We start from the raw sequence: 144,179 nt of genomic DNA, 5'->3' as shown, positions 1-144,179 counted from the left end.
CTGTGAAAAAATGCTTATTGAAATTATTGATTATCATAGATTTATCGGTGGTGACAGTGTTTCCTATCCTCAGTGCAGTGGGCAGCTGGAGGAGGTGCTTTTATTCTCCATGGACTTCACATTGTCCCTCAAAAAATTGGAATTAGTGCTACAGGAAGCAAATTTCTGTATGAAAAAGCTAGCCTTAGCTTTCCTAACTGACTGAGTATAATGGTTCCTGACTTCCCTGAAAAGCTGCATATTGCGGGGGCTATTCGATGCTAATGCAGAACGCCACAGGATGTTTTTGTGCTGGTCAAGGGCAGTCAAGTCTGGGGTGAACCAAGGGCTATATCTGTCTTAGTTCAATTTTTTTTGAATGGGGCATGCTTATTTAAGATGGAGAGGAAAGCACTTTTGAAGAGCAACCAGGCATCCTCTACTGGCGGGATGAGGTCAATATCCTTCCAGGATACCCGGGCCAGGTTGATTAGAAAGGCCTGCTCGCTGAAGAGTTTTAGGGAGCGTTTGACAGTGATGAGGTGTGGTTGTTTGACCGCGGGTCCATTACACACACAGGCAATGAGGCAGTGATCGCTGAGATCCTGGTTGAAGACAGCAGAGGTGTATTTAGAGGGCAAGTTGTTCAGGATGATATCTAGAGGGTGCCCATGGTTACGGATTTAGGGTTGTACCTGGTAGGTTCCTTGATCATTTGTGTGAGATTTAGGGCATCTAGCTTAGATTGTAGGACGGCCTGGGTGTTAAGCATGTCCCAGTTTAGGTCAACTAACAATACGAACTCTGAAGATAAATGGCGGGAGATCAATTCGCATATGGTGTCCAGGGCACAGCTGGGGGCAAATGTGATAATCACCTGTGTGCTTCATTGATGTGAGTTTGTGCGAAGCTTGATTAGTAATGCCTAGGAATACAAACGTATACAATTACAAACACTATGTAATTTGAGAAAAGAGATATCTATGTAAAGAGATTTTATGCAATTCACCATTACAACTGACTGAACAGTCGCTTATGCTACGTGTCAGTGTGAATCATTTCTCATATTTCTTCCCTTTTAGGGGTATAACATTAGAATTGTACAGCTAATAGGCTATATGTTTGTAGATCAACTGAGGTGAACGAACTATTAGCAGCCTGTGTCACGCCCTGATCTTAGAGATCCTTTTATTTCTCTATTTGGTTAAGTCAGGGTGTGACTAGGGTGGGCATTCCAGTTTTTCGTTTCTAGGTTGGCCTAGTATGGTTCCCAATCAGAGACAGCTGTCTATCGTTGTCTCTGATTGGGGATCATATTTAGGCAGCCTTTTTCCACCTGTTGTGCGTGGGATCTTGTTTTTGTATTGTCGCCTTTTTGCACTACAAAGCTGCACTTTCATTTTGTTACGCTTTATTGTTTTGTTGCTGGTTCACATTAATAATCATGATGAACGCCTTCCGCGCTGCACCTTGGTCCAATCCTTCTAACAACGATCGTTACAGCCTGGCTGATAATGACAGGTCATTTTTGCTTGTTTTTGCTCTTCTCCGAATAGCATTTTAAAGTTTTTAATTGTATAGAAATACATTAAATTACTCATGCAACAAAAAGTGTATTGTATGCTTGGCAGAACTGTAATAGAAAATAAACAGGCTCAAATATACATAACTGACTGAATCAGAGATTCCTGACCTTTGCATGGACCATTAGCCGGTGACTTCAGTGGATCACAAGGTGAAGGTTTCAATTCAGCCTGGTCTGCGGAAGAAAACTAATATTTATAAATGTACACTTTCAAGAATTCGAGGACCAACTTCTGTTGTTGAAAACTGCACGTGACATCGACATTAGTCTGAAACATTTATTCAAGTGCCAACATTGACTAAAAGGTGCAAGTAGGTTAATTTTGGTCATAAAGTCAGTATCTTCCAAAACTGAGTTTTGTGAGATTTGAGTACAAGAGTTTGTCAGGACTTCCTTGAGGGTTTTGATTTCGACAATGCCCACTAATACAGGATAAACAGCCCACTTGCCAACTAATACAGGATAAACAGCTGCGGTGATTGCGCTCAATCCAATTGTACCGCAGAACACACAGATGGTGAGACAGAACTGCCCACCAGCAAATCGAAATTTGTTTACATAAGACAAGATGTCTCACTTTTTTTTTAATACTGCACCAAACACCTAAGCTAAAATTGCGCAACTAAAGCCTCCTTGGCAAAAACATCATTTATTATTGATTTCATGAGTTATCTGAGAGTCATTCTGACTATTTTGAGGAAGTGATACTGGCTTTGTTCCTATGGTGTTTTTGGGGAACAAACATCAGTAGCTGCCACATCGAACCACACTCCCAAGATTGAAATCACATTTTTCATAATGAGCAACAGAAAAACATGGGGAATCGGTGTGTTCAGTCGCTCATTAAGAGGGTAGACTCAGAGACAAGGGAGTGAGGATGGAAGAAAATGTTGGAGAGGAGAAGAGCTACAGTAAGTAAACGAGGATGGTCATTGAGAGAGAGTGCCAATACACAATCACACACCTTGGTAGTCTTTGTTTCACAGGGGTCCCCATGTTCTTTGGCCAGGTTGATGCCGCTGGTAAACAATTTGTCCCCTACTACAGTCGAACAACTCTGCTCCTGAGCTATCCTGTTACACCACAGAGAAGTGAAAAGAAGAACAATACAGGTGGTGTGAGGAGAGGAAAGGATGCTGTCTTCAGTCAGTAAAATGCTGTTCCATGTGTGCTCCAGGTGTCTTCCCCATTGCAATTTTCACCTCCATCCACAGAGCTTTTTTTTTTTTGTGTGGCAATCTGACGAACAGAGTTGAGGGTTGTAGGGGGAGTGGGAGGTGATAGAGGAAGCATGATGGTGTTGGCAGGGAGAGTGGTTGGGGTTGAGTTGTTTTAATGACACCATCATCTCTCAACAGACATACAACTACACCCCTGTGCCTCCGGTTATGAATGCTGTAACAATGCCCGATAAACCTTTTTTTTCTTGGCACTAGGCTACTCACCACAGTGATAGTCAACAGCACAAGCATTACAACATCTAATTATCTACCCATTCCTGGACTGTCCTGGATTTCTTCCTGTACTTCCCTACCAACAGGGGCCTCTTATAAACTGGGTCACACAGGTTGCAGACACATACATACTGTCCTCCTGAAAACCAGGTGTTACTGTTACCTACTTGCAGATGTGAGAGGCAGCGATTAGAGGGAGGAGTGTACAGTCTTGTTCACCCAGAGCTCGGCCACTCCCATCCTGACAGCAATCCTTCAACGTGGTCCAATGGTACTCTGGGGGCTCTGGCCAAGTTTATGTGGGGTGAGAACATGGTGAGAAAGGTTTTGACAAACAAGTGAGAGGGGAGGTAAATAAACAGCAATTAATTATATAGCTAAGCCTAGTCAGCAGATGTAGACTATATTCAAGGCATTCCTGAACATACTTTTCTACATATACAAAATAATCTAGGCCCATTTCATAACTCAAAATGTGTAATGTATGAACTTTTTTGGCATGTATAGGCCTATATTTTATTCCAACATTAATTTAATTAATTATATTAGTAACACTGTTAATAGTGATAGTTTACTCAAGGCAACCTCACCAGTTTTAACTCTTCCTTGCCCATGTAAAACTCCATATGAAGAGAAAAATTGTAGGGGAGAGGGAGGTACGTTGTCACACCTTTCACGCTGTCTAACATTTACTGGGCACAATACAGTACATTACAATGGTATAAATTCCATACCAAATGAAAGAAGGAAGTCTTGGGCACATATTTTGTATTTATTACATCTTCATATCTTATTTCAGTACGGAGTTGTAGACCGTTAAATAGAGAGTGTGTACTACAATTTGCCCAATCAGCGGGTAAATTGTCACACTACGGGTAAGTTGTGACAACTGTGGATTATCAACAAATAAGAACACAACTAATTCATTGTGAATATTTATTTAAATTTCAAATTCTAAACCAAATTCAACTTCATTAAAGACCTCAAAATAAAAACAATCATGCCTCGAGAATCTGGCAAATCATGCCTTTCAATCAAAACACGATTGCTGGCAGAGCACACATTAATTAAGTGGCATGACCACTTTACTTTGAACTTTGAAATCCAACATTCTCTGGCGTGCACATAGATCCATGGTAATTGTTGGAATTGGAATAGAATGTAATGCTGTAGATAACTTGCTTTAAAGTCTTAACAAATCAGACGTGGTGTTTAAACACACTAATGCAGTTTTGTAACAGCCTATACAACTGTTCAGGGAAGTCAGGAACCAATACATGCAGTCAGTCAGGAAAGCAAAGGCCAGCTTTTTCAAGCAGAAATTTGCATCCTGTAGCTCTAACTCCAAAAAGTTCTGGGACACTGTAAAGTCCATGGAGAACAAGAGCACCTCCTCCCAGCTGACCACTGCACTGAGGCTAGGTAACACGGTCACCACCGATAAATCCGTGATAATCGAAAACTTCAACAAGCATTTCTCAACGGCTGGCCATGCCTTCCTCCTGGCTACTCCAATTCTCGGGCCGACTCTTTTCTCTGTATACATCAATGATGTTGCTCTTGCTGCGGGCGATTCCCTGATCCACCTCTACGCAGACGACACCAGTCTGTATACTTCTGGCCCTTCCTTGGACACTGTGCAATCTAACCTCCAAACAAGCTTCAATGCCATACAACACTCCTTCCGTGGCCTCCACCTGCTCTTAAACGCTAGTTAAACCAAATGCATGCTTTTCAACCGTTCGCTGCCTGCACCCGCACGCCCAACTACCCTGGATGGTTCCGACCTAGAATATGTGGACATCTATAAGTACCTAGGTGTCTGGCTAGACTGCAAACTCTCCTTCCAGACTCATATCAAACATCTCCAATCCAAAATCAAATCTAGAGTCGTCTTTCTATTTTGCAACAAAGCCTCCTTCACTCACGCCACCATAATTACCCTAGTAAAACTGACTATCCTACCGATCCTCGACTTCGGCGATGTCATCTACAAAATAGCTTCCAATACTCTACTCGGCAAACTGGATGCAGTGCCATCCGCTTTGTTACTAAAGCACCTTATACCACCCACCACTGCGACCTGTATGCTCTAGTCGGCTGGCCCTCGCTACATGTTCGTCGCCAGACCCACTGGCTCCAGGTCATCTACAAGTCTATGCTAGGTAAAGCTCCGCCTTATCTCAGTTCACTGGTCACAATGGCAACACCCACCCGTAGCACGTGCTCCAGCAGGTGTATCTCACTGATCATCCCTAAAGCCAAAACCTCATTTGGCCGCCGTTCCTTCCAGTTCTCTGCTGCCTGCGACTGGAACGAATTGCAAAAATCTCTGAAGTTGGAGACTTTTATCTCCCTCACCAACTTTAAACATCTGCTATCTGAGCAGCTAACCGATCGCTGCAGCTGTACATAGTCCATCGGTATATAGCCCACCCAATTTACCTACCTCAGCCCCATACTGTTTTTATTTTATTTACTTTTCTGCTCTTTTGCACACCAGTATCTCTACCTGCACATGTTCATCTGATCATTTATCACTCCAGTGTTAATCTGCTAATTGTAATTATTCACTCCTATGGCCTATTTATTGCCTACCTCCTCATGCCTTTTGCACACAATGTATGTGGATTGTTTTTTTTCTCTACTATGTTATTGACTTGTTTATTGTTTACTCCATGTGTAATTCTGTGTTGTTGTCTGTTCACGCTGCTATGCTTTATCTTGGCCAGGTCGCAGTTGCAAATGAGAACTTGTTCTCAACTAGCCTACCTGGTTAAATAAAGGTGAAATAAAATGTAAAAAATACGACGTGCATCTGTATCTGATTAATCAGACTCATCTTCAGAGTCACAGTTCTGGCACACATACATTTCCTGGCCTGAGGTGCAAGCATCATGGGCCCATTTGTTGCATCTCACACACTTCACCCAAGTCTCTTTTGGAAGGCTGTTTTAAAATGGCTCCAAACAGACGAGGCAGAAGCACTCCTCTTCATCTGATGATGACTCTTCCACGATTTTAATTTTTTTAGCTGCCTTCTTGTTCTTTGCATATCCAGACTTTGACTCCCCTCCTTGCTTCCTTTTCTTCGGTAACAGCCTTTTGCTAGATTGTGTCTTATCCTTTTCCATTTCTAGTGCCTGCGTCACTGGTGTGTCAGTTAGAATTGCTGTTTTGTGTTGTTTTCTTCCTTTGCAAGCTGGTTTTCAGGGGCCAGCTTTTGAATATGCCCGGATGTCCTCTAGAGTTGGTAGTCCGCTGTCAGCAATGGCATTGCTGGACAAGGGTGTCACGACTTACGCCGAAGTCGGTCCCTCTCCCTGTTCGGGTGGCGTTCTAGCCATCGCTGATCCATTTTTTATTTTACATTGGTTTTGTCTTGTCTTCCTTCACACCTGGTTCCAATCCCATCAATTACATGTTGTGTATTTAACCCTCTGTTTCCCCTCATGTCCTTGTCGGAGACTGTTTTATTGTATGTGATCTGTAATGATTATGTGTTGGTGTACGACGGGTTTTGTACCCACTTTGTTATTTTTATATATTTAGTTTTTTGGAGTTTGGTCAGCACTTATTAAACAACTCAGTTTATACCAACTTCGTTCTCCTGCGCCTGACTTCCCTGCCACCAACACACACCCATTACAGAATCTCCGACCACAACTATGGAGTCAGCAGGAGAAGGTACCCAGGGAGTTCTTCCAGCACCTCCACCAGCACAACCGGGGTCTCTCTTGAGCGCCCCTTTCTCGCCTGAACCCAGTGGGATCCGTCTCTCCTTGCCCCCAGGAGTACGACGGGAGGGCTGCGAACTGCCAGGGGGTTTTGTTACAATTAAACATTTATCTGGCCACCGTCCACCCGGCTCAATTGGACCGTGAGAGGGTGTCCTCCGTCGTCTCGTGCCTCACCGGTAGTGCCCTGGAGTGGGCCAACGCCGTGTGGAGAGAGGGAGATGCGGCGTTGGATCAGTTTAAGGAGTTCACCCGCCGTTTCCGGGCAGTCTTTGACCACCCGCCCAAGGGTAGAGCGGCGGGTGAGCGCCTTCACCATCTGAGGCAGGAGATGAGGAGCACCCAGGAGTTCGCCCTGGAGTTTGGCTGCCGGCGCGGTATGGACCCTGGCTGCCGGCGCGGGATGGAACAACAGGGCCCTGATCGACCATTATCGTTGCAGTCTGCGCAATGACGTTCGTCAGGAGCTGGCCTGCAGAGACACCACCCTCACATTTGACCAGCTGGTGGACCTGTCCATCCGGCTGGACAACCTGCTGGCTACTCCCGGTCGTTCAGATCGGGGTCTGGTTGTTCCATCCTCCCCCACCACCTCTCCAATACCCATGGAGCTGGGAGGGGCGGTGCGCAGGGAGACCGGAGGTTGCTGCACCAGGAGCACTGCCAGTCGGTGCCGGGTTGGTTCCTCTGGGAATCGAGGCAGCAGGCAGGGCGCTCTGGCGTCACCCCAGGTGAGCCGACACCATTCTCACCCAGAGCCCTCTGTTGTACCTATGTTTGTGTCTGTTACGTTCCCTGAATTTTCCCTGCATTCCCAGCATAAGGCGCTCGTTGATTCAGGCGCAGCTGGGAATTTTATTGATAGTGCTTTAGCCTATAGTTTAGGGATCCCTATTGTTCCCGTGGATGTGCCCTTCCCCGTTCACACATTAGATAGTCGACCATTAGGGTCAGGGTTAATTAGGGAGGTCACCGCGCCGTTGGGCATGGTGCCTCCGGGGTGTGATACGGATAGAATTAGTCTCTTCCTTATTGACTCTCCTGCGTTTCCCATGGTGCTGGGCCTACCCTGGTTAACTTGTCATAACCCCACTGTTTATTGGCCACAGAGGGCTCTCACGGGGTGGTCGCGAGAGTGCTCAGGTAGGTGTTTAGGGGTTTCCGTTGGTGCTACTACGGTGGAGAGTCTAGACCAGGTCTCCACCATGCGCATTCCCCCTGAATATGCCGATTTGGCTCTCGCCTTCTCCAAAAAGAAGGCGACTCAATTACCACCTCATCAACAGGGCAATTGTGCGATAGATCTCCTGGCAGACGCTGCACTTCCCAGGAGTCACGTGTATCCCCTCTCACTCCACAGAGACGGCTATGGAAACATACGTCTCCGATTCCCTGCGTCAGGGGTACCTTCGGTCCTCCACTTCACCCGCCTCCTCAAGTTTCTTTTTGTGAAGAAGAAGGAGGGAGGTCTACGCCTGTGTATTGACTATCGGGGTCTGAATCAGATCACTGTGAGGTATAGCTAGCTACCCGCTACCGCTCATAGCCACAGCGATAGAGTCAATGCACGGGTCGTGCTTCTTCACTAAACTAGATCTCAGGAGCTGTTACAATCTGATGCGTATCTGAGAGGGAGACGAGTGGAAGACGGCTTTCAGTACCACCTCTGGGCACTATTAGTACCTCGTCAGGCCGTACGGGTTGATGAATGCGCCATCAGTCTTCCAAGCCTTTGTAGACAAGATTTTCAGGGACCTGCACGGGCAGAGTTAGTGGTGTATATAGTTGACATTTTGATATACTCCGCTACATGCGCTGAGCATGTGTCCCTAGTGCGCAGAGTGCTTGGTCGCCTGTTGGAGCATGACCTGTACGTCAAGGCTGAGAAATGCCTGTTCTTCCAACAGTCCGTCTCCTTTCTAGGGTATTGCATTTCCACCTCAGGGGTGGAGATGGAGAGTGACCGCATTGCAGCCGTGCGTAATTGGCCGACTCCCACCACGGTAAAGGAGGTGCAGCGGTTCGGCTCCCATTACCTCACTGCTGAAGAGGGGCTCGGTACGCTTGTAGTGGTCAGCTGAGGCGGACAGGACTTTTAGTCACCTGAGGGCTCTGTTTACCTCAGCTCCCGTGTTGGCCCATCCGGATCCCTCTTTGGCGTCCATAGTGGAGGTGGACTCGTCCGAGGCTGGGATAAGAGCGGTGCTCTCTCAGTGCTTGGGTACGCCACCAAAGCTCCGCCCCTGTGCCTTCTTCTCAAAGAAGCTCAGCCCGGCAGAGCGAAACTATGATGTGGGGGACCGGGAGCTGATGGCTGTCGTCAAGGCCTTGAAGGCATGGAGACATTGGCTTGAGGGGGCTAAACACCCGTTTTTTGAGCATGTGCTATGTGTCTATGTATACTGGGGAAAGTTGTCACATGTGAAGACTTGCCCCAAGGTCATTGAGACAACTTGCCCCAAACTGACATGTGTGCTAATGTTGGCTAAATCTCAAGGTTAGCTCGACATAGGACTGCAGCTAAAGTATCAAAATACACGTTATTGTCTCCTCTACTCAGTGCAAAATTATAATTTTGAACATTCATACCTAATAAAGTTTAATTGCATAAAATGTAAATTGCTGATTTTTTACTTTTGAAGGGGAAAAATAAGAAAATTGTGCTCACCTCAGATTAGTGTCTTTGACCACATGTGAACAGGAAGTTGACCATAGAACATGTAGTCACCTAAAGTAGCTATTTGATTTTTGAGATAGCGCCTCTAGTGTTGGAGTTATGAACAGTTTGACAATGTACCTCCCTCTCTCCTAATACCCACGTTCCCATTGCAATTGGAATATATTTTCTGATTAAAACAACTTGAAAATATATTTAAGATTACTTGAGTCTTTGAAAACCATTCTCTATTCTGGACCGCTGAGCGCTCCCGTCATGAAGGGGACAAAAGGAGAGAGTGAGTCGGCATATAGGGAGGTCAGACAGTTTCTGAGAATCTCATGTATTGCAGTGGTGTAGCAAAACAGTGCAAATAATCTTGCTTTGGGGTATGGGGGATTGTAGGGCGTCATCTATCTCACTGTTGGTTTATTAGCCGATGTGGTGTCCATTAAAAACTAAAATTAACGCATTCCACGATATCTATGATATACAATTAGTGGCTATAGAGATCAGTACACAGATATCAACTGAAGTAATGTACTCAAGATTTTGATTATATATCGTTTTACTACGTTTTCAGCATGTCTTGGTGCTACCCAATGCAAATTATTTTTTCGAAGGACCTACTATGTGCATGATATGTTTTATAGGCCTAATATATTACTATACTATATATTACTATAGCAGGCTAAAGACATGTCATTTAACGGTTTTCATCTTATTGCCAAACAAACCACTTTCAAACATAGGCCACCTGAGCATGTTCATCCTCACCAAAATAATTCCAGCATCCAAACAGTGCATTGTGCACTTGTGCTATTTGATCAATTGAAAGATACATTTTGTTACAAAACACCCAAAAGTGTAATGACATTCAATGATTGTAATTGGACCTACACTTTTGTAGCCTGAATGAATTCATACGTTTAGCTGACATAAATAACTTTTTTTTTTGTCACCGGAAAAAGGGTAGTGATATGGGACTGTCCCAAGATGAAAAGTGCAGCCACATGGGGATGTTTTTTTAAACCATGACACAGAGGTAGTGTTATTCATTTAATTTGGAATAAGCTTTTATTTGTATATATACCACTGTAGAAGTACAGATTGCATTTTAAACAAATAGGAGAATGGTTAAAATAGCATTATTTAGAGACCCCCCAACGTTTGACTTTGTTACATTCAGGGGGGCTCATGTCTCATAGGGGGCCTGAGACCCACCTGCCCCCTCTAATTCGTGCTCTGATGCTACCATTTCACTGATAGAGATATTTGAGTATACAAGGTTGCATGATGCTCTGGTTTAAACAAGAAGTCTGGCTGCCTTACAACAGTGACTTGATAGGAACTGAATGGTCTCCTATCTCTACTTCAAAGACACTTATCAAGGTTAAAGAAAACTAGCCTGACGACTCACAGTAAATTCTTCCGTTGCTCTGTCGTTTGCTACATACTTTAGTCTGAGGCTGCCATTATAGATGTGGTAAAGAGATCAATAGAACACAATTAAAACAATGGAAATGCCATGGAAACGCATGGGGAAAGATGCAATGACATGAACATTGTTTATATGTGTATTTCACACTATGCTGAGGTAAAAACTGAGTATATATGTGTATTTCACACTATGTTGGGGTAAAAATCTGAGTATAATGCTTGTATGGATGTCAACCCCAGTACATGTTCATGTCATTGTCACCAATCAACTCCATTAGAGTTAAAAACTACTTCGACTAACACCACTGATTTCTCTGCTAGCTACTGTACCACAATAGCCAGTGTTTATTTGCTTAAATCACTGAACACAACAGGAGTCTATTTGAGCCAAGCTTCAATTTGAGCCAGGCATTCATTTCGTTAATGCACACAGCTTTTGCTCATTTGAATATTTGTTTAATTCCAGAATTCACTTCCATCATTTTAATACATTTTCCCATTTCCTACAACTGTGTTATCATTTACTTTTGTCTTAGTATGCCTGTTAAAAAATATATTTTAAAAACATTTTATTTACAAAAGCATCATTCTCCTCTGACTGTGCATTTCCGGCGGTTCTTACTTTCGTCACTAGAAGGCGATCGGCTGATTTCTGGGGGTCTGTACTCCGGAAGTTGACTGTTTTTGGAAATTCCTGGTAACCTCTATTAACAATTCATGTAGACCCTGCATTTATTTGAAAGGGACATTTATTTGCTGAAATGTGGGCCATTACCCGGCTATTAAAACGGACAAGCGGCTATTTGAGACTCAGTGTTTAATTAAAGTTTTATTGTATGCTACCAGCTTATACCAACAGGAGTTAGCATTTAGCAGTCACGTCTAAACCTGAAAAAGGACTACTTCTAAACGTTATGCAGCGAAAACAGCCAAATCAGACTTTAGTAACCAGTGGGCCTGTTACAATACATCAATCATGACAGATTTGACGAATATCCACTTTGTTAGATCAGATTTGTTGAATGGGCACCAACCTGGTATCCTTCTTCTATCCCCCCCAGTCTGCTTTCCAGTGACCTCTTTACAGCATCTATTGAAGTCTTGTGGTGGGGATGAGGGGCGTTGTACAAAACAAAGTCTTCATCGATTGGATGATCTCTAACCAATCAGAGTATCAAAGTCAATTACACATTTTCTAACTGGCTCTGGCCCAACCCATCGGTCTCGGGACCAATCAGACGGCCCCGAATGTGTTCGCATTCGGTGAAGGGTTGGGGAGGTACTTAGATCCAGATTGATAGTGGAGAAGAAATTAACGTCCGTGGGTGTGGCGTAGTGTTCGGCAGACCAAGTCAGGGTAGCCAGGCAACAAGAAAACATGCAACAAGGAAAAGTGAGGGGAACAGTTTGGTTCTCTTTACATGCCAAAAAGCAAGCAGCACCATTCGAGAACACTGCACGTTCATTCTGAAAAAAATATTTACATTTTGCATCCCTGTAATCTAGTGAACAGTCTTAAAGGTAGACTTTGCGAAATGACATTGCCACCAGCAGCACATCAGATATTGAGATGAGTAGATGCTAGGCTTCGCCCTCACACAGTATCTGCTCATGTGCACAGTTGGCTTCACGGTAGCCAGGGCACCAAAACAGCAGAGAAGTTGAGCCTCACGCCCTTTGTTGTCGCTGAAATTGACCCTCGATGCAGTTTACTTTTTGCATCTGTTATATCGCCGAGTCTACCTTTCAGAATACCTCCTTCACAAAAATTCTGTACAAGAGTAGCCTATAATTTAACTAAATTATAACACAAACACAACTACACATAAAAATGTCTGTTAAAAATAATTGACCAGAGTTAAGATATGATGTAGGGCTATGGTTTTCATGTAGTTCGGTCTTTGCAGCTATTTTTCCTTTAGAGTTGGATAAATAAACTTACATTATTATAAATATACAGTATTATATGGCATTCATCTTTACAAAAGCCAACATGGAAAATTGCAGACAACTTATCAATAATGGACATTACTTGTGTTTTATGATTGTTATTGTAGAAAGTTAATCAGTTACACCATGACTAACTTCTCAATCTCAGCAGACAGAACAGTCTGTGCATTATTAGTTCATACATGTAGCTACATTGCTTTGTAACAAGACAAACATTTGTGCATTCATTGTCCATCTCTGTACCCCGTTATACATCCCGGGTTTCTCTGTTTTATTTATTATTATTGCAAATCATATCAGAACGTGTATGATGCAGCAAAGAGGTCTCCCTGTATTTTCAGACAACAGATCCTATAGATAATTCAAAAAGCTTTATCGTCCGTCCAATTTACAGTGGAAGAACAAGAATCATTCCTCTTCTGCTTTGTCTCTCACTTCTTCAGTCATCCCCTCATTTTCTGTGGCTAAGCCTGCAGCAGGGCTGGTGTCCTGGGAGTCAGCAGTGCTGGTGCCCTGGGAGTCAGGAGGGTTGTCTGGGGTATCCGAGAGGGGTTGGGGGGCCTCCTCGCAGGGAGGGTTGTCTGGAGTATCTGAGAGGGGTTGGGGAGCCTCCTTGCTGGAAAGGTTGGGAGATGATGCACCCCTTATTGATGGATCTACTGGTTCAGTAGCATCACAAGGTAGTGAGTCTTCTTTCACTGGAGAAGTCTCTTCCTCTTCCATGCTCTCTTCTAAAGGAGGTATCCCTTCTTCCTCCATCTCTCCTTCCACAAGATCCATCCCCTCTTCAGTTCCTTCTTTCTCCATAGAAGGCATCCCTTCTTCAACAGGTGTTAGGTCGTCCTCAACAGGGGGCATATCCCCTTCGTTAGGAGCCATCCCATCGTCTTCCATCCCTTCTTCCATCTCGTCCTCCACAGGGGGTATCATGCCCTCCTCTCTGCCCCCAGGGAAGCTCCTGTCTTGGTAGAGGAACTTCAGCTGCTCCTCAAAGTACTCCTCCAGGCTCAGTCCTGCACCTCCCACCTCAGTGTCTGCCTGTCAATGAAACAAAAAACTTTTAGGAAGTCTTTTTACATCAGTAGTAGTCACAAAGTGCTTTACAGTTACCCGAGCTCAAAGACCAAGCAAAGCAGAAGCGAAAGCACTGTCGTAGGGAATAAAATAGGAAAACAAGCACATTACTGTATGCTATGTATATCTCTAATTAAACAAAACAGAAGTGTTGTGTCTTTGTCTGAATTCTGTTAACACATTTTGGGCTGGTTTCCCCAGACCTAAATTAACTCTTCAACTAGACATTGAGCATACTTTTAGTCCATTCTAAATAGGCTTAAATTGGGACTGGGAAACCAGGGCATATTCAGTTGTGGTCCAATGCAAAAAATATATTAAAAAATAATTATAGTGTGGTACGCAAACACAATAATCCATTCCAAGTTCGTCATATTGTGTGTCGTGTAGTCTTGCCGTACCTGGTAATACTTTGCACAGTTCCTGAATATGAGCCTGACATCCTTGACAAACTCCTCAGCACTGCAGTAACGCGGGCTCTCCTTAGATTCCAGCCTGCTCTTCACTATGGACAGGTCCATTGGAGTCTCAATCAGCTCCTTATACTCTGGGATTGACTGGACATATCAGATGGAGGAACCATCATTACTTAACTGTGATAAATTAACCAAAATGAATGGCATGGTGTTTGGGGATTGAGAGTTAAGACAATTTCTGATTCAATAGACAAAGTCGTATCGTATCGATTTAATTAAAACTACAGAGCAAAAACTTTCTATGGGGCAATTGGTAATTGCAGTCTTACCGACGGTGAGGCAGGCTCCTGGAAATCTGTACTGAACTCGTTGCAGTAGATGCAGAGCAACAGTCTCTCACATTTCCTTTTATCAACTGGAGGGAATCCCTCTGATCCTGGCTCCTCCTTCATGGCTGGCAATTCTACCTGGCTATCTGGGTTATACTCCATCTCAGGACTGGTCAGGTCACGACAGAACGAACAGAACCACTCACCACTGGAAACATAGGGGGGTTAGTGAATTCACAATATTGCAGTCTCTCAATATTGCAATAACCCCAGTTTATATTACAAAGTACTGCTAACTAAATCAACCTTCAGAGACAGCTGTATTACATTTTTAAATATTTATTTATTTATTTTGCCCTTTTTCTCCCAAATTTCATGGTATCCAATTGGTAGTAAGTCTTGTTCCATCGCTGCAACTCCCGTACGGACTCGGAGAGGCGAAGGTCGAGAGCCGTGCTTCCTCCGAAACACAACCCAGCGGGCATTGCGCCCGGCCCGCCACAGGAGCCGCTAGTGCGCGATGGGACAAGAACATCCCTGCAGTCCAAACCCTCCCCTTAACCGGACGACCCCGGGCCAATTGTGAGCCGCCCCATGGGTCTCCTGGTCGCGGCCGGCTGTGACAGAACCTGGACTCAAACCAGGATCTCTCAGCCAGCACTGCAATGCAGTACCTTAGACCACTGCGCCACTTGGGAGGCCCAGGTGTATTACATTTAACAGGCAGAGCAGGCAGGACGGTGCAGCTGTGAGTGGCACATAGACATTTAAAAGTAGGTGTTAATTACCTGGGAGACTCTCTAAGTGTAGGTATATGACAGTTCAGATGGAAGACTTTGGGACATCGGTCACAGCAGAGCAGTTCTCCCCCATTCTGACACACAGCGCACCAGTCTTCATTGGGGTCGTCTTCAGGGACACATGGGGCCTTTTCTGGGTCTGGTTGGGGGTCTGCCTCTAGCTCTACCTGGGTCTCTGGCTGGGTCTCTGGCTGGGGCTCCGGCTGGGGCTCCGGCTGGGGCTGGGGCTCCGGCTGGGGCTGGGGCTCCGGCTGGGGCTCCGGCTGGGGCTCCACCATGGGTGCTGGGAGAGATTGCTGCTGGGGCTGGGGCTTGGGCTGGATGCCTGTACTGCTGTCTGGCAGGCTGGCTGAGGCTCCAACACTAGACTGCACCTGGAGGATGGAAGAGAGACTAGGGAGATTCTATCATCTTTCATACATGATTGTATACAATATACCTCTTTCAAAGGCAAACGGAGATAGACACACAGAGTGTGTGTAAATGTAGTCATACATACAAAGCTGACTTCGTCATCGTCCTCTGGTTCGTCCTTGATGACGATGATTGGTCCGGGGGATGACCTTCGCCTCCGCTTAGCTGAGGAGGGGGGAGCCACCGCATTAGGCTCTGTGCGCTTCCAGGAAGCAGACCTTCAACACCGAACCACAGATATTACAACCAGGAACACATCAACCTAATGGTACAGATATTACAGCCAGGAACACATCAACCTAATGGTACAGATATTACAGCCAGGAACACATCCACCAAAAGGTACATAATGTGACCTTGGTGTGGGGTGTAAAGAGGACAGCACCCTGTGGTGTGGTTCACCTACCCTATGTTGGTTTCAGAGGAAGATTTGGACATGGGGGAATTCTGTCTTCCTTGTGCTGAGGAGAGAAAGAGAAAGGGGTTTTATTGAGAATAAATTATGATTGGGCATGAATAGCTAATTTAATTATATTTTATGTTTGTTTTACATGTAACAAATGAGGGAAGTGTGAGGGTGAAACACCTACCATGTCTGTCTGGGAAGGCAGTAGCTAGGCTCGGAGCATAACTAGCTCTGGGGTTGGGCATGGATAATGATGATGAAGCTCCACTGGGGTCACTCCTCCTCAGTTGTGCGGCTTCCATCATGTTACGCTGAAAACAACCAGAGTATTATATTTCTCGTTTGTGTGTGTGTGGCAAATACACAACCATAGAGACATAAAATACATGTAAATATATTAAATAATGAGTTTCAGCTTCAGTTTACAGGAAACCGCATGTACCTGGTGTATAGAGGCTTGAGTGCTGATGGGTCCTGTGTTGGGAGGGGGTGCATGAGAGTAGCGAGAGGTACCCTGTAACACATCCATTGGTTTGGGAGGAAAGCTGGAGTTGTGGATGAGATCCCTCAGAGACTAGAATGGCACAAAAGTCAGAGGCAAGAATATTTCACAAGTCTTGCAATTTGTAGGCGAATTATGACAAAAAAAATGCTAACCAAGGATTACTACAGACAATAACACAACTCAGTAAAAATTAATGCCCTGAATATATTCTACCATGCCCAAAAATCTGCTCCTTTTATTCTTTGTCCCCAACTCTCTAGGCGACCAGTTTTGATAGCTTTTAGCCCTCATATTACTCCTCCTCTGTTCCGCGGGTGATGTGGAGGTAAACCCAGGCCCTGCATGTCCCCAGGCACCCTCATTCGTTGACTTCTGTGATCGAAAAAGCCTTGGTTTCATGCATGTCAACATCAGAAGCCTCCTCCCTAAGTTTGTTTTACTCACTGCTTTAGCACACTCTGCTAACCCTGATGTCCTTGCCGTGTCTGAATCCTGGCTTAGGAAGGCCACCAAAAATTCTGAGATTTCCATACCCAACTATAACATTTTCCATCAAGATAGAACTGCCAAAGGGGAGGAGTTGTGGTCTACTGCAGAGATGAACTGCAAAGTAATGTCATAGTTTCCAGGTCCATACCCAAACAGTTCGAACTACTAATTTAAAAAATTACTCTCTCCAGAAATAAGTCTCTCACTGTTGCCGCCTGCTACCGACCCCCCTCAGCTCCCAGCTGTGCCCTGGACCCCATTTGTGAATTGATCGCCCCCCATCTAGCTTCAGAGTTTGTTCTGTTAGGTGACCTAAACTGGGATATGCTTAACACGCCGGCACAAAAACCAGCACAAAAACATCCTGTGGCTGACTGCAATAGCATCGAATAGTCCCCGCGATATGCAACTGTTCAGGGAAGTCAGGAACCAATACACGCAGTCGGTCAGGAAAGCCAAGGCCAGCTTCTTCAGGCAGAAATTTGCATCCTGTAGCTCCAACTCCAAAAAGTTCTGGGACACTAAAGTCCATGGAGAACAAGAGCACCTCCTCCCAGCTGCCCACTGCACTGAGGCTAGGTAACACGGTCACCACCGATAAATAAATGATTATCGAAAACTTCAACAAGCATTTCTCAACAGCTGGCCATGCCTTCCTCCTGGCTACTCCAACCTCGGCCAACAGCCCCCCCCCCCCCCCCCCCCCCCCACAGCTACTCGCCCAAGCCTCTCCAGGTTCTCCTTTACCCAAATCCAGATAGCAGATGTTCTGAAAGAGCTGCAAAACCTGGACCCGTACAAATCAGTTGGGCTGAAACTATCCGCTGCCATTGTCGCAACACCTATTACCAGCCTGTTCAACCTCTCTTTCATATCGTCTGAGATCCCCAAGGATTGGAAAGATGCCGCAGTCATCCCCCTCTTCAAAGGGGGAGACACCCTGGACCCAAACTGTTACAGACCTATATCCATCCTGCCCTGCCTATCTAAGGTCTTCGAAAGCCAAGTCAACAAACAGGTCACTGACCATCTCGAATTCCACCGTACCTTCTCCGCTGTGCAATCTGGTTTCTGAGCCGGTCACAGGTGCACCTCAGCCACGCTCAAGGTACTAAACAATATCATAACCGCCATCGATAAAAGACAGTACGGTGCAGCCGTCTTCATCGACCTGGCCAAGGCTTTCGACTCTGTCAATCACCATATTCTTATCGGCAGACTCAGTAGCCTCGGTTTTTCTAATGACTGCCTTGCCTGGTTCTCCAACTACTTTGCAGACAGAGTTCAGTGTGTCAAATCGGAGGGCATGTTGTCCGGTCCTCTGGCAGTCTCTATGGGGGTGCCACAGGGTTCAATTCTCGGGCCGACTCTTTTCTCTGTATATATCAATGATGTTGATTGCTGCGGGCGATTCCCTGATCCACCTCTACGCAGACGACACCATTCTGTATACTTCCGGCCCTTCCTTGGACACTGTGCTATCTAACCTCCAAATGAGCTTCAACGCCATACAACACTCCTTCCGTGGGCTCCACCTGCTCTTAAACGCTAGTAAAACCAAATGCATGCTTTTCAACCGTTCGCTGCCTGCACCCGCACGCCCGACTAGCATCACCACCCTGGATGGTTCCGACCTAGAATATGTGGACATCTATAAGTACCTAGGTGTCTGGCTAGATTGCAAACTCTCCTTCCAGACTCATATCAAACATCTCCAATCTAAAATCAAATCAAGAGTCAGCTTTTTATTCCGCAACAAAGCCTCCTTCACTCACGCCGCCAAACTTACCCTAGTAAAACTGACTATCCTACCGATCCTCGACGATGTCATCTACAAAATAGCTTCCAATACTCTACTCAGCAAACTGGATGCAGTTTATCACAGTGCCATCCGTTTTGCTACTAAAGCACCTTATACCACCCACCACTGCGACCTGTATGCTCTAGTCGGCTGGCCCTCGCTACATATTTGTCGCCAGACCAACTGGCTCCAGGTCATCTACAAGTCCATGCTAGGTAAAGCTCCGCCTTATCTCAGTTCACTGGTCACGATGGCAACACCCACCCGTAGCACGCGCTCCAGCAGGTGTATCTCACTGATCATCCCTAAAGCCAACACCTCATTTGGCCGCCTTTCGTTCCAGTTCTCTGCTGCCTGTGACTGGAACGAATTGCAAAAATCGCTCAAGTTGGAGACCTTTATCTCCCTCACCAACTTCAAACATCTGCTATCTGAGCAGCTAACCGATCGCTGCAGCTGTACATAGTCCACCCATACTGTTTATATTTATTTACTTTACTGCTCTTTTTTTGCACACCAGTATCTCTACATGACCATCTGATAATTTATCACTCAGCGTTATTCTGCAAAATTGTAATTATTCGCCTACCTCCTCATGCCTTTTGCACACAATGTATATAGACTCTTTTTTTTCTACTGTGTTATTGACTTGTTAATTGTTTACTCCATGTGTAACTGTGTTGTCTGTTCACACTGCTATGCTTTATCTTGGCCAGGTCGCAGTTGTAAATGAGAACTTGTTCTCAACTAGCCTACCTGGTTAAATAAAGGTGAAATAAAAAAAATAATCATAACTGGTGCCTTTGCATCAGCTTGTCTCCATTTTATCACAACTGAAATAGCATGTTCTCAGTGGCTCAGTCTCATTGTACACTGTCTGATAACAGCAAAGAGCAAATCTACAACTTAAAAAGGGATAAGGAATATATACATATTTTTTTAAGAATAACACAAATACCTGAGGAGGGAATCCTGCGTTTTGCAGCATAGAGGTGGGGCTCCTGGGGTTGGGATGGGTTTGGGGCCCGGGGGGTCCGTAACTCCGGCCCGGCTGTTGGATCTGGACCATGTTGGGGGGACCTTGCGACGGAGAACCCCCCTGGTGGGGCCTCTGTGGAGGGGGGCCCCCTGGCCCCGGGAGCTTCAGACCCTGCTGGTACCAGGACCAGTGGTTGGGAGGGGGCTGTCCAGCCCTGTTGGGGTGCTGGGCAAGCTTCTCTACCTGCAGCTGGAGCTGAGCCAGGGTGCTCCCACGCTGGTGTGCGGAGGAGCCTGGAGGGAAAGCCCCGGGAGGGCCCTCTCCTCTGGGGCCAGGGCCAGGCTGGCTGGGGTGGCCAGGAGGGAAGCCCTGCTGCATGGAACTGGGCTGCCGACCAGGGATTCTCTCTACTGCCAAAGACCCTTAGGAAATACACAGAAACATGAAGAAAAAAAATCAACAATTCAACAAAAATTCAACAATGTCTGCATTTAACATCATGGGGATAATTTTGAATTATGCCTACAGTATCCGTCAGAACTGAAGTTTTAGCGTTCTTACCGAGATCGACATTTGAGGCCCAGAAACCGGAGCGACACTGGAAGCGGACTGAGCTCTGAGGGACGATGGATGCGTTACAGTTGGCCCTCATTAGGTAATGGATTTGGCAAAGAATCTGAAAGAAAAGGTTTATGAATCACTCAAATTGAAGTAGTCTAATGCTTTTGAAAATCACAAATTCAGTTTTCAATGTGCATTTCTACACAACTGTCTGAACAATTTAGGTCAACATTGGGATTAAAAGGTAGGCGAAAATAAATCCATCTCCCTAGTGAAAGTCATGGTTCCTACCAGTCTCTTGCAGTACAGGAGAGCTGTGCCACTGTGACTGGCTGTGGCCCACTTGGTGAAGTTGATGACGTGATCTAGATGTCTGGTCAGGTGGCTGACATCTTCTTGTTGTTTCTTTAGTCCGACCTCATGGTCCTTCGTCAGTGTCTGACACAACCACCATGATTAGCACAAAGCTACTTACAAATATGCTCACAAAGTGTGATTAGCGCCATGTCAGCAGAAGTGTACATTATTTTATTATGTGTTGGAATGACGTGATTGCTCATGTCCTGTTTAACAAGCATACCTCAAGTTGATTGACCAAGATTTTTCCCTTTCTGTTGATCTCCATGATCAAGTTGCAAATTGACTTCTTTATCTCATTGGTGACAGACTTGCGGTTTTCATCGACTTGCTGGAGTCTGAAAGAATAAAGATAGTAGAAAAGCAGGAAATTATGAGTTTGCCTGTAGTCAGTCATGCTATTGAACATGTCCATGTACATAACATATGAGTTTAGTTCGCATGTTTAGTGTATGTAATAAATTACCCATTGTTGATGCAATTGGACACTTCTTCTATGGCTTTCCTCTTCTCCTGTAGCTGATGCGTCATGTTTTCCAGGTGTTGCCTGTGGTTTCTGTAGGCGTCTTCAAGGAACTGGTAACTGGAGAGACAAGATATGCGGAGTGTAATGGGAAATTACTTGAGTAATTATTTTTCTGTATTTGATTTACTGGTGATATGGATTGATGTGTAAAAAACATGACAGTATGTGCTGGGAGACACAGACAGATGCGTTCCCTTGGGGAAGGGAAACAGGAGTTAACCACATATGTTTAAGTACCATATCTAATTAAGTCATGTTGCACCTGTTAGTCTATAATTATCTGTTGTAACAAATTTACTGAGTTAAAGCTCATATAAGGAAATCAGCCAATTAAAATAAATTAGGCCCTAATCTATGGATTTCATATGACTGGGCAGGGGGCAGAGCCAAAGGGAAATTGCTAGCTACCATCTGTACAAAGGGCTTTATTACAGGCAGAAATACTCCTCAGTTTCAGGTGAAGAAGCCGGATGCGGAGGTCCTGGGCTGGCGTGGTTACACGTGGTCTGTGGTTGTGAGGCCGGTTTGATTGACATACTGCCAAATTCTCTAAAACAACATTGGAGGCGTCTTATGGTAGAGAAATGAACATTCAATTCTCTGGCAACAACTCTGGTAGACATTCCTGCAGTCAGCATGCCAATTGCATGCGACATCTGTGGCATTGTGTTGTGTGACAAAACTGCACATTTTAGAGTTGTCTTTTATTGTCCCTAGGACAGGATGCACTGGTGTAATGATCACGCTGTTTAATCAGCTTCTTGATATGCCACACCTGTCAGGTGGATGGATTGTCTTGACAAAGGAGAAATGTTCACTAACAGGGATGTAAACAAATTTGTGCACCAAATTTGAGAGAAATAAGCTTTTTGTGCATATGGAAAATGTATGGTATCTTTTATTTCAGATCATGAAACGTGGGACCAACACTTTACATGTTACATTATATTTTTGTTAAGTATAAGTTGATGTTCCGACCTTTGAACTGTTTAACTGCTAGTATCAAATGTCTGCCCGTGTTGAATGTTATGGTTAAAGTTTGACTGAGCCTAGGGCACACTGATCATGTAATGTATCTATCTGAGAGACAGATTCTGTAGCAGTTGATGTGACTTCCTACAAGCCTCTTGGGCTGTGTTTACAGAACCTTCAGTGCTATGTGATTAATGAATAATTAGAGGTGTTCTCCCTGAATTCTTGTAATAAACCAGATGGATTTTTATTGATATTATCAACGACTGCTCTCCTTTTTGTTCACCTGAAAATTCCCACAGAGGATTAATACCAACACATGAAGCACAGGTACAAAAACAATACTTCAAAATATAGAACCAGTTTGAGCATAATATTGACTATTGAAGGTTTCAACCCAGGCCTCCGATAGCTAGGTCTCGTTACATTGAAGTCGTTTAGCAGATGCTCTTATCCAGAGCGACTTCCAGTTAATGCTAGCAGATACAGCATGCTAGCAGAAGCCCATAGACTTCCAGTCATTGCGCTTACACTAGTTAGCATTGGCTTGCGAAACTAACTTCCTTCCTTCATACTGGACACAGAGACATAAGAATTGTATCCACTAGTTCATCTGACTCTGGGTAAGTAGATAAGGGGCCTCATCGTCAAAATCCCAAAGTATCCCTTTAAGGTAGCTAAGCACGACAAAAGAGATTCTCTGACACTAACCTGGAAACATAAAGGGTGAATAAATAATGTGGTCATACTTGTGGTCTTTGTGCTTGAGCAGCTGACAGTCCCTGCATGTGAGACGGTCACAGGTCTCACAGAACAGTTTGAGGGGCTCCTGCTTGTGGATGTCACAGAACACTGGCTTCTGTGAGGACGCACCCACAGCCTCTGGAATAAGACAAGAATTTAGCATATAACAAAATAAATCACTATGCATTTACCTGTCTACACATTTGTGATTTGGTTTCATAGATTTTGTTGTACCTACCACCTTCCTTGGCCCTGGACATTATATTTTCTTACAGTATACAATTCAGAAAGCCACATATTTTCATAGAGTAGGCTACCTGGGGACATCTCTTCCTTCTGCCGTATAGTATGATCCCTGGTGAACTTGACCCTCTGGTGGGCCTCAATACACGTCACACACAGGAACTCCACACACTCCACACAGAACCCTGTGGCCTCGGTGTTGTCATCACAACTCATACACACCTGGAAATAGGGAAGGGAGAACATATGAGCAAGAACTGGCTTTTGCTTGAATCCATGATTTTAGTCCTATGCAAGGCAACGTTTCAGTGGTGACATGGTATACAGTGCCTTCAGAAAGTATTCACACTCAACTTTTTTCACATGTTGTTGTGTTACAGTCAATTTAAAATTGATTAAATAGAGATTTGTTGTCACTGGCTTACACACAATACGCCATAATGTCAAAGTGGTATTATGTGGTATTAAATTAGGTTAAATGTCTTGAGTCAGTAAGTATTAAATCTCTTGTTATGGCAAGCCTAAATAAGTTCAGAAGTAAAAATGTACTTAACATACGTTGCATGGACTGTTTAACATGTTTAACATGATTTTTGAATGAATTCCTCATCTCTGTACCCCACAACTATCTGTAAGGTCCCTCAGTTGAGCAGTAAATTTCAAACACAGATTAAACCACAAAAAAACAGGAAGGATTTCCAATGCCTTGCAAAGGGCACCTCTATTAGTAGATGGGTAAAAATAAAAAAAGCTGACATTGAATATCCCTTTGAGCATGGCAAAGGTATTATTTACACTTTTGCCTGTCAATACACCCCATCATTACAAAGGCACAGGTGTCTTTCCTAACTCAGTTGCCGGAGAGGAAGGAAACCACTCAGGGATTTCACCATGAGGCCGAAGGTGACTTCAAAAAACAGTTTGAGTTTAATTGCTGTGATAGGAGCTCTGACGATGGAGCAACATTGTAGTTCCGCCACAATACTAACCTAATAGACAAGAGTGAAAAGGAAGCCTGTAGAGAACAAAAATATTGCAAAACCTGCCTTCTGTTTGCAACAAGGCACTAAAGTAATACTGCAAAATATGTGGCAAAGCAATTAACATTTTGTCCTGAATACAAAGTGTTTTATTTGGGGCAAATCCAATACAACACATTACTAAGTACTACTCTCCATATGGTCATGCATAGTGGTGGTTTCACCATGTTATGGGTATGCTTGTTTTAGTTAAGGACTGGGAAGTTTTTCCAGGATAAAAAATAAACCGAGCTAAGCACAGGCAAAATCCTAGAGGGAAACCTGGTTCAGTCTGCTTTCCACCAGACACTGGGAGACTAATTCCCATTTCAGCAGGGCAATAACCTAAAACACTAGGACAAATCGACACTGGAGTTTCTTATCAATAAGACATTGAGTGCCGAGTTCAAGTTATTACTTAAATATGCTTGAAAATCTATGGCAAGACGTGAAAATGGTTGTCTAGCAATGATCAACAACCAATTTGACAGAGCTTGAAGAATTTTGAAAAGGATAATTGACAAATGTTGCACAATCCAGGTGTGGAAAGATCTTAGAGAGTTACCCAGAAAGACTCACAGGTGTAATTGCTGTTTCTACAAAGTATTGACTCAGGGCTGTGAATACTTATGTTGTCACCAAAGCCCCATCCATATACTACCCACCACTGCGACCTGTATGCTCTCGTTGTCTGGCCCTCACTACATATTCGGCACCAAACCCACGGCTCCAGGTCATCTATAAGTCTTTGCTAGGTAAAGCCCCACCATATCTCAGCTCACTGGTCACCATAGCAGCACCCACCCATAGCACGCGCTCCAGCAGGTATATTTCACTTGTCATCCCCAAAGCCAACACTTAGTCCAATGACTGGAATTAATTGCAAAAAAAAATCTGAAGCTGGAGTCTTATCTCTCTCTAAATTTAAGCTTCAGCTGTCAGAGCAGCTTACCGATCACTGTACCTGTACACAGCAAATCTGTAAATAGCACACCCAACTACCTCATCCCCATATTGTTACTTACCATCTTGCTATTTTGCACCCCAATATTTCTGTTCTCTACTTGCACATCATCATCATCATCATCATCTGCACATCTGCCATTCCAGTGTTTAATGCTACATTTTAATTATTTCGCCTTCATGGCCTATTTATGGCCTTACCTCCCTAATCTTCTACATTTGCACACACTGTACATAGAATTTTCTATTGTGTGATTGATTGTACGTTTGTTTATGTGAAACTCTGTTGTTTTTGTCGCACTGCTTTGTTTTATCTTGGCCAGGTCTTAGTTGTAAATGAGAACTTGTTCTCAACTGGCCTACCTGATTAAATGAAGGTGAAATAAATGAAAAATGTGAGTTTTGTATTTAATTTTGAATACATTTGTAACAACTTCTAAAAACATGTTTTCACTTTGTCATTATGGGGTATTGTGTGTAGATGGGTGAGAAAAAATATATTTAATCCATTTTGAATTCAGGCTGTAACATGACAAAATGTGGAATAAGTAAAGGGGTATGAATACTTTCTGAAGGCACGGTAAGTGTCCTGGGTCTCAGTCAGGAAGCACTTACTACCTGACCTTAACAGACAAGGATTCACCATCTGAAAAATGTTTTCCCCACTCGAGTGTACCATTTGTCACCCTTTTACTGGTAACCAATATTAACGCACCTGACTGGTTTTCTCCACTGTGCTGCTGGGAACCTCCACAGAGTCCTTCACAAAGAAGTTATCCAGCACCTCCACCTCCCAGCACTCTTGTCGACAAACTGGGCAGCGGATCACATTGACTGGAGCCAGGGGAATAACATACACAGGAATGAGTAAGGCATCTTCTAATATCAAGTTACAAAAGACATCTGCATTTTAATGAAAAGTTGCAATGATCATCCTGCACTTCAGTACAGTTATCAACTTCCCGATAAACAAACTGACGGATCTCACGTGGTTTCGAGTTGTCCGCTTGAAGTTGCGGGTCGCGACGTTGTTCAGTGTTGACTAAGTTCCTTGAAGGGGGTGGAAGACACTTCTTGCAGAAAGAGTGGAGGCATGGCAGAAGTTTCGGCTCTCGATTGTGGAAATTCAACTTACAGACAGGGCAAGTGTCCATGAGACCGATGCTACCTCCTAGCTGTTTCGCCCTCTCCTCTTCAACTGGCAAGCTCTCTGCCTCGTTTTCCACTATAATAACAAGGTCATCGTTGTCCACAGCAGCTTCTGGGCTCTCATCCATTGTCTCTGTTGTTGCTTTGTGCCTATTCAAGATGGACTTGAGTGCTTGGAAACCAGTCACTGTTAGCTAGCTAGCGGATACTAGCTAATGTTAGCTAGTCTCTCTGCAGTCTGTTACAGTCGAAATCAGTTGGGCATATATGCCTTGCTTGAGCAAAGTTCATGGTTCCTACATAATACTACCTCCCGAAATTAAACACAGTAATGGCAGGTTTGGCCAACATTAGTATACAATCACAAATTGAAAGTGCTAAACTCTGCGGTTGGGAAGCTAGATGGCTAACGTTAGCTAGATGACACAGTTGCTACCACGAAGGATGACGTAATTTAGTTATTAAATAGCTGCCTAGTGTCAATGAAACTGAACAATAGTAGAGGACACCGAATAGTAATTTTGTACAATAAACGTGCAATACAAACTTCTATCAATGGAAATTGCTAGCTACCATCTGTACAAGCAACATTCTTTCCCCCAAAAAAAACACACACGGAGTGCCCAGCATGCACTCTGATATTTTATGGTACAGCGACCATTTCAGGCCAAAATAGCTTGTGAACTTCGAAAGGCGTTTTTAATTGTTCAAGGCAATCAACACAAGCAAATAAATGTACCAAGTAAAAAAAAAAACATAGTTCATTTATTTGAATTATTTGAATCGCTCCCAAAGTCCCTGCCAGCAAAACCCAGTAGCCTGGGGAGGAGTTGATCTCCTCTCAAATGTCCTCTCTGGACTTCTGTACCTGGACTTCCATATGTTGTAATATAAAACAGATCTTCTATCTTCTACTGTAGAAAGGTGAATATTTTAAGAAAGTTTGAAAGGCATATACTCAAATGTCTGTTTTGGTCTAATGAAACCATTAAGTATTTGATCAAATGTATTTTAGTAGTGGGCAAGGTCATTGGCTGTCTTCTTTTGTAATCATTGAGCCTATGTCAATAATGTATTTATTCAAATGTTATTCAAAATATGTAGCTGTGGAATACCTTCCATCCTCTGGAGCTGGTCAGACCTGCTTTAGAGAGAACACTGAAGACCTTACAGCTTGACTATGTGGGCCTATACATTGTTGAATTGGACACTGCCTTCAAGGTACAGCAATGACTGAATATTGAATACAATTCTATCACTCTACATTTCTACCTAAAATGTGTAGTTTCGTGAAGCCAGGAGACACATTCTACCCCAAGGCTGGAATGGGAAGTACTTATACCATGATACAGACCTCTGTGCCACATGGAAGGTAAGCCAACTAGACCTGCAAAACAACCCCTGATTCAAATGAGTTCAAGGATGATCCGTGTCAGTTACTGATATACACTGCGCCACACTTGGTAAAAAAATATATAAAAAATGCATTCACCATTGTATTTTAAATTCACAAAGTGTACAAGACATCTTCAGCTTGTAGAAATACAGTTTTGTAAAAGCTTTAGCGTTCACCCAAAGGTCAAGGCCAAGGCCATAAAGGGTAGTAAAATCCATCCTGCTCACTTTGCAGTGAAGGGTAAAGTCTGGTTCCTGAGCCTCCTGAGTGCATTGCAGTGCTTGAGGCATCACTACAGACCCGGGTTCGATCCCAGGCTGTGCGTTGCCTCATGGGGACCCATGAGGCAGCGCACAATTGGCCCAGCGTCGTCTGAGTTAGGGGATGGTTTTGCTGGCCGGGAATTCCTTTGTCCATCCCACTCTAGCGACTCATTGTGGTGGGCAGGGCGCATGCAAGCTGACTTTTTATTTATTTTTTATTTATTTTACCTTTATTTAACTAGGCAAGTCAGTTAAGAACAAATTCTTATTTTCAATGACGGCCTAGGAACAGTGGGTTAACTGCCTGTTCAAGGGCAGAACGACAGATTTGTACCTTGTCAGCTCGGGGGTTTGAACTTGCAACCTTCCGGTTACTAGTCCAACGCTCTAACCACTAGGCTACCCTGCCGCCCCTTTCCTCCACATATTGGTGTGGTTGGCTTCCGGGTTAAGAGAGCAGTGCAGCTTGTCAGGGTTGTGGCTCTCAATCTTTGCCTCTCCCGAGTCCGTTGGGGAGTTGAAGAAATGGGACAAGACTTTAGCTACCAATTGGATATCACGAAAAAGAGGTAAAAAAAGATTGTGTTCCTTTTCTTTTAGAGTGCTTAGCCAGAATGAATGAGATGTCTTTTTAATGTATGTGTTTTGAGTTTCTTGGTTTTGTTTTATTTTCCTTCCATGAAAACAGGATTTAGGGGCTTGCAAACATGCTGGCCTAACCAAGTCTCTGGGAGTTTCCAACTTCAACAAGAGGCAGCCAGAGCTGATCCTGAAGAAACCAGGCCTCGAACACAGACTGGTCTCAAATCAGGTAGACATAGTTTGCGTCCAAAATGGCACCGTATTCCCTGTGTAGTGCAGCAGTATATAGGGAATAGGGAACCATTTGGGACACAATCATGAACTCCAACTGCTAAAGAACTATGTAACAACAATATAACTGTAGTAATTACAATGTTACTAAACATGTATAAGAGCTGATTGATCTTCTTAGAGTGCTTTATTTTCTCTCAACACCGGTTGAATGTCATCCATATTTCACTCAGCCGAAGCTGCTTGAATAGTTGCAGAACGACATAGTCATTGTGGGATACAGCTCCATAGGAACATCAAGAGATGCATCCTGGTAAAACTAATGCACTACATTAGAAAATAATTATCAATGACATAATCAATGGTGATTACATTGGATGAGGACAACCCAATTAATCCAATGGTTAATGATTCATGGTATAGTCAATCAAATAAGTACAGCTATTAGTCTGCAAAAAGATTGAGCACAAAATGCATGTAGCTATGTACAGCTAGATATACATACCTAAAACATATTTTCTTAACTGTGTTGATTACATTTCACGTAATAGGGTGAATCTGACCTGTCCGCCCTTGTTGGAAGATGAGCTCTTGGTGTACATTGCCCACAAGTACAAGAAGACTACAGCTCAGATGTCCCCGTGGTTCAACATCCAGAGAGGGGTGCTAGTCATCCCTAAGAGCTTCAACCCACAGCACATAAAGGATAACTGTTAGGTCTGTGTGAATCTAAGACACATGTGCCATTTGAATAATGTCAGATTGTGGGACACAACATTTTATGTATTGGGAGTGCAAAATGTATTTAGCTACAATTGTTATTGACTAAGTGAAGGATAACTCCTGAAGCATATGATGTCACATTCATGTTTCCCTCATATCTCCCAATGAAGATATTTTACTTTTCCCTAACTGAGGCTAAAATGAAGGCAATAGAGGACCTAAACAAGAACATTCGGTTGGTGGAGCTTCTCATGTAAGTATACAGAAGACTTTCTGATTGCACTGCAACACTTTGTATGTTTTCTCCATTTGCTTCCAGATATTGTTTATCTAAAAATATTACTCTGATTCAACAGGGAGAGTGACCATCCAGAGTACCCCTTCATGACAATTACTAGACCTGGCTTCTACAGACAGAAATGTAAAAATGCAATTCATATTTGCTCAAATTAAGTTCCTTACTGTTATTTGTAGGCTACTTTACGTATTGTTCTCTGGCTTTGTAATGTAATATCGCATTTCAAGGTAAGACACAGATGCAGACAACGTCAAATTAACAGCAGTTTATTAATCCAACAGGGGCAGGCAAAGACAGGTCAGGGGCAGGCAGGGGTCAATAATTCAAATAGGTGGGGCAAAGGTACAGAACGGCAGGCAGGCTCAGGGTCAGGGTAGGCAGAGGTCAGTAATCCAGATAGGTGGGGCAAAGGTACAGGACAGCAGGCAGGCTCAGAGTCGGGGTAGGCAGAAAAGGTAAAAACCTGGAAAACTAGGAAACAGGAGCCATCAAGAGACAGAAACAGGGGGAAAACCGCTGGTAGGCTTGACAAAACAAGACAAACTGGCAACAGACAAACAGAGAACACAGGTATAAATACACAGGGGAAAATGTGCAACACCTGCAGAGGGTGGAGACAATCACAAAGACAGGTGAAACAGATCAGGGTGTGACATATAAATCATGTGTGCATAATATAATGCATCAACCACAGTAGTATTATAATAAAACATTTTAAAAAGTTTTAAAACTATTTTTATTGAATATTCACAAAAAAATAAACAACTTTCGAAACAACTTTTTGTCTGGAGAGGATCATTTCACCGTTGCAATTGAGTGTGTCCAGCATGGAGAAGTAGTCTCTGCAACAAATTCGGTGCATCAAGGCAGACATGAAGAGTCCAAATTTTTCTTTGTATTCTTTTTATTTAACCTTTTATTTAACTAGGCAAGTCAGTTAAGAACAAATTCTTAATTACAATGATGGCCTATCAAAAGGTAAAAGGCCTCCTGCGGGGACAGGGGCTGGGATTCAAAATAAATAAAATAAAAAAATGGGACAAAACACACATCACAAAGAGAGACAACACAAAGAGAGACCTAAGACAATATCATTGCATGGCAGCAACACAACATGAAAACAACATGGTAGCAACACAACATGGCAGCAGCCCAGGATACAAACATTATTAGGCACAGACAACAGCACAAAGGGCAAGAAGGTAGAGACAACAATACATCACACAAAGCAGCCACAACTGTCAGTAAGAGTGTCCATTATTGAGTCTTTGAATTAAGAGATTGAGATAACACTGTCCAGTTAGAGTTTTTGTTGCAGCTCGTTCCAGTCGCTAGCTGCAGCGAACTGAAAAGATGAGCGACCCAGGGATGTGTGCACTTTGGGGACCTATAACAGAATGTGACTGGCAGAATGGGTGTTGTATGTGGAGGATGAGGGCTGCAGTAGATATCTCAGATAGGGGGGAGTGAGGCCTAAGAGGGTTTTATAAATAAGCATCAACCAGTGGATCTTGCGACGGGTATACAGAGATGATGTAACGGATCTCGTCCTCCTCTTCTGAGGAGGAGTAGCGAGAAGGATCGGAGGACCAATGCGCAGCGTGGTAAGTGTCCATAATGTTTAATCAAAACACAACAGAACACTGGAACTAAACAATAAACGTGAATAAACGAAACAGTCCCGTGTGGCAACAAGCACTGACACGGAAGACAAACACCCACAACTCAAAAGTGAAACCAGGCTACCTAAGTATGATTCTCAATCAGGGACAACGATTGACAGCTGCCTCTGATTGAGAACCATACTAGGCCGAACACAGAAATCCCAAATGATAGAAAAACGAACATAGACAACCCACCCAACTCGAACCTTTAAGAGGCTCCTCTGTCCTCCACTCGTTACCTGTATTAATGGCACCTGTTTGAACTTGTTATCAGTATAAAAGACACCTGTCCACAACCTCAAACAGTCACACTCCAAACTCCACTATGGCCAAGACCAAAGAGCTGTCAAAGGACACCAGAAACAAAATTGTAGACCTGCACCAGGCTGGGAAGACTGAATATGCAATAGGTAAGCAGCTTGGTTTGAAGAAATCAACTGTGGGAGCAATTATTAGGAAATGGAAGACATACAAGACCACTGATAATCTCCCTCGATCTGGGGCTCCACTCAAGATCTCACCCCGTGGGGTCAAAATGATCACAAGAAGTGCCAGACGTGTCCCCCTGCTTAAGCCAGTACATGTCCAGGCCCGTCTGAAGTTTGCTAGAAAGCATTTGGATGATCCAGAAGAAGATTGTGAGAATGTCATATGGTCAGATGAAACCAAAATATAACTTTTTGGTAAAAACTCAACTCGTCGTGTTTGGAGGACAAAGAATGCTGAGTTGCATCCAAAGAACACCATACCTACTGTGAAGCATGGGGGTGGAAACATCATGCTTTGGGGCTGTTTTTCTGCAAAGAGACCAGGACGACTGATCCGTGTAAAGGAAAGAATGAATGGGGCCATGTACCGTGCTATTTTGAGTGAAAACCTCCTTCCATCAGCAAGGGCATTGAAGATGAAACGTGGCTGGGTCTTTCAGCATGACAATGATCCCAAACACACCGTCCGGGCAATGAAGAAGTGGCTTCGTAAGAAGCATTTCATGGACCTGGAGTGGCCTAGGCAGTTTTCAGATCTCAACCCCATAGAAAATCTTTGGAGGGAGTTGAAAGTCTGTGTTGCCCAGCAACAGCCCCAAAACATCACTGCTCTAGAGGAGATCTGCATGGAGGAATGGGCCAAAACACCAGCAACAGTGTGTGAAAACCTTGTGAAGACTTACAGAAAACGTTTGACCTCTGTCATTGCCAACCAAGGGTATATAACAAAGTATTGAGATAAACTTTTATTATTGACCAAATACTTATTTTCCACCATAATTTGCAAATAAATTCATAAAAAATCATACAATGTGATTTTATGGATTTCTTTTTTTCATTTTGTCTGTCATAGTTGAAGTGTACCTATGATGAAAATTACAGGCCTCTCTCATCTTTTTAAGTGGGAGAACTTGCACAATTGGTGGCTGACTGAATACTTTTTTTGCCCCACTGTACTTTTGTTAGCTGCATGTGTGACATCCATCCACCAGTTCTATTTATAATATTTTACAAAGATTATAGCTTTTTCATTTTTCTTTCTCGGAAAATTCTGTTCTCTTTTATCAATTAGTATGTTTGAGTTTAACCACATAATATGTTCTGTCTTTTCTGGTGGATTAAACTGAAATTGCGATCAGATTTCTATGGCTTGTTTTAAAAATAGCTATATTTTGGAGACCATTTCATTTTCAAATATCCGAAAGTGAGAGGTTGAAATCTGAATAAAGGGAAAAAGGCCATTCTTGAACATGGGGTGAGACATTTTTACTAATCTGCTGAAGAACCAGCTTGGATTTAAGTATAGCTTCTGTATGACTGATGTCTTTAGTGAGAGGTCTAATGCTTTAATATTGAATAATATCTGTCCTCCGAATTCATATTCATTAAATAAATAGGCCCGTTTAATTTTGTCTGGCTTGCCGTTCCAAATAAAATTGATAATTTTTTGCTCATATAATTTAAAAAACAGGTTGCTAGGTGTACGCAAGACCATAAGCAAATAGGTAAACTGGGTAAATCAGGGTGATTATTCCTCAAATAGAAAGTTATTTTCCTTTCCATCCTTCCAACATTTTTGCTAACTTTCTATTAAAATGTATTGTAGTGAACTCATTTATTTATTTTGGGATATGTATACCAAGTATGTCCTTATCACCGTCAGACCATTTTATTGGTAAACTATACGGTGATGTAAAATAATTGTGGTTATCACCCATTTAGCGAGTTTCCCCCTCACTCCTGGCTCTCTCTTCTCCTGTAGCTCCAAGGCATAGCGATTGGTCTCCTCTACTATGTCTCCCACCAGCTCCTCTGTCAGAAACAGCTTGAAGCACTCTGCCTCAGATGGAAATGGCAAGGGGCGTTGCACTCCAGACTGGGACTCATCAAAGCAAACAGCAGGGACAGGGGGGGTGAAATGGCTGGCGGCCTTCCAGCTACCATAGACCTCCCGTACTTCATCCACTGTCGGTCTGCCTCCATCACCACAAGCATCTTCAAAGGAACGTGGGACTTCGTCAGTGGACAAGGTGTCCTCAGATTCTGGATTTTCCTTGGCTACAAGGTTGAGGGGCAGCTCCTCAATGTCACTGTCAGAATGTGACCATACTCAGACTCATTGTCAGAATTGATAAAAATCTCCAGAATTTCTGCATTTGTGAGTTGTCTCCTTCTGAAAGACATTGCTAATGCTACAGCTTAGCCCACTAGCTACATACATAGACAACAACACTGAATGGCTCAGAGTGGGAGTCAGAGGTTACATGATTGACTGCAGGCACGCGCCACTTATATGCAGGCACGCGCCACAGAAAATGTTTTGTGTGGTAATTATTTATTTATTTACATGTTTACAAGTACTGGTGACAAATCATGCATTCTGATTCTCTTCGTGTGTGTAAAATACATTATTTTGAAGGTTGTACTAATTATGATGAGCTAAGCTAATTCCAGCTATGTGTGGAGCCATGTTTGTTGACATACAACGCATTATGGGTTTTACGCAATTCTGGGTTTCATGTCTGTCATACCAAAGATGTTATCACAAAATGAGGTGTGGGAGGGTTCACTAATTTTTCGATTCGACTTTCGGAAGTGAATGATGGGATGTGAACTATGGTAGACGACACACCCCCTTCAACATGCATACTGCAAAAATACCAAACTCTTCGTCTCCTCTTATTATCTTTGGTTGACCCCAAAAAACAAAAATGGCGGTGTGCATAAACTACCCATCATCAGATTACTTTCGATTTCTAGAAAGTGTTTTACTAAATGATTTAGATCAATGGTGAGCTCACCCGTGATGTTATGAATTATAAATAGTAATTGCTATTAACTAATTAATATTGTAGTTTCTGTCAGCCGAGAGTCTAAATATGACCGCTTGTGTTATCTTTCCTCAGTTAGCGCAAGGACAAATGTAGCCTACATTTTACAGTTTGGATGATTGTGTTATGCTGTAGCTACTTCAGTGAATGTCTGAACATTGCATCCAAAAATGAACTGGTCACATTCACGACATAACTTTGTAAGGACTGTGTTTGTGCAAAATGTTTCTATGAAAAACCTGTGTGGCCAGCTCAAATGCTGACTGTTGCGTCAATCGAAGCTGGACATTCTAAATAAGCATTCTAATCACACCCGTGTGGAAAGGTTGCCCAAAAAAATCCATACAATTATCTTTGGTTAGTGGAGATGGAGACTGAAATGAAAAAATATGCTTAAAGTACTTTGCTTCCTCTTTCAAAATATTGTTGGGTGAATCATGGGTGATTCCATAATTTGTAACAAGTTTCAGTACATTATTTTTGGTAGCATTTCTATGTTGAAGTTTAAAAAATAATTTGGTGAATTTGTTCCCATATTCCATCCAGTTCTCTTTATTTTTTTACAATATATTACACTTGATCTTTATTGAATAAGTTCCTAATTTTCTTTTTGTTTTTCCTTTTTCTGTTCCTCTATGGTTGTAACGGTCCTCTGATGAAGAGGATGAACAAAACAAGTTATCATCCAATAGGTTTTGATTCAATTTCCAATATCCTCGCCTATGTGAAAATTCTATAAGAATAATATATATGCCAATTATTTGATGGTCCAACCTCATTCTGTCCCCTATAAAAATAGCCCACATTAACATATGTAGCCTAAGAAACAAGGTTCATTAAATCGATATCTTGCCAGTAAGAGATGACATCCATATTGTGACTATCTCTGAAACTCACTTAGAAACTACTGATAATACCTACAGTGGTAGCGATACTTGGTTATAACATCTACAGAAAATATAGAAATGCCAATGGGGGTGTGTTGCGGTCAGTGTTGCGGTCTATATTCAGAGCCACATTTCTGTAAAGCTTAGAGAGGAGCTCATGTTAAATACTGTTGAAGTAATAGGGCTACATGTTAATCTGCCTCACTTAAAGACCATTCTTGTAGGAAGCTGCTATAGACCACCAAGTGCTAACAGTCAGTATCTGGATAACACGCAAAACACCAGTCTCAATGTCAACAGTGAAGAGGCATCTCCGGGATGCTGGCCTTCGAGGCAGAGTTCCTCTGTCCAGTGTCTGTTATTTTGCCCATCTTAATCTTTTCTTTTAATTGGCCAGTCTGAGATATGGCTTTTTCTTTGCAACTCTAGAAGTCCAGCATGCCGGAGTCGCCTCTTCACTGTTGATGTTGAGACTGGTGTTTTGTGGGTACTATTTAATGAAGCTGCCAGTTGAGGACTTGTGAGGCATCTGTTTCTCAAACTAGACACTCTAATGTACTTGTCCTCTTGCTCAGTTTTGCTTCACTTTTTTAATCAGAACAGCAGTTTTCAGCTGTCCTAACATAATTGCAAAAGGGTTTTCTAATGATCAATTAGTCTTTTAAAATTATAAACTTGGATTAGCTAATACAACATGCCATTGGAACACAGGTGTGATGGTTGCTGAAAATGGGCTTCTGTACGCCTATGTAGATATTCCATAAACAAAATCGGCCATTTCCAGCTACAATAGTAATTTACAATGAATTTGATGTTATTTTAATGGACAAAATGCTTTTCTTTCAAAACAAGAACATTTCTAAGTGGCCCCAAACTTTTGAATGGTTGTGTCATAGAGAGGTAGGAATAGTTCTACCTCTCCTTGGTCAGCATGCAAAGCTGCACACAGCACCGTTTGATTAAGCTACTGATATTGCCAGGGGTTGTTCTGCATGCAAAATGACTCTCCATGAAAAATGACATCAATACTCAGATCGAGACCAACCACAACACAGCACTGACCCTGGCCTGCCAACGTGGAGCAAATAAAGATGACGAGCTTAGGGCAAGGATTTCTTTCCAGAGAGACATCAGGGATTGTAACATACTATGTTTCACGGAAACATGGCTCTCTCGGGATTTACTGTCTGAGTCCGTCCAGCCAGTCGGGTTCTCAGTATAACGCACAGTAAGGAATAAATATCTCTCCGGGAAGAAGAAGGGTGTTTCATGATTAACGACTCATGGTGTGATTGTGATAACATACAGGAACTAAAGTCCTTTTGTTCACCCGACCTAGAATACTTCAATCAAATGCCAACCATATTATCTCTCAAGAGAATTATCTTAGTTTATAGTCACAGCCGTGTATATCCCCCTCAAGCCAATACCCCGACGGCCCTCAAAGGACTTTATGCAAACTGGAAACCACATATCCTGAGGCCGCATTTATTGTAGCTGGGAATTTTAACAAAGCAAATTTGAGAAAAAGGCTGCAGAAGTTCTATCAACACATTGACTGTAGTACTCGCGCTGCTAAAACACTCGACCACTGCTACTTTTACTTCCGCGATGCATACAAGGCCCTCCCCCGCCCTCCTTTCGGCAAATCTGACCACGACTCATTTTGCTCCTCCCTTCCTATAGGTAGAAACTCAAACGGGAAGTACCCGTGCTAAGGACTATTCAACGCTGGTCTGACCAATCGGATTCCACACTTCAAGATTATTTTGATCACACAGACTGAGATATGTTCTCGATCACAAGATGGCGCCGACAGAGATGGTCACTTGGATTCCCGTCCTTAGGAAACTATGCAGTATTTTGTTTTTTAATGTATTATTTCTTACATTGTTATCCCAGGAAATCTTAAGTCTTATTACATACAGCTGGGAAGAACTATTGGAGTCTTATTGTGGTACAGGATGGCAGGCAGTCTCAGGGTCAGGGCAGGCAGAAAGGTCAATACCTGGTAGGACTAGAAAACAAGAGTAAGAAACAGGCAGGAGCAGGGGAACAAACGCGGGTAGGTTTCACGAACAAAACGAACCGGCAACAGACAAACAGAGAACACAGTTATAAATACACAGGGGATAATGGGGAAGATGGGCGACACCTGCCTGGTGGGGGGTGGAGACAAGCACAAAGACAGGTGAAACCGATCAGGGTGTGACAGTCGGGCTGTATCACCGCCTGGTACGGCAACTGTACTGCCCACAACCGTCTACCCAATGCATCACCGGGGACAAACTACCTGCCCTCCAGGACATCTTCAGCACCTGATGTCACAGGAAGGCCAAAAAGTTAATCAAGGACAACAACCACCCGGGCCACTGCCTGTTCAGCCCGCTATCATCCAGAAGGCGAGGTCATCAAAGCTGGGACCGAGAGACTGAAAAACAGCTTCTATCTCAAGGTCATCAGACTGTTAAATACCCATCACTAGCATATTAGAGGCTGCTGCCTATATACATAGACTTGAAATCACTGGCCACTTTAATAAATGGAACGCTAGTCACTTTAATAATGTTTACATATTTTGCAATACTCATCTCATATGTACACTACCGTACAAAAGTTTTGGGTCACTTAGAAATGTCTTTGTTTTTGAAAGAAAAGCACATTTTTTGTCCATTAACCTCTCTCAACCACCCATCCCGGATCCGGTAAAATTGTCATCAGCAACGCTGAATAGCATAGCGCCACAGTCAAATAATATTACTAGAAAATATTTATATTCATGAAATCACAAGTGAAATATAGTGAAACACAGCTTAGCCTTTTGTTAATCACCCTGTCATCTCAGATTTTGAAATGATGCTTTACAGCCAAAGCAAGACAAGCATTTGTGTACGTTTATCGATAGCCTAGCATAGCATTATGTCCAGCAATCAAAGCAATCAAATTAAATCGTTTACCTTTGATGAGCTTCGGATGTTTTCACTCATGAGACTCCCAGTTAGAGAGCAAATGTTCATTTGGTTCCATAAAGATGATTTTTTTATAGCCAAAATACCTCTGTTTGTTCTTCACGTTTTGTTGAGAAATCCGCCGGAAATTACGGTCATGACAATGCCGAAAAATATTCGAAATTAGATCCATAATATTGACAGAAACATGGCAAACGTTTTTTATAATCAATCCTCAAGGTGTTTTTCAAATACCTATTCGATAATATATCAACCGGGACAATTGGTTTTTCAGTAGGACCGATTGGAATAATGGCTACCTCTGTATTTTGGCTACCTCTGAATCTCTCTGGGAGCATCAGGTGACCACTTGCGCAATGTAGCCGATTACGGGTATTCTTCAACATAAATGCGTAAAACTACGTCACAATGCTGTAGACCCCTTGGGGAATACGGAGAAAAAGTAATCTGGTTGATAGCCCATTCACTGCTCAATTAGGGACGCATTGGGAACGCAGGGCTTTCAAAACATGACGCACTTCCGGATTGGATTTGTCTTAGGATTTCGCCTGCAACATCAGTTCTGTTATACTCACAGACAATATTTTTACAGTTTTGTCCCATTTACTACGGGCAAGTTATTTTTCCAAAAATGAAAATACTGCCCCCTAGTCACAAAAGGTTTAATCTAACTGCCTTTAGCTCAGCCCCAGAGGCAAGGATATGCATATTCTTGGTATAATTTGAATGGAAACCTTCTGAAGTTTGTGGAAATGTTAATTGAATGTAGGAGAATATAACACAGTAGATCTGGTGGAAGAAAAGAGAAAGAAAGAGCATACGTTTTCTGTTTTTTATTGTTGTAGCATCATCTTTCACATGTACTAGAATAGCCACACAGTCAGATAGGATGCTGCAGATAATGTTGATGGATAGCACAAGAGGGCAACTGTAGGTGTGCAAAGTTTCAGACTGATAACTTCAGGAATGGGTGAGCTACATGACATTTAGTCACCCTGAAGTCACCCAGGTGTCTCACACAAGTTGCCCACCTATAACTGTATACAACAGTGCAAATAACTATATACAACATATCAAAAAGCAATTCTAACACACAAAAATGTTATATTTTTAAAATAAAAAACAGGGGTAGTGTAACGATCTGGGTGTCGTGGGTGTGAAGACAGGCGCAGGAAACAGAGAGTTCAAGGTAGTGCTCTTTAATGCACACACGGCGAACATAGGCCACCCCACGAAACACTGGGTGCTAAAAAACAAATGCCCCAAGCATGGGGACTAAAACAGTCCGGCAAAAACCCACGAACAGGAACAAACACGTTCAACTCCAACATACACAAATGTTACACAAACAATCCCGCACAAAGAAACAGGCGGGCCCAGCTGACTAATAAAGCCCAACTAATCACCACAATCCATAACAGGTGTAACCAATAAACAGACAAGGAGGGGTAGGAAAGAATCAGTGGCAGCTAGTAGGCCGGCAACGACAACCGCCGAGCGCCACCCGAACGGGAAGGGAGCCACCTTCGGTAGGAGTCGTGACAGGTAGACCCTTTGGAAGTCCTCTACACAATATTTTGCTGCCTGTGCCATGTCCCATAGCAGTCTCTTTCTGATGTAAAGCAGAGGCAAACTGAACAAGTGGTGTAGGTGATGGGGGACTTCATGCGACACAGAACACAACGACGCCTACATGCTGTGCCCTTTTGGCCCTGAGGCACAGTCATGCCTGCAGCAATGAACTGTGGCATATGAACACCACTGGAGGCAGGAGTAGAGCTGGCAGAGGTAGAGGGGGCAGAATGTGATGCAGTGGACTTTTTGCTATAGCAAGCAAGCTCCCGGATGAGCAGCTCCCTGAAGGCTAGCTGTGAGATGGGGGGCTGTCCACAGCTCTTCGCCATTTCCTTCTGCAGGATGAAGGAATTCACCACAGCAATGTCAATGAAATGGTAAAACAATGTCTTGTACCATTTCTTTGTCTTATGTAGAACATTGTAGTACCCTATCAGTGCGTCTGATAGGTCTACACCTCCCATGCTCTTGTTGTAGTCCTTGATAGCTGCAGGAATGGGGACATTTTTGGTGGTCCACCCGCTTCAGTGGGGGATGGGCACCTTGGCACCAGGGGCTCCCAGTCAGAGTCGCTATCACTGTGAAAGAAAACATAAAAAAATATATTTGTATTGTATGAGCCTTTTATCATCACATAAAATAAACAGATATGTATTGTATAGAGCAGAGGGAACAGTCACTAAGGTGAAGTGCTGTTCCATTCAACTCCGGCCATTGTTGTGGGCCTGCGCTCCCCCCAACAGCATCCAATGGCAATTTCATATGGAAATGTGGAGGAGTAGCAGGCGCTGTGGCCATGTGTGTGTTTGCTGTTCTACTCCATTCCATTTGAATAAAAAATGGAAAATATATATATCTGACATGGAATATATATATATGTATACAGTGGGGAGAACAAGTATATGATATACTGCCGATTTTGCAGGTTTTCCTACTTACAAAGCATGTAGAAGTCTGTAATTTTTATCATAGGTACACTTCAACTGTGAGAGACGGAATCTAAAACAAAAATCTAGAAAATCACATTGTATGATTTTTAAGTAATTAATTTGCATTTTATTGCATGACATAAGTATTTGATCACCGACCAACCAGTAAGAATTCCGGCTCTCACAGACCTGTTTGTTTTTCTTTAAGAATCCCTCCTGTTCTCCACTCATTACCTGTATTAACTGCATCTGTTTGAACTCGTTACCTGTATAAAATACACCTGTCCATCAAACAGACTCCAACCTCTCCACAATGGCCAAGACCAGAGAGCTGTGTAAGGACATCAGGGTTAAGATTGTAGATCTGCACAAGGCTGGGATGGGCTACAGGACAATAGGCAAGCAGCTTGGTAAGAAGGCAACAACTGTTGGCGCAATTATTTGAAAAGGGAAGAAGTTCAAGATGACGGTCAATCACCCTCAGTCTGGGGCTCCATGCAAGATCTCACCTCGTGGGGCATCAATGATCATGAGGAAGGTGAGGGATCAGGCCAGAACTACACGGCAGGACCTGGTAAATGACCTGAAGAGAGCTGGGACCACAGCCTCAAAGAAAACCATTAGTAACACACTACGCCGTCATGGATTAAAATCCTGCAGCGCACGCAAGGTCCCCCTGCTCAAGCCAGCGCATATCCAGGTCCATCTGAAGTTTGCCAATGACCATCTGGATGATCCAGAGGAGGAATGGGAGAAGGTCATGTGGTCCGATGAGACAAAATATAGCTTTTTGGTCTAAACTCCACTCGCCGTGTTTGGAGGAAGAAGAAGGATGAGTACAACCCCAAGAACACCATCCCAACCGTGAAGCATGGAGGTGGAAACATCATTCTTTGGGGATTGTAACACTTCAAAATTCCAATAGGGGGCGTGTGCGTTCCACCGGGCTTTTCATATTGCAAATGGCACCCAAGTCAACATCCAAAAGCCAAAATTTGAAAAAATATTAAAAAAAAAAAAAAACTTAAAACCCCTTAAAAAAGTGCTTTCTGGACCTTTTTTCGAAATTCTTTCGAGTTTTTTGTCAATTACACATGTGTAAGAACTGTATGAGTATACTTTTGTCATCATATATATATATTTTTTAAGTACATGCGCATAAGGCACATGTTTTGTCCATTTGCAATATGATTTCATAGGAAGTTAAAAGTCAAAAGTCAAAAATGTCAAAATTTGGTAAAAAACTTCACACATCCTTAAAAAAGTGCTTTCTGGACCGTTTTTCAAAATTCTTTCGATTTTTGTGTCAATTACACATGTATAAGAACTTTATCAACATACTTTAGTCATACTTTATTATCATATATATATATTTTTTTTTTTACTTGTGCATAAGGCATATGTTTTCTCCATTTGGAATATGATTTCATAGGAAGTCAAAAGTCAAAAGTCAAAAATGTCAAAATTTGGTAAAAAACTTCATACATCCTTAAAAAAGTGCTTTCTGGACCTTTTTTCAAAATTCTTTCGATTTTTGTGTCAATAACACATGTATAAGAACTTTATCAACATACTTTAGTCATACTTTATTATCATATTTTTTTTACTTGTGCATAAGGCATATGTTTTCTCCATTTGCAATATGATGTCATAGGAAGTCAAAAGTCAAAGTCAAAAGTAACGATTTTCCTCCGTGCAACTGATGATCTAAAATGTGCAACAAAATTTTTTTGATTTTTTTTGTTTATGTTTCCCTACTTTTTCAAAGTCACTGTGCATTTGCAATATGTTTTAATGGGCAGGTACCATCAAGAATTTGTCATGCTCAAAATTCAAACTTTACTTTGCTCAAACTATACCTTTGTCAACTTGTATTATCATATTTCTTTTTGTTTTACTTGTGCATAAGGCATATGTTTTCTCCATTTGCAATATGATGTCATAGGAAGTCAAAAGTCAAAGTCAAAAGTAAATATTTTCCTCCGTGCACCTGGTGATCTGAAATGTGCACCTGGTGACCTGAAATGTGCACCTGGTGATCTAAAATATGCAACTGGTAACCCCAAAAAAAAATGTTGGGATGTTTTTTTGTTTATGTTTCCTTACTTTTTCAAAGTCACTGTGCATTTGCAATATGTTTTAATGGGCAGGTACCATCACGAATTTGTCATGCTATAAATTCAAACTTTACTTTGCTCAAACTATACCTTTGTCATCTTGTGATCTAAAATATGCAACTGGTTACCCAAAAAATGTGTTGATGTTTTTTTGTTTATGTTTCCTTACTTTTTCAAAGTCACTGTGCATTTGCAATATGTTTCAATGGGCAGGTACCATCACGAATTTGTCTTGCTCAAAATTTTTTAGATGTATTTTTTTTTGTTTCCTTACTTTTTCAAAGTCACTGTGCATTTGCAATATGTTTTAATGGGCAGGTACCATCACGAATTTGTCATGCTCAAAATTCAAGCTTTACTTTGCTCAAACTATACCTTTGTCATCTTGTGATCTAAAATATGCAACTGGTTACCCAAAAAAATTGTTGATGTTTTTTTGTTTATGTTTCCTTACTTTTTCAAAGTCACTGTGCATTTGCAATATGTTTCAATGGGCAGGTACCATCACGAATTTGTCATGCTCAAAATTTTTTAGATGTATTTTTTTTTGTTTCCTTACTTTTTCAAAGTCACTGTTCATTTGCAATATGTTTTAATGGGCAGGTACCATCACGAATTTGTCATGCTCAAAATTCAAGCTTTACTTTGCTCAAACTATACCTTTGTCATCTTGTGATCTAAAATATGCAACTGGTTAACCAAAAAAATTGTTGATGTTTTTTTGTTTATGTTTCCTTACTTTTTCAAAGTCACTGTGCATTTGCAATATGTTTCAATGGGCAGGTACCATCACGAATTTGTCATGCTCAACATTTTTTAGATGTATTTTTTTTTTGTTTCCTTACTTTTTCAAAGTCACTGTGCATTTGCAATATGTTTTAATGGGCAGGTACCATCACGAATTTGTCATGCTCAAAATTCAAGCTTTACTTTGCTCAAACTATACCTTTGTCATCTTGTGATCTAAAATATGCAACTGGTTACCCAAAAAATTTGTTGATGTTTTTTTGTTTATGTTTCCTTACTTTTTCAAAGTCACTGTGCATTTGCAATATGTTTCAATGGGCAGGTACCATCACGAATTTGTCATGCTCAAAATTTTTTAGATGTATTTTTTTTTGTTTCTTACTTTTTCAAAGTCACTGTGCATTTGCAATATGTTTTAATGGGCAGGTACCATCACGAATTTGTCATGCTCAAAATTCAAGCTTTACTTTGCTCAAACTATACCTTTGTCATCTTGTGATCTAAAATATGCAACTGGTTACCCAAAAAATTTGTTGATGTTTTTTTGTTTATGTTTCCTTACTTTTTCAAAGTCACTGTGCATTTGCAATATGTTTCAATGGGCAGGTACCATCACGAATTTGTCATGCTCAAAATTTTTTAGATGTATTTTTTTTTGTTTCCTTACTTTTTCAAAGTCACTGTGCATTTGCAATATGTTTTAATGGGCAGGTACCATCACGAATTTGTCATGCTCAAAATTCAAGCTTTACTTTGCTCAAACTATACCTTTGTCATCTTGTGATCTAAAATATGCAACTGGTTAACCAAAAAATGTGTTGATGTTTTTTTGTTTATGTTTCCTTACTTTTTCAAAGTCACTGTGCATTTGCAATATGTTTCAATGGGCAGGTACCATCACGAATTTGTCATGCTCAAAAAATTTTAGATGTATTTTTTTTTGTTTCCTTACTTTTTCAAAGTCACTGTGCATTTGCGATATGTTTTAATGGGCAGGTACCATCACGAATTTGTCATGCTCAAAATTCAAGCTTTACTTTGCTCAAACTATACCTTTGTCATCTTGTGATCTAAAATATGCAACTGGTTACCCAAAAAATGTGTTGATGTTTTTTTGTTTATGTTTCCTTACTTTTTCAAAGCCACTGTGCATTTGCAATATGTTTCAATGGGCAGGTACCATCACGAATTTGTCATGCTCAAAATTTTTTAGATGTATTTTTTTTTGTTTCCTTACTTTTTCAAAGTCACTGTGCATTTGCAATATGTTTTAATGGGCAGGTACCATCACGAATTTGTCATGCTATAAATTCAAGCTTTACTTTGCTCAAACTATACCTTTGTCATCTTGTGATCTAAAATATGCAACTGGTTACCCAAAAAATTTGTTGATGTTTTTTTGTTTATGTTTCCTTACTTTTTCAAAGTCACTTTGCATTTGCAATATGTTTCAATGGGCAGGTACCATCACGAATTTGTCATGCTCAACATTTTTTAGATGTATTTTTTTTGTTTCCTTACTTTTTCAAAGTCACTGTGCATTTGCAATATGTTTTAATGGGCAGGTACCATCACGAATTTGTCATGCTATAAAAATCCTGCAGGAATGTGAAATTGACTGGCCCGATGAACTCGGGATGGCTTTGCAGTGATTCTGGGTCATCTCAATCGCTCGTTTGGGTTGATTTCAGAATGTCGCTTTTGGTGATGTTTTTTCACTATAGAATCATATTGCAAATGTACAAGAGTCAAGTGGACAAGAGTCCATCAGTCAATTAGATATCATTCTGACCACCAAACTGACACAAACTGACACCAAACCCACTTTTTCCAACTCGTTTAGTAGCCAACTATTACATACTTCAGAGCTGGCCCAAAATTCACAACGCCTTCGGTTCAAACCATAAAAAAACCATAAAACACGTAGTTACGTTCTAGCTGCGGGTCCATTTCTTATGTTATGTGTTGGCCTAGCTGAGGCGACCCCGAATCCCAAGTTTCGGCTCGATAGGTCATTTGGTGTCCGAGAAAAACCCTAATTGGTGCTGAAAATCCACTATTTTCCATGACTTGCTACGGGGTCCTTGAATGAGCTATCGGACAGAAACGTTGGGGTCTGTCTATATGGGCCGAGACGTTCGCAATGCACCTAGTCTTGCGACTCTGGGACATTTCTAAATGTCGTCATTTTCGTGATGCAAAAATGAATTGAAGTTATTGCAAATGTACGAGGCTGTTTCTCGGTCCGAGAACCTTCTAGAGCCACGTAACTCACCACGCACCATCGACGGGAGGTCTAGAACAGGTTTCTAAAGTTTCGGAACTCTAGGTCCGACGGTTCTTTTTTAGCTCCAACAAAGCTAACTATTGCAGCCACTGTCTGTCTCTACGCACCCCAATACGTCCCTCCTTCCAAGTTGTGTTTTAGTGTGATTTTTTTTTCCTTTGAATTTTTTGGGGAAAAATGACTGATTTACAGTTCATGGGGGTTGCCTAATCACACATATGAAGTTTTGGAAAGATCAGACTTTTTTAACCCTTCGAAACAGCCCCTGAGACACCAATTATGGCACTTCCGGTTGGCACAGGAAGTTATAAATCAACACATATCCTCATTGGGGTATGCTGTTACAGAATCCTGAGTTTTAAGTCCTTACGTTAAGAATTGACTGATCTACACAGGGTTGAATGCACTATGTCTATCAAACTGCATGCAGTGTATGGGTAAACACTTTTAGGGGCATTTTAACCACTTCCGGTTGGTCCAGGAAGCTTAGAATCAACACAGGTAGACCTCATAGTGGCCTGATGGACTGGTACCGAAGACAGGTTCATACGGCATTCATAACCCACATAGGCCTCAGGTTGAAATTAGGGGTGCAGGCAATGTATTCCTATGGGGAGAGATGACACTGTAATCTGTGAGATCAAAAAACACTGTTTTACTGTTAAGGGTTAATGCCACACGGTCAAGGTTAGGCTTGTTCGGATCGGGAGGACCTTAGGAACATTCATGTGGTGGAATTTTTCTTCTCACTCTAACGGTTCTCTCACTGTCACCCAAAAGCAAATGACATTGTGGTGCAGGCTTCATTTTGGGCCTACTATTCTAATGGTCGCTGCGCCTAGACCGAGCGAGCTACGGTCAAGCAGGATATCTCGCTGAACTCGGTACGGCCTAGGGATTATGGTAATGCCATTTCCTGCTCTCTGTGTCTTTAAGCACCACACTTTATCACTCCATCCTTCCTGTGTGTGTGTGAGGGAGCTTTTCTTTGACATCTGTTGGGATTAATGACTGATTTACAGTTCAGAAGGGTTACCTAGTCACACATATGAAGTTTTGGAGAGATGTGACTTTTTTAACCCTTCGAAACAGAGAGTGTGACCCAATTAAAGGCACTTCCGGTTGGCACAGGAAGCTATAAGTAAACACATGTCTTGATTTACATAGCCACTTACAGAATCCCGAGTTTTAAGTCTTTACGTTAAGAATTGACTGATCTACACAGGGTTGAATGCACTATGTCTATCAAAACCCTGTTTTACTGTGAAGGGTTAATGCCACACGGTCAAGGTTAGGCTTGTTCAGATCGGGGGGACCTTAGGAACATTCATGTGGTGGAATTGTGCTTCTCACCCTAACGGTTCTCTCACTGCCACCCAAAATCAAATGACATTGTGGTGCAGGCTTCATTTTGGGCCTTCTTTTTTTCAAGTTTGCTGCACTCAGAACGAGCTACGGTCAAGCGGGGCGTCTCCTTGAACTCGGCACAGTCTGGAGACTATGGTGATGCCATTTTTTGTGTTGATTTCAGAATGCCATTTTGGTGATGGTCCCTCTCCGTTTAAACATATTGCAAATGTACAAAAGTCAACTAGCAAGTCAGTGTCCATCAGTCAATTAGATGTCATTATGACACCAAACGGATATCAATTGACACCAAACCCACTTTTTCCTACTCATTTAGTAGCCAACTATCACATATGTCAGAGCAGGCCCATAATTCACAGCGCCTTCAGTTGAAAACATAATAAAAAGGTAAAACACATAGTTACGTTCTAGCTGCGGGTCCAGTTCGGACATTATGCGAAGGCCTATGTGAGGCGACCCCGAATCCCGAGTTTCGGCTCGATAGGTCATTTGGTGTCCGAGAAAAACCCTAATTGGTGCTGAAAATCCACTTATTTCCATGCCTTGCTACGGGGTCCTTGAACGAGCTATCGGACAGAAACGTCGGGGTCCGTCTCTATGGGCCGAGCCGGTTTCAACGCACCTAGCCTTGCGTCTCTGAGACTTTTCTAAACGTCGTCATTTTCGTGATGCAAAAATGAATTGAAGTTATTGCAAATGTACGAGGCTGTTTCTCGGTCCGAGAACCGTCTAGAGCCACGTAACTCACCACGCACCATCGACCGGAGGTCTAGAACAGGTTTCTAAAGTTTCGGAACTCTAGGTCCGACCGTTCTTTTTTAGCTCCAACAAAGCTAACTATTGCAGCCACTGTCTGTCTCTACGCACCCCAATACGTCCCTCCATCCAAGTTGCGTTTTAGTGCAATTTTTTCTTCGAAACAGCCCCTGAGACACCAATTATGGCACTTCCGGTTGGCACAGGAAGCTATAAGTCACCACATATCCTCATTGGGGTATGCTTTTACAGAATCCTGAGTTTTAAGTCTTTACGTTAAGAATTGACTGATTTACACAGGCCTGAATGCACTATGTCTGTCAAACTGCAGGCAGTGTATGGGTAAACACTTTTAGGGGCATTTTAACCACTTCCGGTTGGTCCAGGAAGCTTAGATTCGACACAGGTAGACCTCATAGTGGCCTGATGGACTGGTACCGAAGACAGGTTCATACGGCATTCATAACCCATATAGGCTTCAGGTTGAATTTTGTGGTGCAGGCTATGTATTCCAATGGGGAGAGATGTCACTGTAATCTGTGAGATCAAAAAACCCTGTTTTACTGTGAAGGGTTAATGCCACACGGTCAAGGTTAGGCTTGTTCAGATCGGGAGGACCTTAGGAACATTCATGTGGTGTAATTTTTCTTCTCACCCTAACGGTTCTCTCACTGTCACTCAAAAGCAAATGACATTGTGGGGCAGGCTTCATTTTGGGCCTACTATTCTAATGGTCGGTTATTGTGTTATTTCAGAAAATCACAGAAATGTCGCAGAGCTCCGCAGCACACTTTAAAAAGATTCGTATGAACACCCTGCAACTGGATCTGTAACCGTTGAAAAAAAAAACGCCTATTTGTGACCATCACCAATTTGTCATTGTTCCGTTTCTCTTAAATGACGATAGATAAATGGCTGGTTCTTTTTTTATTGACACCGGAGGCTCCTTGGCTTTGACCTGAAGTGGAAAAATAATTTCTCTACTTCCATTTTAAGCCTTTAATCCCAGAAAAATGGCCGTAACTCAAAAACAGTCGAGGCCTAGACGCCATCCCGTTCGGGGCCAACTGCCCGTTACGCCAAACCTACGCTCACCAAGTTTCGGCTTCGAAATATTTTCAGTTTTTGAGATAAGGCCCCGTCGTGATTCGTGATGTTTTGCCAAATTGCCATGTGATTCCGTATGCCATCTGGTGGGAATGTCCGGGACGGCGGAAAAAACGGTCCGAAACTTGTTTTTTTTTTTAAACGGAAACCGAACGTCCGACAAAGTTCATTCGATGACTTCCCGGTAGGTCCGGCCCTACCGCACGGCCCGACGCCGACCGCGAATTTTACAAACGATTTTGGACGTCTGGTAAGGGACCGTACATTATATGTACAATATGGACTTTCTCACTGATCATACACGAAATGCCGAAATGTTCCCTTAAGGTATGGAAGGAGTATCAGACCACTGCAAATCTACCAAGACCTGGCCGTCCCTCTAAACTTTCAGCTCATACAGGGAGAAGACTGATCAGAGATGCAGCCAAGAGGCCCATGATCACTCTGGATGAACTGCAGAGATCTACAGCTGAGGTGGGAGACTCTGTCCATAGACAACAATCAGTCGTATATTGCACAAATCTGGCCTTTATGGAAGAGTGGCAAGAAGAAAGCCATTTCTTAAAGATATCCATAAAAAGTGTCGTTTAAAGTTTGCCACAAGCCACCTGGGAGACACACCAAACATGTGGAAGAAGGTGCTCTGGTCAGATGAAACCAAAATGGAACTTTTTGGCAACAATGCAAAACGTTATGTTTGGCGTAAAAGCAACACAGCTGAACACACCATCCCCACTGTCAAACATGGTGGTGGCAGCATCATGGTTTGGGTCTGCTTTTCTTCAGCAGGGACAGGGAAGATGGTTAAAATTGATGGGAAGATGGATGGAGCCAAATACAGGACCATTCTGGAAGAAAACCTGATGGAGTCTGCAAAAGACCTGAGACTGGGACGGAGATTTGTCTTCCAACAAGACAATGATCCAAAACATAAAGCAAAATCTACAATGGAATGGTTCAAAAATAAACATATCCAGGTGTTAGAATGGCCAAGTCAAAGTCCAGACCTGAATCCAATCGAGAATCTGTGGAAAGAACTGAAAACTGCTGTTCACAAATGTTCTCCATCGAACCTCACTGAGCTCGAGCTGTTTTGCAAGGAGGAATGGGAAAAAATGTCAGTCTCTCGATGTGCAAAACTGATAGAGACATACCCCAAGCGACTTACAGCTGTAATCGCAGCAAAAGGTGGCGCTACAAAGTATTAACTTAAGGGGGCTGAATAATTTTGCACGCCCAATTTTTCAGTTTTTGATTTGTTAAAAAAGTTTGAAATATCCAATAAATGTCGTTCCACTTCATAATTGTGTCCCACTTGTTGTTGATTCTTCACCAAAAAATACAGTTTTATATCTTTTTGTTTGAAGCCTGAAATGTGGCAAAAGGTTGCAAAGATCAAGGGGGCCGAATACTTTCGCAAGGCACTGTATATATATATATATATATATATATACACACACAAACAAACCAACAAACAACACACACACACACACACACACAGATTATGGGTCATACAAATACATACACAAACGCACACTATAGCCAATGTGTACTTTACACATTTCATCACACATTTCATTGCAAATTGCAAAAGAAATATACATATATTTTTGCAATTTTTTAAAATTGTATTTATATTTCATAAAACGGCATTAGCACTTACCAGTCCAGAAGTACGTCCTGTCTTTGCAGAAACAGCTCCTTAATGTTTGAATCATAACTGTGTTCACTCAAAGATTCCTCAATCAAAAAATCTGTTTCACTTTCCCGATCAATCTCTTCTCGAATCTGGTGCAAATCTGTATACTTAGACTTGGACTTCGCTTTTCCTGATTTATTAGCCATGATGTCTTCAATGAAATTGTTGAAAAAACACTTTCCAAAATACTACTTTCCAAAACACTGCTGTGCGTAACAAGCGTGACTGCAACTAGTCTGATGGTCAATGGAGAGAATGAAGTTCGTTACGCGTGCGTTTACAAACAAGGGATGGTGGTCCAACCCATAACCATCACATACTGGCGTTTACCTCAGCTCATTGGCTATCTACCCAGCTAGATTTCAAGAAGATTAGTGGTCTTTGGGCAGACATACAGTCAATCAATGAAGCTTCGCTAATATTATTGGTGCGCAATGAGGTCTTTGCTCATTGTCTTCAAATCAGTGCACTTCGGCCAGTACTCCCCGCAAAAAAAACCAATCAAGTTTGGCTGTGTTGCAAACATCCAGAGGATTGAAATGAAACCACCTATGACTAGATAAACTATTGTTTAGTGTGTGTAATTACGTCGAATGCTCCGTCAAAAGTTGATAGAGATGGAATTCACGACACAACCGGTTTACAAAATGTTTCGTTTTAGGCTATAAAAATGGATTTTATCAAAGAAAACGGCACTTCATTTGATCACTGGGACCCTCAGGAAGAGAAATAAGAGATATCAATATATATCAATAACAAGATATCAGAATGCAAGTCATAATTTTACCTTCAGGTGTGAATGTGTCAAAACTGTCATGGCGGAAAATGTTTGTTGTTGTTGATCGCTCTTCTCAAACAAAAGCATTGCATTTGTTCTCTGTAATAGCTATTTTAAATCGGAAAACGTAGTTTGATTACCAAGATTCTAATCTTTTGAAGGATGTAAGACACTTGCATTTTCAAGAATGTTTAATGTTGTATTTGTATTTTTTTTAGTTAGTCACTCTGAAATTTCCCCGGATGTTGATCCCTGTACAGGGATCGCAGCCATAAGAGATCAGAAATACAGTGTACTGTAGACATTGTTAATGTTGTAAATGACTATTGTAGCTGGAAACGGCAGATTTTTTATGGAATATCTCCATAGGCGTACAGAGGCCCATTATCAGCAACCATCACTCCTGTGTTCCAAATATATTTCTTCTGAAACTCAGTTTATTTTTGTTCTGAGAAATGATAGCTGTTCCATGCGAGAAATTGCCCCAAAAATGTAAGATCTCGTACAACGCTGTGTACTACTCCCTTCACAGAACAGCGCAAACTGGCTCTAACCAGAATAGAAAGAGCAGTGGGAGGCCCCGGTGCACAACTGAGCAAGAGGACAGGTACATTAGAGTGTCTAGTTTGAGAAACAGATGCCTCACAAGTCCTCAACTGGCAGCTTCATTAAATAGTACCCACACCAGTCTCAACGTCAACAGTGAAGAGGCGACTCCGGGATGCTGGCCTTCTGGAGACCAGGTAATCTGATGCATCACTCCATCATTCTCCTTCTTGGTAAAATAACCCTTACACAGCCTGGGGGTGTGTTGGGTCATTGTCCTGTTGAAAAACAAATGATAGTCCCACTAAGCGCAAACAAGGTGGGAAGGCTTCTCGCTGCAGAATGCTGTGGTAGCCATGCTGGTTAAGTGTGCCTGGAATTACAAATAAATCACGACAGTGACACCAGCAAAACAACCCCACACCATAACACCTGGTTCTCCATGCTTCACAGTGGGTACTACACATGTGGAGATCATCCACTCACCCACTCTGCGTCTCACAAAGACAGCGATTTGAACCAAAAATCTCAATTTTGGACTCATCAGACCAAAGGACAGATTTTCACTGGTCTCATGTCCATTGCTCTTGTTTCTTCGCCCAAGCAAGTCTCTTCTTCTTATTGGTGTCCTTATTAATGATTTCTTTGCAGAAAGGCCTGTCTCCTCTGAACAGTTGATGTTGAGATGTGTCTGTTACTTGAACCATGTGAAGCATTTATTTGGGCTGCAATTTCTGAGGCTAGTAACTCCAATTAATTTATCTTCTGCAGCAGAGGTAACTCTGGTTCATCCATTCCTGTGGCGGTCCTCATGAGAGCCAGTTTCATTCATTGATGGTTTTTGCGACTGCACAAAGTTCTTGAAATGTTCTGGATTGATTGACCTTCATGTCTTAAAGTAATGACGGACTGTTATTTCTCTTTGCTTATTTGAGCTGTTCTTGTCATAATATGGACTTGTTATATCTTCTGTATACCACCCTCTACCTTGTCACAGCACAACAGATTGGCTCAAACGCATTAAGAAAGAAAAAAATTCCACAAACAAACTTTTAACAAGGCACACCTGTTAATTGAAATGCATTCCAGGTGACTATCTCATATAGCTGGTTGAGAGAATATCAAGTGTTCAAAGCTGTCATCAAGGCAAAGGGTGGCTATTTGAAGAATCTCAAATACATTTAGATTTGATTAACACTTTTTTTGGTTGCTACATGATTCCATGTGTTATTTCATAGTTGTGATGTCTTCACTATTATTCTACAATGTAGAAAATAGTCAAAATAAAGAAAAACCTTTGAATGAGTAGGTGTGCCCAAACTTTTGACTGGTTCTGTATGTTGTGAAATTGTTAGACATTACTTGTTAGATATTACTGCACTGTCGGAGTTAGAAACCCAAGCATTTCGCTAAACCTGCAATAACATTTGCATACATCAAGTGTATGTGACCAATAAAATTGTATTTGATTTGAATTATAATAACATATTTTCTGTTTTTTCTTGTTTTGTTGTTAACTGTTTCTATTTTGATATTGTATTATGCAACTGAATTTAAAACTATCAGGGGGGTGGATGGATAATATTAATATGTATTTGCATATGGACATTTCTGGGGCGATTCTAATCTGGCGAAACACCTGCAGTATTGTTAGTTATGGTCCAAACACCTAAAAGACACACCCTCGTTTTATGCCCTTGGGGGAATCCCTGATTTAGGGCAGTCCAAATGATTAGCCAAGAAAGTATGTTTGCAACGTAAGCCCCTCAGCCCTCGTTTTTAGTCGAGTTTGCGAGTGTACAATTATGTTCACTCGGGGCCTGAAACTCCCCATAATTCAATTCACGACAATTTTACATCCACTAAGAAAAGTCAGCCAAAACTTAAAAACAAAAATGGAGCAGTCAACATAAGTAAGTAAAAACTAATATAAAAAGGTTAGAACTTGTGCAACTAATGCACATGACGGCACAAACACGTCTAGTAAAAGTAATGTTTTGTTTGGTTAGCGTTTGGAAATTGTAGAAATAAAATATTTTCCTTCTTCAGGAGTTCCAGCTAGGCAGGCTAACATTAGTTAGCTAATTAATTTGATAGCTAACATACAGTAGTCGTATATTAATAATGATATAGTTAATATAAGTAGACATGCAATCATAATTGACTGTAGCGCATATAAAGCACCCACAAACTGCCGCTGGCTGAAAATACAATCATCCCGGGATTAACGAGTAACGAATTTCCGGGCAAGTGCGGTCCATATAAAAATAATTCATTCCTCCCACGCCTTGCAAGTGAATACTCGTCAGACGTCATCAGAAGTGTCCACATCATTTGAGGGCTGAGGGGATAAGGGTGTGTTTTACGTGTATGCACTGTATTTGTATGGGGTTACCGTTTTTATTATCATTACACACTAATGCTGTATGTATATGTGCTTTCGGAGTTATCGGAAGTTAGTTCCGACTGGGAAGTTTCACTTGAACGACCCTACATCAAATATATATATATTTGTTTAGCTAACCCTCAATTGTTCTATATCTGCATACAAGTCGGAATTAGCCTACAAGTGTGAAACAACCAGGACAATGTGCGAGTTGTGACGTTTTACCATAACTTTTCAACCAAATTAACAAATTCGTTTTTGACAGCTACAATAGGTCTATGGGTAATGTAGATAGTTTGACCATATTTTCAATATTAAGCAAACTAACTAATATTTATCAGCAACGTTGTTTGAAGAATTGTTCAGCCCAAAAAGCACATGAATAAAACAAAGTCGTATTTTCAAAATCAAATAGGAATCTCCGACGAGCACAGGAACGCAGCATAACCAAATGGCAACTAATTACGAGTTGTGAAGTCGTAAATACAATTTAGATGCATACACATGCTTTGAACTCGTTGAAACGTGATTGGCAAATGGCCAACAAGCTGATCAACCGTAAACTAAAAGTACAGCTATCAATCATGCTTGTAAACCAAATATAGTGTTAAACATAATAGGTTCATTTTATAAATAATGTTTAATTGTTACACTTAACTGACAAAAATTATATTATGGAGATAATTTCCTGAGGTGATATCAGAGTTCATCATGGGGAGAATTCGGAGTTCATGCCGCGTTGCATACAACTGGGAACTCGGAAATCTCCGACATCAGTGTGTTCAAAACAACTGGCAATTCCGGAAAAATGTTTCGAGCAGGATAAATTGTTTTGAACAGTCATCCTACTCGGAATTACAAGTCGGAAAACTCGAAAAAAACTCGGAAAACGTCACGATTGACCTCGTTTTTTCCGGAATCCAAGTTGTCATGAAAGCGCCACTGGAGACGATGGGTTTTTCCCCCACTTGGTTATGAACGTAGTTGTTCCTTACAAAACTACAACCACTTTACCATAAATGCTGATGTACATATCTGGAGGCATGTTATTTTGTATAGAGGGAAATAGTAAGTAAAACCATGGTTCTAGTTTTCTTGAAGCGGATGTGGAGGCGGAAGTGGAGTATTGGTATATTATTGTTACATGGTAGTGATATGGTCGTTGCTAGTAAAAGAAAGCTGGGAGATATATCAATATTTATATATATATATATATATACAAACACAATATTTGAAAGTTCATAGCGTCGAGCAACATATGCATCTACTGAACAATTTTATACGAAATTTTTATCCTGAAAAATGTATATTCCAGAACTGTGCGAGCACACTAAAGAAAGACACCATACGAAGTTATTCGCCAGCAACTAGCAAGCAGTCACAGCACAGTGTGGCTAGGCTAACTTAGCTAGCTAGAAAGTATCGTCGTTTTTAATGACAACAGCAGCTAGAAAAGTACTCGGGTGACACGAAGCAAAAGAACCGTGTGCATGAGAATGGTTTAAATTAGCTCGTCGTCTGGTTTATTGTGGAGCAAATAACGTATGCTGCATCGGGAATGTCGACCCTTCACCTCCACGGAACCCCACCGCCTGTTGTATAGCGACGAGCTAACTAACGTTCTCCTTCAATTGAATGGACGTGGTTTGATCAACAATGTGCGCTAATTGCTAAGCTAACTGCTTAGGGTTCGATGTTGATGGTCACGAGCTACTCTTCGGATGAAGAGGGTCGCACTCATTTAGCCTGAGACAACTGAAGAACGTCATATTTAGATTGGATGACCACTAAGGCGCAACTTTTAATTGATAAAACTGCGAAATCTGGATGAAATAATGCCTTTTCCTGGCACATGAAGATGTCACAACCAATGGATATTCAAAAGTGAAATCGCACATGATGGGAAATGTTTATTGGGTTAATATGGAGCTTAGAATAGTTATACATTACATTTTTGGGGCCGTTTTTATTTTGTTGCGGGATCATATGTCCACATTTTAAAGGGGAGTGATGTCCTGCGCCCTAGGTAGTTCTCTGGCTTTCAGTTAACGTTGCTGTACTGGAGTGGTGGGGTGGACGCCGCCCGGCTTGGCCCAGCAATTTCCTAAAATTGGAATAGGACTGGAAATGTATTTTTGATCTTTTACAGTTTTGTATTTGAGACGTCAACTCAACAATATTGTCATGTCGCCCAGCTGTTGGCATATCAAGAAATTGTCTTCATTGAAAATATTTTTCTTGAGACTTAAACAATCATGAACATGAAGGAGAAGTTCCGGAAGCAACAATATGTGTGCTAATTGAAAGATAACCTAATCATGGACTGATGTCACTCACAGATGTCAACACAATAGATTTTAAACACAAGTACTATTGGCTTTTTAAAGAAAATATAATTTGTGATTTCATCATGTCTGATTTTGCTGAATTCGTACCCCCTCCCGAGTGCCCAGTTTTTGAGCCGAGTTGGGAAGATTTTACGGATCCACTAGGATTTATAAACAAGATTCGACCTATTGCAGAGAGAACTGGCATCTGCAAAATTCGACCGCCAGAGGTAACCTCACTGTTTATGCTTTTGGAATATAACACATTGCTTCCATTTTAAGATTTACGCCTGCATTGTTTTGTGCCCTTGTTGTCATCTATTTATGGTATTTTCGGCCTAGCCCACGCACATTTTTTGTCGAGTAACGATATTTCTCGTTAAATTTTTCATGTGTGGAGGTAAAATTTATTGTCTGTTTCTCAGTTTATTTGAACAATGATTTTGGATGTTTATATTTAGCCAAACAGTTAAAGTAAAGTCGTCATTTAAAACAGCGGCCTCAATTCCAGACTCCCGTCTGATTCTTTTTTGTGTGTGTGTGTGTCTTCTGGACAGATCGCAACTGTTACATTCTGGATATCAAGTAACGTCCCACGAATTAGATGTCTAGATATTTTTTTAAACTATTAACAATTTGATATACCAATTCCTAGTTGCTTTTCATTTGATGGCCTAGATTTCCAAGTCTTTGCTACATCATATGACTACAATATGAGCAATATCCATGTATGCAGCTGAAGAGTTTTATATATTTATTGATTTATTTTCATGGTTTGGGATAGGCCTACAGTGGCAGGAAGTTAAATTAGTACCCAAATGCTCAACTTTTCATGTTTTTTATTGTTTGGCCTTGTGCAAATCAAATGTATGTCTAATATTGGCCTTATTCTCTTTTATTCCCATTTCCCACATTTGGGTGATTAGGCTAACCCTCTTAATTTGGTCAATTTTGCACCCACGCTTAAACTTGACAGTTGCTTCTGGGAGGTTTTCTTTTATTGCACTGTGCTCCAGTATTATTTGTCATTTAGGGATAAGTCTGTGCCCATTTTAAAGCACTTAGACTACAGGGACTTAAATTATTATTTGTGTCATATCCAGTATTCATTCTGGTATTGTTGGGTGGATTTTAACATTTTAGATTTTCATTTTATTTTTTACATCCAATTTCCTGGGCTGACGCTTTCCAAATCTGTATCCACACATCCTTATATTATTTATAATTTGAAAAGGGGATTTGAATAGTATTATGTAATGTTTATTTTGAAAAGTTTTTTCTATTTTTGTTGTTGCTTTTACTTCCACATTACTTAGTCATATGAAAATCTGAACCAAAGTTGTTCATTTGGTTTCCATTGTTCTCTTTTGTCTTTTAGGACTGGACACCTCCTTTTGCCTGCGACGTACGCAACTTCCGCTTTACTCCTAGAGTCCAGAGACTCAATGAATTGGAGGTAAGTATACTGCACCTAGTTACAACACTGTGAAAGCTATATTGGAAATGCAGTTAGGTACCATGTATGTAGTCGTTATAAGGTATAGGCCTAAATAGGCTGTCATTGTAAATAAGAATTTGTTCTTAACTGACTTGCCTAGATAAATAAAAATAGTTATTGCCTAAGTAAGTAGTCAGTAAGTAGTCAAATAAGCTAGTTATTCAAATGAGTTTGTCAGTCATTCACTGATGTATGTTATTTTGTATGTATGTTATTATATGTTATGTTTTGGTAGTCTGAATAAACATGTTTTTTTTGTGAGGTAACCTATACGTTGGTGTGGCTTGACAGTGCAGACCTTATGTGCATTGACTGCAGCTGCCACCTTTTTGGGGCAGCACTCTTGAATACAATGACTGAGTTAACAGCACTGGCTTGAATGGGTGGTAGGCCTAGGTCTACTTTAGGATGGGTTTTTAGGGTCAGGAAAGTTGTAGCTTAGCCTACATTAAGAGTTTAACTTCTCTGGTATATGTGGGACGTCCCATGTCGCCAACAGCCAGTGAAATTGCAGGTCACCAAATTCAAAACAACAGAAATCCCGTAATTAAAGTTCCTCAAACATACAAGTATTATACACAATTTTAAAGATAAACTTCTTGTAAATCCAGCCACAATGTCCGATTTCAAATAGGCTTTACGGCAAAAGCACATCAAACGATTATGTTAGGTCAGCACCTAGTCACAGAAAACCATACAGCCATTTTCCAGCCAAGGAGAGGGCTCACAAAAGTCAGAAATAGCGATTAAATTAATCACTAACCTTTGATCTTCATCAGATGGCACTCACAGGACTTCATGTTACACAATAAATGTGTGTTTTGTTCGATAAAGTTAATCTTTGTCCAAAAACTTAATTTGAAATTGGTGTGTTAAGTTCAGAAATGCATTGTCTCAAACAAACATCCAGTGACAGTGCAGAGAGCCACATCCAATGACTGAAATACTCATAATAAACATTGATAAAAGATACAAGTGTTATGCATGGAATTATAGATGAACTTTTCCTTAATGCAACCACTGTGTCAGATTTCAAAAAGGCTTTACGGCGAAAGCACATCTTGCAATTATGTTAGGTTAGCATTTAACCACAGAAAAACATAGACATTTTCCAAAGAAGGAGAGGTGTCAGTCAGAAATAGTGTTAGAAATATTCACTTACCTTTTTTTTTTATCTTCATCTGGTGGCACTCCCAGGAATCCCAGTTCCACAATAAATGTTTGTTTTGTTTGATAAAGTCCATAATTTATGTCCAAATACCTCCTTTTTGTTCGCGCGTTTAGCCCAGTAATCCAAATGCTCAATGCGCGATCGCTTAGTTCTGCCGAAAAGTAAAAAAAAGTTATATTACAGTTTGAAGAAAGATGTCAAACGATGTATAGAACTAATCTTTAGGATGTTTTTATCATAAATCTTCAATAATGTATCAACTGGACAATTCCTTTGTCTTTAGAAATGAAAAGGAACTTCTCACGGCCGCGCGCATGATTTGGCTCATGGCATTCTGCCAGGCATCTGACTGAAACAGCTCTCACTCTCCTTCACAGTAGAAGCCTGAACCAAGGTTCTAAAAACTGTTGACATCTAGTGGAAGCCTTGGGAAGTGCAATATGACCCCATAGACACTGTATATTCGATAGGCAATCACTTCAAAAACGACAACTCCGATTTCCCATTTCCTGGTTGGATTTTTTCTCAGGTTTTTGCCTGCCATATGAGTTCTGTTATACTCAGACATCATTCAAACAGTTTTAGAAACTTCAGAGTGTTTTATATCCAAATCTACTATGCTAGCTTTTGGGCCTGTGTAGCAGTCAGTTTACTCTGGGCACCTTTTTATCCAAGCTACTCAATACTGCCCCCCAGTCCCAAATAAGTGTTTTTTGTAGGCTGTCTTTACTTTGATTTCTCCAAGGCTACAGCACCATAAGGCACCTCTTTATATTCCTGTTTAGAGTTAAGATGCCAGATTTCACTTGGAATTCACTTGGAATTTCATGTGTTTGTACTAGAGGTCGACCGATTATGATTTTTCAACGCCGATAACGATTATTGGAGGATCAAAAAGGCCGATACCGATTAATCGGCCGATTTTAAACATTTAATAAAAAATAATCATATATGTATTTGTAATAATGACAATTACAACAATACTGAATTAACACTTTAACTTAATATAATACATCAATAAATCAATTTAGCCTCAAGTAGATAATGAAACATGTTCAATTTGGTTTAAATAATGCAAAAACAAAGTGTTGGAGAAGAAAGTAAAAGTGCAATATGTGCTATGTAAGAAAGCTAACGTTTCAGTTCCTTGCTCAGAACATGAGATCATATGAAAGCTGGTGGTTCCTTTTAACATGAGTCTTCAATATTCCCAGGTAAGAAGTTTTAGGTTGTAGTTATAATAGGACTATTTCCCTCTATACCATTTGTATTTCATTAACCTTTGACTATTGGATGTTCTTATAGGCACTTTAGTATTGCCAGTGTAACACTATAGCTTCCGTCCCTCTCCTCGCTCCTCCCTGGGCTCGAACCAGCAATACAACGACAACAGCCACCACATCGAAGCGTCCCATGCAGAGCAAGGGAAACCACCACCCCAAGGCTCAGAGCGAGTGAAGTTTGAAATGCTATTAGCGCGTGCTAACTAGCCAGCCATTTCACTTCGGTTACACCAGCCTCATCTCGGGAGTTGATAGGTTTGAATTCATAAACAGCGCAATGCTTGACGCACAACGAAGAGTTGCTGGCAAAACGCACGGAAGTGCTGTTTGAATGAATGTTTACGCGCCTGCTTCTGCCTACCACCGCTCAGTCAGATACTTAGATACTTGTATGCTTATATGCTCAGTCAGATTATATGCAACACAGGACATGCTAGATAATATCTAGTAATATCATCAACCATGTGTAGTTAACTAGTGATTATGATTGATTGTTTTTTATAAGATAAGTTTAATGCTAGCTAGCAACTTACCTTGGCTTATTGCATTTGCGTAACAGGCAATCTCCTTGTGGAGTGCAACAAGAGAGAGGCAGGTCGTTATTGCGAAGGACTAGTTAACTGTAAGGCTGCAAAAGATTGGATCCCCCCCCCGACCTGACAAGGTGAAAATCTGTCGTTCTGCCCCTGAACAAGGCAGTTAACCCACCGTTCCTAGGCCGTCATTGAAAATAAGAATGTGTTCTTAACTGACTTGCCTAGTTAAATAAAGATTAAATAAAGGTGTAAAAAAATAAATAAAATCGGCGCCCCAAAATACAGATTTCCGATTGTTATGAAATCGGCCCTAATTAATCGGCCATTCCAATTAATCGGTCGACCTCTACTTTGTACCGTTCCCTCACCTCTCCCATTGCTTTCAGGCCCTCACTCGGGTCAAGCTCAACTTCCTGGATCAGATTGCCAAGTTCTGGGAACTGCAGGGGTCCAGGCTGCGCTTCCCTCATGTGGAGAGGAAGATCCTCGATCTGTACCAGCTCAGCAAGGTAAGACCGGAGTCGGACCATTCACCTGAACGTATACTGTTTTTAGAAACATGTGGTGTGTTTGTAAGCATGCTGTGATTTATTTATATCTTAGGAGTAAGTAGAGTTTGTTTTTGATTTTGTTTTAGGACAGCAGAGGTGCTAAGTGCTGGTGTACATTTGAATTTCTCCTTACTATTCTGAAAAATGCTTTTTGTGTGTGAGTCAACTATAACCATCTTACTAAAACACATTGTATTTCAGATTGTCTCCTCCGAGGGAGGCTTTGAGACCGTGTGTAAGGAGAAGAGATGGTCCATGGTGGGCAGCAGGATGGGTTTCCCCCCAGGGAAGGGTATGGGCTCTCTGCTGCGGTCCCACTTCGAGAGGATCCTCTACCCCTATGAGCTCTTCCAGTCTGGAGCCACGCTCACTGTAAGTGCTATTGGTCGACACATGCACACAAGAACATGTAGGCTCTGGAGTGTGTGAAATGTTTTTGTGATGTCAATAGTGGTAGTAAATTGCATCAGCCCTCTATTGGCAAATGTTAGGTGTGGATCAGCATAGGTTTGTGCTATGTATTCACACTTCTACATTCTTACAACTCATGTCAATACCCTGTCATGTAGTTATTTCCTTTTGTACTTTGCCATGCTACATTCACATTTGTAACAGTGTTCTGTACAGAGGAGGCTGGTGGGAAGAGCTATAGGAGGACGGGCTCATTGTAACGGCTAGGACATAATCAATCCAGCCATTACAATAAGCCCATCCTCCTATAGCTCCTCTCACCAGCCTCTTCTGGTTCTGTATCACAACATGTAAGGGATAATTAACGAGGGGCTATGCGTTCTATGGAAAATAATGAACTATGTGGAAGGTGTGTTCCACAACGTGCTAGTGGAATGGAACTAACCTTCCACCGAGTTGCATTATTTTCCAGAGAAAGCATAGAGCCCCGAGTTGATTATCCCTTTCATACCATGGTTATAATTTAACACCTTTACTGCTTTAATAGCCAGCAAGTTTACTAGATAGCTACAGTAGTTGCCTTGGTAACCAAACATACTTGCTAGTTTAGCTAACCAAGCCATCTGTCCTAGCTTGCTATTATGAAAATATGTTTTTAGTTAGAATTTTGCTTTCAAAAGCAGCTCAAACACAGAACATGTAAGAATGAACTATAGCCATTGAATGCTACTGTGCAGATATACCGTGCGTTATAGGGAATTATACAAAGGGTGGGTCTAATGCTGATTGGTTAAATGCTCACTCCAGCCGGTGTCTATTCCACAAGTTACCACCGGCTAAATCTATGATATTAAAATGCCTATTTACTCTGTTCTGTCTGACTGCGCAATCCACTGTCATCAGCCCAGCCAGGCAAATTATAAACTTGATCTCCACTATAAAAAGCATCTAGACATCCTCATTTCTTTTAGACTAACATTTAGTTTTCAACCTCTGAGATTAGCATAAACCTTTCTGTCTGTCTATGACATTTGCAACATGGTTTCAATATTCAAATTTGATCTCCAGCTGTCCATAGTAATGAACGGTTAGAAGTCAGGACGAGACGGACAGGCAGGCAGCATTTCTGTCAGTCTACAATCTTGAATCGGCTGGCATAAATTTTGTGGATATATACAAAGAAATGTCAATAGGTAAAACGAAGTGCCGCTAGTTTGCAGTCTTCACAGTGTAAGAATATTCAAAGATAAATACACAACGCAGAGGACGAAATGACGACTATGTTTAACACATTACCCATAGGCCTATTGTAGTTGTGGGAGAAATTTCAGAACAGGACTCAAAGCTACATGTGGCAAGTTCTCATTGGTCCGAATTGTTTATACATTGAGCCTGAAACGAGATATTTGACTATTGGCCCAATTTTACTGCAAGGATTTATAATTGGTCAACCACAGGCTAGGTTTGGGTTATAAACTACATCCTGTCTCTTTGTTCAGTGGAGAAAACACTGAGGACAGGGAAGAATGAACATCTACCATCTACTTTCCAGTATAACAACTATGATTTGTTCTCTTTGAATAAATATATTTTTCTCCCCCTGATTTTCTTTGGGGTCTGTTTTTGAAGAATAACACCAACTGCTAACAACAGCTTCAGTGTTTGAAGTGATTGTGTTAGCTATGTTTTTGGCTAGCTCCTCAAGTGTCCTGACGGGAAAGCGATTTTTTTTGCCTCGCAGAATCGCGCCTCATTAGCTCATTGTTATGGATGTATCCAAATAAATGTCACTAGAAAACAGCTTATGCAAATGCAGCTACTGTTGTTTTTGACGTGACTGTAAGTTAGCTGTGTTGGTTAGCCACTAAACAAGGGATAAGAACGTTGCCACCCAGTATGGTGTCGTGATGTGACTATCTTTAATTAATGTGATGACTGTTATTTTATAAAACCAAGTAACTATGTTGAATTATTACGTGTTTAAATTAATCATGTAACAATTAACTCATTAGCAATCTTCGGGCCCCATAGAAAGTTTGTTTAACTTCTCTAGGATATGGGGCAGCATTCTGAATTTGATGAAAAGCATGCCCAAATTCAACTACCTGCTACTCATCCCCAGAAGATAAGATATGCATTTTGGATTTGGATAGAGAACACTCTGAAGTTTCTAAAACTGTTTGAATCATGTCTGTGACTATAACATAACCCAGAGGACAAACCATTCAGATGTTTTTTTTGAGGTCACACTCTTTTCAATGGGCTTTCATTGGGAATCCAGATTTCTAAGGGACCTTCTTGCAGTTCCTACCGCTTCCACTGGATGTCAACAGTCTTTAGAAATTGGTTGAGGTTTTTCCTTTGTGTAATGAAGTACGGCCATCCAGAACGGGGGTAACTTGTAGTGTATTGTTAGATAGAGGCGCATGACCAGAAAGCTAGCTACAGTTTGTTTTCCTCCTGTATTGAACACAGATCATCCCGTCTTCAATTGTATTGATTATTTAAGTAAAAAAATACCTAAAGTTGTATTACAAAAGTAGTTTGAAATGTTTTGGCAAAGATTACAGGTAACTTTTGAGATATTTTGTAGTCACGTTGCGGAAGTTGGAACCAGTGTTTTTCTGGATCAAACGCGCCAAATAAATTGACGTTTTGGACATATATCGATGGAATTAATCGAACAAAAGGACCATTTGTGATGTTTATGGGACATATTGGAGTGCCAACAAAAGAAGCTTGTCAAAGGTAAGGCATGAATTATATTTTTATTTCTGTGTTTTGTGTCGCGGCTGCAGGGTTGAAATATGGTTTCTCTTTGTTTACTATGGTGCTATCCTCAGATAATAGCATAATTTGCGTTCGCCGAAAAGCCTTTTTGAAATCTCACATGTTGGCTGGATTCACAACAAGAGTAGCTTTAATTTGGTATCTTGGAAGTGTGATTTCATGAAAGTTTGATTTTTATAGTAATTTATTTGAATTTGGCGCTCTGCATTTTCACTGGCTTTTGGCCAGGGGGGACACTACCGTCCCACATATCCCAGAGATGTTAATGAGTTAACGTTTCTCGAATGAATCAAGAATATATCAGAATATATCATTATCCTACCAGTCATCCATTAATTATTATTACCTCATCAGTCTCATTCTGAATGTTGCTGACTTCAAATCTGCACAAACCCTAGTCTAAATGTGATTCAGCGATACATAATTAGTTATTTATTAAGACAATTTAACTAAATCACACAGAATTACATTAACACACACATGATGGATGATATGTTGATTACTCACATAATGCAATGAAAAGTCCCTAGTGGACTAACTCGATATGACAGCTTGTTACACAATGAAAGGGGTGGGGAAAGAAAGAGCGGGAGAGACAACATACATGTTGAAAATGCGCTCTTTGTAAATATGGATATTTAGCACCCTAACAACCACTCATTCTAAAATAATTACAATATATGTCCTTGTCGTCTCTCTGTTGAAATTGCCCTGTTCATCTATTGGGAGTCGTTCGACAGAAGTCTCTGGTTTGTCCACCAGAGGTCACAATGTCCTTTGTAGTAGTAGGCTTTCTTTGGTCTGGAAGTGTTTGTTAGAATGGAAACATCAAAGGTACACAATGTTTGTCTGCTGAGATCTTCCTTGTAAATTTGGTCAAAGTTCTCGACCTCTTTACATTATCCAGCTGCAGACTGAGAATGTTTGGTATAGTCTTCATCTTTCTTCACGTGTCGAGTTTCAGAGGGTCTGACCATTTTCTGGTCTGGTAGATTCTAACCATCCGTCCGGCTCAACGTCCGGCTCAACACCGTCTGCCTGCTTGGTTTATATTTATATTGCAACCATTTCAATGTGTAGCCACCACTCCACATTTTTCTGGTCTCAATGGTTGATGATTCAGGGACCACTTTCCACACCGACAGCAACCCGGCATGTTTTGGTCTATTATGTTAATTCTTTAGGAGTCCTTTATAAGCACTCTGGCAAAAGGGGTGTTCCATCCTTTTGCCGTAATGTCTGTACTCACGTGGGCATGTTTACTGACTGGGAGAAATTTATATCAAAAACAATTCTCATTTAGAAAGCTGAAATCACATTTCGTCTTCTCACAAATTGTTTCATATTTAATCATACAAGTTATACAACATTTAGATTTAACTCTGAAAACAATGTGGAACCTCCTTAAAGTTACAATGTTTCCGTTATAACTTCTTTAATGATGTCACAAAACAAATTATCTAACGTGGCTGTTTTTTTTTTACCTTTCTAGGGTAGGTGGGATGCTACCTGGCCAACATCCAGTGAAAATGCAGAGCGCGAAATTCAAAAATACTAAATTCAAATATTTAACATTCTTGGAAATAATAAAGCTTAACCTGTTAATCCAGCCGCCGTGTCAGATTTCAAAAAGGCTTTACGGCGATAGCAAAACCATGCGATTGTCTGAGGACAACGCCCCGCATACAAACACACGAAAATCATATTTCAACCAGGCAGGTGCGACACAAAAGTCAGAAATAGAGATATAAAAAATGCCTTACCTTTTGATGATCTTCTTCTGTTGGCACTCCAAAAGGTCCCAGTTACATCACAAATGGTCATTTTGTTCGATAATGTCCTTCTTTATATCCATAACTCATTTTAGCTGGCGCACTTAAGTCAATAATCCACCCAGTTTCCCTCCATCAAAATGAATCCCAAACGTTACTAATAAACTTTTCCAAACAAATCAAACAACGTTTATAAGCAAACCTTAGGTATCCTAATACGCAAATAAACTATAACATTTAAGACGGAGAATCGTTGTTGTCTTTACCGGAGAAAAATACCAAGAACGCGCTTTCTTCCACGAGCTTGGAAACACTACAGCCAAAATGAAGCCACCTAGAAAAACTAACATTTCTGGGTAATTTTTCCAAAAACCAGCCTGAAAATCTTTCTAAAGACTGACATCTAGTGGAAGCCCTAGGAACTGCAATCTGAGAGGACTTGTCCTTAAAATTAAAGTAATAGCCATTGAAAAAAGTGCTAAGCCTAACATTTTTTGGGGGATGGTTTGTCCTCGGGGTTTCGCCTGCCATATCAATTCTGTTATACTCACGACATAAGTTAGACGTTAGTGTTTTCTATCCAAATCTACAAATTATATGCATATCCTAGCTTCTGGGCCTGAGTAACAGGCAGTTTACTTTGGGCACGCTTTTCATCCCTATGTCAAAATACCCAGAGAGGTTAATTGTCCAACCAGAGGGAGGGGGGGAGAAATAACTCTGGACCACCGTTACTCCACACACAGAGATGCGTACAAAGCTCTCAATTTGGCAAATCTGACCATAACTCTATCCTCCTGCTTACAAGCAAAAACTAAAGCAGGAAGTACGAGTGACTCGGTCAATAAAAAAAGAGGTCAGAGGAAGCAAATGCTAAGCTACAGGACTGTTTTGCTAGCACAGACTGGAATATGTTCCAGGATTCTTCCGATGGAATTGAGGAGTACACCACATCAGTCACTGGCTTTATCAATAAGTGCATTGAGGACATCGTCCTCACAGTGACTGTACGTACCCCAACCAGAAGCCATGGATTACAGGCGGGGGGGGGGGGCTCAGGGGTTTGTGCTCAGTCCCCTCCTGTACTCGCTGTTCTCTCATGACTGCATGGCCAGGCAAGACTCCAACACCATTAAGTTTTCCGATGACACAACAGTGGTAGGCCTGATCACCAACAAACGACAACACCTTATGGTGCCAGGACAGCAACCTCTCCCTCAACATGATAAAGGACATGATTGTGGACTACAGGAAAAGGAGGACCGAGCAGCTTTAAATTCCTTAGCGTCCACATCACCAACAAACTAACATGGTCCAAGCACACCATGACAGTTGTGAAGAGGGCACGACAAAACCTATTTCCCCTCAGGAGACTGAAAAGATTTGGCATGGGTCTTCACATCCTCAAAAGGTACTACAGCTGCATCATCGAGAGCATCCTGACGGGTTGCATCACTGCGTGGTATGGCAACTGCTTGGCCTCTGACCGCAAGGCACTACAGAGGGTGGTGCGAACGGCCCAGTACATCACTGGGGCCAAGCATCCTGCCAGCCAGGACCTAATATACCCCATTCGGCGCATGTGACAAATACAATTTGATTTGAAATGTTACTACTCCCTGCTCTATTCAACCATTCTCCAAAAATCTATAAACCAACACCTTACATCTGCCACAGTAACACCTACCATACACCCACGTTGTTTTGAACTGGGTAAGTAGTAGATGTTATGGACCGATTTATGATTTTTCAACGCCGATACCGATTTTATTGGAGGACCAAAAAAAGCCGATAGCGATTAATCGGCCGATTTAAAAAAAAATAAATAAAATAAAATAAAATAAAATAAAATAAAATAAAAAAATAAAAAAATAATAAAAAAATATATTTTTAATTTATTTGTAATAAGGACAATTGCAACAATACTGAATGAACACTTATTTTAACTTCATATAATACATCTATAAAATCAATTTAGCCTCAAATAAATAATGAAACATGTTCAATTTGGTTTAAATAATGCAAAAACAAAGTGTTGGAGAAGTGAAAGTGCAATATGTGCCATGTAAAAAAGCTAACGTTTGAGTTCCTTGCTCAGAACATGAGAACATATGAAAGTTGGTGGTTTTAACATGAGACTTCAATATTCCAAGGTAAGAGGTTTTAGATTGTAGTTAATATAGTATTTATAGGACTATTTCTCTCTCTACCATTTGTATTTCATATACCTTTTGACTATTGGATGTTCTTATAGGCACTAGTATTGCCAGTGTAACAGTATAGCCTCCGTCCCTCTCCTTGCCCTTACCTGGGCTCGAACCAGGAACACATCGACAACAGCCACACTCGAAGCAGCGCCCTTGCAGAGCAAGGGGAATAACTACTCCAAATCTAAAAGCGAGTGACGTTTGAAACGCTATTAGCGCGCACCCCGCTAACTAGCTAGCCATTAGGCTGATAGTCTTGAAGTCATAAACAGCTTGCGAAGAGCTGCTGGCAAAACTCACGAAAGTGCTGTTTGAAGGAATGCTTACGAGCCTGCTACTGCCTACCATCGCTCAGTCAGACTGCTCTATCAAATATCAAATCATAGACTTAATTATAACATAACACACAAATACGAGCCTTAGGTCATTAATATGGTCGAATCCGGAAACTATCATATCGAAGAAAAAAAAGGTTTATTTCAGTGAAATACGGAACCGTTCTGGTATTTTATCTAACGGGTGGCATCCCTAAGTCTAAATATTCTTGTTACATTGCACAACCTTCAATGTTATGTCATAATTACATACAATTCTGGCAAATTTAGTTCGCAATGAGCCAGGTTTCCCAAACTGTTGCATATACCCTGACTCTGCGTGCAATGAACGCAAGAGGAAGTGACACAATTTCACCTGGTCAATATTGCCTGCTAACCTGGATTTCTTTTAGCTAAATATGCAGGTTAAAATATATACTTCTGTGTATTGATTTTAAGAAAGGCGTTGATGTTTATGGTTAGGAACAGTCGTCCAACGATTGTGCTTTTTTCCAGCGTTGCATCGATTATATGCAACGCAGGACACGCTAGATAAACTAGTAATATCATCAACCGTAGTTAACTAGTGATTATGATTGATTTTATTTTTTTATAAGAAGTTTAATGCTAGCTCGCAACTTACCTTGGCTTCTACTGCATTCGCGTAACAGGCAGGCTCCTTGTGGAGTGCAACGAGAGGCAGGTGGTTATAGCGTTGGTCGAGTTAACTGTAAGGTTGCAAGATTGCATACCCCAAGCTGACAAGGTGAAAATCTGTCGTTCTGCCCCTGAACAAGGCAGTTAACCCACCATTCCTAGGCCGTCATTGAAAATAAGAATGGGTTCTCAAATCAAATTTATTTATATAGCTGATATCTCAAAGTGCTGTACAGAAACACTGCCTAAAACCCCAAACCGCAAGCAATGCAGGTTTAGAAGCACGGTGGCTAGGAAAAAACTCCCTAGAGAGGCAAAAACCTAGGAAGAAACCAAGAGAGGAACCAGGCTATGAGGGGTGGCCAGTCCTCTTCTGGCTGTGCCGGGTGGAGATTATAACAGAACATGGCCAAGATGTTCAAAAATGACCAGCATGGTCAAATAATAATAATAATCACAGTAGTTGTTGAGGGTGCAGCAAGTCAGCACCTTAGGAGTAAATGTCATTTGGCTTTTCATAGCCGATCATTAAGAGTATCTCTACCACTCTTGCTGTCTCTAGAGAGTTGAAAACAGCAGGTCTGGGACAGGTAGCACGTCCGGTGAACAGGTCAGGATTCCATAGCCGCAGGCAGAACAGTTGAAACTGGAGCAGCAGCACGGCCAGGTGGACTGGGGACAGCAAGGAGTCATCATGCCAGGTAGTCCTGAGGCATGGTTCTAGGGCTCAGGTCCTCCGAGAGAGAGGAAACAGAGAGAGAATTAGAGTATACTTAAATTCACACAGGACACCGGATAAGACAGGAGAAGTACTCCAGATATAACAAACTGACCCTAGCCCCCCGACACATAAACTACTGCAGCATAAATACTGGAGGCTGAGACAGGAGGGGTCAGGAGACACTGTGGCCCCATCCGATGATACCCCCGGACAGGGCCAAACAGGAAGGATATAACCCCACCCACTTTGCCAAAGCATAGCCCCCACACCACTAGAGGGATATCTTCAACCACCAACTTACCATCCTGAGACAAGGCTGAATATAGCCCACAAAGATCTCCGCCACAGCACAACCCAAGGAGGGCGCCAACCCAGACAGGAAGATCACCCATCATCAGTGACTCAACCCACTCAAGTGACACTGGCTCAGCCCCTGTAATAGAGTTAGAGGCAGAGAAACCCAGTGGAAAGAGGGGAACCGGCCAGGCAGCGACAGCAATGGCAGTTCGTTGCTCCAGAGCCTTTCCGTTCACCTTCACACTCCTGGGCCAGACTACACTCAATCATATGACCCACAAGGTTGAGACCGAGTCTGCGTCTCTCACATGGGTAGGCAGACCATTCCATAAAAATGGAGATCTATAGGAGAAAGCCCTGCCTCCAGCTGTTTGCTTAGAAATTCTAGGGACAATTAGGAGGCCTGCGTCTTGTGACCGTAGCGTACGTGTAGGTATGTACGGCAGGTCCAAATCAGAGAGACCGGTAGGAGCACACACTAGCACGCTAGTGTAGGGAGGCTAGCACTGGAGTAATATGATAAAATTTTGGGGTTCTAGTCTGGATTCTAGCAGCCATATTTAGCACTGAAGGTTATTTAGTGCTTTATCCGGGTAGCCGGAAAGTAGAGCATTGCACTAGTCTAACCTAGAAGTAATAAAAGCATGGATACATTTTCCTGCATCATTTTTGGACAAAACGTTTCTGATTTTTGCAATGTTACGTAGATGGAAAAAAGCTGTCCTTGAAACAGTCTTGATATGTTTGTCAAAAGAGAGATCAGGGTCCAGAGTAACACCGAGGTCCTTCACAGTTTTATTTGAGACGACTGTACAACCATCAAGATTAATTGTCAGATTCAACAGAAGATCTCTTTGTTTCTTTGGATCCGAGTTTAAAAGTAGGAAGTTTGCAGCCATCCACTTCCTTATGTCTGAAACACAGGCTTCTAGCGAGGGCAATTTTGGGGCTTCACCATGCTTCATTGAAATGTACAGCTGTGTGTCATCCGCATAGCAGTGAAAGTTAACATTATGTTTTCGAATGACATCCCCAAGAGGTAAAATATATAGTGAAAAGAATAGTGGTCCTAAAACGGAACCTTGAGGAACACCGAAATTTACAGTTGATTTGTCAGAGGACAAACCATCCACAGAGACTGATATAACTGATATCTTTCCGACAGATAAGATCTAATCCAGGCCATAACTTGTCCATGTAGACCAATTTGGGTTTCCAATCTCCAAAAGAATGTGGTGATTGATGGTATCAAAAGCAGCACTAAGGTCTAGGAGCACGAGGACAGATGCAGAGCCTCAGTCTGACTCCATTTAAAGGTAATTTACCACCTTCACAAGTGCAGTCTCAGTGCTATGATGGGGTCTAAAACCAGACTGAAGTTTTTCGTGTACATTGTTTCTCTTCAGGAAGGCAGTGAGTTGCTGCGCAACAGCCTTTTTTTAAATTTGAGAGGAATGGAAGATTCGATATAGGCCGATAGCTTTTTATATTTTCTGGGTCAAGGTTGGGCTTTTTCAATAGGCTTTTAGTTAGTTTGGTACACATCCGGTGGATAGAGAGCCGTTTATTATGTTCAACATAGGAGGGCCAAGCACAGGAAGCAGCTCTTTCAGTAGTTTATTTGGAATGGGGTCCAGAATGCAGCCTGAAGGTTTAGAGGCCATGATTATTTTCATCATTGTATCAAGAGATATAGTACTAAAACACTTGAGTGTCTCTCTTGATCCTAGGTGCAGAATCAGGACCACTGAGCTTTGAAGGAATACGCAAATTTAAAGAGGAGTCCGTAATTTGCTTTCTAATAATCATGATCTTTTCCTCAAAGAAATTCATGAATTTATTACTGCTGAAGTGAAAGCCATCCTCAACTGACTTGCCTTGTTTAATAAAGGTATAAACAAAAAACAATTGTCGCCCAAAAATACAGATTTCCAATTGTTTTGAAAATTTGAAATCGGCCCTAATTAATCGGCCATTCCGATTAATCGGTCGACCTTGAGTAAGTAGGCCTTCTCCTTCCTCTTGCTGATTTTTAACTCTGCTCCCTACCCTCTCTCTCCCCCTTAGGGTATCCACCATCTGTACGAGGAGGGAGATGACGAAGAGGTGCAGGACGAGGGCATGGGGGAAGAGGAAGACGAGGACGAAGAGGACCGAGAGAGGGACAGCCTGAGTGACGGGACTCAGAACAAGGACTGCATGCTCCCTGAGCGAAGCTCCCGCCGCCTGAAGTCCGAGGTCGGTGATGAGGTGATCACTGGAGACTGTTTTTATATTTTATTTGATCAGTTTTATTTTGATTTCACATGGTGATTTACAAAACATTATCTGCATTTTTACTCTTCTGTTTTTTGCCTAACTTGTTTGTGGACTTAATGCACTGGAAATGCAATTGATGGAGATAGGTTCTCATTAGCAAGAGGGCCTTTGCAGCCTGTTTGCTGGCTCTGGATGCATTAGCTACATTCTCAATAGACAGAGAGCCTTAGCCTTGTGTGTACTCTGTCCATAACATCAACAGATACCTCTCTTCTTGGCAAATCTGCTCATCACCCTGTGTCATGGGGTCACATGGTTACTGTAATGGCATTATATTTTCCTCTTATGTAATTCAGAACAGCCTATTTCTTATCACAAGTGCTTTAGAAAGTTAGGTTGGGGGTTTTAGTTTTATATGCTCCTAACTGAGATACTGTACCCAATATTGGTCTAATGTATGGATATGCCAGGGTTTCGGTTTGGAAAATGTGACGCCGGACATTTGACCAGCAGCATTTTAAAACGTCTTAGGGAGGATGGTGCCCTTTTTTTTTCTTTCAATTTTCGCCTAAAATGACACACCCAAATCTACCTGCCTGTAGCTTGGGCCCTGAAGCAAGGATATGCATATTTTTGTTTCATTTGAAAGGAAACACTGAAGTTTGTGGAAATGTGAATTGAATGTAGGAGAATAGATCTCGATGATAAATTAACATGCACCGCATCGATTATATGCAACGCAGGACAAGCTAGATAAACTAGTCATATCATCAACTATGTGTAGTTAACTATTATTGTTTTTTATAAGATACTTTTAATGGTTGCTAGCACCTTACCGTGGCTCCTTGCTGCAATCGCATAACAGGTAGTCAGCCTGCCACGCAGTCTCCTCTTGGAGTGCTATGTAATCGGCCATGATCAGTGTCCAAAAATGCCGATTACCGATTGTTATGAAAACTTGAAATCGGCCCTAATTAATCAGCCAGTCCGTAATCTGTACGCATGTGATGGATAAGATGCATAACGAATATACTGTACATGTGCCAATTTTAATTCCACAACAGTATGCCAATTAACCTATAGACCGACAAGCATTTTTTTTATTCTCCCGGACAATTGGCACCGGCAAATTTATCGGCTTTTACATTTTATTTTATCTGCCAGAAGCCTGCTAGTCCAGAGAACTTAGCAATTGTTTTGTGTATTTTGGCATAAAGACATCCAAATGACATGCAATACACAGCAACAAACATAAAGCCTACAGAGGTATCACCATGGATTCATTGATTATCCATGCCCAATATCACATTACTGTTGTTGGCTACCTTTTTAATTGAACAGCGACCCAGCTTCTGCCCCTTCATCATTTCCAAGATTCCCCAGCTGCAGTTAGTAGAACTAACTATCCATGGGGTCAGTGGTTGATGTTTGTCATTCCAACAGGATCTAACTGTTTCCTGGACATCTCTCCAGGACTCTGCATCTGAAATAGACACTATTCCCTATATAGTACACTACTTTGGGGCCTGCATAATGCTCTGGTCAAAAGTAGTGCACTATACATTCTGGACTCATCCCAGGAACGCTCCCTGATGTTGTATTATGTTTCTGTCTCCTCTCCTAGCGGGAAAACAAAGAGCCCAAGACCATGCAGATCTTTGGCAGTGGTCCCAAGATGGTTGGTTTAGAGATTGTACCGGCTGGTAAGGAATTTAGCTAGTATTTGACTTCACTTATCCAGAGCAGATGCTGCAACGACAAGTGTGTTCAGGGATTTTTCGCCGATAGAAACGTTAGGGCAGGCCGCCTAAGCAGTTTATCGGGACGCCTAAGTCCAAGCTATATTTTTTATATATATTTTTTTATCTACATTTTCGCATGTTAAAATGCTTTGTGTTTTTAAACAACTTAGACCAGATATATAAATTATGTCGGAAAGATGAACCTACAATGCATTTAGAATGTATTCAGACCCTTCACTTTTTCCACGTTTTTTGTTATGTTCCAGCCTCTTCAATCTACAAACAATTCCCAATAATGACAAAGCGAAGATAGGTTTTTCGAAATGTTTGCTTATTTACCCATAGTTATGAGAACAAGGTGCCCCGTTAGCGGGACAACTTCCGGTGAAACTGGAGGGCGCGCAATTCGATTAAATAACATGGATTTGAAACATTTATGTACATATAAATGTACATATAAGTTCTTGTTAATCTAACTGCACTGTCCGATTTACAGTAGCCTTTACAGCGAAAACATGCCATGCGATTGTTTGAGGACGGCGCCCCAATATTTTTTTCATAAATTCACAAATAACGATGAAATATTCACTTACTTTTTGAAAATCTTCCTCTGATTTGTCATCCAAAGGGTCCCAGCTATAACATGTAGTGTCGTTTTGTTACATAAAATCCTTCTTTATATCCCAGAAAGTCTGTTTAGTTGGCGCCATCGATTTGAGTAATCCACTCGTTCAACATGCAGAGAAAGGAATCCAAAAATATACCGCTAAACTTTGTTAAAACAAGTCAAAATATGTTTCTATTGACTCCTCAGATACCCTAAAATGTAATCAAACTATAATATTTCATACGGAAATAAGTAAGTTTAATAGGAAAACGATATTAGCAGGTGCGTCTTCTCTTCATCGCACGCGCATACACAAATTTCCAAGACTGTGTCCCTGTAGTAAAACCTATTATTATTACTTATTTTGGACGAAACAAGCCTGAAACCTTGAACATTGAGTGCTGACACCCAGTGGATGCCATAGGAATTGCAAACTGGGAGCTAGATATCATTATTTCCCTATACTTTCCATTGTAAGAGCATAGGCTCTCAAAAATCAGGTTGGTTTTTCTTTGGATTTCTCCTACCATATCTATTGTGTTATAGTCTCCTACATTATTTTAACATTTCTACAAACTTCAAAGTGACTTTCCAATGGTACACATTATATGCATATCCTGGCTTCAGGGCCTGAGCAACAGGCAGTTTACTTTAGGCACGTCAGTCAGGTGGAAATTGAGAGAAAAGGCCCCTAGCCTGAAGAAGTTAACCTCTGGCGCAGGCGTTCCGCTAGCGACCCACCTGGCCAACATCCGGTGAAATTGCAGAACGCCAAATTCAAAATACAGAAATACTCATTATAAACATTCATAAAAGATACAAGTGTTATACATCGGCTTAAATATTAACTTCTTGTTAATCTAGCCGCTGTGTCAGATTTTAAAAAGGCTTTACGGTGAAAGCATACCATTTAGATTATTTGAGGACAGCGCCCTGCTTACAGAAGCATACAAACATTTTCAAGCCAAGGTCGAGGAGTCACGAAAGTCAGAAATAGCAATACAATTAATCACTTACCTTTGAGCTTCTTCTGGTTGCAGTCACAAGAGTTCCTGTTACACAAATGTTTGTTTTGTTTGATAAAGTTCCTCTTTATGTCCCAACAACTTTTGTTCAGTAATCCACTGGCTCAATGGCGGTCACAACATGCAGATGAATACATCCTAATAGTACCGGTAAAAGTTGTTGAAACATGTCAAACGCTGTTTATAATTAATCCTCAGGTCGTCTGTCTAAATAATTGATAATATTTCAACCGGACAATATAGTGTCTTCAATAGAAAGGGAAAAACAACGAATGGCGCGCAATCGGTCACGAGCGCAAAGGAGCTCTGCTTCATTCTGCAAGCCACTTACAATATGGTCTCATTCTTCCTCGTTTTTCAGAATACAAGCCTGAAACAATGTCTAACGACTGTTGACATCTAGTGGAAGCCATAGGAACTGCAATCTGGGTCCTAACCCAACACATACTGTATAGGCAGGCAGTTGAAAACTACACACATCAAAAATAAAAGTTAAGGACTTGTAACTAAGCATTTCATGGTAAGGTCTACACTTGTTGAAATCGCTGCATGTGTCAAAGTTTGATTTGATACCATCCCTACACTGAAGCATGGTGGTGGCAGCGTCACGCTTATGGGATGTATTTCAGCGGCAGGAACTAGTCGACCAGTCTGGATTGAGGGAAAGCTGAACGGAGCAAAGTGCAGAGTTTCTTGACAACCTGCGACGGTTCACCTTCCAACAGGACAATTATCCTAAGCACACAGCCAAGACAATGCAGGAGTGGCTTCAGGACAAGTCTCTGAATATTCTTGAGTGGCCCAGCCAGGGACCCCAAATTAGCTTTAAAACGGCAACATTTCCTTTCAGCTCCATGGCAAAATGTGTAGAATTGTAGAAAATGAACTTTTGAAAACTGCAAAAATCTATCTTGTGCGGCTGCTGTGTCATCCTATGACTGTGCCATGTTGAAAGTCACTGAACACTTCAGTAAGGCCATTCTACTACCAATATTTGTCAATGGAGATTGCATGGCTGTGTGCTCAAAAGTTTTGACACCTACTTATTCCAGGGTTTTTCTTTGTTTTTACTTTTTTCTACATTGTAGAATAGTAGTGAAGATATCAAAACTTTAAAATAACACATGGAATCATGTAGTAACCAAAAAAGTGTTAAACAAATCAACATATATTTGAGATTCTTCAAATAGCCACCCTTTGCCTTGATGACAGCTTTGCACACTCTTGGCATTCTCTCAGCCAGCTTCATGAGGTATTCACCTGGAATGCATTTCAATTAACAGGTGTGCCTTTTTCATTTGTGGGATTTCTTTTCAATTCTTAGTGCGTTTGAGCCAATCAGAAATTGTGGCAAGAACAGCTCAAATAAACAAAGGGAAATGACAATCCATCATTACTTTAAGACATGAAGGTCAGTCAATCCAGAAAATTTCAAGAACTTTGAAAGTTTCTTCAAGAGCAGTCGCAAAAACCATCTGGCGTTATGGTGAAAGTGGCTCTCATGAGGTCCGCCACATGAAAGGAAGACCCCGAGTTACCTCTGCTGCAGAGGACAGGTTCATTAGTTACCAGCCTCAGAAAATTCAGCCCAAATATATGCTTCACAGAGAAAAAGTAAGACACATCTCAACATCAACTGTTCAGAGAAAAAGTAACAGACACATCTCAACATCAACTGTTCATAGGAGACTGTGTGAATCAGGCCTTCATACTTGAATTGCTGCAATGAAAGCACTACTAAAGGACACCAATAAGAAGAGGAGACTTGCTTGTGCCAAGAAACACAGGCAATGGACATTAGACCGGTGGAAATCTGTCCTTTGGTCTGAGTCCAAATTGGAGATTTTTGGTTCAAACCGCCGTGTCTTTGTGAGACCAGAGTAGGTGAACAGATGAGCTCTGCATGTGTGTTTCCCACCGTGAAGCATAGAGGACCAGGTGTGGGGGTGCTTTGCTGGTGACACGGTTTGTGATTTATTTAGAATTCAAGGCACATTTATCCAGCATGGCTACCACCGCATTCTGCAGCGATACGCCATCCCATCTGGTTTGCGCTTAGTCCCACTATCATTTGTTTTCAACAGGACAATGACCAAACACACCTCCAGGCTGTGTAAGGGCTATTTGACCAAGGAGAGTGATGGCGTGCTGCATAAGATTTATTTAATACAAAAATAGATATATTTAACCTTTATTTAACTAGTTAGGCAAGTTGAGAACAAGTTCTCATTTACAACTGCGACCTGACCAAGATTAAACAAAGCAGTTAGACACAAACAACAACAGTTACACATGGAATAAACAAAGTCTATATACAGTGTGTGCAAATGAGGGAAGATTAGGGAGGTAAGGCAATAAATAGCCCATAGAGGCAAAGTAATTACAATTTAGCAATTAAACACCGGAGAGATAGATGTGCAGAAGATGAATGTGCAAGTAGAGATACTGGGGTGCAAAGGAGCAAGACAAATAAATAACCATATGGGGATGAGGTAGCTGAATGGGCTATGTACAGGTGCAATGATCTGTAAGCTGCTCTGACATCTGATGCTTGAATTTAGTGAGGTAAGTATAAGACTCCAGCTTCACTGAGTTTTGCAATTTGTTCCAGTCATTGGCAGCAGAGAACTGGATGGAAAGGTGGCCAAAGTAGGAATTGGCTTTGGGGGTGACCAGTGCAATATACCTGCTGGAGCGCGTGCTACGGGTTGGTGCTGCTGTGCTGATCAGTGAGCTGAGATAAAGCGGGGCTTTACCAAGCAAAAATTTAAGATGACCTGGATCCAGTGGGTTTGGCGACGAATATGAAGCGAGTGCCAGCCAACGAGAGCATACAGGTCGCAGTGGTGGGTGGCATCGTGAAAGACTGCATCCAGTTTGCTGAGTAGAGTGTTGGAGGCTATTTTGTAAATGACATTGCCAAAGTCAAGGATCGGTAGGATAGTCAGTTTTACGAGGGTTTGTTTGGCAGCATGAGTGAAGGATGCTTTGTTGCGAAATAGGAAGCCGATTCTGGATTTAATTTTGGATTGGAGATGTTTAACTTCTTATGGCTGGGGGGCAGTATTGAGTAGCTTGGATGAATAAGGTGCCTAAAGTAAACGGCCTGCTCCTCAGTTTCAGTTGCTAATATTAGCATATTATTATTAGTATTGGATAGAAAACACTCTGAAGTTTCTAAAACTGTTTGAATGATGTCTGTGAGTATAACAGAACTCATATGGCAGGCAAAATCCTGAGTTGAAATCCAAACAGGAAGTCTGAAATCTGAGCTTTGTATGTATACACCAGAGTCCCCAATGAAATCCCCTTGAGATCTTAATGTTGCACTGCCTAGGCGTTCCACTAGATGTCAACCATCAATAGAAATTATAATGAGACTTCTATGGTGTTGTGGGAGTGAATGAGAGCAGAATCTATCAGGTGACTGGCAGTCAGCCATTTTCTGATCATGCTTAATCCTCATGGTAAGAAGGAGAACTCCGGTTGGAACTTTATTGAAGCTATATGTTAAAAACATCCTAATGATTGATTCTGTACTTAGTTTGAAATGTTTCTTCGACTTGTAATATAACTTTTTGAAGTTTTTGTCGGATATAACGCTGACCAGAATAAGCGTTTGGATATGTATACCAAACGCGCTAACAAAATAAGGTATTTGGACATTATCGAACAAAACAAACATTTATTGTGGACCTGGGATTCCTGGAGTGCTTTCTGATATAGATCATCAAAGGTAAGGGAATATTTATCATGTAATTTCTTGTTGATGTCAAGATGGCGGCTATTGTGACATATTTCTGAGCGCCGTCTCAGATTATTGCATGGCTGGTTTATTCTGTAAAGTTTTTTTGAAATCAGACACAGCGGTTGCATTAAGGAGAGGTATATCTATAATTCCATGTGTATAACTTGTATTATCATCTACAATTATGATGAGTATTTCTGTTGAATGATGTGGCTATGCAAAATCACTGGTTGTTTTTGGAACTAGTGAATGTAACGCGCCTATGTAAACTCATATTTTGATAAATATGAACTTTATCAAACAAAACATACATGTATTGTGTAACATGAAGTCCTATTAGTGTCATCTGATGAAGATCATCAAAGGTTAGTGATTTAATTTTATATCTTTCTGCTTTTTGAAACTCCTCTTTGGCTGGGAAAAAAATGGCTGTGTTTTTCTGTGGTTATGTGGTGACCTAACATAATCGTTTGTGGTGCTTTCACTGTAAATCCTTTTTGATATCAAACACTGTGGCTGGATTAATGAGAATTCTATCTTTAAAATGGTGTAAAATACTTGTATGCGTGAGGAATTTTCATTGAGATTTTTGTTGTTTTGAATTTGGCGCCCTGCACTCCGCTAGCTGAACCCCAGTCCTAGACAGGTTAAGGACATTCAGAGACTTGTCCTAAAGCCACTCCTGCATTGTCTTGGCTGTGTGCTTAGGGTCGTTGTCCTGTTGGAAGGTGATCCTTCGCCCCAGACTGAGGTCTTGAGCTCTTTGGAGCAGGTTTTAAAGAAACTCTGTAATTTGCCTTGATCCTGACTAGTCACCCAGCCCCTGCCACTGAAAACATCCCCACAGCATGATGCTGCCACCATGCTTCACCGTAGGGATGGATCCAGGTTTCCTCCAGACGTGATGCTTGGCATTCAATCTTGATTTCATTAGACAAGAGAATCTCGTTTCTCTTGATCTGAGAGTCTTTAGGTGCCTTTTGGTAAACTCCAAGCGGCCTGTCAGGTGGCTTCTGTCTGGCCACTCTACCATAAAGGCCTGATTGGTGGAGTGCTGCAGAGATGGTTGTCCTTCTGGAAGGTTCTCCCATCTCCACAGAGGAACTCTGGAGCTATGTCATTGACCATTGGGTTCTTGGTCACCTCCTTGACCAAGGCCCTTCTCCCCTGATTGCTCAGTGTGGCCAGCTCTAGGAGGAGTCTTGGTGGTTCCAAACTTCTTCCATTTAAGAATGATGGAGGCCACTGTGTTCTTGGGTACCATCAATGCTGCAGAAATGTTTTGGTACCCTTCCCCAGATCTGTGCCTTGACACAATCATGTCTCAGAGCTCTACGGGCAATTCTTTCGACCTCATGGCTTGTTTTTTTCTCTGACATGCACTGTCAACTGTGGGACCTTTTTATATAGACAGGTGTGTGCCTTTCCAAATCATGTCCAATTTAATTTACCGCAGATGAACTCCAGTCAAGTTGTAGAAACATCTCAAGCATGATCAGTGGAAACAGGATGCACCTGAGCTCAATTTCAAGTCTCATAGCAAAGGGTCTGAATACTTATATAAATAAGTTTTTTTTTAAACATTTTTTAAAATAAATATAGTCATTCCAAAACCAGTTTCTCTTTTTTTATTATGGGGTATTGTGTGTAGATCGATGAGTTTTTATTTTATTTTTATTTAATACATTTTAGAAAAGGCTGTAATGTGATAAAGTCAAGGCGTCTGAATACTTTCCGAAGGCACTGTCTCTAGTGTATTTTTAGTCAATTGTTTGGCCAATAGACTTGTTTAACTGAGATTTATTTTGTCGGAAAGTAATATTTTTTCCCATAATGGATAGTGGTCACCGAACAGTTCTGAAACTATCTTCAGTGCAGCGTTGAAATGGCGCCATTCCCTGTATGTTGCTATGTGCATAATAGCAAAGTTAACCAGCATATTGGTGTTGAGAACTATGCGGCAGAGACAGCGGCGGAGTGAGGCGATGAGGAAACAACCCGTGCCTTAATTGACTTAGAAAATTGGGGCCTATACTCAATAGCCTAACTGTTAAACGTGCCTTAATTTATAAATAATATATATATATATATATATATATCAACAGAAGTAAGACAGATCCTGCTTTTGTTGCCTGTTTGAATGTTTGTTTAATATCCTACTCTGATTTATGTGAGCACCAAGCCTCACACAACGCAAAATGGGTAAAGCAATTTCACAAATTCGTCTGTTTTTAATATTTGCTATGCTGTAATAAAGGTTTTAAAGCAGACTCTGGTATTACTTCATTTATTTAATGTTTACATTGTTCCAAACGATCAGAACAATTATATTGTAATCTAACGGCACCTGTTTGGCATTCCCCTGTACCCAAGTTTCTTTTTCATGTCCTCCGCATCCATTTTGCTGTTATAATGCTGGGCATTTGTTATAACCAGTTTATTGATGTGATTATGGTAGTCTGTAGGTCAGGCCCTATTGGTCATGTGGATGCATTGCACACATATTTCACGTAAAGAGAGAAAGGGTTGATGGAATAGGGAAGGAATGGTTTTCCTAAGCAATTTCGATAACAGAACTTCTCAGAGACCAGTAAGAAAAAAATTCAATTGACTGTACTTATGTTGCAGCTTCAGCGCGGACAGCACTATGAACACTTGCTGTGCTGTAGTGCCTGCTGGGAGAGGGAGAGAGTGATTTTAACACAGCGTGGACATCGGGTTCCCTCTTGAGTTGTTTGTATCTTAATTATTTCAACAGTACTTAAAGCACCAGAGAGGTTCAGTGCATATGTGGATTTCATTAAAACACTATACACGTAAAAGTACACAGTTTAAAAAGTTTGAAAGAAAAGACCACTCTCGGTCGACCAAGATTTTAAATTATATCTGATCGTGTTGGCATAAGATGTTGAATACATGGGGGCAATTATTTATATCTTGACACGCTGTATAATCTTAGTTTTTTAACAGTTCAAATTTTTTGTCCCTCATTACCTTAATTACAATGATACTCTCCTCACTGTGTTCATTAGCTGAACTAATTGCGCTGTTTGTCTACATAACCTGGTTCAAGCATTTGCCATTTAACCCTGAAGAAGGCACTTTGTGCTGAAATGTTGGTTGCTATACCCATTAAATGTTTTGGAGCATAATTAGTGTGCAATGTTCTTTCTGTATTTTTGGGAAAATGCAAATTGTGGAATGTCAATTCCCTCAGCTCAGTATTGTAGCAATTATGTTCTCTTGTGTTACATGAGAAGACGATGGGTTCAATAAGAAGCAGCGTCACCTGAAGGCCCAGGCCTTCGCCATTAAGATGCGACCACGCAAAGAAACCCTGGAGGTCAACTTTGTGAGTATCACCAGTTAACTTCCTCATTTGTGTCGGTCTAATATTCTATAATAATTTTTTTTGTAAGTATGAGTTGATTTACACTTTCCTTCTCTGTCTGTGTTGTCCTGTTCTAACTCACTAGAGTGCTTAGAAACAAATGAATCACTAGTGGACAACAGCTCAAAATATATTTTTTTGTTTCATGGACCACTTTTTGAACGTAATCATTTGATTTATTATTATTCTGTATTTCCTGTTTATAGATTCCCCAGATTGACCTGTACATGTGCCTGATGTGTGGGCGGGGTGACGAGGAGGACCGCCTCCTGCTGTGTGACGGCTGTGATGACAGCTACCACACCTTCTGTCTGATTCCGCCCCTGCAGGATGTCCCTAAGGGGGACTGGCGATGCCCCAAATGTGTTGCTGAGGTATGGAACTCTGGTGACCCTGCCACTACCCAAGCCGAAGCTGATTCCTCACTTAACCTCTAGCGTCGAGCAATCCCTCAAGGTGTTTTTCACATATCTATTCGATAATCTATCAGTGGTGGCAGTTGGCTTCTCATCAGAAGCAAACGGAAAAATACTGCAGCTGGAGATTACGCAATAATTGCGACGGAGGACACCAAGCGACCACCTGGTAGATGTAGTCTCTTATGGTCAATCTTCCAATGATATGCCTACAAATACGTCACAATGCTGTAGACACCTTGGGGAAAACGTGGAAAACGTAAGCTGACTCCTAGCTCCTTCACAGCCATATAAGGAGTCATTTGCATGAGGCGGTTTCAAAAAATGCGGCACTTCCTGATTGGATTTTTATCTGGGTTTCGCCTGTAACATCAGTTCTGTGGCACTCACAGACAATATATTTGCAGTTTTGGAAACGTCAGAATGATTTATTTCCAAAGCTGTCAATTATATGTATAGTTGAGCATCTTTTCGTGGCAAAATATCTTGTTTAAAACGGGAATGTTTTTCATCCAAAAATTAAGAGCGCCCACGACAGTTAACTTGAATTTTCATGCTCGTCATGCATGTATTCTATATCAATGGAAGATTTTTGCAGAAGTTGTGAATTATAATTATTTATTTATTGTATCGCTTTCGGAAAATGTATCTCAAACAGCACAACATCACCACATATAGTTCATAAATACATACAGTTCACACATGCCTACCACGTGTTATAATTTTGGCTCCATATGAATAGGTTGTAGTGTTTGTTAAGCTGTGATATACAGAACCAGTCAAGTTTTGACACACCTACTCATTCAAGGGTTTTTCTTTATTTTTACCATTTCTACATTGTAGAATAATACTGAAGACATCAGAACTATGAAAAAAACACATATGGAATCATGTAGTAACCAAAAAAGTGTTAAACAAATCAGCATATATTTGAGATTCTTCAAATAGCCACCCTTTGCCTTGATGACAGCTTTGCACACTCTTGGCATTCTCTCACCCAGCTTCTTGAGGTAATCATCTGGAATGCATTTCAATTAACAGGTGTGCCTGGTTAATTTGTGGGATTTCTTTCCTCAATGCATTTGAGCCGATCAGAAGGTAGGGGGGTATACAGAAGATAGCCCTATTTGGTAAAAGACCAAGTCCATATTATGGCAAGAACATCTCTAATAAGCAAAGAGAAACGACAGTCCATCATTACTTTAAGACATGGGGGTCAGTCAATACGGAAAATGTCAAGAACTTCAAGTGCAGTCGCAAAAACCAAGCACTATGATGAAATTGGCTCTCACGAGGACCGCCACAGGAAAGAAAGACCCAGACTTACCTCTGCTGCTTACCTCTGCTGCAGAGGACAAGTTCATTAGAGGTACCAGCCTCAGAAAATTCAGCCCAAATAAATGCTTCAGAGTTCAAGTAACAGACACATCTCAACATCAACTTTTCTGAGGGGGCTGCGTGAATCAGGCCTTCAGGGTCAAATTGCTACAAAGAAACTACTACTAAAGGACATCAAGAAGAAGAAGAGACTTGCTTGGGACAAGAAATACGAGCAATGGACAATCGACCGGTGGTGCTTGTCCAAATTTGAGAATTGTGGTACCAACCGCCGTGCCTTTCAGACGCAGAGCGGATGATCTCCGCATGTGTGGTTCCCCATTTAACCAGCATGACTACCACATCATTCTGCAGCAATATTCCATCCCATCTGTTTTGCGCTTAGTGGGACTATCATTTGTTTTCAACAGGCCGATGACCAAACACCTCCAGGCTGTGTAAGGGCGGAGTGCTGTGATGGAGTGCTGCATCAGATGACCTGGCCTCCGCAATCACCCAACCTCAACCCAATTGATTTGGACCGCAGAGTGAAGGAAATTCAGCCAATAAGTGCTTAGCATATGTGGAAACTCCTTCAAGACTGGAAAAGCATTCCAGGTGAAGCTGGTTGAGAGAATGCCAACAGTGTAAAATTGTCAAGGCAAGTGGTGTCTGCTTTGAAGAATCTCAAATATAAAATATTTTTTGATTTTCACCCTACAGGAGTGCAGTAAGCCGCGGGAGGCGTTTGGCTTTGAGCAAGCCGTGAGGGAGTACACCCTCCAGAGCTTTGGAGAGATGGCTGACCACTTCAAGTCAGACTACTTCAACATGCCTGTGCACGTACGTATCAAAATCAAATGGTCACCTTGAGTAATAGGCAAAAATCTAAAGAAAACTTTTTATTTTGGAATACATACAGTGGGGCAAAAAATATAGTCAGCCACCAATTGTGCAAGTTCTCCCACTTAAAAAGATGAGAGAGGCCTGTAATTGTCATCATAGGTACACTTCAACTATGACAGACAAAATTGAGAAAAAAAATCCAGAAAATCACATTGTAGGATTTTTTTATGAATTTATTTGCAAATTATGGTGGAAAATAAGTATTTGGTCACCTACAAACAAGCAAGATTTCTGGCTCTCACAGACCTGTAACTTCTTCTTTAAGAGGCTCCTCTGTCCTCCACTCGTTACCTGTATTAATGGCACCTGTTTGAACTTGTTATCAGTATAAAAGACACCTGTCCACAACCTCAAACAGTCACACTCCAAACTCCACTATGGCCAAGACCAAAGAGCTGTCAAAGGACACCAGAAACACAATTGTAGACCTGCACCAGGCTGGGAAGACTGAATCTGCAATAGGTAAGCATCTTGAAGCAGTTGAAGAAATCAACTGTGGGAGCAATTATTAGGAAATGGAAGACATACAAGACCACTGATAATCTCCCTCGATCTGGGGCTCCACGCAAGATCTCACCCCGTGGGGTCAAAATTATCACAAGAACGGTGAGCAAAAATCCCAGAACCACACGGGGGGACCTAGTGAATGACCTGCAGAGAGCTGGGACCAAAGCCTACCATCAGTAACACACTACGCCGCCACAGACGTGTCCCCCTGCTTAAGCCAGTACATGTCCAGGCCCGTCTGAAGTTTGCTAGAGAGCATTTGGATGATTCAGAAGAAGATTGGGAGAATGTCATATGGTCATATGAAACCAAAATATAACTTTTTGGTAAAAACTCAACTCGTTGTGTTTGGAGGACAAAGAATGCTGAGTTGCATCCAAAGAACACCATACCTACTGTGAAGCATGGGGGTGGAAACATCATGCTTTGGGGCTGTTTTTCTGCAAAGGGACCAGGACGACTGATCCGTGTAAAGGAAAGAATGAATGGGGCCATGTATCGTGAGATTTTGAGTGAAAACCTCTTTCCATCAGCAAGGGCATTGAAGATGAAACGTGGCTGGGTCTTTCAGCATGACAATGATCCCAAACACACCGTCCGGGCAATGAAGGAGTGGCTTCGTAAGAAGCATTTCAAGGTCCTGGAGTGGCCTAGCCAGTCTCCAGATCTCAACCCCGTAGAAAACACTTTGGAGGGAGTTGAAAGTCTGTGTTGCCCAGCAACAGCCCCAAAACATCACTGCTCTAGAGGAGATCTGTATGGAGGATTGGGCCAAAATACCAGCAACAGTGTGTGAAAACCTTGTGAAGACTTACAGAAAACGTTTGACCTCTGTCATTGCCAACAAAGGGTATATAACAAAGTATTGAGAAACTTTTGTTATTGACCCAATAGTTATTTTCCACCATAATTTGCAAATAAATTCATAAAAAAATCCTACAATGTGATTTTCTGGATTTTTCTTCTCATTTTGTCTGTCATAGTTGAAGTGTACCTATGATGAAAATTACAGGCCTCTCATCTTTTTAAGTGGGAGAACTTGCACAATTGGTGGCTGACAATACTTTTTTTCCCCCACTATGTTCTGGCTAGGTCCATCTCAAAATCAAGTCCGACGTATTCAACACACTTTTTTGGGGTGATTTATCTTTTTATTTTTTTTCGTCCTTCATGCTGTTTGAAGTTGATCACCTAACCTTTCTCTCCCACTAATGCGCAATCACATCTAAACAATGCATGTGTGTGTTCTCCTTTCTCTGCACCCCCAGATGGTGCCTACAGAGCTAGTGGAGAAGGAGTTCTGGCGTCTGGTGAGCTCCATCGAGGAGGATGTCATTGTGGAGTACGGAGCTGACATCAGCTCTAAGGAGGTGGGCAGCGGCTTCCCCGTTAGGGATGGCAAGAGACGGCTACTGGGAGACGAAGAGGTAACTATGCACCAACTGGGACAAATGACCTCGACTCTTTCTCGTTAGTCTTTCGCCACCTTTTCAAAACGCATTGGAGGTGAAGATCTGTTCCTACATTCGGACCTTCTCCTCTAATGCCTTTTATGGAATAGAGAGAGGACATGACACAAGGAATCGTGGAAAGATTAATTGAGAAAGAGCCCCTGTATGAAATCCACTCCCTTAACGGCTTGCTTTTGTTATTTACGATCAATAAGTAACTTTGATCACCTCTGTCTTGTTCTTCTGTAGGAGTATGCCAATTCAGGCTGGAACCTGAATAACATGCCAGTCCTGGAGCAGTCGGTCCTTACCCACATAAACGTGGATATCTCTGGCATGAAGGTGCCCTGGCTCTATGTGGGCATGTGCTTCTCCTCCTTCTGCTGGCACATCGAGGACCACTGGAGCTACTCCATCAACTTCCTGCACTGGTAAAGTAACAAACATGAATTTCTTGTCCTAAATCAGCCGCTTACCCAAGTATTTAGTAATACTATATATTTTTGTTCAAAGGACACAAATAACGTGTTTTTTTAAGTCCTCAGTGGGATGAGACAGACAAAACGATGTAAACCGTATACAATGTTGCTGTTGTGGAAAAATTCTTACACAGGGAAAGTAAATCTTAAATGAATCTTTGTTTATTGTCAGCGCGCTGGAGAGGTTCCAACTCAATACACCATAGTACACATGTCAATCAGGAGCTCTCCCTGGGTCATTCCCAGCAGTTGTCTTATATATGGCTATACACAGACAAGTTATATTTGCATGATTTAGCATAATTAATTCATCATTACCGTTTTGTTTCATTCATGTGACTGACCAATACTGTTTCATAACATGACAGACCAACACCTCACGAGGCTTCTCCTCTCCTCTCTGAGACCTTGAAACAGAACTTTTGTTCGTTCTCATAACAACATCTGGGCGTACTGCCAAATTGCAGCTACTGATAAGTGAGGATTTGTACAGTCACTTGCATGAACACAAACATTGGCCTATAACAGCCCTCTATTTAATCTTCAAATAATATTTTTGCAGGAATCTCCTTGCGAATGATTTTGCCGAAGATTGTAATAGAACACAGAAATTAGTTATAAGAAAAGAACCAACATTAAAATTCCCATTACATTGCAATGGGTCATAGATACAATTGTACTCCCTATCTTCATTTGACTGATTGGTTAACCATCTCTCTCTCTGCCTGTCTCTCCAGGGGGGAGCCTAAGACGTGGTATGGTGTCCCGGCCCACGCGGCAGAGCAGCTGGAGTCAGTGATGAAGAAGCTGGCCCCAGAGCTGTTTGACTCTCAGCCTGACCTGTTGCACCAGCTTGTCACCATCATGAATCCCAACATCCTCATGGAGCATGGAGTGCCCGTATGTAGTGTGTGTTTCCATCAGTAGCTGTATGTATCAACTGTTTCATAGGAGGAGTGCTGATCTAGGAACAGTTTTGCCTGTTGGATCACAATGAATACGTTTATAGATCTCAAGGGTCGAGATCTGACCCTCGATCAGAACTCCGCCTCTGAGACGCTTGATACATACGGCCCCTGGCCTCTTTTACGCAGTGGTGTGAAGTACTTAAAATACTTTAAAGTACTGCTTGAGTAGTTTTTTTGGGTATCTATACTGAACTTTACTGTTTTATATTTTGGACAACTTTTACTTAACTACATTCGCCAGACATTTTGACCTGACACCCAAAAGTTCTCGTTACATTTTGAATACTTAGCAGGACAGGAAAATTGTCCAATTCACAAATTTATCAAGAAAACATCCCTGGTCTACCCTATTGCCTCTGATCTGACGGACTCACTAAACACATGCTTCATTTGTAAATGATGTCAGAGTGTTTGAGTGTGCCCCTGGCTATCCATAAATTGAAAAAAATAAAACTGCCATATGGTTTGCGTAATATAAGCAATTTTAAATAATTTTTACTTTTAGACTTTTACTCAAGTTGTATTTTACTGGGTGACTTTTACTTGAGTCATTTTCTAGTAAGGCATCTTTACTTTTACTCAAGTATGACAATTGGGTGCTTTTTCCACAGCTGTTTTTACAAGACCAATTCTGCATCGTGTCTTTTACTGGTGTGTGTTTGTGCCACTTAGGTTTTCCGCACCAACCAGTGTGCGGGGGAGTTTGTGGTGACCTTTCCCAGAGCCTACCACAGTGGCTTCAACCAGGGATACAACTTTGCTGAAGCTGTCAACTTCTGTACCGCAGACTGGGTGAGTTTAAAGTTTTAGCAAGTGTTTGTGTGTAAACACATATTACCAGAATGTTTAATTGGAATTTTGAAATTTGGAGTAGGTTTGGGCGGTATCAAGATTATCATACCTTCATACCGATTTTGTGCCATAACGGAATATTCGGTAATACCGGCACTGTTTTCAAACCCAATTGATAATCTGTCATCTAAAGGTTAACAATGCTAACAAGAACATGTAAAATCCCATAGTGAATGCTAACTAAATGCTAACAAGCGCATTTCAAATATTTTATAGTCACTGACCTAAACTCAAATGCTGCACGCACAAAACAAATATTAGACAGCAAGGCTTTGGATCAGGAAGGGGATTATCTGAATGCTTGATTTTGGAAGAAGCTAACCACTTAGCTAACTAACTACTAAATTAGCAAACCAAATGCAGAACTTCAGAGCATTTACCACATTTTAGACAGTTACTTAGTTATAAGATATCTTGCAGGCAAACATTTAGTTGTGAATTCCATACTGTAACTAGATCACCTGGTGCATGCTGCACAACTGTGAGTGACTCACAAGGCTGTGGTCTCAGTAGTAGTTCTGTGCTTGTAAACAAAAACAACGTGACTGGGGACTACCGTTAATTTTTCATTATGAAGCTTATGTTACTGGTGAAATGGAAGATCGCAATCTTTATCTCCAAACATATTGCACAAGTTGACTGCAGGTATTTACTTGAGTTGCAACAGATATTCAAATTAATAAAAAAAACATCAAATAAGTAGTTTCAACGCTATTGACGGTATTGGAAAACCATCTCGTGGCTATTTCCAAATGCCCCGGTATACCGCCCAAGCCTAGTTGGGAGCTTAAAATTGTTTCGTAAAATATTTTATACCCTTCTTACTGTCTGCATTGTTGTCTTGGTGACTCAATCATCTTAGATATTCCCGTTCCATTGCTTTCTTTGCTTCTCCTTGATGTTTTGAGGAGAAAGGATCAAAGGAATCGATTAGACTTTTGACTGTCTCTGTGTGTCCATCCCCTTCAAGCTCCCGATGGGTCGTCAGTGTGTGGCCCACTACCGGCGGCTCCACCGCTACTGTGTCTTCTCCCACGAGGAGCTGCTGTGCAAGATGGCTGCCGACCCCGAGAGCCTGGATGTGGAGCTGGCTGCTGCAGTCTTCAGAGAGATGGGAGAGATGATGGAGGAAGAGACACGGCTCAGACAGGCCTTGCAGGAGATGGTGAGGGACAGGGCCCAGGGGGATTTCTATATAAACAACTTTTTGTCACTTTAGGAGAACTTGACAGGAGGGCCAGGACAGAGAGGGTGAAGTAATGCAAGCGGGGTTTACCTGGGAATACATTATGATGATACACTATCTAACAATATATTGACATCGCACGATCCCAAAGATATGTTTCAAATGATTTCCTATCACCCCAAAAGTTAATCAATTCTGTAATTTCACATTCGTCCTTCCAGTCTAGTTGAAGTGGATTGTTTTCTGGTTGCGATTTTCCCTCTGTCTGCAGGGTGTGCTGTCCTCGGAGCAGGAGGTGTTTGAGCTGGTCCCTGATGACGAACGGCAGTGTCAGAAGTGTAAGACCACCTGTTTCCTGTCAGCTCTGACGTGTCCCTGCAGCCCAGAGCATCTCGTCTGTCTGCACCACGCCAAGGAGCTATGTGACTGTCCCCTGGGAATCAAGTGTCTACGGTTAGTTACTACAGCTGTGTGATATGGACCAAAGACCATCTGGAGCAATAACTTCATAACAATGTGCACTAGTTTTTAATTTATTATCCTTTAAACTACTACTAGCTTAATGGTTGTAGCTATCAATTGTCCTATTAACAATCACCCATGTTAACAAACATTTCATTTCAAACTTCACATTTATCTAAAATAGGCTACTTATCTTAATGATCGCTAAGTGATTTGTCAAATCAAATTTGATCAAAATTGTATATGTCACATGAGCGAATACAACAGGTGTGGGACTTATTTACAAGCCCTTAACCAACAATGCAGTTTTAAGAAAATACCAACAACAAAGAAAGTAAGAGTTAAGAATAACAAATAATTAGTCTGGGTAGCCATTTGATTAGCTGTTCAGGAGCCTCTTGGACCTAGATTTGGCGCTCTGGTACAGCTTGCCGTGTGGTAGCAGACAGAACAGTCTATGACACGGGTGGCTGGAGTCTGACAATTTTTGGGGCCTTCCTCTGACACTGCCGTGTACAGAGGTCCTGGATGGCAGGAAGCTTGGCCCCGGTGATGTACTGGGCCGTATGCACTACCCTCTGTAGTGCATACGGAGGTCGAGCAGTTGCCATACCAGGTAGTGATGCAACCCGTCAGGATGCTCTCAATGGTGCAGTTGTAAGACCCATGCTAAATCTTTTCAGTCTCCTGAGGGGGAATAGGTTTTGTCGTGCCATCTTCACGACTGTAATGGTGTGCTTGGACCATGTTAGTTTGTTGGTGATGTGGAAGCCAAGGAACTTGAAGCTTTCAACCTGCTCCACTTCAGCCCAGTTGAGAATGGGGGCATGCTCGGTCCTCTATTTCCTATAGTCCACAATCATCTCCTTTGTCTTGATCACGTTGAGGGAGAGGTTGTTATCCTTGCACCACACGGTCAGGTCTCTGACCTTCTCCCTACAGGCTGTCTCGTCGTTGTCGGTGATCAGGCCTACCACTTTTGTCATCAGCAAACTTAATGATGACGTTGTTGGAGTCATGCCTGGCTCTGCAGTCATGAGAGAGAACCGTGAGTACAGGAGGGGGCTGAGCACGCACCGCTGAGGGGCACCCGTGTTGAGGGTCAGCGTGGCGGATGTGTTGTTACCTACCCTTACCACATGGGGGCGGCCCGTCAGGAAGTCCAGGATCCAGTTGCAGAGGGATGTGTTTAGTCCCAGGGTCCTTAGTACCCTCAAAGCTCATCACTCAGCTATGGTGTTGAACGCTGAGCTGTTGTCAACGAATAGCATTCTCGCATAGGTGTTCCTTTTGTCCAAGTGGGGAAGGGCAGTGTGGATTGCATTAGAAATTGCGTCATCTGTGGATCGGTTGGTGCAGTAATGCAAATTGGAGTGGGTCTAGGGTTTCTGGGATAATGGTGTTGATGTGAGCCATGACCAGCATTTCAAAGCATTTCATGGCTACAGATGTGAGTGCTATGGATCGGTAGTCATTTAGGCAGGTTACCTTAGTGTTCTTGGGCACAGGGACTATGGTGGTCTGCTTGAAACATGTTGGTATTACAGACTCAGTCAGTGACAGGTTGAAAATGTCAGTGAAGACACTTGCCAGATGGTCAGTGCATGCTCGGAGTACACGTCCTGGTAGTCTGTCTGGCCCAGCGGCCTTGTGAATGTTGACCTGTTTTAAAGTTCTTACTCACATCGCCTGCAGGAGAGCGTGATCACACAGTCGTCCGGGACAGCTGATGCTCTCATGCATGTTTCAGTGTTACTTGCATCGAAGCGAGCATAGAAGTTATTTTGCTAATCTGTTAGGCTCATGTCACTGGGCAGCTCTCGGCTGTGCTTCCCTTTGTAGTCTAATACTTTTCAAGCCCTGCCACATCCGTCGAGCGTCGGTGCCGGTGTAGTACAATTCGATCTTAGTCCTGTATTGTTGCTTTGCCTGTTTGATGGTTTGTCTGAGGGCATAGTGGAACTTCTTATAAGCTTCCGGGTTAGAGTCCCGCTCCTTGAAAGCGGCAGCTCTACCCTTTAGCTCAGTGCGAATGTTGCCTGTAATCCATGGCTTCTGTTTGGGGTACAGTGGGGCAAAAAAGTATTTAGTCAGCCACCAATTGTGCAAGTTCTCCCACTTAAAAAGATGAGAGGCCTGTAATTTTCATCATATGTACACTTCCTCATCTTTTTAAGTGGGAGAACTTGCACAATTGGTGGCTGACTAAATACTTTTTTGCCCTACAGTCACTGTGCACTTATTGATAAAGCCAGTGACTGATGTGCTGTACTCATCAATGCCATTGGAAGAATCCCGGAACATATTTCAGTCTGTGCTAGCAAAACAGTCCTGTAGTTTAGCATCTGTTTCATCTGACCACTTTTTTATAGACCGAGTCACTGGTGCTTCCTGCTTAAATTTTTGCTTGTAAGCAGGAATCAGGAGGAGAGAGCTTTGCGAGAGAGAGCTTTGGACGCGTCTCTGTGTGTGGAGTAAAGGTGGTCTAGAATTTTTTTCCCTCTGGTTGCACATTTAACATGCTGATAGAAATTAAGTGAAACTGATTTCCCTGCATTTTAATCACCGACCACTAGGTGCGCCGCCTCGCGTTTTCCTGTTTGCTTATGACGGTATACAGCTCATTGAGTGAGGTTTTAGTGCCAGCATCGGTCTGTGGTATGTAGACAGCTATGAACAATACAGATAAACTCTCTAGGTAGATGGTGTGGTCTACAGCTTATCATGAGATACTCTCTCAGGTGAGTAAAACCTTGAGACTTTCTTAAATATCGTGCACCAGCTATTGTTTACAAATATGCTTAGGCTCCCGCCCCGTGTCTTACCAGAGGCAGCTGTTCTTTCCTGCTAATAGTGTATAACCCACCATCTGTATTTTCTTATTGTCGTCGTTCAGCCACGATTCTGTGAAACCTAACATATTACAGTTTTTAGTGTCCCGGTGGTATGATATACATGCTTTCAGTCCGTCCCATTTATTTTCCAGCGATTGAACGTTAGCTAGCAGAATGGAAGGAAAAGGCAGATTAGCCACTCATCGCCTGATCCACACAAGGCACCCTGATCTCTTTCCGCAAAAGCTCAGTTTTCTTTTCCAGCGAATCACGGGGATCTGGGCCTGGTCGGGTGTCTGTAGTATATCCCTCGCATCCTACTCATTGAAGACGAACTCCTCGTTCAATTTGAGTTGAGTAATTCCAGTTCTGATGTCCAGAAGCTCGTTTTGGTCATTAGAGACGGTAACAGCAACACTATGTACAAAACAAGTTACGAACAACGAGAAAAAAACAAACAAAATATCATGGTTGGTTTAGAGCCGATATGACGGCAGACCTCCCCTCCGGCGTCATCATCATTGTTATGGTCAGTGTCGATAAAAAATGTCTGATCGTCCCAGCTCTACTAAGGGGGGGGGGTGGTTGTTGGGGTGGGAGGGCAGCTCTACTGAGGAGAGAGGGGTGGGTGAGTGAATAAATTAATTTAGGGAGTTACAAGTGTCTCTGGTGAGAAGGAATTGGATAAATGGATGGATGAATGAAGTAGAGGTGTTAGGAACTCTGTACTGCTCAGAAGCCCCCATAAGAGCCCACTGATTAATGATAGTTGTTTTACAATGCATCAGTGATGACTTGGATGTAGTTTCACTGACCCAAAATAAATCTAATCTCCATTGAAAGTTGCTTTTTAATGATTCAATAGGAAGCTAGGGGGCAGAATTTTCACTTTTGGATAAATAGCGTGCCCAATTTCAACTTCCTGCTACTCATGACAAGAATATAAGATATGCATATCATTCGTAGATTTGGATAGAAAACACTCTGAAGTTTCTAACTGTTTGAATCATGTCTGTGAGTATAACCAAATTTATGTAGCAGGCAAAACCCCGAGGACTAACTGTTCAGATTTTTTTTTGTTTTTTTCCCCCTCTCTGTTCCCTGAAATGTCTTTGCCATAGGATATTTCATAGGAACCTATTTTCAGTTCCTACCGCTTCCACTGGATGTCACCAGTCTTTGGAATTTGGTTGAGGTTATTCCTTTGTGCAATGAAGAAGTAGGCCAACTTGGAACTGGGGACACTTTTGTGAGTTGCGCAAGACGTGAAAAGCAGCGCTGGTTTGTTTTCTTTCCTGTATTGAATACAGATTGCCCCGTCTACAATTTGATCGATTATTAACGTTTAAAAATACCCAACGTTGTATTAAAAAGTAGTTTGAAATATTTTGGCAAAGTTTATAGGCATCTTTTCAAATATTTTGTAGTGACTGTTTTTTTCTGTATCAAACGTGCTTTATAAATGGACATTTTGGGTATATATGGACGGAATTAATCGAACGAAAGGACCAATTGTGATGTTTATGGGACATATTGGAGTGCCAACAAAAGAAACTCGTCAAAGGTAATGCATGTTTTATATTTTATTTCAGCGTTTTGTGTAGCGCCTGCAGGGTTGAAATATGCTAGCTCCTTTGTTCACTGCTGGTGCAGATGGGTGCAGGCTATCAGATAATAGCTTCTTATGCTTTCGCCGAAAAGCATAAAAAAAATCTGACATGTTGGCTGGATTCACAACGAGTGTAGCTTTAATTGAGTATCTTACATGTGTGATTTAATGAAGGTTTGAATTTTATAGCATTTTATTTGAATCTCTCGCTCTGCATTTCCTCTGGCAATTGGCCAGTTGAGACATTTGCGTCCCGCCTATCCCTAAGAGGTTTTAATATGGGTCAATTTGACCACGTATAGCAATCAATATTAAATAGATTCTGACGCTCTTCTGTCTCTTTGTATTCCAGCTACCGGTATGATCTGGAGGAGTTTCCCTCCATGCTGTATGGGGTGAAGTCCAGAGCCCAGTCCTATGACACCTGGGCCAAGCGGGTCACTGATGCCTTGGCTGCTGACCACAAGAACAAGAAAGGTAGGAGGACAATCTGGTGGAAATACTCTGCAAAATATTATAACAATTGTACTGTGATACCCCATGCCTCATGTCTTTCTTCCCTGTCTGTGTCTCTGTCAATTTCCCTTTGTCAGACCTGATAGAGTTGAAGGTTCTTCTGGAGGATGCAGAGGACAGGAAGTATCCAGAGAACAGTCTGTTCCGTCGGCTCAGAGAGATGGTGAAGGAGGCCGAAACCTGCTCTTCTGTGGCCCAGGTACTGCTCAGCCGCAAGCAGAGACACAGGTCAGTAGAGTACAGATACACACACTGCTGTTATGTCACACTAAAGTGTATATCCCTTTTCTCTACCCTTCTCCTGAATTGTGCACTTGCACACTCCACACCATGGAATTAAAAGCATTGGTTTGGTGCCAGCATTCTCCTTTATTGTTTTTACACCATAGAATCTGTGAGGGAGAGTGTGCTAGTGCACACTTTGGGAGAAGGGTAGCAAATCGGGACATAACCTAAAGCACCATTTAACATGTATACCCTAATAAATCAACTCAAAGTATATGTCTCTGTATTCCAGTACCAGGCAGCATCCAGAGAGCAGCAGGACTCGTAACAAGCTGACAGTGGAGGAGCTGAAAGTCTTTGTAGAGCTGCTGTTCAAACTGCCCTGTGTCATTGGACAGGCTCGACAGGTCAAAGTAAGTCCCACACCTAATACAGTCACTGGCCCTTCTTAAGAGATGTACAGTAATTCTCCTCCTCTTGACATCCTACTCTATTTGTATTTTATCACTGAAGTTGACCTGTCCCCAAACCACTATTAGTTGATTAGTAGTCCTTGATTGTTAGTATTTAACACCATATCCCTCGGCCCTTCATCCCTGTCTCCCTCCCTCCACAGGAGTTACTAGAGAACGTGGAGGACTTCCATGAGAGAGCCCAGGTAGCCCTGGCTGACGAGCTGCCTGACTCCTCCAAGCTGCAGGCCCTGCTAGACCTGGGTGGAGGTCTGGATGTGGAACTACCTGAGCTGCCCAGGCTCAAACAGGAGCTGCAGCAGGCCCGCTGGCTGGATGAGGTGATGACTGATGATATTATTGTACATTAGCGTAGTGTTTTACCTCACTTTGTGCTTTCTTCAGCAGTCTAAAATGTATGTTTTATGGGAGAGGAAAAATATTTAATTGAAACATTTTGTTATCATTAGGTGCGTGTGACGTTGGCAGAGCCCCACCGGGTGACCCTGGAGTTGATGAAGCGGCTGATAGACTCTGGGGTGGGGCTGGCACCACACCATGCTGTGGAGAAGGCCATGGCTGAGTTGCAGGAGATACTCACTGTGTCAGAGAGATGGGAGGACAAGGCCTGCGCATGCCTACAGGCCAGGTAATGATGAAGATACACATTACACACCTATGGAACAGTTATCTCATCTGCCTAAAGGCCAGGTAAATGAGAATATGACAATGCTTTTCTAAAGTCACCTCAAATCAAATTTTATTGGGCACATACACATGGTTAGCAGATGTTATTGCGATTTGTAGGGAAATGCTTATGCTTGTATAAAATATATGGATAAGCAGTGACAGAGCGGCTAAGATATGATAGTGAAGGATACAGTATATACACTAGAAGTTCGACCGATTATGATTTTTCAACGCCGATACCGATTTATTGAGCCAATACTGATTAATCGGCCAATTTTCTTTTGGATTTTTATTCTGATTTTTTTATGTATATGTATTTTTTAATTTTATTTGTAATAATGACAATTACAACAATACTGAATTAACACTTATTTTAACTTAATATAATATATCAATAAAATCAATTTAGCCTCAAGTAAATAATGAAACATGTTCAATTTCGTTTAAATAATGCGAAAGCAAAGTTTTGGAGAAGAAAATAAGTGCAATATGTGCTATGTAAGAAAGCTAACGTTTCAGTTCCTCGCTCAGAACATGAGAACATATGAAAGCTGGTGGTTCCTTTTAACATGAGTCTTCAATATTCCCAGGTAAGAAGTTTTAGGTTGTAGTTATTATAGGAATTATAGGACTATTTCCCTCTATTCCATTTGTATTTCATTAACCTTTGACTATTAGATGTTCTAAAAGGCACTTAAATATTGCCAGTGTAACAGTATAGCTTCCGTCCCTCTCCTCGCTCCTCTCTGGGCTCGAATCAGCAACACAACGACAACAGCTACCATCGAAGCAGCGTTACCCATGCAGAGCAAGGGGAACAACTACTAGAAGTCTCAGAGCGAGTGACGTTTGAAACGCTATTAGCGTGCGCTAATTAGCTATCCATTTCACTTCGGTTACACCAGCCTCATCTCGGGAGTTGATAGGCTTGAAGTCATAAACAGCGCTAGGCTTGACGCACAACAAAGAGCTCCTGGAAAAATGCTCTAAAGTGCAATTTGAATGAATGCTTCTGCCTACCACCGCTCAGTCAGATACTTAGATACTTGTATGCTTGTATGCTCAGTCAGATTATATGCAACGCAGGACACGCTAGATAATATCTAGTAATATCATCAACCATGTGTAGTTAACTAGTGATTATGATTGATAGTTTTTATTAAATAAGTTTAATGCTTACTAGCAACTTACTTTGGCTTACTGCATTCGCGTAACAGGCAGGCTCCTTGTGGAGTGCAACGAGAGAGAGGCAGGTTGTTATTGTGTTGGACTAGTTAACTGAAATTGGAACCTAACCCTGGCCCCGATATGCAATGTCTCAAAACCCCCTTTGATTTTAAATCAAGATCTGGTTTTGGTATTTTTAATTTAAGTCAAAAATTGATGGGGTTAGGATTTGGGCTAAATCAACTGATACTGATGTAATTGTGTTTTCTGAAACCTGGCTCAGCAAGTCTGTTTTTGATAAAGATATTTGGATAAGTGGTTGCAATGTTTATCAGGTTAAGAAAGGTGGGGGTGTGGCTATTTATGTAAAATCTAAATTCCATGTAAGTGTGGCAAAGTCTGAAACTATTTGTAAACAGTTGTAATTTCTTGCTTTGAATATTGAGGTTTCAAAGGGCCTCTCTATAACTGCGATTGGCTGTTATAGACCCCCCTCTGCTCTCGGTGATGCATTTTCTTCTTTGTCGCACCTTATGTTCTTTACAGTGAAATGATCTTGATTGGTGATCTCAACTGGTGTTGGTTAAAGCCGGTGTCTGATTTAAAAATGTTTTGTAATTCTATGAATCTTACCCAGTTGATTAACTCACCCACTCTCCCAAATCTTAAATGCCCAGATAAATCTAACCTGATTGATTTGCTATTGACAAATGTTCCACATAAATATTCTGCGGTTGGTGTTTTTTGTAATGATTTAAGTGACCATTGTGCTGTTGCTGTTAGAAATACTAAGGTTCTAAAGACAAACCCACGTTTTATTCGTAAGAGACATTTGAAGTGTTTTAATGAACTGGCTTTCTTTCATGATTTGTTTTTTGACTGGAGCAAGATTGAGCTTATCCCTGATGTGGAAACTGCCTGGAAATTCTTTCATGATGGTTTTCCCCAAATAGTAAACAAACATGCCCCATTCTGCAGGTTCAGGGTTAAAGGGCGGGATAATCCATGGTTTTCTTCTGAGGGGTCTTGTATTATTCACGACCGTAATCTAGCCTGGGTTAAAGCAAGGAAATCATGTTCTGATGCCGATTGGCTTATTTTTAGGCAGTTACAAAACAAGTGTTATTTTCTTCTCAGGAAGGCCAAGTCTGAATATGTTATGTCTGTTACCACTGATAACCTGAATGACCCTAAAAAGTTTTGGAAGGTCTTAAGTCTATTTCTGGTAACAGTAATGTTATTGAATTACCGTCATGTGTTTTGAAGGACTCTGTTACTATATATGACAACTGAAATGCTGAATTGTTTCAATGAGCACTTTGTATCATCTGGTAGGCTGTTTGATTCAGTGTCCTCTGTCTCTGTATAACCCTGTGTGCATGAACCAGTGAGAGCTGGTCAAACTTTTAGCTTTTTGCCATTCTCAGTGCAGGTTGTACATAAAGCCCTGAAATCCTTAGATCAGAGAGAGCCTGCAGGTCCTGATCTTTTGGATCCCTGCTTTTTAAATCTGGCAGCTGATTTCATAGCTGAACCACTTACATCTCTGTTCAATCTAACCATGGAATGTGATGAAATTCCAAAGATCTGGATATCAGCATTTGTCCTACCACTTTTAACCTGTCTAGGACACACGTTGCGCTAACGGAACCCTCCCCCCAACATTCCGCTGAAAAGGCGGAATGAAATATTCAACTTTCACACATTAACAAGTCCAATACAACAAATGAAAGATAAACATCTTGTTAATCTACCCATCGTGTCCGATTTCTAAAGTGTTTTACAGCGAAAACACAACATACAGTGGCGCAAAAAGGTATTTAGTCAGCCAACAATTGTGCAAAAAAGATGACAGCCCTGTAATTTTCATCATAGGTACACTTCAACTATGACAGACAAAATGAGAAAATCGCATTGTAGGATTTTTAAAGAATTTATTTGCAAATTATGGTGGAAAATAAGTATTTGGTCACCTACAAACAAGCAAGATTTCTGGCTCTCACAGACCTGTAACTTCTTCTTTAAGAGGCTCCTCTGTCCTCCACTCGTTACCTGTATTAATGGCACCTGTTTGAACTTGTTATCAGTATAAAAGACACCTGTCCACAACCTCAAACAGTCACACTCCAAACTCCACTATGGCCAAGACCAAAGAGCTGTCAAAGGACACCAGAAACAAAATTGTAGACCTGCACCAGGCTGGGAAGACTGAATCTGCAATAGGTAAGCAGCTTGGTTTGAAGAAATCAACTGTGGGAGCAACTATTAGAAAATGGAAGACATACAAGACCACTGATAATCTCCCTCGATCTGGGGCTCCACGCAAGATCTCACCCCGTGGGGTCAAAATTATCACAAGAACGGTGAGCAAAAATCCCAGAACCACACGGGGGGACCTAGTGAATGACCTGCAGAGAGCTGGGACCAAAGTAACAAAGCCTACCATCAGCAAGGGCATTGAAGATGAAACGTGGCTGGGTCTTTCAGCATGACAATGATCCCAAACACACCGTCCCGGCAATGGAGTGGCTTCGTAAGAAGCATTTCAAGGTCCTGGAGTGGCCTAGCCAGTCTCCAGATCTCAACCCCGTAGACAATCTTTGGAGGGAGTTGAAAGTCTGTGTTGCCCAGCAACAGCCCCAAAACATCATTGCTCTGGAGGATTGGGCCAAAATACCAGCAACAGGGTGTGAAAACCTTGTGAAGACTTACATAAAACGTTTGACTTCTGTCATTGCCAACAAAGGGTATATAACAAAGTATTGAGGAACTTTTGTTATTGACCAAATACTTATTTTCCACCATAATTTGCAAATAAATTCATTAAAAATCCTATTTTCTGGATTTTTTTTTTCTCATTTTGTCTGTCATAGTTGAAGTGAACCTATGATGAAAATTACAGGCCTCTCTCATCTTTTTAAGTGGGAGAACTTGCACAATTGGTGGCTGACTAAATACTTTTTTGCCCCACTGTATATTTGTCAGATCACCACCAAATCCAAAAAACACACAGCCATTTTTCCCAGCCAAAGATAGTCACAAAAGCAGAATTAGAGATAAAATGAATCACTAACCTTTGATAATCTTCATCAGATGACACTCATAGGACACCATGTTACACAATACATTTATGTTTTGTTCGATAATATGCATATTTATATCCACAAATCTCGGTTTACATTGGCGCCATGTTCAGAAATGCCTCCAAAATATCTGGAGTAATTACAGAGAGCTTCGTCAAATAACAGAAATACTAATCAAAACTTTGACGAAAGATACATGTTTTACATATAATTAAAGATACACTGGTTCTTAATGCAACCGCTGTGTCAGATGTAAAATAAACTTTAGTAAAAAGCACACCATGCAATAATCTGAGACGGCACTCAAATATAAATAACATTTCTCCTCCATGTTGGAGTCAACAGAAATACGAAATTACATCATAAATATTCCATTTGATTATCTTCATCAGAATGCAATGCCAGGAATCCTATTTCCACAATACATTTTTTTTTTGTTCGATAATGTCCATTACTTATGTCAAATTAGCAACTTTAGCTAGCATGTGTAGTACATGTGTCCAAACACTGGTGCAAGTGAAGGCAAACGTCGGACGAAAACTTCAAAAAGTTAAATTACAAGTCGAATAAACTGGTCAAACTTAGTAGAGAATCAATCTTCAGGATGTTGTTATCATATGTATCCAATAACGCTCCAACCGGAGCATTTCTTCATGTCTGTATAAGTAATGGCACACATTGCCATTCCATGACTAGTGCGCGTGACCAGGAACCGGCCCCACATCACACTTGAGGCTTCATTCCATGTTTTACTGACTATTGACATCTAGTGGAAGGCGTATGAAGTGCAAACAGATCCATAAATTACAGGGAATTGAATAGGCGATGACTTTCACATTGACCCTTTTCAGAATTCTCACTTCCTGTTTGGAAGTTTGCCTGCCATATGAGTTATGTTATACTCACAGACATAATTCAAACAGGTTTAGAAACTTCAGCGTGTTTTCTATCCAATAATAATAATAATACTAATATGCATATATTATCATCTGGGACAGAGTAGGAGGCCCTTCAATTTGGGCACCAATTCATCCAAAAGTGAAAATGCTGCCCCCTATCCCTAAAAATTGAAAAGGGGGAGATCCAACTCTTTTAAATAATTATAGGCCAATCTCAAAGCTGTCACCCCTGGTGAAAATACTTGAAACCCTTGTAAGTGAACAGCTAAAAGAGTTGTTATTTACTAACTCTATTTTATCAATGTACCAATGGGTCTTCAGGAAGAAGCATAGCACAATTACAGCAGCCATGAAGGTTTTAAATGATATCGCTGAAGCCATTGACAAACAGCACTGTGTCACTTTTTATTGATTTCTCTAAGGCTTTTGATACAGTTGATCATGCTATACTAAGGCAGAGATTGTCGAGTGTAGGTCTTTCGGAGTGTGCAGTTGCATGGTTTGATAACTATCTGTCTGATAGAACTCAGTGCACTCAATTTGGTGGGCTTATGTCTGTGAAATTGTCTGTCTTGAATGGTGTGCCCCAAGGCTCTGTACTTGGTCCTCTCTTATTCACTATTTATATAAATGATTTAGACATAAATGTCAAATGCACAACTTCATTTTTATGCTGATGATACTGTTATTTACTGTTGTGCCTCGTCTCTTACAAAAGCTTTCCAGAACATGCAAACTGCTTTTTATACGGTTCAAAATACCTTGTGTCAATTGAAGCTTATCCTCAATACTGGGAACTAATGCAAGAAATAGACCTCTGAACCTTTCACCTGTCAGGGCAAGAGATTGAGGTTGTAACCTCATATAAATATATTGGAATTTTAATTGATGACGGCCTCTCTTTTAAATTGCATATTCAACAACTTACAAAAAAAATGAAGCTGAAATTGGGATTTTATTTTTGGAATAAGGCCTGTTTTTCTTTTGAAGCCAGAAGGAGGCTAGTATCAGCTACATTTATGGCTTTACTAGACTATGGGGATATTTTATACATTAATGCTTCCGCTCAGTGTTTGAGATCAATTGACACTCTTTACTATGGCACTTTGAGATTTATTTTAAACTGCAAAACCCTTACGCACCACTGCACTTTGAATACCAGGGTTGGCTGGCCTTCTCTAGTCACTCGTAGGCTCAGTCACTGGTATACTTTTATTTACAAAGCCATTGGGGTTTACTACCTTTTTTATTTGTGCATTTTTATTGTTAAAAAATGTGGTGGGTACTCTCTTCGTATGCTGGACTTTATCCTGCTAACTGTTCCAAATGTCCGAACTGAATTTGGTAAAAGGGCTTTTATGTACTCTGCGCCATCGTCTTGGAACACCTTACAAAATACTTTTAAACTGGAAGAACTTGTCCCGATTGGTGTTTTTAAATCACTGATGAAGGATTTTGAGGCTGATTCCCTGACCTGTCAATGTTTTTAATTTGCTGTGATATACTCTTGTGAATTCAATGGGTTTTACAAGATTACTTGTAGTTTTTCTGTTGCCTGTCTGTAATTTTTTTGTAATGACTTGGTGCTGCCTATCTTGGCCAGGGTGCTCTTGAAAAAGAGATTTTAATCTCAATGAGCCCTTCCTGGTTAAATAAAGATTAAATAAATCCCCCGAGCTGACAAGGTGAAAATCTGTTGTTCTGCCCCTGAAAGAGGCAGTTAACCCACCGTTCCTAGGCCGTCATTTGAAATAAGAATGTGTTCTTAACTGACTTGCCTAGTTAAATAAAGGTGTGTGTGTGTATATATATATATATTTTTTTTTAATCGGCGCCCAAAAATACCGATTTCCGATTGTTATGAGAACTTGAAATCGGCCCTAATTAATCGGCCATTCCGATTAATCGGTCGACCTCTGATTTACACTACCATTCAAAAGTTTGGGTTCACTTAGAAATGCCCTTGTTTTCCATGAAAACATATATGAAATGAGTTGCAAAATGAATAGGAAATATAGTCAAGATGTTGGCAAGGTTATAAATAATGATTTTTAATTGATATAATAGTGTCCTTCAAACTTTGCTTTCATCAAAGAATCCTCCGTTTGCAGCAATTTCAGCCTTGCAGACCTTTGGCATTCTAGTTGTCAAATTTGTTGAAGTAATCTGAGGAGATTTCTCCCCATGCTTCCTGAAGCACCTCCCACAAATTCGATTAGCTTGATGGGCACTTCTTACGATCAAGCTGCTCCCACAACAGGGTTGAGATCCGGTGACTGTTCTGGCCACTCCATAATAGACAGAATAGCAGCTGACTGTGACTGCTTCTTCCCTAAATAGTTATTGTGTAGTTTGGAGCGGTTGTCCTGTTGTAGGAGGAAATTGGCTCCAATTAAGCGCCATCCACAGGTTATGGCATTGCGTTGCAAAATGTAGTGATAGCCTTCTTCAAGATCCCTTTTACCCTGTACAAATCTCCCACTTTACCACCACCAAAGCACCCCCAGACGTCACATTGCCTCCACCATGCTTGACAGATGGTGTCTTGCACTCCTCTAGCATCTTCATTGTTTTCTGCGTCTCACAAATGTTCTACTTTGTGATCCCAACACCTTAACTTAGATTTGTCAGAGCATGACACTTTTTTCCTATCTTCCTCTGTCCAGTGTCTGTTATTTTGCCCATCTTAATATTTTCTTTTTATTGGCCAGTCTGAGATATGGCTTTTTCTTTGCAACTCTGCCTAGAAGGCCAGCATCCCGGAGTCGCCTCTTTACTGTTGACATTGAGACTGGTGTTTTGCGGGAACTATTTTATCAAGCTGCCAGTTGAGGACTTGTGAGCCGTCTGTTTCTCAAACGAGAGACACTAATGTACTTGTCCTCTTGCTCAGTTGTGCACCGGGCCTCCCACTCTTTCTATTCTGGTTAGAGCCAGTTTGCGCTGTTCTGTGAAGGGAGAAGTACACAGCGTTGTACTCCGCCCTCCATGGACTAGCCTTTGTTTCTCAGAACAAGAATAGACTGAGTTTCAGAAGAAAGTTCTATGTTTCTGGGCATTTTGAGCCTGTAATCGAAGCCCCAAACGCTGATGCTCCAGATACTCAACTAGTCTAAAGAAGGCCAGTTTTATTTCTTCTTTAATCAGGACAACAGTTTTCAGCTGTGCTAACATAATTGCATAAAGGTTTTCTAATGATCAATTAGTCTTTTAAAATGATAAACTTGAATTAACTAACACAACGTGCCATTGGAGTGATGGTTTCTGATAATGGGCCTCTGTACTCCTATGTAGATATTCCATAAAATCTGTTTCCAGCTACAACATTAACAATGTCTACACTGTATTTCTGATCAATTTGAAATTTTAATGGGCAAAAAATGTGCTTTTCTTTCAAAAACAAGGACATTTCTAAGTCACCCCAAACTTTTGGACAGTAGTGTACATATGAGATGAGTAATGTGAGATATGTAATATCTACATTCTTAAAAGGGCATTATTAAAGTGGCCAATGATATTAAGTCTGTAGGTTGGCAGCCGCCTCTGTGCTCGGTCTGGCTGTTTAACAATCTGATGGCCTTGAGATTGAAAAACAGCTTCTATTGCTCTGTCCCAGCTTTGATGCACCTGTACTGACCTTGCCGTCTGGATGGAAGTGGGGTGAACAGGTAGTGGCTCGGGTGGTTATTGTCCTTGATAATCTTTTTTACCTTCCGGTGACATGTGTTGTAGGTGTCCGGGAGGGCAGGTAGTTTGTCCCAGGAGATGTGTTGTGCAGACTCGCACTACCCTCTGGAGAGCCCTGCTATTGTGGGTGGTGCAGTTGCCGTACCAGGCTGTGATACAGCCCGATAGGAAGCTCCCGATTGTGCATCTGTAAAAGTTTGTCACGGTTTTGGGTGACAAGCCCAAAAAATGTCAGCCTCTTGAGGTTGAAGAGGTGCTGTTGCACCTTCTTCACCACACTGACTGTGTGCGTGGACCATTTCAGTTTCTCTGTGATGTGTACGCCGAGGAACTTAACTTTCCTCCTTCTCCACTACTGTCGATGTGGATATGGGGGATGCTCCCTCCGCGATTTCCTGAAGTCCACAATCATCTCTTTTTGTTTTGCTGACATTGAGTGAGAGGTTATTTTCCTCACACCGCCCTCCAAGTGCCCTCACCACCTCCCTGTAGGCTGTCTCGTCGTTGTTGGTAATCAGGTCTACCACTGTAGTGTCGTCTGCAAACCTGATGATTCAGTTGGAGGCGTGCTTCGCTACGCAGTCGTGGGTGAACAGGGAGTACAGGAGAGGGCTGGGAACACACCCTTGTGGTGCCCCAGTGTTGAGGATCAGCGGAGTGGATATGTTGTTTCCTACCTTCACCACCTGGGGGCGGACTATCAGGAAGTCCAGGATCCAGTTGCACAGGGTGGGGTCGAGACCCAGGTTCTCGAGCTTAATGATGAGTTTGGAGGGTACTATGGTGTTGAGTGCTGAGCTATAGTCAATGAACAGCATTCTTACATAGGTATTCCGCTTGTCCAGATGGGATAGGGCAGTGTTCAGTGTGATGGCGATTGCATCGTCTGTGGACTTATTGGGGCTGTAAGCAAATTCTAGTGGTGTGAAAAGTAGGGTGGAAGTGATCATGATGAAAGAAGTGAGTGGTACACTCATAGTCATTTAGTTCACTTAGCGTTCTTGGCCACCATTGTTCCTGTTCCCATCTTGAAGCATTTGGGGACAAGAGACTGGTCTGCGCATGCTCTGAGGATGCGGCTAGGGATGTGGTCTGGGCCGGCTGCCTTGCGAGAGTTAACACATTTTCATGTTTTACTCACGTAGGAGTGCCCACAGTCTTTGGTAGCGGGCTGTGTCGGTGGCACTGTATTGTCTTCAAAGCGTGCAACAAAGTCGTTTTAATTTGTCTGGGAGCAAGACGTCGATGTCCACGACGGGGCTTGCTTTTTTTTTGTATCCGTGATTGTGAACCCTGCACATACATCTCGTGTTTTAGGCATTGAATTGCAACTCCACTTCGTCTCTATACGGACTCTTTGCTTGTTTTATTGCCTTACGCAGGGACTAACTACGCTGTTTGTATTCAGCTATTTTTCCAGTCGCCTTGCCATGATTAAATGCGGTACGTGTCTTCATTTTTGCGCGAATGTTGCCATCAATCCACAGTTTCTGGTTCGGGAAGGTTTTAATAGTCACAGTGGGTATAACATCTCTTATACACTTCCTTATAAACTCGCTCACCGAGGCTACCCAGAACATATCCCAGTCCATGTGATTAAAGCAATCTTGAAGCGTGGAATCCGATTGGTCAGACCAGCGTTGAATAGACCTAAGCACGGGTGCTTCCCAATGGATTCATGGTCAGATTTGCAAAAAGGAGGGCGGGGAAGGGCCTTGTATGTATTACGGAAGTTAGTGTAGCGGTGATCGAGTATGTTACTCACTTGTGTACTGCAATCGATATGCTGATAGAATTTAGGTAGCCTTGTTCTCAGCTTTGTTAAAATCCCCAGCAACAATAAATGCAGCCTCAGAATATATGTTTTCCAGTTTGCATAAAGTCCAGTGAAGTTCCTTTTTGGTCGTCTTGGTATCTGCTTGTGGGGGGATGTACACGGCTGTTACGATAACCGAGGATTTCTCTTGGGAGATAATACGGTTGGCATTTGATTGAGGATTTCGAGGTTAGGTGAACAAAAGGACTTGAATTCCTGTAAGTTGTTACAATTACACCATGACTCGTTAATCATGAACCATACACCCAATAATACATATCAATACATATATATCTCTCGTTTACAGCATATGCCTTTAGCTTTGGTGTTATATGCTTGGGTCGTGTTAAATAGGTTACACCTTCGCAAAAATGTTGGGCAAATCGGTCTTCTTACTGGACAAGTTCAGGTAGTACCACTTGGTTTCAAAAGGTTTTATCCCTTCTGAACGTGACCCAATTCCTGTTTAGCATATTGCATCAAAGGATGCCTGTAGCTGTGAGATGATGAATTTCTCTAAATCCATTATTTCTTGTCGCTTTCCTCCCCCAGGCCTCGGCACAGCATGCTAACCCTGGAGAGCATCATGATAGAGGCCAGGAACATACCAGCCTACCTGCCCAACGTCCTGGCCCTCCGAGAGGCTCTGCACAAGGCCAAGGAGTGGAGTGCCAAGGTGGATGCCATTCAGGTAGTGTCGCGTCGCACGGTAATTACTAAGTATAGATTCAATTTGTGATGTATATAGATGTAGCTACAGGATATACGGGCATCTCTCAATATTTGTCTTTGATGTGCTCAGCTCTGTTTATACGCAACGGAATGGCCTGCTCATTTGTTAGAAGCTTACATTAGCTATGTTTCCATCAATTTGTCGAAAGATTTTCAAGCGGGGGCATCCCTAGTGGCACTGCAGTCGCAGTTCTTGAGGCCTCACTACAGCCCCGGGTTTGATCCTAGACTGCGTCACAGCTGGCCGTGACAGGGAGAACCATGAGGCGGCACACAATTGGCCCAGTATCGTCGGGTTTAGGGGAGGGTTTGGCCGGCCGGGATTTCCTTGTCCCATCGCACTCTAGCGACTGACGTCGGTCGCCAGCTGTACGAAGTCCGTACAGGAGTTGCAGCGATGAGACAAGACTGTAAACTACCAATTGGATATCACGGAATTGGGGGACGACGACTAATATTCTAATATTGGAACACCAAAATATATGCACATTTTACCAGCAAAGGTCTGTTTCCAGCAAACTGAAACTGCTTAATGACGTAGTGCAAATAAAAAGCACAACTTTTCATTCACAGTTGAAGTCGGAAGTTTACACACACCTTAGCCAAATACATTTAAACTCCGTTTTTCACAATTCCTAACATTTAATCCTAGTAAAAATTCCCTGTCTTAGGTCAGTTAGGATCACCACTTTATTTTAAGAATGTGAAATGTCAGAATAAGAGTAGAGTGATTCATTTCAGCTTTCATTTCTTTCATCACATTCCCAGTGGGTCAGAAGTTTCCCACAATAAGTTGGGTGAATTTTGGCCCATTTCTCCTGACCGAGCTGGTGTAACTGAGTCAGGTTTGTAGGCCTCCTTGCTCATACACGCCTTTTCAGTTCTGCCCACACATTTTCAATAGGATTGAGGTCAGGGCTTTGTGATGGCCACTCCAATACCTTGACTTTGTTGTCCTTAAGCCATTTTGCCACAACTTTGGAAGTAAGCTTGGGGTCATTGTCCATTTGGAAGACCCATTTGCGATCAAGCTTTAACTTCATGACTGAAGTCTTGAGATGTAGCTTCACGAAATCCACATAATTTTCCTACCTCGTGACGCCATCTATTTTGTGAAGTGCACCAGTCCCTCCTGCAGCAAAGCACCCCCACAACATGATGCTGACACCCCGTGATTCACGGTTGGGATGGTGTTCTTCGGCTTGCAAGCCTCCCCCTTTTTCCTCCAAACATAGCGATGGTCATTATGGCCAAACAGTTCTATTTTTGTTTCATCAGACCAGAGGACAATTCTCCAAAAAGTATGGTCTTCGTCCCCATGTGCAGTGGCAAACCGTAGTCTGGCTTTTTTTATGGCGTTTTTGGAGCAGTGGCTTTTTCCTTGCTGAGTGACCTTTCAGGTTATGTCGATGTAGGACTCATTTTACTGTGGATATAGATACCTTTGTACCTGTTTCCTCCAGCATCTTCAAGGTCCTTTGCTGCTGTTCTGGGATTGATTTGCATTTTTCGCACCATAGTACGTTCATCTCTAGGAGACAGAACGCGTCTCCTTCCTGAGCGGTATGAACGCTGCATGGTACCATGGGGTTTATACTGTGTACTATTGTTTGTACAGATTAACGTGGTACATTCAGGTGTTTGGAATTTGCTACCAAGGATGAACCAGACTTGTGGAGGTCTACAATTGAATCCTACAGACGAAGAACCATATGTGACAGTTTTTCCATTTTAAGATAATCAGTTATTTTTATATTATTAGTGTGTACCACATTAGGTGTTTTATGGTTGACAAATAATTCACCATACCCATATCTTCCAACAACAATTGATATTTTTTGTTATTTCAAAAAATACTTTTTTTATTGCCGTTTTAATTTTTAGAATGTGGAAGAACAGTATATCTCCAGTGATGATTTCAGTTTGTTTAAGAACAGTATATGTGACATTTTGCTTGACTCCTGTAAGATGTCCTTTTTTAACACCTGATATGATGTTTTAAGTACTTTCAAGTACAGATGCCCTTCATGTAAATAACTTAAATGCAATATGTAGTTAATTCATTTGTATAGAGGTTCATTTAAAGGTGGTCTATCAACTTTAGCACTGATGACTTTTCTTAAAAGTTGAGTCATGAAATCTTAGTCTCATTTAAAATGAAGCCCTCAATGTGAATAACTACAAAAATAGAATACAATTAAATGATTTCAATCAAAACAAGCACAACTTGTAAATATCAAATATGGATCAATGTGATGTACCAATATGCAGGTCCCTAAGGTCAATATTACAAAACGTTCAGAAAACCATTCTCTTTGCATTTAACACTATGATCAGCAATTAAGTTTTGAATTGCGTTAAACCCATGCTAAAGGCAAGAAATGTCCTTCTGTGCTGAGGTGACAGCAGTAAATAAGTATTAACTGCTTAGAGTTAATGCTAAATGTGGTGACAGAGAGACGTACTGTATATTGTAATGAATTAAAAAATGTGAAACAAGATCAAATGAATACTCTCATACTGTATGTGATGACTTATTTGTTTTTAATTCATTCAGATTAAAAAAGGTTCACATGATCACACACAAAATAATTCAACAGAACACATTGTACATAACATTTTCTACACTAGGAACAACATCTTAAAATTAAATTAATTCAATATATTGTGCTGGTTCAAATCATACACAAATTGATTCACATAGAAAACACCTACTATACATTTAATTTCCTACAATAGGGGTGACATGTCTTCTGAAATGTATTCAGATTCAACACACTATACAGGTTCAGGGGATCATAAACTGACAGAAAAAAACGGTTAATTATGTAGCTTGGTTTAACAACAAATTATTCACTCTGCAGTGATTTATAAAAATATTTTATTGTTAGAATAACATGTTGCATGTTGATGGGATGTTAGTGAACTATTCTCTGTGCAATACCTGTGACTTTTAACCACCTCACTGAGGTGATCTGTAGTCCAGCTGGTCGCTTGAGGACAGAATCAGGGAGGTGCCTGAAGTCTTCACATTGCATCCTCATCACCTTGAATGGTTTTGCTGGTTGTGCTTCAAGTATCATCAGCAACAAATTCAGATCAGGGCTGAAGTATTCTGTGTACATCCCCCTTCATCCGAGAGTAGTGGTTCTGGGTTCTTGGGAAAGATAGAATGTGCTCCTTTGACGCCCTCTTTCACTGTAGTATGTATCCGATGTGGCCTGTAAAGGAGACAACAAGATGTTGTTAAACTTGTATTCTCTCAATGGTCTAGGGACCTGCCTTAGAGTGCAACTGTGTCGCTATAACCGGGGTACAAATCCCGGTCACGCCATTGCCGTTTGTGGCCGTAGGGTCCTGTAGGGCGGCGAGAATTAGGCCAGTGCTGTCCGGTGGGAGGGGGAAGGTAATTGGCACTCAGTCCTCAATGCTCAGGTGGTAGTTGGACAGTTTAGTTACCATTTTGTTTAAAAGTAATAAACATTTGTATATTTTTGTTTCAGAATTCGCTATTCATCCATTCGATACTCTATGTTAATGTTTAGAAGATTGTTTGTACTGATATAGCGAAATAATCCAGGCTGGAATCCATAGCGCATTACCTATTGCTATGCTTCCCTCTTCCATCTTCTAAAGGAGACCTAGCCTCAGTAGCCTGATCTGGAGACCTTGCAACCTCACCTGCCTCAGCTAACTTTTCCTGAATTACCTGACAAAAACAATTACATTTCAATTAGCAGGTTATTAAAAACTAGTACAGAGAATACAATATGTTTGTAATTGATATTCATATAGACATTAATTCATATTTTCACTTGCCTGAAGACGGCTGTTGGTTAGCTGGAACATAGACATGAAAGTGACCCTGCACACATTCAATCTCTGGCCTGCTTGCTGTACATGGTATTTGAAGGTTTGTTTCCGTCGTTTGTTCTCCTCAGGTTTACGTCTCCGTTTCACCTCATGCTGCAATAAAAATTGACAATGATGAATTCAGAATTTAATATACTGTAGCACATTCAGGATATTGCTTGATCAGGACCTCCATCTTTCACACACTCCCAATCTATACACAGAATGAGTTTATATTGCACCATTGTGTAACATTGCACTTTTAGAGTTAACGTTAATGTACGTATCATTACTGTCAAAGTTAAACTATGCAAGTGTTCAATATAGCTATTATAATAATAGGCGTTTTGTCTTATTTCTAACCTGTTCTAAGCCAGAGAGAATCAACGCTTGTTGTTTCTCGTATGGGACCGTGTAGAAACTGTTGAACAGATGCAGCTTGCGCTCATCAGTCAACTTTCCACAATCCTTTCTGCACGTCGTGGAACACGCTCTTCCCTGCAGGATACAGTTTAACTAGCTAGCTACTGTAGCCATGTCGAATCATCCGGTGGATGGAGAAAAAGTTTCTTCTATAATCTAGCAATAACATTTGTAACGATAATGTATGAGTTAGTAGCCAATGAACTTTAGCTAATATGTTTTCTCTATAGTTACAAATTAGACAACCCAGAACATACATGTTAGTTACTGTACTCTATAGCTAGCTAGCTTGATTGTTTGATATACGGTTCTTCCACATACCTCTTTTGGACAGCTTTTCCCTGTTTTCTTCTTGACCCTTACGATTTGTATAGGGTTTTCCCGCATCCCGTAAGATCTTCCTTTGCCTGTCTTTCCATTCTTTTAGTTTTGTTTTACGTTTCTTTCCCACATTTCTGCGATTTTCATCAGCAACAGAAAGGTTGTGCGCTTGTCCGTCCATTCTGAGTGGTGCACATAAACGGTTATTCCACGAGAGCCTATTTTTAAATTTAAAATGATTGTTAATTAGTGCGTGGAAAGCTTGTGAAACCGGTTCACTATAGAAAAAGGGTGTCCAATAATGATTTTTCATGTATATCTCTTCTTTTTTTTTATGTCACATATATGGTTCTTCATCTGTAGGATTCAATTATATTTCTGAGGTCTTGGCTGATTTATTTAGATTTTCCCATAGTGTCAAGCAAAGAGGCACTGAGTTTGAAGGTAGGCCTTGAAATACATCCACAGGTACACCTCCAATTGACTCAAATGATGTCAATTAGCCTATCAGAAGCTTCAAAAGCCATGACACAATTTTCTGAAATTTTCCAAGCTGTTTAAAGGCACAGTCATCTTAGTGAATGTTAACTTCTGACCCACTGGAATTGTGATACAGTGAAATAATCTGTCTGTAAACAATTGTTGGAAGAATTACTTGTCATGCACTAAGTAGATGTCCTAACCGACTTGCCAAAACTATAGTTTGTTAACCTCTAGTGACACCCCATCCCGGATCCGGGAGCGTAATCATCGACTGACACTAATTAGCATAACGCAACGGACATAAATATTACTAGAAAATTTCCCTAGTCATGAGAATCACAAGTGAAACATATTGAGACACAGCTAAGCCTTTTGTTAATCAGCCTGTCATCTCAGATTTTCAAAATATGCTTACAGCCAAAGCTAGACAAGCATTTGTGTAAGTTTATCGATAGCCTAGCATAGCATTTTGTCCAGCTAGCAGCAGGTAACTTGGTCGCGGAAATCAGAAAAGCAATCAAATTAAATTGTTTACCTTTGATGAGCTTCAGACTCCCAGTTAGATAGCAAATGTTCCTTTTTTCCAGAAAAAAAAATGTTGTAGGTGAAATAGCTCCGTTTGTTCCGACCGGAAATTGCGGTGACGACAACGGCGAAAAATATTCCAAATTAGCTCAATAATATAGACAGAAACATGGCAAATTTGTTTATAATCAACCCTCAAGGTGTTTTTCAAATATCTATTCAATAATATATCCACCGGGACAATTGGTTTTTCAGTAGGACCGATTGGAAAAATGGCTACCTCCTGTAGTTTATGCGAGAATCACTCTGAGAGCCATCAGGTGACCACTTACACAATGTAGCCGATTACGGGTATTCTTCAACATAAAGGCGTAAAACTATGTCACAATGCTGTAGACACCTTGGGGAATACGTAGAAAAAGTAATCTGGTTGATAGCCCATTCACTGCTCAATAGGGACGCATTGGAACGCAGAGCTTTCAAAACATGAGGCACTTCCGGATTGGATTTTTCTCAGGCTTTCGCCTGCAATATCAGTTCTGTTATACTCACAAACAATATTTTGACAGTTTTGGAAACTTTAGAGTGTTTTCTATCCTAAGCTGCCAATTATATGCATATTCTAGCATCTTGTCCTGACAAAATATCCCGTTTACTTTGGGAACGTTATTTTTCAAAAAATGAAAATACTGCCCCCTAGTCACGAGGTTTTAACAAGAAATTTGTGGAGTGGTTGAAAAACGAGTTTTAATGAATCCAACCTAACTGTATGTGAACTTCCGACTTCAACTGTACCTAATAAAAAATCAGATCTGCGATGTGTTCCCATCCCAATTTTTAACGCTGTCAATGGTTTTGCCACAAAGTCTGAGAGAAACAGCAAATGTGCCCCATCTGTTTTTTTGGCACGTGCTCTCTTGTCAACAGCTCGCAGATACAGAGCAGAGGGTAGGCTTTATGATGAGGTTATGGATAAGAGCGAGATCATTTTTATTTATTGACAGCCAAGCTCAGATCATGCCACCAGCATAAAATTAAGACCCTCAATATTTATTGGAAAGAAGCATCAAGCTCATCACTGTGCACATTCACCACCCTCTGAAGTTCATTATTATTCTACAGATTAAATAAATTAACTGTGCAGTGTGCATAATTTTCCAAGTCATAGTGGGAGGACCACAGAACCATATTATTTACTGTGACAGCATTTCCACTGAATTTGTCCCATTTTTATTTATTTTACAGACAAAACAATTATCCCGTCTAGTGTATTTATGTTCTGTCGACATTTGCAAAGTTTACAGGCAATGATACTGTTTCCATCAGGCCTGTCGTGAGTTTTACATTTTTTATCCAACCGGAAATTGACTTTCATTTAAATAGTTGGTTGGGAACATGGTTATTGTTACTAGATAGGTTTGTCATTTATCTTGTTGTCAGAACATGAATGATACATGTGAATGGGAACGGTCATACTGTGCGATGCATTACTTATTTAAAAAAACAATTGATGATAATAATTAATTTCCTTGTATGTTTCCCCCATATGTCTCACTCCCTTCAGTGTGGCAGTAACTATGCATACCTGGAGCAGCTGGAGAGCCTGCTGGCGAGGGGTCGCTCCATCCCCGTCCGGCTGGACCCCCTGCCCCAGGTCGAATCCCAGGTGGCCTCAGCCCGCGCCTGGAGGGAGAGGACTGCACGCACCTTCCTCAAGAAGAACTCAACCTACACCCTGCTACAGGTAAGAAATAATACCCTGAGTTGGGTTGTACCTAGGCATTGGGAAATCATGGATGAGTATGTCGCTGTGATGGTGGGTTGAAATATTTTTCTAACCAAGCAGCCCTTTCAGACTATGCTGACCCCAGAGTGCAATATGATATATTTGCTTAAGCTATGTAGAATGGTGCAGAAGTTGGCGGACCACCATATGCAGATTGTTGTGAATTCCATCTGTCTATACTGTAGGTAGAATAGGACCAATATTATCATAGGACTAGTAGTTAGATAGCATGTGTGCTAATCTCTATTCTCTGTGTGTTGTCTCTCCTTAGGTCCTTAGTCCGCATGTAGATATTGGTATCTACGGCAACAGCAAGAGCAAACGCAGACGAGTCAAGGAGCTCCTTGAGAAGGAGAGGGGTCTGGACCTGGAGGGTCTCGGCGACCTTGACGAGAGTTATGAAGATGCCTGTGACCCGGCCATCGTCGTAGCGGCATTCAAATCCAAGGAGCAGAAAGAAGTTGAGGCCATCCACTCCCTCCGAGCTGCCAACCTGGCTAAGATGGCCATGTCTGACCGCATCGAGGAGGTCAAGTTCTGTCTGTGTCGTAAAACTGCCAGTGGGTTTATGTTGCAGTGTGAACTGTGCAAGGACTGGTTCCACGGAGCCTGCGTGCCATTACCGAAAGCGGGCTCACAGAAGAAGCTCATGGTCTCGGCCGGGAGCCAAGGCAACAGCAAGGAGGCCAAATTCCTGTGCCCGTTATGCCAGCGGTCACGTCGCCCGCGTCTGGAGACCATCCTGTCTCTCCTGGTGTCCCTCCAGAAGCTGCCGGTGCGTCTGCCTGAAGGGGAGGCCCTACAGTGCCTGACGGAGAGGGCCATGGGCTGGCAGGTAGGCAGTTGTGGAAAAAGTATTCAGTTGTTATACTTGAGTAAAAGTAAAGATGCCTTAATAGAAAATGACTCAAGTAAAAGTGAGTCACCCAGTAAAATACTACTTGATTAAAAGTCTGAAAGTATTTCATTTGACATTTAAAAGTTTTAGACACCTGCTCATTCAAGCATTTTCTTTATTTTTACTAGTTTCTGCATTGTAGAATAATAGTGAAGACATCAAAACTATGAAATAACACATATGTAATCATGTAGTGGCAGGGTAGCCTAGTGGTTAGTGTTGGACTAGTAACTGGAAGGTTAGCTGACAAGGTACAAATCTGTCGTTCTGCCCCTGAATAGGCTGTTAACCCACTGTTCTGAGGCCGTCATTGAAAATAAGAATTTGTTCTTAAAACCTCTTGCAGCTCCCCCCCTACTTTGTGCAATTTCTGCCTGAAGACATACCCAAATCTAACAGCCTGTAGCTCAGGCACAGAACCAAGGATATGCATAATCTTGGTACCATTTGAAAGAAAACACTCTGAAGTTTGTGTAAATGTGAATTGAATGTAGGAGAATAACACACAATAGATCTGGTTTAGATAAAACAATGAAAAAAAACATGTTTTTTTCTTTTTGTATCGTCTTTAAAATGAACAAGATAAAACAAACATTCAGATAGGATGATGGGGACAATTTCAGTGGAAAATATAAGAGGGCAACAGTACTTGTGCAAAGTTTCAGAATGATAACTTCCAAAATGAGTGTGCTACATGACATTTATCATGAGGGCACCCAGGTGTCCCACACAAATAGCCCAAATGTACCCAAGTGGCCAAGTTAGTGAAGGTATACATTTTGAAACAAATAACTATATACAAAATGCCCAAATGTTATTCTAACAACCCCCCCCCCCCCCCCCCCAAAGAAAAAGAAAAATATTGATTAAAAAAAAGATGGAAAAATGTAAATATATACATTTACAAAATAACATAGGTAACTATTTACAAACGTTCAATATTTGGATGACCCTCAGTCCTCTATCAAATCAAATCTATTTATATAGCCCCAGCCTAAAACCCCAAACAGCAAGCAATGCAGGTGTAGAAGCACGGTGGCTAGGAAAAACTCCCAAGAGGCAAAAACCTAGGAAGGAAGAGAGAGGAACTAGAGAGGAACCAGGCTATGAGGGGTGGCCAGTCCTCTTCTGGCTGTGCCGGGTGGAGATCAGTGGTTGTAGAGGGTGCAACAGGACAGCACCTCAAGAGTAAAAATGAACAGTTTAGGGTTCCATAGCCGCAGGCAGAACAGTTGAAACTGGAACAGCGGCAAGGCCAGGTGGACTGGGGACAGCAAGGAGTCATCATGCCAGGTAGTCCTGACGCATGGTCCTAGGGCTCAGGTCCTCCGAGAGAGAGAAAGAGAGAATTAGAGAGAGCATACTTAAATTCACACAGGACACCGGATAAGACTCCCATTCTGTGTTAGTGTCACTGTGAAAGAAAATGTTCAGTTAGAATAGTTTCACATATGAGCCCTGTATCAACAGGTATAATAAACAGATATATATAGAGAGTTGAAGGTTGAATATATTATTATATTATTATTACCTGCTAGATCTACTGTCTCTTTTATATTATGACATTTCAGCTAGATCTACTGTCTCATATTATATTACAACAGACCAGCTATATCTACTGTCTCCATTTCACTTTGGCCATTGTTGTGGTCCTGCCCTCTCCTCAACAGCCTCAAATAAGCTATTTCATGTGGGTTGGGGTGGGGCGGCAGACACGCATCTCGCATTTCATGACATTAAATGTTTATATACTGCTTCTAAAATAAATAAAAAATCACAAATAATATTTTATATTATTAATTTCAAACAAGGGCATTAGCATGATAAGAACTTACCAGTCCAAACCTCTCCTGTTAAAAAATATTCCTCCACAATCGCTAAATGAAGCGTCCTACAACAATCTCTGTCTCACCTTCCCAATCAATTTATTCTAAAGTTGTGTGTACATCTGTATATCTGAACTTAGATTTAACTTTCCCTGACTTAGTCACCATAATGATTGATAGATAAACAGCTGAATCTGCGCATTCACCAAACAAAGCAGTGCGTAATATGCGTAGCTTCTTCCAGGAATGAATATTCAATAGCGCATGACTCTCTTTAAGCTGGAGCTTACTACATGGGTTGGTCTTGCAACACATAAACGGCGTATTGCCGTTTAGCCCAGCTCATTGGCTATCTACCCAGCTAGATTTCTAGACAATCAGTGGTCATTGGGTTAAAAGACAGTCAATCAATGAAACAACGGGCAAATCATTGGTGCACAATGATGTCATTACTTGTTGTCTTCAAATCGGTTTCTTTCAGTCAATATGTCCCGCGAAATGGCCCATCAGGTTTGATTGTGTTACAAACAAACCAGTTGATTGCAGTGAAACCAAACACGTCACGTCACGTTCTGTGTGGGTGATTTACCTGGAATGTGTCGTCGAAAATGGAATGAGACGGAATCCACTACACAAGCGGTTCACAAAATGTTTTGTGTTAAGTTTTTAAAGCCTATTTTATCAAACAAAAGATCATTCATTGTGTAACGATGAGCATTGGAAGTGCAAACAGACGAAGATCGTCAAAGGTAAATTATTTATTTTAATGCAGTTTGTGATTGTTACCCCTGTGCTGGTTAATTTATTTTTATTTTTAAGGGGCTCTATGCTCAGATAATCAAATCGCATCGTTTTTTAAATCTGACAACGCAGTTGGATTAGCAAGATTCTAGGCTTTCGATACATGTGAGACACTTGTATTTTCATGAATGTTTAATATGACTATTTATGTAGCAATCACCGTATGTTGTGGAATTTCAGCCAGCTAGCAGGTTCCGTGCGCAGAGAGGTTAACTCCCTTGCCAAGTTAAATAAAGGTTAAATAAATAAATAAATGTAGTAACCAAAGAAATGTCAACCTGTCTGGTACAAGCTAGCGTCCCACCTCGACAACAGCCAGTGAAATTGCAGGGCGCCAAATTCAAAACAACAGAAATGCCATAATTCAAATTCCTCAAACATACAAGTATTATACACCATTTTAAAGATAAACTTCTTGTAAATCCAGCCACAGTGTCCGATTTCAAATAGGCTTTACGGCGAAAGCACACCAAACGATTATGTTAGGTCAGCACCTAGTCACAGAAAACCATACAGCCATTTTCCAGCCAGGGAGAGGGCTCACAAAAGTCAGAAATAGCGATTAAATTAATCACTAACATTTGATCTTCATCAGATGGCACTCAAAGGACTTCATGTTACACAATAAATGTGTGTTTTGTTCGATGAAGTTCATCTTTATGTCCAAAGACCTCATTTGAAATTGGTGCGTTATGTTCAGAAATGCATTGTCTCAAAACAAACATCTGGTGAAAGTGCAGAGAACCACATCAAATTACAGAAATACTCATAATAAACATTGATAAAAGATACAAGTGTTAAACATACAATTAAAGATAAACTTCTCCTTAATGCAACCGCTGTGTCAGATTTCAAAAAGGCTTTACGGCGAAAGCACACCAAACAATTATGTTAGGTCAGCGCCTAACCATAGAAAACCATACAGCCATTTTCCAACCAAGGAGAGGTGTCACAAAAGTCAGAAATAGCGTTAAAGTTAAAGTTAATCACTTACCTCTTCATCTGGTGGCACTCCCAGGTCTCCATGTTAGACAATAAATGTTTGTTTTGTTTGATAATGTCCCTCTTTATGACCAAAAACCTCCTTTTTGTTTGCGTGTTTAGTCCAGTAATTCAAATGCACAAGGCGCGGGCACAAGTCCAGACACATTATTATTATTTTTTTTAAGTACAATAAAAGTTAGCAGAAACATGTCAAACGATGTTTAAAATCAGTTCTCAGGTTGTTTTTGTCATAAATAATCTAATATTTAAACTGGACAAAAGCTTTGTCAATAGAAAAGGTAAACAAAGGCGGCTCCCGATCATGCGCTTGGCTCATGTCTGGAATTTTCCACTGTCCACTCATTGAAGGTGTATCTCCCTCAATTTTTCAGAGTAAAAGCCTGAAACAATGCCAAAAGACTGGCCACAAGTAGAGGAAGCCGCAGAGATCATGAACTGGGTCCTAAGTCTTTGTATGGTGGATAGGCTTTCAATGGAAAAACAGCCTTTCAAAATAATAGTACTTCCTGGTTGGATTTTCCTCAGGTTTTCGCCTGCCATATCAGTTCTGTTATGCTCACAGACATTATTTTAACAGTTTTGGTAACTTTAGAGTGTTTTATATCCAAATCCACTAATTATATGCATATCCTAGCTTATGGGCCTGAGTAGCAGGCAGTTTAATTTGGGCACGCTTTTCATCCGGAGGTGAAAATACCTCCCCCTTCCCAAGAGAGGTTAAACAAATCAAAATATATTTAATATTTTAGATTCTTCAAAGTAGCCTCCCTTTGCCTTGATGACAACTTTGCACACTCTTGGCATTCTCTCAACCAGCTTCATGAGGTAGTCACCTGGAATGCATTTCAATTAACAGGTGTGACTTCTTAAAAGTTCATTTGTGGAATTTCTTTCCTTAATGCATTTGAGCCAATCAGTTGTGTTGTGACAAGGTAGGGGGGGGGTGTACAGAAGATGACCCTATTTGGTAAAATAAAAAGTCCCTATGGCAAGAACAGCTCAAATAAGCAAAGAGAAATGACAGTCCATTACTTGAAGACAAGAAGGTCAGTCCATGTGGAAAATTTCAAGAACTTTGAAAGTTTCTTCAAGTGCAGTTTCAAAAATCATCAAGCACCATGATGAAACTGGCTCTCATGAGGACCGCCACAGGAATGGGAGACCTATGCTGCAGAGGACAAGTTCATTAGAGTTATCAGCCTCAGAAATTGCAGCCCAAATAAATGCTTCAGAGTTCAAGTAACAGACACATCAACTGTTCCGAGGAGACTGTGAATCAGGCCTTCGTGGTCGAATTGGTCTGGAGTCCAAATTGGAGATTTTTGGTTCCAACTGCCGTGTCTCTCACACTGCCGTGTGAGACGTGATCTGGGTGAAAGGATGATCTCTGAATGTGTATTTCCCATGTGAAGCATTTAGGAGGTGTTATGGTGTGGGGGTGCTTTCCTGGTGACACTGTCAGTTATTTATTTAAACCACTTAACCAGCATGGCTACCACAGCATTTTGCAGCGATATGCCATCCCATCTGGTTTGCACTTAGTGGGACTGTCCTTTTATTTTTCAATGACCCAACACATTTCCAGGCTGTTTAAAGGCTATTTGACCAAGAAGGAGCGTGATGGAGTGCCTCATCAGATGACCTGGCCTCCACAATCACCCGACTTCAACCCAATTGAGATGGTTTGGGATGAGTTGGACCACAGAGTGAAGGAAAAGCAGCCAGCAAGTACTCAGCATATGTGGGAACTCCTTCAAGACTGTTGGAAAATAATTCCAGTTGAAGCATGTCTAGAGAATGCCAAGAGTGTGCAAAGCTGTCATCAAGGCAAAGTGTGGCTATTTGAAGAATCTCAAATATAAAATATTTTTTGATTTAATACTTTTTTAGGTACTACATGATTCCATAGTTTTGATTTCTTCACTATTATTGTACAATGTAGAAAATAGCAAAAATAAAATACTAACCCTTGAATGAGTAGGTGTTCTAAAACCTTTGACGGGTAGTGTACTTAAGTATCAAAAGTATAAATTATTTCACTTTCCTTATATGAAGCAAACCAGACGGCATCATTTTCTTGTTTTTTTTGTTGTTATTTACCGATAGCCAGGGGCACACTCCAACTCATTTACAAAAAAGCATTTGTGTTTAGTGAGACTGCCAGATCAGAGGCAGTAGGGATGACAAGGGATGTTCTCTTGATAAGTGTGTGAATTGTACAATTTTCCTGTCCTGCTAATCATTCAACATGAAACAAGTACTTTTGGGTGTCAGGAGTAAAAAGTAGTGGTGCAAAGTACTTAAGTAAAAATACTTTAAAGTACATTTTAGTTGTTTGGGTTATCTGTACTTTACTGTTTATATTTTGGACAACTTTTACTTCACTACATTCCTAAAGCAAATAATGTACTTTTTACTCCATATATTTTGTGTTCAACACAAGTTTTCAGAATCAAATACAATTTTGCAAAACATAATAAGAAGAATAAGAAGTTGCAAGGGTGATTACATTATTATTATTTTTTGAATTTTACCCCTTTTTCTCCCCAATTTTGTGGTATCCAATTGTTGTAGTAGCTACTATCTTGTCTCATTGCTACAACTCCCGTACGGGCTCAGGAGAGACGAAGGCTGAATGTCATGCGTCCTCCGATACACAACCCAACCAGCCGTACTGCTTCTTAACACAGCGCGCATCCAACCCGGAAGCCAGCCGCACCAATGTGTCGGAGGCTACACCGTGCACCTGGCAACCTTGGCTAGCGCGCACTGCGACAGGAGTCGCTGGTGCGCGATGAGACAAGGAGATCCCTACCGACCAATCCCTCCCTAACCCGGACGACGCTAGGCCAATTGTGCGTCGCCCCACGGACCTCCCGGTCGCGGCCGGTTACGCCAGAGCCTGGGCGCGAACCCAGGGACTCTAATGGCACAGCTGGCGCTGCAGTACAGCGCCCTTAACCACTGCGCCACCCTGGAGGCCCCAAAAGCCACATATTCTGAGTCAAACAAAAGTCTTGTTTATTTAAACTCCTCTCTATTCATTAATGGAATCGATTAATCAAACTCCTCTCTACTTGCAGGACCGCGCCAGGCAGGCCCTGGCTACAAACGAGCTGTCCTCGGCCCTGGCCAAGCTGTCGGTGCTCAGTCAGAAGATGGTAGAACAGGCTGCCCGGGAGAAGACCGAGAAGATCATCAACGCCGAGCTGCAGAAGGCAGCCGCAAACCCTGACCTGCAGGTAAGAGATTACTGCTGCCATATGCTACTAAGAGCCATCCATGTATAGAGTTTGTAGGCGCTAACATGGCGTCCAGTGTAAAAGTTGGCCGTTATCTCTCTATATGGCTCTCGTGGCCAGTCATTCCTCTAAAGAAGATGCTCAGGGATAAGGTAAGTAAGATGAACAGACTGAAGTGTTTTTTTTCCAGGTCATCTCCTTCTCTTCCTTATTTGTTCAGTGCATTCGAGAGCGAAAAACAGAGATTGGTTCCAAGGTAGTGTTATTACTACTGATGAGAAGTAACAGAATGACTGTGATGTCTGTTCTCCATAGGGTCACATCCAGACGTTCCAGCAGGCAGGGTTCAGCAGGGCAGCGTCGCCACGCCAGTCTGTCGACTACGATGACGAGGAGACGGACTCTGACGAGGACATCAGGGAAACATATGGCTACGACATGAAGGTACTGTGGTGTGGCTTGTTAACTCGAAATTACACCACGACAAGGTTCCAGTTTAACAGCGTTTACTAAACCATATTAGCACACTACATGGTCGCCATTTCACTCAGGCCAGGTTCATCAACCCCGTGACTCCTGCGCAGGCGCACTAATAACAGAGTGATAGCCCGTAATAACAGAAATATAGGGATACTTCAAACATGAACTTAACATGGCCAATGGAGAGTTTTCTCAAGTATTCAAGTTTTAAATATCGAAAATACCTGTTGAATCAATTAAAATAAAACCAAATACTACTGTATAGCTGCTGATAACAAAGCCAGTAAAACATTGCTATTCAATATATCTCATGCAAAGACAGCACTTAGCAAATCCTGCTTTTCTAGCATTGTCCTCACCTGCCCCACTTTCTCGCTGTCACTCGAGCTCTCTGCCTCTCGTGTGTGTGTGTGTGTGTGTGTCAGGACCCAGGTGAAGTGAAGCCGTACCTGTTTTGTGATGAGGAGATCCCTGTCAAGTCAGAGGAAGTAGTCAGTCACATGTGGCCCACCACCCCCTCTTTCTGCGCTGAACACGCCTACTCCTCTGCATCCAAGTCCTGCCCTCAGAGTAAGACATGGCATTATAATCTATGGCTACGCAAACTCTCTCTCCCTGTTATACTTAAAAATAGTAATTTATAAATGTGTCATTAATTTTATGTTCTGGAGTATTGTTTCCTTGTGTGTATTGTCTTTGGGACCTTATTTAGAAATGAGAATTTCAAGTTACTTACATTAAACTATACATGTAGATATTGAGTAAATGTGTGTTTTCATTGGTTGATTGATGAATCATTCTCCCCCTCTAACCTCCAGACCAGAGTACCCCCAGGAAGCAGCCCAGGAAGACGCCCCTGGTGCCTCGCTCCCTGGAGCCCCCTGTGCTGGAGCTGTCCCCCCCGGCCAAGACCCAGTTAGAGGAGCTGATGCTGGTGGGGGACCTGCTGGAGGTGTCCCTGGACGAGACCCAGCACATCTGGAGGATCCTGGAGGCCACACACCCTCCCTCTGAGGAGAGGTTCCTACAGGTCATGGAGGTAGGAGAGAGGCATTGGTTTATACACTTATTTTTATACTGAACAAAAATATAAATGCAACATGTAAAGTGACAGGTGTGGCATACCAAGAAGCTGATTTAAAAAGCATGATCATTACACAGGTGCACCTAGTGCTGGGCACAATTAAAGGCCAGTATAATGTGCAGTTTTGTCACACAACACAATGCCACAGATGTCTCAAGTTTTGAGGGAGCGTGCAATTGGCATGATGTCTGCAGGACTGTCCACCAGAGCTGTGCCAGAGAATTTAATGTTAATTTCTTTACCACAACCGCACAACCAAAGAATTTCTGCACAAACTGTCAGAAGCCGTCTCAGGGAAGCTCATCTGCATGCTTGTCATCCTCACAAGGGTCTTGACTTGACTGCAGTTTGGCGTCGTAACCAACTTCAATGGTCAAATGCTCACCTTCGAATGCCACTGGCATGCTGGAGAAGTGTGCTTTTCGCTGATGAATCCCGGTTTCAACTGTACCAGGCAGATGACAATATGGTTTCGTGTGGGTGAGCGGTTAGCTGATGTCAATATTGTGAACAGAGTGCCCCATAGTGGCGATGGGGTTATGGTATGGGCAGGCATAAGCTACGGACAATGAACACAATTGCATTTTATCAATGGCAATTTGAATGCACAGAGAGACTGACGAGATCCTTAGGCCCATTGTTGTACAATTAATCCACCACCATCATCTCATGTTTCAGCATGATAATGCACGGCCCCATGTTGCAAGGATCTGTCCACATCCTAGGAGCTGAAAACGTCCCAGATCTTCCATGGCCTGCATACTCACCTGACATGTCTCCCATTGAGCATGTTTGGAATGCTCTGGATTGACGATTGCGTGTTCCAGTTCCCGCCAATATCCAGCGACTTTGCACAGCCATTGAAGATGAGTGGGACAACATTCCACAGGCCACAATCAACAGCCTGATCAACACTATGTGAAGGAGATGTCACGCTGCAAGCATGAGGCAAATGGTGGTCACACCAGATACTGACTGGTTTTCTGAATCACAACTCTATGCATATGTGTATTCCCATTCATGTGAAATCCGTAGATTTAAGGCCTAATTTATTTATTTCAATTGACTGATTTCCTTATATGAATTAACTGAAATGTTAGCATGTAGCATTTTATATTTTTGTTCATTGCATGTTATTTTATTTGGACATGGCCAAGAGGGCAGCTCCAATAAAGAATATGCAGTCACTGGCTGAAAACACATGTATGATCTGAACTGAACATGGGTGATACGAAGGCTGGTTTCCTGCATCCTTATTAAGTCTACTTAATGGACATAAAAGCACTTTCAGTAGGGATTATTAATTGAGCAATTGTGTCCATCCCTCTTTACTGTCTTCCCTTCCCAGCATGAGGATTCTCAGTTTGAGAAGATCAAGATGAAGATCAAGATGAAGGACTCTGAGAAGAAGAGGAAGAGGAAGCTGGAGAGGGCGGAGCACCAGCTTCTCATGGCAGCTGTCTCCGGGGTCGGAGACATGATGCGGTCCCCCAAGTCCTCAAAGGATCCGAAACTGAGCCTCTTAGACCCGCTGGGGAAACCCAAGAAGAAGAAGAAGCTGAAGCTGAATCCGGATAAGAACCGTGAACTGAAACAGCTGGCGAAGCGCCTGGCTAAAGAGGATAAGGAGAGGAAGAGGAAGGATAAAGCTGTGGTCAAGTCTGAGGCTGTCAGGGAGGGGCTGGAGAAGAGGAAAGAGAAGAAGATCCTGGATATACCGTCGAAATATGACTGGTCTGGAGCTGAGGACTCCAATGATGAGAACGCTGTCTGTGCGTCCAAGAACTGTGTGAGACCCTGCAAGGACAAGGTGAGAGCGACACGAGAAGCATGTACACAGTTAGTGTGTGTGTATTTAGTCCAAAATCAACCCTCTCTCCAGTATACACTACTTGATGCACATTTCAAAATTATTGGAGGGGTGTAAGGAATATGGTCAGAACACCTTTGTGGGGCTATTATTGTGTCTATGGGTACAACCTCAGCCAAGGGATTGACTTCTGCCCTGGTATTCCAGACTGACTGATTGAGACCATTAATTTGCCAGCAGAGGGCAGTGCATCTTCTGTAGTTGTCATCAGACCTTGAATAAAAAAAAGCATTTTTATTGCATGACATGTATTTGATCACCTACCAACCAGTAAGAATTACGTCTCTAACAGACCTGTTAGTTTTTCTTTAAGAAGCCCCCCTGTTCTCCACTCATTACCTGTAGTAACTGCACCTGTTTGAACTCGTTACCTGTGTATGGACATCGGGGATAAAATTGTAGACCTGCATAAGGCTGGGATGGGCTACAGGACAATAGGCAAGCAGCTTGGTGAGAAGGCAACAACTGTTGGCGCAATTATTAGAAAATGGAAGAAGTTCAAGATGACGGTCAATCATCCTCGGTCTGAGGCTCCATGCAAGATCTCACCTCGTGGAGCATCAATGATCATGAGGAAGGTGAGTGATCAGCCCAGAACTACATGGCAGGACCTGGTCAATGACCTGAAGAGAGCTGGGACCACAATCTCAAAGAAAACTATTAGTAACACACTACGCCGTCATGGATTAAAATCCTGCAGCGCACGCAAGGTCCCCCTGCTCAAGCCAGCGCATGTCCGGTCCGTCTGAAGTTTGCCAATGACCATCTGGATGATCCAGAGGAGGAATGGGAGAAGGTTGTGTGGTCTGATGAGACAAAAATATAGCTTTTTGGTCTAAACTCTACTTGCCGTGTTCGGAGGAAGAAGGATGAGTACAATCCCAAGATCACCATCCCAACCGTGAAGCATGGAGGTGGAAACATCATTCTTTGAGGATGCTTTTCTGCAAAGGGAACAGGACGACTGCACCGTATTGAGGGGTGCAACAACCTCCTTCCCTCAGTAAGAGCATTGAAGATGGGTCGTGGCTGGGTCTTCCAGCATGACAACGACCCGAAACACACAGTCAGGGCAACTAAGGAGTGGCTCCGTAAGAAGCATCTCAAGGTCCTGGAGTGGCCTAGCCAGTCTCTAGACCTGAACCCAATAGAAAATCTTTGGAGGGAGCTGAAAGTCCGTATTGCCCAGCGACAGCCCCGAAACCTGAAGGATCTGGAGAAGGTCTCTATGGAGGAGTGGGCCAAAATCCCTGCTGCAGTGTGTGCAAACCTGGTCAAGAACTACAGGAAACGTATGATCTCTGTAATTGCAAACAAAGGTTTCTGTACCAAATATTAAGTTCTGCTTTTCTGATGTATCAAATACTTATGTCATGCAATAAAATGCAAATTTACTTAAAAATCATACAATGTGATTTTCTGGATTTTCATTTTAGATTCCGTCTCTCACAGTTGAAGTGTACCTATGATACAAATTACAGACCTCTGCATGCTTTGTAAGTAGGAAAACCTGCAAAATCGGCAGTGTATCAAATACTTGTTCTCCCCACTGTATGTGCTGTTGGACGTGACTGTAAATTAGACTCTAAGTCAATGAGTAGCCTAACCACCCTCCCAGTTCTTCCCAGCCATGTGCTCTCAGAGCACAACAGAGGCATGGGGATATCCTCCATCTTAACAGAACTTGAAGGGGGGCTGGATTGGATTAGGCTTAAATGCACCATAATAAAATGCAACATAAATATCATGCTTATTAAACATCAAGTACGTAATGGTATATTCCTTTTAAAAACACTATCTACAAATATGACTCTTGTGAATCTGAAGGACCTTTTCTGAGCACTAGCTGATGATATTATATCCTTATTTAAGCAGAAGGCGTGATCGCCTGTATGTTTACGTCTCTCTTCCTTCTGTCAGGTGGACTGGGTTCAGTGCGACGGCGGCTGTGACGAGTGGTTCCACCAGGTGTGTGTGGGTGTGACCTGCGAGATGGCCGAGAACGAGGACTACATCTGCATCGACTGCACCTGCAAGTCGTCTATCTTGAGTCGGGGTGTAGTTGGAAGTTTGGGCAGAAGCATGGGCATAGGAGGAGGAGGGGTGACTGCAGTGGTGAAGTTGGAGCGTGTTTGTGAGGAGCCGGTGGTGCTGGAAGCACCAGTCTACAGCGGGCTGAGCCAGATCATTATGCCCCCCTCCCAGACCCAAATGATGCCCCCCTCTACCTCCCTCCCCCAGCAACAGCAGCAGCCGGATACTCGGGAGAGCAGCTAGCGCAGACCCAGGACAGAAACGCACATGCACAGCCACCACACACAAACCCATTCACCCGGTAAGCTCGCATCAGACCATTTGAGTCTGGAAGAGCTTGACTTGTTCTGACTGACATATTTCCCTCTTGACTTAATGGTAGAGGAGCTTAAATTAAGGGGTATCCTCAAGACTAGATGATGATACTCCCATGAGAATAATAGTCTCATTTCTTTGTAGTATCAGCTCCTTTGAGGAGGAGAGAGATGTATTTTCTGCATCACAGATAAACTCCAGATTAACTATTTTCCTGTTCTCCCTCTCCTCTTCTCTCTCCTCTCATGGGAACCAATTGTTGATGAGGATTTGTTTCTCTCGAATTCAGAACTGTTAGAGAAGGCCTTATAATCCAGAGAACACTGTGTGCACAGAGCGGTTTTTACTGCACGACTTGGAATGACCATGGGCCGTTTTGTCTTGAGTTTTTTCTTGAGTTTTAGGTCTGTAACGTCCTCTACCCCCGTCTGAAAATTATTTGGTGCCAATCTGCCTCAGTTCTACTACAGTCAGAAACTTCAGTACAGTCATTATGAATCTGTGGAGGTGTACATAGGTTTCCCAAATGGCACCCTATTCTATATGTAGTGCACTACATGGGATCTGGTAAAATGTAGTGCACTATAAAGGGAATAAGGTGCCATTTGGGATGGGGTGTTACACCTCCACATATTCTTGATAACTGTACTGAGTCGGCAGGTAGCCTAACTTTTTAAGTGTTGGGCCAGTAACCAAAAAGTCTCTGGTTCGAAACCCGCGGGCTGACTAGGTGAAAAATGTATCGATATTAAGGTACTTAACCCTAATTGCTCCTGTATGTCGATCTGGATAAGAGCGTCTGATAAATGACAAAAATGTAAATGTGAAAATTTGGGATGCACATTCAATATCCTCTCCTCTCTGCCTTTCTCCAAACAATAAATAACAGCTCCATGTAGGATTAGGAACAATGGTTGTATGTAGTGATACGTATTTATAATGTGTAAATAGGTTTTAAGCAATAAAGTGATTGAATGTGGCTGTTTTTGTTTTCTCACCTTTAATAAACAATTCCTAGTGAAATGAGTAAGGAGCAGAATTTTTGGTTTTATTTTCAATACCATTTTATACAATTTCCTGTTTGAGATGATTTGATATGTCATTTAATGTCAATAGCAATGTCTGGCATCAGATGTCTAAACTCCCAACTACCTCAGATAGATAGATTTGAGTTTGGGGTGAGTCACCAGGAGGCCTGACTGTTTTAGGAGCCGTGGGTTTTGAATGTAAGATCTATGAATTCGGGCCTGTCTGTCAACTTCTGGTGGTCATTAAACCATTAAGGTTACCCTGAACCTGATTGTGTAAAGCTCTGCCTGTTTTTGAGTACATTAAGTTCTTCAGATGGCAGTTTGCGAGAGCCACAACCTTTTTTTTTTAGGAGTCATTAGGCAAAAGATAATATGGTGCAGTATCAATGTACCTGGCATGTACTTACTTACAAATCTAGAACCTGTTTTGCAAACGTGGCATGACATGGAGTGGAATAATAACTCAAACGGACGGGTACCCAGGCTACTGACATGTTACTTTACATTTTAAATAAATACATGTGTATATGGATAACGTATTTGGATCACTACATGTAGCTACTTGTCTTGAAAATAGCCAAACTGTTTTTTTATTGCTTGAAATAGTTAAAGCAGCCCTCTCAAATGGGAAGAACAGCAGCATGTTGAAGAACCTGGTCCCTGTCCCTCAGCTCCAGTCAGAGGAGAAGATGCAGGAGAGGGGCCAATGCAGAACAAACTAGAGTTCATCCCGTCTGTGATGGGATCCATCATCGGCCTGGGTAACATGTGGCACTTTCCTTACCTCTGCTACAAGAAAGAAGGAGGTGAGTTCTAAGGATGGGACCAGAGTAGGTCACAGACATTTTAATTGTCTCTGCTTCTAAAATAAGAGTTAATTTAGCAGTGAGAAGTTCCGGCTAGTTCAGTGACAGAACATGAATAAAAAATGTAATAAAAGGTTACTTTGAGGCAGAAGTATCACAATAAATTTAAGTGACAAACTTAAAGTAGACAGCCAATCTACATGCAAAAACAGGTAAATCTTTAAAATACATTGAATCCATTACTGAATGTGTACATACGTACTGTTCCATTTTTAATATTTTAGAAAATGGTTACTTTAACGGAACTTCAATGTTCTGCTCTGAATTTGTGTATAGTAGAAAAGGGCTGCTGTCAAATACCTATATCGACATAACCTGAAAGGCCGCTCAGCAAGGAAGAAGCCACTGCTCCAAAACAGCCAGACTACAGTTTGCAACTGCACATGGGGACAAAGATTGTACTTTCTGAAGAATTGTCCTCTGGTCTGTTGAAACAAAAATAGAACTGTTTGGCCATAATGACCATCATTATGTTTGGAGGAAAAAGGGGGACGCTTGCAAGTGTTGTAGTTATTGTTACTTATAGAGACAGATATGACACTATTGAGCAAAGATAGGTGTACATTAGACCACAAACAGAAAGCGGACAGGAAACCAAAGATTAAACAGACATAAGTGTAATGGCCGAAGCCATACGTGCTTTACTGTGCATAAGGGCTTAGGGCAAAGAGGAGGAGGTGACACTTAAATACATTATCTATGGAAAGAGCAGGACACCATTATAAAGATTAGATAGAGAGGAACAAACATAAGTGCTTAGGGTAATGGCCATAAGTGCTTAGGGTAAAGGACATAAGTGCTTAGGGTAAGATAGACCTATATTAATTTTAGGACACGAGAGGGTCCTGCCACCATTGTAATCTAATCAAGAGCGGATACAGGCGTTATTAGGCATGAACAAGCTGGAAGCCTGGACTGAAAGATAATGGTGGCCGATGACCTGAGGGAAGTAACTCCATGAACATATGGAATGGACTGTGTGTGTATAAATACAGAGCCAGTGCTCTGGGAAGGTGTGTGTTCCACGGACCATCTAGGCTTCTGATATGTTTGTATTAAAAGCCTATATTGAATTCACAAGTTCTTGTAAGTGTTGTATTTTGAAACAATCCTCCACGACACAAGCTGAAGAACACCATCCCAACCGTGAAGCACGGGGGTGGCAGCATCATGTTGTGGGGGTGCTTTGCTGCAGGAGAGACTTGTGTACTTCACAAAACAGATGGCATCATGAGGTAGGAAAATTATGTGGATATATTGAAGCAACATCTCAAGACATCAGTCAGGAAGTTAAAGCTTGTTCGCAAATGGGTTTTCCAAATGGACAATGACCCCAAGCATTCTTCCAAATTTGTGGAAAAATGGCTTAAGGACAACAAAGTCAAGGTATTTGGAGTGGCCATCACAAAGCCCTGCCCTCAGTCCTATAGAAAATGTGTGGGCAGAACTGTGTGTGTGAGCAAGGAGGCCTACAAACCTGATTCATTTACACCAGCTCTGTCAGGAGGAATGAACCAAAATTCACCGACTTATTGTGGAAGGCTACCTGAAACGTGTGTGAAACGTGTGTGTGTGAGCAAGGAGGCCTACAAACCTGATTCATTTACACCAGCTCTGTCAGGAGGAATGAACCAAAATTCACCGACTTATTGTGGAAGGCTACCTGAAACGTTTGACCCAAGTTACACAATTTAAAGGTAATGCTACCAAATGCACTCAATTAGTATGTAAACTTCTGACCCACTTGGAATGTGATGAAAGAAATTAAAGCTGAAAAATAATTGTCTCTACTATTATTCAGACATTTCACATTCTTAAAATAAAGTGATGATCCTAACTGACCTAAAACAGGGAATTTTTTCCTACAGCTGCAACATCGAGAGCATCCTGGTTGCATCACTGACTGGTGCGGCAATTGCTAGGCAATTGCTCGGCCTCTGACCGCAAGGCACTACAGAGGGTAGTGCTACGACCCAGTACATCACTGGGGCTAAGCTGCCTGCCATCCAGGACCTCTACACCAGGCGGTCTCAGAGGAAGGCCCTAAAAATTGTCAAAGACTCCAGCCACCCCAGTCATAGACTGTTCTCTCTACTACCGCATGCCAAGCGGTACCGGAGTGCCAAGTCTAGGACGAAAAGGGTTCTGAACAGTTTATACCCCCAAGCCATAAGACTCCTGAACAGGTAATCAAATGGCTACCCGGACTATTTGCATTGTGTGCCCCCCCAACCCCTCTTTTTACGCTGCTCCTAGTCTGTTTATCATATATGCATAGTCACTTTAACTTTACATACTACCTCAATTGGGCCGACCAACCAGTGCTCCCGCACATTGGCTAACCAGGGCTATCTGCATTGTGTCCAACCCACCACCCGGGAACACCCTCTTTTACGCTACTGCTACTCTCTGTTCATCATATATGCACAGTCATTTTAACCATATGTACATACTACTCAATCAGCCTGACTAACCAGTGTATGTAGCCTCGCTACTTATATAGCCTGTCTTTTTACTGTTGTTTTATTTCTTTACCTACCTATTGTTCACCTAATACCTTTTTTGCACTATTGGTTAGAGCCTGTAAGTAAGCACTTCACTGTAAGGTCTACACCTGTTGTATTCGGCGCACGTGACAAATACACTTTGATTTGAAATAGTATAAGACTACTAGCTAGAAGAGTAGTAAATGCCAGCATGTTGCCCATAGAACGGTTTAGACCTTCTGCCTTCTGTTGGTGCCCCTCCAAATAATGCAATAAACGCAGAAGGTTCTATAGGTCTCTCCAGTATCTTAGAAAACGTATTAAAAAAATGGATATCCAGAAATGTGTCAATTTCGGGCATGTACAAAACGTGTAATAAAGTAGCAGAAGCCTGCTTACATCGGTCACAAGTGATATTTCTGGTCTGATCTTGGATAATTTTGCCTTTGACTAATGCAGCTCATGAACTATTTTAAATTGAATTACAGCGTGTCTTAGACACATAGATGAAAAAGGTATTCTCTGAAGCATACACTGCCAAGTTAAGTCTGAAAGTTGTTCACCTAAATCCTCTTCCCATTGGTTGTTAAGAGAGTTCAAAGAATCCAGATTGTGAGAGTTTAATAACGTGTAGATCATGCTCATGACACAGTAGCCTGCTGCAGATGTGCCCCACTGATTGTGCCGACAGAGATGGTCCCCTCGCTTCGCATTAGGAAACTGTGCAGTATTTTGTTTTTTTATGTATTATTTCTTACATTGTTACCCCAGGAAATCTTAAGTCTTATTACATACAGCCGGGAGGAACTATTGGATATAAGAGCAATGTTAACATACCAGGAATACGACTTTCCCAAAGCTGATCCTCTGTTTGGACCAACACCCAGGGCAATGGAGCGGATCCCAGTAGGCGACCCAAAACAACGGCACCTTAGAAGACGGCAGACTGAGCGGTCTTCTGGTCAGACTCCGTAGACGGACACATCGCTCACTGCTCCCAAGTATACTACTCGCCAATGTCCAGTCTCTTGGCAACAAGGTAGATAAAATTCGATCAAGGGTTGCCTTCCAGTGAGACATCAGAGATTGTAACATTCACTATTTCACGGAAACATGGCTCACTCGGCATAAGTTATCGGTACAGCCACCCGGTTCAAACATCACGCCGACAGAAACAAACATCTCTCTGGTAAGAAGAAGGGCGGGGGTGAATGCCTTATGATTAACGAGTCGTGGTGTGATCATAACAACATACAGGAACTTTTGTCCTTTTGTTCACCTGATCTAGAATTCCTTACAATCAAATGCCGACCGCATTATCTACCAAGAGAATTCTCTTCGATTATAATCACAGCCGTGTGTATCCCCCCCCCCCCCCCCCGAGCAGACACCTTGATAGCCCTGAAAGAATTTCATTGTATCCAAGATTATCCAACAAAAGATTTTAAAAACCCAAGATGGCGTAGCAGTTCAGATGTCTTTGTCTTCATCTTGTCGTGTCCCGTGTGTGTGTGTGTGTATGTATGTATATACAGTGCCTTGCGAAAGTATTCGGCCCCCTTGAACTTTGCGACCTTTTGCCATATTTCAGGCTTCAAACATAAAGATATAAAACTGTATTTTTTTGTGAAGAATCAACAACAAGTGGGACACAATCATGAAGTGGAACGACATTTATTGGATATTTCAAACTTTTTTAACAAATCAAAAACTGGAAAATTGGGCGTGCAAAATTATTCAGCCCCTTTACTTTCAGTGCAGCAAACTCTCTCCAGAAGTTCAGTGAGGATCTCTGAATGATCCAATGTTGACCTAAATGACTAATGATGATAAATACAATCCACCTGTGTGTAATCAAGTCTCCGTATAAATGCACCTGCACTGTGATAGTCTCAGAGGTCCGTTAAAAGCGCAGAGAGCATCATGAAGAACAAGGAACACACCAGGCAGGTCCGAGATACTGTTGTGAAGAAGTTTAAAGCCGGATTTGGATACAAAAAGATTTCCCAAGCTTTAAACATCCCAAGGAGCACTGTGCAATTAATAATATAATATTGAAATGGAAGGAGTATCAGACCACTGCAAATCTACCAAGACCTGGCCGTCCCTCTAAACTTTCAGCTCATACAAGGAGAAGACTGATCAGAGATGCAGCCAAGAGGCCCATGATCACTCTGGATGAACTGCAGAGATCTACAGCTGAGGTGGGAGACTCTGTCCATAGGACAACAATCAGTCGTATATTGCACAAATCTGGCCTTTATGGAAGAATGGCAAGAAGAAAGCCATTTCTTAAAGATATCCATAAAAAGTGTCGTTTAAAGTTTTCCACAAGCCACCTGGGAGACACACCAAACATGTGGAAGAAGGTGCTCTGGTCAGATGAAACCAAAATTGAACTTTTTGGCAACAATGCAAAACGTTATGTTTGGCGTAAAAGCAACACAGCTGAACACACCATCCCCACTGTCAAACATGGTGGTGGCAGCATCATGGTTTGGGCCTGCTTTTCTTCAGCAGGGACAGGGAAGATGGTTAAAATTGATGGGAAGATGGATGGAGCCAAATACAGGACCATTCTGGAAGAAAACCTGATGGAGTCTGCAAAAGACCTGAGACTGGGACTGAGATTTGTCTTCCAACAAGACAATGATCCAAAACATAAAGCAAAATCTACAATGGAATGGTTCAAAAATAAACATATCCAGGTGTTAGAATGGCCAAGTCAAAGTCCAGACCTGAATCCAATCGAGAATCTGTGGAAAGAACTGAAAACTGCTGTTCACAAATGCTCTCCATCCAACCTCGCTGAGCTCGAGCTGTTTTGCAAGGAGGAATGGGAAAAAATGTCAGTCTCTCGATGTGCAAAACTGATAGAGACATACCCCAAGCGACTTACAGCTGTAATCGCAGCAAAAGGTGGCGCTACAAAGTATTAACTTAAGGGGGCTGAATAATTTTGCACGCCCAATTTTTCAGTTTTTGATTTGTTAAAAAAGTTTGAAATATCCAATAAATGTCGTTCCACTTCATGATTGTGTCCCACTTGTTGTTGATTCTTCACAAAAAAATACAGTTTTATATCTTTATGTTTGAAGCCTGAAATGTGGCAAAAGGTCGCAAAGTTCAAGGGGGCCGAATACTTTCGCAAGGCACTGTATATTTTCCTTCGTATATATTTTAACCTCAGTTTCAACATACTCTTCTGGAACCCGCCTCAACCAATGTGGTATGGATCTGCTATTTTCTATACTTTAGAACCGGAACCCCCAACAGAAGCTAGCCAGCTAACTAGCTACTAGCTAATCACATTTATTTATATAGCCCTTCTTACATCAGCTGATATCTCAAAGTGCTGTACAGAAACCCAGCCTAAAGCCCCAAACAGCAAGCAATATAGGTGTAGAGGCACGGTGGCTAGGAAAAACTCCCTAGAAAGGCCAAAACCTATGAAGAAACAGGCTATGAGGGGTGGCAAGTCCTCTTCTGGCTGTGCCAGGTGGAGATTATAACAGAACATGGCCAAGATGTTCAAATGTTCATAAATGACCAGCATGGTCAAATAATAATAATCACAGTAGTTGTCGAGGGTGCAGCAAGTCAGCACCTCAGGAGTAAATGTCAGTTGGCTTTTCATAGCCGATCATTAAGAGTATCTCTACCGCGCCTGCTGTCTCTAGAGAGTTGAAAACAGCAGGTCTGGGACAGGTGGCACGTCCGGTGAACAGGTCAGGATTCCATAGCCGCAGGCAGAACAGTTGAAACAGGAGCAGCAGCACAGCCAGGTGGACTGGGGACAGCAAGGAGTCATCATGCCAGGTAGTCCTGAGGCATGGTCCTAGGGCTCAGGTCCTCCGAGAGAGGGAAAGAAAGAGAGAACTAGAGAGAAAATACTTCAATTCACACAGGACACCGGATAGGACAGGAGAAGTACTCCAGATATAACAAACTGACCCTAGCCCCCCGACACAAACTACTGCAGCGCCAACCCAAAAAGGAAGATCACGTCAGTGACTCAAGTGACGCAACCCTCCTAGGGACGGCATGAAAGAGCACCAGTAAGCCAGTGACTCAGCCCCTGTAATAGGGTTAGAGGCAGAGAATCCCAGTGGAAAGAGGGGAACCGGCCAGGCAGAGACAGCAAGGGCGGTTCGTTGCTCCAGAGCCTTTCTGTTCACCTCCACACTCCTGGGCCAGACTACACTCAATCATATGACCCATTGAAGAGATGAGTCTTTAGTAAAGACTTAAAGGTTGAGACCGAGTCTGCGTCTCTCACATGGGTAGGCAGACCATTCCATAAAAATGGAGCTCTATAGGAGAAAGCCCTGCCTCCAGCTGTTTGCTTAGAAATTCTCAGGACAATTAGGAGTCTTGTACGTGTATGTACGGCAGGACAAAATCAGAGAGATAGGAGGAAGCAAGCCCATGTAATGCTTTGTAGATTAGCAGTAAAACCTTGAAATCAGCCCTTGCCTTAACAGGAAGCCAGTGTAGGGAGGTTATAGCACTGGAGAAATATGATCATATTTATATATTTATATATATATATATATATATATATATATATATATATATAGACATATAGACACATTTCAACCCGCCAGGCGTGACACAAAAGTCAGAAATAACGATAGAATTTATGCCTTTCCTTTGAAGAGCTTCTTCTGTTGGCACTCCAATATCCATTAAACATCACAAATGGTCCATTTGTTCAATAAATTATGTCGTTATATCTCCAAAATGTCCATTTATTTGGCACGTTTGATCCAGAAAAACACTGGTTCCAACTCACGCAACATGACTACAAAGTATCTTATAAATATAGTATCTTACCTGTAAACTTGATCCAAACATTTAAAACAACTTTCTTCATCCAACTTTAGGTATTTCTAAATGTATATAATCGATCAAATTTAAGACGGGATAAACTGTGTTTAATACCGGACGAAAACATAGTGGAGCGAGCTTTCAGGTCGCGCGCCCCAACCACAACAGTACACTAGACTTGACCCTCGTTCTGAACAGCCCTTCTTCATTTCTCAAAGGAAAAACATCAACCAATTTCTAAAGACTTGACATCTAGTGGAAGCGATAGGAACTGCAAGCAAGTGCCTTAGAAAACGCATTGAAAACCCGACCTAAAAAAAATACATTCCTGGATGGTTTGTCCTCGGGGTTTGTTTGTTATACTCAGACATAATTTTTACATTTTTAGAAACTTTAGAGTTTTCTATCCAAATCTACCAATTATATGCATATCCTAGCTTCTGGGCCTGAGTAGCAGGTTGTTTACTTTGGGCACACTTTTCATCCGGATGTAAAATAGTGCCTCCTAGCCTTAAGAATTAACCAACGTGTAAGACATTTAATTGATGTCTGTGCCCTGTGAGATGATTCCTTGAATACAATATTACATTAGGCCTAATAACAATCTACCACTTGGCAATATACAGACAACATTATACACATGTAGATTAGTGTCCATTGAAAAACAAGAAAGCTTTTGTAATTGAAACTTGTCTTGTTTATACCTGAAAGCACATTTGTTGTGTAAAAGAGCACGATGTTCCTCTCTCATTGCTTATCTGGCTGCCTGATGCACTTTCTCTTGAATTCTAGAATTGGAATTTCAGTAAATTTCCCAAATTACTAAATTGACGGAGTCACTTCAATGCTGTCACTGGGGTCTTCTTATTAACAGTTTGAGTCCTTCACCCCCACTGGGAGGTAGCCATTTTTGTACGTAAGGGATAGGCACCCTTCATGAAACAACATGACAGAGGATGTTTTCCCACCGTGTTTTTGTGGAAGCCGAGATAGACCTTAACAGTTGAGAAAGCCTTCCTCCTGTCCACGTAGAAGCATAACACCTTGGATACAGAGCATTGGTAAAGTATCTGTTTTTGGTCACACCACTTCTCAAAAACCCACCACTTATTTCCATACAGTATGTAGAAGGGGACCTAGCACTCTGGATCATCTCAATGACAAGAGGGAAGCCTGTCGCATCCAAATGTATCTTCGCATGGACCAGGCCCAGAGGGCCATTGTTTCCGGGTGAGGGTGTACATTTTTTTTTCTTAGGTCAGCATAACGGGAGATGACAAGGCTTTTTGTATTGCCTTGCCATCGCGGGACTACCAAGATGAGGCTGAGGGGAGGAAAAGCGTAAAGCAACGCCCTTGGCCAAGGGTGTGCAAGCTGTTCATCCCCAGAGGTGCGTCTCCTGCAGTGTGTGTGTTCTTGCAACAGGGTAGAGTGGATTACCTATGTCTTCCTTGAGAGCAAACACATTAAACTGAGTTGCTGCATAAAGGGAGGGGTTTTAGGAGCACAGATGTGCCTTTCTCCCATAGTGGTGGCCTTATGTGCCTGTCGAACTCTGTTGTCCAACCGAGAGGAGGCAGGCCAGAACCCAGAGTGAACTGTTGGCTGCCCCTCTCTGCCGCAGGGGGTGTACTCCTAGGTCGGGCGCCCCTTCTTCCATTAGGAGGGGTAGGCCGGTAGCCACAATTCCAGGGTAGAGAGAAGTTGAAGGCTTTGCACTTCTGCCACATGGAGGTGACAGCCGGCACAAACAGTTCCTTCGGCTCAAGAGAAGCGTAAAGGAAATCTTCTTCTTTCTCCCTTTCGGACAGGTTGAGTCACAAAGCTCATGGCACGGCTGCATCCTTGAAAGGCACTCCTGAAGGCTCGGAGGTTGGGGCCTGTGACAACACAGATCTCATCCCAAAGGTCTGGGTCAGGCTTGCAAATCGATTTGAGATTGCATCTCCAACGACATCAAATTGGCCTGGTAAACCAGTAGTAGAAACGTAACATTCAATGCCAGTACAGAAAGTGTTTAAGACACATAGACCTTTTGGTACATAGACGCAGAGAAGCAATGTTAACATAGCTAGCATTCGCTATGTGGGCTAGTTGCCTAGTTAGTTAGGCCAAAGGAAGCTAGCGCTATGTTGGTCTAGCGATGACCAAAAGTATGGCTCTCGGCCAATAAGCAATGTCTAGTCAACACCGATGAGAGATCAAACTAGTTATTCTACCCTTCCAAGTAGAAAAGCCTTGCGGTGAGCTAGCCAGGTTAGCGAAGCCTTGCAACAAAGCTAACTAAGTCGCCGCAGCTAGCCGTGTGACACTAGCTACAACTGGAGACGAAGGAAGAAAATCAGTGAAGCAAATTCTTACCCAACACAAAAGACGCGAGCTGATAACCCTCGGCGATGTAACCTTAAATGAAAATTATGTGGAAACATTTGATTCAACCAGTGTGTGCCCAGTGGTATGGTAAAGAAAATGAAGCTGTAACTTACAAATGAGATGAATAACCGTTTGTTAGAATATGGATCATTGTTAAACGATTATGTATTGTATCACCTTTGTCAATTTAACAAGATCTATCAACCGTTGGACTGATAGAAAACGTGTACATTATTTTAATGATTTAATTTTCTGTTTAACATGAATTCAAAAGACAGATTCATATTTATTTTGTACAATGTTTTGAAATACATTAAATGTGTAATATCTGTGGGACTCTGTGCTTTACATTATAGCCATTACCATATATATGATTAAATATTATCTGATGTTGGCTGTGTGAAGTATCTGCATTTCTGCACTTGAGCATCATCATGAAACAACTGCTTGCTACATCTACTTGCCTGTTTGTGTGTGTGACAAGAACTGAGTAACATGGTGTGACCTGCATGTTGCAAAACTGTAGATAACAGCCCAGCAGATACTTTGTCCTTGTGTTTGTATGTGACAATATTGAGCACATGGTATGACTTGCTGTATCTTACAAAGTTGTGGTTAATCAGGTATAGGGATGGGTGGTCATCACGAGGTTTAACTGAGATGGAAAAATATTGAACAACACAATAGCAGGAACTGAGCAACTGTTATAACTAGGGGGTGATATCAGAACAGTGAGAATCTATACATCAACAGAGGGTGGACTCCAAGAAGCGTCAAGAGGCGGGGACCAGCCTGAGCGCCTGTGATAGGCTGAGCAAGTCTAAACCACGCTCAGCCTCTACTGTGATAGGCCAACAGACGGGTTGGAACTATGTCTATCACAGTATAAGAACAACTGTTTATGTACATCCT

The 144,179-nt window shown here is 41.8% G+C and overlaps 2 protein-coding genes and 2 long non-coding RNA genes across 11 annotated transcripts; 2 read left to right on the top strand and 2 right to left on the bottom strand.

The window, feature by feature from the left end:
• Window positions 1-1,313: 1,313 nt before the first annotated feature.
• LOC118942784 lies at window positions 1,314-9,465 on the bottom strand. Its single transcript, XR_005038436.1, has 4 exons — window positions 9,424-9,465; window positions 3,186-3,303; window positions 2,529-2,637; window positions 1,314-1,738 (listed from the first exon to the last, which is right to left on the bottom strand). It is a non-coding gene; the product is annotated as an uncharacterized LOC118942784 (long non-coding RNA).
• A 1,829-nt stretch (window positions 9,466-11,294) lies between these two features.
• On the bottom strand, window positions 11,295-27,158 carry LOC110500293 (transcription intermediary factor 1-alpha). Its single transcript, XM_021577597.2, has 17 exons — window positions 26,388-27,158; window positions 26,115-26,233; window positions 23,492-23,639; window positions 23,180-23,312; window positions 21,399-21,515; window positions 21,156-21,270; window positions 20,867-21,013; window positions 20,576-20,690; window positions 19,994-20,436; window positions 16,683-16,814; window positions 16,425-16,551; window positions 16,241-16,295; window positions 15,920-16,052; window positions 15,409-15,794; window positions 14,621-14,828; window positions 14,277-14,432; window positions 11,295-13,839 (listed from the first exon to the last, which is right to left on the bottom strand). Exons 1-17 carry the CDS (start codon window positions 26,674-26,676, stop codon window positions 13,210-13,212), a joined length of 3,453 nt encoding a protein of 1,150 aa, XP_021433272.2. The 5' UTR covers window positions 26,677-27,158; the 3' UTR covers window positions 11,295-13,209.
• A 60-nt stretch (window positions 27,159-27,218) lies between these two features.
• LOC110500294 lies at window positions 27,219-30,806 on the top strand. Its single transcript, XR_002470080.2, has 4 exons — window positions 27,219-27,920; window positions 28,896-29,018; window positions 29,572-29,996; window positions 30,100-30,806. It is a non-coding gene; the product is annotated as an uncharacterized LOC110500294 (long non-coding RNA).
• A 25,304-nt stretch (window positions 30,807-56,110) lies between these two features.
• Window positions 56,111-132,708, top strand: LOC110500291 (lysine-specific demethylase 5A). 8 transcript variants are annotated; one of them, XR_005038585.1, is made up of 30 exons: window positions 56,320-57,732; window positions 58,881-58,958; window positions 62,377-62,499; window positions 62,743-62,913; window positions 73,778-73,960; window positions 75,594-75,672; window positions 84,349-84,443; window positions 84,689-84,856; window positions 86,939-87,058; window positions 88,897-89,055; window positions 89,329-89,510; window positions 90,296-90,458; window positions 91,199-91,318; window positions 92,349-92,543; window positions 92,836-93,017; window positions 97,822-97,946; window positions 98,063-98,213; window positions 98,503-98,623; window positions 98,827-99,003; window positions 99,133-99,311; window positions 110,557-110,713; window positions 117,905-118,084; window positions 118,398-118,961; window positions 125,740-125,898; window positions 126,214-126,342; window positions 126,804-126,948; window positions 127,197-127,417; window positions 128,811-129,272; window positions 131,253-132,188; window positions 132,280-132,708. XR_005038585.1 is itself a non-coding variant. In XM_021577596.2 (29 exons), the coding sequence occupies exons 4-29, from the start codon at window positions 62,797-62,799 to the stop codon at window positions 131,607-131,609; spliced, it is 4,890 nt and encodes a 1,629-aa protein (XP_021433271.2). In that variant the 5' UTR covers window positions 56,111-56,243; window positions 58,881-58,958; window positions 62,377-62,499; window positions 62,743-62,796; the 3' UTR covers window positions 131,610-132,708. The 8 variants fall into 8 exon arrangements, 7 of the variants coding, with proteins under 7 accessions (XP_021433271.2, XP_021433270.2, XP_021433268.2 ...); XM_021577596.2 differs by lacking the exon at window positions 56,320-57,732 and adding an exon at window positions 56,111-56,243 and having other exon boundaries at window positions 131,253-132,708; XM_021577593.2 differs by having other exon boundaries at window positions 73,778-73,948; window positions 84,352-84,443; window positions 131,253-132,708.
• Window positions 132,709-144,179: the final 11,471 nt, after the last annotated feature.

This window comes from Oncorhynchus mykiss, chromosome 21, assembly GCF_013265735.2.
Source record: "Oncorhynchus mykiss isolate Arlee chromosome 21, USDA_OmykA_1.1, whole genome shotgun sequence".
In the NCBI taxonomy this organism is placed as follows: Eukaryota; Metazoa; Chordata; class Actinopteri; order Salmoniformes; family Salmonidae; genus Oncorhynchus; species Oncorhynchus mykiss.
This window is presented reverse-complemented; position numbering and strand designations above follow the sequence as displayed.

What these genes read in the sequence shown, in the direction of transcription:
- LOC110500291 (XM_021577590.2), top strand. Translation starts at nt 57,502, where the DNA reads ATGTCACTCACAGATGTCAACACAATAGATTTTAAACACAAGTACTAT. An exon ending in AGGCCCGCTGGCTGGATGAG is followed by an intron (nt 99,004 to 99,132) that starts GTGATGACTGAT and finishes TGTTATCATTAG; the next exon opens with GTGCGTGTGACGTTGGCAGA. An exon ending in GGTTCCTACAGGTCATGGAG is followed by an intron (nt 127,418 to 128,810) that starts GTAGGAGAGAGG and finishes TTCCCTTCCCAG; the next exon opens with CATGAGGATTCTCAGTTTGA.
- LOC110500293 (XM_021577597.2), bottom strand. Translation starts at nt 26,676, where the DNA reads ATGGATGAGAGCCCAGAAGCTGCTGTGGACAACGATGACCTTGTTATT. An exon ending in TCTTGGTCAATCAACTTGAG is followed by an intron (nt 21,014 to 21,155) that starts GTATGCTTGTTA and finishes TGGTTGTGTCAG; the next exon opens with ACACTGACGAAGGACCATGA. An exon ending in ACACTTAGAGAGTCTCCCAG is followed by an intron (nt 14,829 to 15,408) that starts GTAATTAACACC and finishes CTATGTTTCCAG; the next exon opens with TGGTGAGTGGTTCTGTTCGT.